At 42.8% G+C, this 144179-nt stretch overlaps 1 protein-coding gene across 1 annotated transcript; it reads left to right on the forward strand.

Moving 5' to 3' along the window:
• The first annotated feature begins 26087 nt into the window (after positions 1 to 26087).
• On the forward strand, positions 26088 to 101743 carry LOC124613425 (facilitated trehalose transporter Tret1-like). The gene is made up of 5 exons (XM_047142128.1): positions 26088 to 26139; positions 61386 to 61624; positions 64919 to 65327; positions 73340 to 73734; positions 101438 to 101743. The coding sequence occupies exons 1-5, from the start codon at positions 26088 to 26090 to the stop codon at positions 101741 to 101743; spliced, it is 1401 nt and encodes a 466-aa protein (XP_046998084.1).
• Positions 101744 to 144179: the final 42436 nt, after the last annotated feature.

Here is a 144179-nt window from a genome sequence, read left to right on the forward strand (position 1 = left end):
TTTCTTTATCAATATAGGCCTATTGCAGCTTATGTCACTAGTGAAATTCGGCTCATTTTGCGTTTATTTCACGATCATTCATGTTTCGTAATAATTTACTAATTATCGGAACGCAAAAATACTATAAACATTTAATAAACTGAGTAGAAAATAACTAACAACAACCATTAACGCTATGGCTGTGTTTCTCGACGCTTATGGCGCTATTGTCACTGCTTCGAGCAATTGTCGCAACAACTTTCAGAGCAGTATGTGTGATGACTGTACATGTTAATTCGAAACATATTCGCTGGATGCGAATAACTCGGCCTCAGCTGTGTTAGGTATAGATGTACTGTCTACTGGTGAAATATGAAAATTTCGTATGTCACCAAGAGATAGTACATTTATACTTAGCTGAAGCCAAGTTATTCGCACTCAGCGAATTTATTTCGAAGTAATTTCGGACGGCTATCTATCGTCAGTAATATCTGTTCATCCAGACATGCAAGTAAATATGTATGTTAATACTCTGACTTGCATTTAAGCAGCGTAAATGACCTGTAATCAAGTAGTGACCTTATCTCGTCACATTACACTGCGTGAACGGAAGTGTTAATTAACGATGTTTAACTCCACATGTGGGATTTTGACGTGATAAGAACGAAATTAAACTCACTGTCCAACTCCAGATCAATAAAGGTGTATTCATATAGTCTCTTTACACCTTCACTCAAATAAGCTAAACACAAGATGTGGAAAATCAAATAAATATCATTATTTGCCAGTAAACATGGTTTCCACAAGCATGTAGTACCAATGTTGTTGCATGCACTCAGTCACTCGAAATACACTACCGCGCCCAAACCACGGTACTCGCGTAATACTATAAACAAACCAGCCTCCAACACCTGTAAACAAGATGTCAAATTCAAACACAGCACGGCCTGCAACCAATCAGATCAGAGCACATTTATGATACGTTCGCGCACACATCGTATAATGACGGTTTGCAAATTTTCTCACACCAGAAAGTTATTAAATTATTATTAAAGAGAAATCAGAATGTGTGAAACTTGGAAAGTGCACTGACTAGATGGGAGCATGTATGACTAGTATTTTATAACCTTTCAGAAAAATTGTAGAGAAAATGAGAGCTTGATCCTACTTAGTAATCACTCAAAATTTTCCGCTTTGGTTGCACCTCACCTTATTGCAGGATTCCGAGATCGTGTGACGACGATGACGTACGGTGCTGGTACTTCACGGATCTGCGTTGAACAGCCTCTCTGTGGATTCGTTATGCATCTGTTCCAAGTAATGTTACGACTCCCGTAAAGACGTAGCTGTCATTATGAAGTTGATGCTGCGGGACTACAGTTCCAGAGTGAGCACCATTTGAAATACGCAGCACTGACATATTTACAGAGTACAAACAGTTTCAGGTCACTTAGTAATACGACACACTACATGGCTCATTCGCATTAAAGTAAAGTCCCTGAAATGTTGAAATCTGTCGTCGTCCACACAGTGACCCACTGACTTACGTCCACTACACACGACAAAACTGTCTTAGTTCATTCGCAAATAAAAGCACAGTGCAAAGTTCACAGTTCACTCTCTATTAATCATTGTCGTTCTGCTGTTCATGTGGAAGAGGTGTATATACTAGGTTAAATGTTTTATCGTGTCTTTTCGCACAGAAAAACAACACGTCAACCATATCGTCACTTCAACAATCAGCTTCTCGTCACTAGATTGTTCAGTTTCGATAGTCGAAAACAGACTCTCTTTTAGCAAAGATACATAATGACACATTTGAACATTTACGTTCATGTATATGTGTTATTTGAATGTATTATTACTAAATACAACATGTCAAGAAGTATTCCGTATTTTGAGAAAGAGTAGTAGGGGCAAAATAAGGAAAAAAAATTTCAGTAAACCTGAGCCCTAAAAATGCATGCCTTAAGAGCTTTGAGCACTTGTTCTTCGCTACTGTGAAACACGTCTCTTCACTGCAAGTCCTTTACTATTACGAACGACCTAAGGAATGCAGTAAACACATGAGAATGCAGTATTCTGTTACTGTGAAACAGCAGAGCCTCTAATGTAATTTGCTTGCTATTACACACGACTTGCGAGCGATCATTAAAGGAGGTACTCAATATGGTATCCATAGGCGTGCTTCTGTCCGACGTCTTAGGGGATCACACTCTCTCTGAAAAGCTCGAGGTTGGTCTCAGATGCGCTCGCAGGTGCTGATGACGCGTTCCTGTAGGCCGTAGAGTTTGTGTATTGTTAACGGGGCTCGCATACACCAAAGATTTCAAGTGTCCCCCCGGCCAAAAATCCAAGGGATTAAGATCGCCGGTCGGAGTGGCCGAGCGGTTCTAGGCGCTACAGTCTGGAACCACGCGACCACCACGGTCGCAGGTTCGAATCCTACCTCGGATGTGTGTGATGTCCTTAGGTTCGTTAGGTTTAAGTAGTTCTAAGTTCTAGGGGACTGATGACCTCAGAAGTTAAGTCCCATAGTGCTCAGAGCCATTTGAACCATTTTATTAAAATTAAGATAGGGGGAACGAGCTGGACAACGTACTAGACGTTCCCGACCAGTCCATCATCCATTACATTTTTGTGTGATGCGTTCTCCGATATTTCTGAGAAAATGCGCTGGTGCTCCATCATGCAAGACCCACATCTCCAATTGTTGTTGGAACGGTACCATCTCTAGCACGACAGCGAGTCGTTTTATAGGAACTGACGATCTCATGCACCAGTCTGTTTAGTAGTGTGTAAGGTCCTAAGCCTGTAGCCAATGATTCCTACAGATACACTGATTTGAAAAAGGGCGCTGAAGCCTAGCTTCTGCAACTGGGTGTGGATTTGCATCACCCCACATATTTTGGTTATGAAACTTCACAACCCCAGCGTGCCTGAAACCGGCGTCGTCTGTGAACAGTGTGTATGCAACAGCCAGTTGTAGAACTGTAAAATGGAAACCTGATCTTGTATGTGAAGGGCTTGGACAGGCTGCACAGGATATGCATATAGCACTGTTTGGCAGCGTGTACAAGGGAGTCATCATCTTCCAACCTTGTTCCACGAAGAGGCTCTTTCAGTTTTCCAAAGAGATGATAGTCACATGGAGCCAGGTCAGGACTGTAAGGCGGGTGTTTCAGTGTTGTCCATACGAGTTTTGTGATCGCTTCCATGGTTTTTGACTGACATGTGGCCGTGCATTATCGTGCAACAGCAAAACATCCTGCTTTTGCCGATGTGGTCGAACACGACTCAATCGAGCTTGAAGTTTCTTCAGTTTCGTCACATATGCATCAGAATCTGCGGCGGTTCCACTTGGCATGATGTCCACAAGCAAGAGTCCTTCGGAATCGAAAAAACACCGTAGCCATAACTTTTCTAGCAGATGGTGTGGTTTTGAATTTTTTTTCTTGGGTGAATTTGCATGATGCCACTCCATTGATTGCCTCTTCGTCGCTGGTGAAAAATGATGGCGCCATTTTTCATCACCTGTCACGATTCTTCCAAGAAATTCGTCACCACCATTCTCGTACTGTTCCAAAAGTTCGCTGCAGACCGTTTTTCTTGTTTCTTTGTGAGCCACTGTCAACATCCTGGGAACCCATCTGGCACAAACCTTTTTTAACGCCAACACTTTGAGCATTCTGCAAATACTTCCTTCCCCTATCCCACCGTAGCGTGACAATTCGTTCACTGAGATGTATCTGTCAGCAGTCACCAATTCGTTAACTCTCTGCACATTGTCTGGAGTGTGTGCAGTACGAGGCCTGCCGCTGCGAGGACAATCCTCAATATTGGCATGCCCGCTTTCATCACGTAACCTGCCTGCCGACCGACTAACTGTACTGCGATCGACAGCATCTTCATAAACCTTTTTCAACCTCTTGTGGATGTTTCCCACTGTCTCGTTTTCACAGCACAGGAATTCTATGACAGCTCGTTGCTTCTGACGAACGTCAAGTGTAGCAGCCATCTAGAAGACATGCTGTGACGGCGCCGCTCAAGGGAACTAAGTTTGAAATCAAGCGTGAAGGATGTATGTACACACTGTAAAACTTTCACACTCGCGGAATGAAAACTGTACTTTTACAAAAATAGTGTGCATTTCTTTTGGAGTGACCCTCGTACGAGAAAATTGCAAGAGAAGTTTTACGCGTCTATTATGTAACTGATGTGTCTGTGCGTAGATACTCTACTTTAGAATTCATCGTGGCCTAGTGGACAGATGTTGCACCTAATTACCCGTACGACTCCTCATCAGATACTTGCTCTGCTCCTCTTTCCGGACGCGGGATACTTCCCGCAAGCGAAGACGAACTCTGTGGAGTGGATTTGTGGACACGCAGCTTACTACTTGTTTGCTGACGGCGAGAAACGTATCTTTGACTTTTGACAGTTCCTTCATGACCGCCATTGTGTATTTGTCCGCAATCCAGAAAAACAAACAATTTTTCTCCAGTTTCCTTTGCTGTGTCTTCCATCCACCGCAGAGCTGGGACGTTTCCGTCATGAAGAGTTGACAGCCCGCTTCTTCCACACTTAGAACCGATGTATTCTCAGGTCATCGGATTGTTTTTCTGGGAAAAGCTGTACGTTGATAGTCTCAATGAGTCTGACATCTTGGACCGATGACCATAGCAGTCTGCTCCCTTTAATCCCCCCCTCTGACATCTTGCTGCGCTCTCCCCCTCGCGACGTCAGTTTCTTGCTCTTCTCTGCAGTATTAATGTTACAAAAAAAAGGGACAATAAATAAACGGTGTTCATTGTACCTCTGCTCCACGTTCCCTACGCTTTCCTCGTTTCGTGGAGGGTGGGAACGGGACACGGTGACCAGGCCTCGTTTTGCGACCCTTGCTCACTTCATCCCTCCGCCCTCCTCCATTTGGGCACCGGAACGTTCCTACTATAATTGAGGAAAAAGTGGTTAACGTTTGAGCTAGGTAAGACCAACGCATGTGAGGCGACGGTTCAACTCCTGCTCAAACGTATCTTTTAATCTACATTTTTTCATCGCTGGTCATAATATTTGATTTATATGACACTTGAGAGGTATTTATCATTAAAAAACGTGTATTTGCATGAATTGATAGTGAATTTCTTGTTATTTGACTACATAATTTTTTAATTAAATTTAATTATTAGAAAAAACCATATTTACACAACTGGCCATTAAAATTGCTACACCACGAAGATGACGAGCTACAGACGCGAAATTTAACCAACAAGAAAAAGATGCAGTGATACGCAAATGATTAGCTTTTCAGAGCATTCACACAAGGTTGGCGCCGCTGGCGACACCTACAACGTGCTGACATGAGGAAAGTTTCCAACTGATTTCTCATACACAAACAGCAGTTGACCGGCGTTGCCTGGTGAAACGTTGTTGTGATGCCTCATGTACCATAACGTTTCCGACTTTGATAAAGGTCGGATTGTAGCCTATCGCGATTGCGGTTTACCGTATCGCGACATTGCTGCTCGTTGGTCGAGATCCAATGACTGTTAGCAGAATATGGAATCGGTGGGTTCAGGAGGGTAATACTGAACAACGTGCTGAATCCCAACGGCCTCGTATCACTAGCAGTCGAGATGACAGGCATCTTATCCCCATTGGTGTAACGGATCGTGCAGCCACGTCTCGATCCATGAGTCATCAGATGGGGACGTTTCCAAGACAACAACCATCTGCACCAACAGTTCGACGACGTTTGCAGCAGCATGGACTATCAGCTCGGAGATCATGGCTGCGATTACCCCTGTCGCTGTATCACAGACAGGAGCGCCTGCGATGGTGTACTCAACGACGAACCTAAGTGCACAAATGACAAAAGTCATTTTTTCGGATGAATCCAGGTTCTGTTTACAGCATCATGTTGGTCACATCCGTGTTAGGCGACTTTGGAAGCGTGTATTCGTCATCGCCATACTGGTGTACCACCCGGCGTGATGGTATGGGGTGCCATGGGTTACACTTCTCGGTCACCTCTTGTTCGGATTGACGGCAGTTTTAACAGTGGACGTTACATTTCCGATGTGTTACGAGCCGTGGCTCTACCCTTCATTCGATCCCAGCGAAACCCTACATTTCAGCAGGATAATACACGACCGCATGTTGCAGGTCCTGTACGGGCCTTTCTGGATACAGAAAATGTTCGATTACTGCCCTGGCCAGCACATTCTCCAGATTTTTCATCAACTGAAAACGTCTGGTCAATGGTGGCCGAGCAACTGGCTCGTCACAATACGCTAGTCACTACACTTGATGAACTGTGGTATCGTGTTGAAGCTGCATGGGCAGCTGTACCTCTACACGCCATCCAAGCTGTATTTGACTCAATGCCCAGGCGTATCAAGGCCGTTATTATGGCCAGAGGTTGGTTGTTCTGGATACTGATTTCTCAGAATCTATGCACCCAAATTGCGTGTAAATGTAATCACATGTGAATTCTAGTATAATATATCTGTCCAATGAATACCCGTTTATCATCTGCATTTCTTCTTTGTGTAGCAATTTTAATGGCTAGTAGTGTATATCTATTGACAAGTAAACGAAGAAGAGGTTTCCTGAAAATGTATGTCTATCGTGGTATGGAATCTGGTAAGGTACCCGGGACTACTTCGCACCTCGACGCTTCGAGCTTCAGACACAGAGGCAGGCCCCATTGTCAGTCAACCTGCGTAGCGGTGAGACATTCCTGATGCAGCAAAAACGAATAATGTAGGTACAAACGTTTTGAATATCACAAAATTTACACTTGTTCTACAAAAATGAAGGGTTGAGCGGGGAGTCAAACCGTCGCTTCATACACGTTCGTCTTGGGCAGTTAGAACGCTAACCAGTTGAACAACATGAACTCCTAGCGTCTGGCCTCTACGCACAGGTACATCAGTTACATAACAAACGCGTAAACTTCTCTTGCGGTTTTCTCGGTATTGTAAATTTGTAGTAAGTTCATATGGGACCAAACTGCTGAGGTCATCGGTCCCTAGGCTTACATACGAGTACTACTTAATCTAAGTTAAACTAAGGACAGCACGCACACCCATGCCCGAGGGAGAACTCGAACCACCGACGGGGAAGGGGGGGGGGGCTCTGCGAACCATGGCAATGCGTTCCAGACAACGCGGTTAACTACTTGCACATTATGCTGTCTTAATGGCCTACTAAGTATGTACGGTACAAAGTTTGAAGTAACTCCGTGATCCCAATGTCGTGGCCTCCCCTTGTGAGATTCCTTAATGTCTAAATCTCTTCGTGTAAATTTGGTTGGTTGATTTTGGTGAGGGGACCAAACAGCAAGGTCATCGGCCCCAACAGAATTAGGGAAGTATGGGGAAGGAAGTCGACTATGCCCCTTAGAAGGATTAGTCCCGGCATTTGCCTTAAGCGATTTAGGGAAATCACGGAAAACCTAGATCAGGATGGCCAGACGCCGGTTTGAACCGTCCTCCTCCCGAATTCAGGTCCAGTGTGTTAACCATTACGCCACCTCGCGTGGTTTTGTGGAAGTTTCCAATACTGTCAACTTCAAAATATAGTTAACATGTACCTAGTTTTTGATACAACTTCTGCTTTATTTGATTTCTCTTACTGATTATTGGGGTGCAGTAGAGTATGAATGTAACAGATTTACGACCAGATACATTACTAACAAGATTTTCTCGGTTATAAAGCTCTTAAATTTTTAAGAATGGAGTATGTTTTCACATTTGGAAAAACCTTAATTTTCAAAATTAAATTTTTGCAAATTAAGTGAATGCCGTTGTTTAAAAATGGAACAAGAAAATAGAGGCAAAAGTCTGCGAAGTGTTCCAAGGTATAAAATTTTCCCCTATTTACGATTTAGGGGCAACGGCCTTGCCGCAGTGGATACATCGGTTCCCGTGAGATCACCGAGGTTAAGCGCTGTCGGGCTTGGCTAGCACTTGGATGGGTGAATGTCTGGGTCTGTCGAGCGTTGTTGAATACGAGGTGCGATAAGCCCTTGTGAGGCCGCTTGAGCAGCTGCTTCATTGAGAGGTGGCGGCTCCGGTCGTGAAATCTGACAACGGCTGGAGGAGCGGTGTGCTGACTACGGGCCCCTCCATATCCACATCCAGTGACGCCTGTCGGCTGAGTATGAAACGGTGGTCGGTCCGTACCGTCGGTCCTTCCGAGGCCTGTGCGGATGGAGTTTACTTTCGTTTAGTGGCGGGTTGTGTTGTTGTTGTGTTCTTCAGTCCTGAGACTGGTTTGATGCAGCTCTCCATGCTACTCTATTCTGTGCAAGCTTCTTCATCTCCCAGTACCCACTGCAACCTACATCCTTCTGAATCTGCTTAGTTTATTCATCTCTTGGTCTCCCTCTACGATTTTCACCCTCCACGCTGCCCTCCAATACTAAATTGGTCAAGTTATGCCACAAACTCCTCTTCTCCCCAATTCTATTCAATACCTCCTCATTAGTTATGTGATCTACCCATCTAATCTTCAGCATTCTTCTGTAGCACAACATTTCGAAAGATTCTATTCTCTTCTTGTGTAAACTATTTATCGTCCATGTTTCACTTCCATACATGGCTACACTCCACACAAATACTTTCAGAAACGACTTCATGACACTTAAATCTATACTCGATATTAACAAATTTCTCTTCTTCAGAAACTCTTTCCTTGCCATTGCCAGTCTACATTTTATATCCTCTCTACTTCGACCATCATCAGTTATTTTGTTCCCCAAATAGCAAAAGTCCTTTACTACTTTAAGTGTCTCATTTCCTAATCTAATTCCCTCAGTATCACCCGACTTAATTCGACTACATTCCATTATCCTTGTTTTGCTTTTGTTGATGTTCATCTCATACCCTCCTTTGAAGACACTGTCCATTCCGTTCAACTGCTCTTCTAAGTCCTTTGTTGTCTCCGACAGAATTACAATGTCATCGGCGAACCTCAAAGTTTTTATTTCTTCTCCATGGATTTTAATACCTACTCCGAACTTTTCTTTTGTTTCCTTAACTGCTTGCTCAATATACAGATTGAATAACTTCGGGGATAGGCTACAACCCTGTCTCACTCCCTTCCCAACCACTGCTTCCCTTCCATGTCCCTCGATTCTTATAACTGCCATCTGCTTTCTGTACAAATTCTAAATAGCCTTTCGCTCCCTGTATTTTATCCCTGCCACCTTCAGAATCTGAAAGAGAGTATTCCAGTCAACATTGTCAAAAGCTTTCTCTAAGTCTACAAATGCTAGAAACGTTAGGTTTGCCTTTACTTAATCTAGCTTCTAAGATAAGTCGTAGGGACTGTATTGCCTCACGTGTTCCTATATTTCTACGGAATCCAAACTGATCTTCTCCGAGGTCGTCTTCTACTAGTTTTTCCATTCGTTTGCAAAGAATTCGTGTTAGTATTTTGCAACTGTGACGTATTAAAGTGACAGTTCGGTAATTTTCGCATCTGTCAACGCCAGCTTTATTTGGGATTGGAATTATTATATTCTTCTTGAAGTCTGGGGGTGTAAGTGACAGGTATAAGTATTGATATTTTGACATGTGGTACCTGAATATGTCGACACATCAGTGTGTTGGTTGTTGTTTCTCCGCATCGAACAGTCTTCCCACAAACACGTCACGTAATTTACTGCCTGATGTCTTCTGCACAGTCGTATCTGCACCACTAAGTGAACTATGCCTATCATTATAAACTAACCTTTGCGTACATGTGTCCACAATTCAACTACTGACATGCTACTTAGTGGACAATAAGTATTAATGGCTTGCTCTTGCCACATTACTTGGAGGGACTAACCAATCCAAAAACATACTACTCCTAATAGCTATAATTATTGTTCTGCAAATGGAGTAAATACTGATGTAATGTTGTACGGTATACCATCTTCAGCCAACAATAGAAATATCTGCACTTACACGCATTGCACCCTGCATATTATTCTTCGTTAACAATCTGGCTCAGTGATGTGTAGAGTCGTACTATTCTCATCGAACTTAGAAATGCGGAGTTTTTCTTTCATCAAAAGAGCCGGCAAAAGACCAGTTTTAAACCGTTGCCTTGCGTGGATAATACTGCACAGCTTGTATACAAGGCAGAGAAAAACAGCTCGATAATGAATACAGAGCGGGATAGCAGACGTTAAATCGTACAAATTTTTCCAGATAAACATACGTCGAAAATGTTCCATTGTGGAGAAACGGCCATAAAGCGACAGCCAATCAAGGAGGAGCATGTGGAAGTGTGTGCATTTAATCTAAGTTGCCACAGCTAAAATATGTTGTTTTAAATGGTGCAGTTAATAATGAAATTAGCTAAAGATAATGGTTTCAAATGAACAGTCAAGCCTAGGCCAACATTAAATTCGTAACCATGGCTGGTTACATTAGACGTGAATTATCTGTGATGTTTACTTTGTAAAACTTGACCATTAAATGAGCTACGCTTAAAGTACCATACTGCCCTTAACTTGTTACGGTAAGAAGTTATGAATGATTTTCCACTGATCCGTATACCATCTTTCTATATTAAATTAATACGGTCAACATCGGCTGGTTCCAAGGCTGTAATGCAAGTGGATGGAGAACTCAGTAAATGGTTTAGCATTAGGAAAGCAGTTAGACAAGGGGACGCCCTCTCTACGCTGCTTTTTAATCTGACTCTTGAAGAAGCTATTCAAAAAGTTTCAAATATCTGGTTACCTAGGCACAAATTCAACCCAGATATGTGCATGTGCTAATGATGTCACAACTATTAGTAGAAGAAAGGCATCACTAGAGAGAGCAATAGGTGAGTTCAAAGAAGCCACACTACATAGAAGCCCTGCTGTTAATAAAAAGAAGATTAAATACATGAATTTCATTAAGAAAAAAATAAAATAAAAACTTGGATAAACTATCGGCAGTTGTTTTCAATATTTATCAAGAGCAGGTTCAAAAATGGTTCAAATGGCTCTGAGCACTATGCGACTTAACATCTGGGGTCAGCAGTCGCCTAGAACTTAGAAGTAATTAAACCTAACTATCCTAAGGACATCACACACATCCATGCCCGAGGCAGGATTCGAACCTGCGACCGTAGCGGTCGCCCGGCTCCAGACTGCAGCGCCTAGAACCGCACGGCCACTCCGGCAGGCTATCACGAGGAGGACTTTGATTAACTGGGATCTAAAATTAATAGGACAAATTCTATGCCAGCTGAAATAAAACAGCGCATCCGAAGTGGAAAAAGGTGCTTCCACACGTTTAAAAAATTGTTCGCCTCTAGATTATTTAATAGGCAACTGAAACTTCAGATTTATGGTCACGGTCAGGTCAGTTGTAACCTAATAGATGTGAAACATGGACACTAACGAGTGCTGAGAGCAGCAGCTCAGGGTATTTGAACGCAGTGTTCTGCGCAGAGTCAATGGGGAGTTCAGGATAATAGTGATTTCTGGAGATCTAGAAGGAACACTCATAAACGAAGCTTACAATGTAATAACAATAAAAAGTAGGAGAATAGCCTGGCTTGGACATCTCCTCAGGATGGATACTGGACGAACAAGTCAAACGGTATGTAATTCTGCAGGCTTTCGTGGCCGTTGTCGCTGTAGGTAAAATCTTCTGGGTTATTAGGCCGCGTCATATTTCTACTAAAATGATCGACGTTTCGACCCCTCTGCTGGGACCTTCCTCAGGGTCTTCTGGTGTCCAACAGTCAAACGGTTTTTGAATGCAGGCCACCTGGAAGAAGACAGAGAGGAAGGCCGAGAAAGCGGTGGGTAGACAATTTCGGAAAAGATATAAAATCTACCAGAGTTAGAGGATGGCGGAGAAGTGCACGATGAAGGCAGAATAAAGGAAACTTATCGAAGAGGCTAAGACCCATGCAGGATTGTAAGGCCATAGAAGAAGAATAAGTTATACCGCAGAATTAGTACTGCAATAAGCAATTCTACAAGTGGTACTGATAAGGTACAATTTCATTAGTAATGAAATCTGAAGGGTACAATTTCGATTTGTGACAATGTACAGCACGAATGAACTTTTATTCTAACAAGTCCAGAGCATAATAACGACAACTTAACACAGCAGGAGCTTAGTCGGATAAAACCCCACTGCTAGACACACCCAAAAGTATTCGTTGGCCGAACATGTCGCTTATTGGCTACAGGTTTATGCCCATAATTCCACGATGGTGCATTTTATCCGATGGTGAACATTTCCACGATAGAATGAACGAAAAGTTTTATAACAATATCAGTCCATTTTTTATTCTGTAATTTTTCAAATGCTGTTTTCTAGTGACTCTGACTTACATTGACTATCTGATAAAAAGAGTGACCCACCCAGGAGAGGATAAGCAAACAAAATGAGATTCGATGGGCTGAGAAGATATGGAATGTTATTTCAGTGAATACAACATCAAGTTAAGTTTGCAGAGAACCCAGTTGCATGAACTCACTTCTCAGTTTGACGATGCTCCCCCCTCGGACCTGAATGCATGCACTGATTCGGTTGGGAGAGGTGTCATAAACCGTTGTATTCTCTCCTGGAGCAAGCCGATCTACAAACGTTGTACCTTGTCCTTGATAGCCTGGATACTGGCGATTAGACAGAGTTGGTGTCTGAGCCGGTCCCACACATGTTCTAAGTGGGGACAGAGCGGGCGATCTAACTGCCCATGGGAGTACCGCAACATTAGAGAGACGTTTCATAGAGACATGTACTATGTGTGGTCGAGCATAGACCTGACAAAAATGGCACAACAATACCGTCACACGAGGGGTACCACCTGAGGACTCAGGCTGTCTGTGATATACGGTCGTGGCATCAGGATCCCCTCGACCACCACCAGTCATGACCTAATGTCATATCCGATGGCTCGCCATACGGTGACACCAGGAAGAACATACTCTCCTGCCTTTCCAAAAAACTGCAAGAATGGGACCTCTCACCAGGTTGTTGCTTACTCGCCAACGACAGTCATCCAAAGTAGCGCAGAACCGCGATTCATTTGTAAACGTAATGCTTGCCGGTCATGGTACCACTCCTAATGCAGCCTGTTGTGTAGTGTCGTTAATTGCAGCTTCTGCAAGGGTCAATAATCCTCTAATCCGGTCGCTGCTAGCAGCGGACCAAAGGTATGGGATGACACGGAAGGTTACAGGGATTCCATTACTTGTTGCTGGACGGCTGGTGTGCAAGGGAAGTGTTTACGGTGTGCTTGGTACACAACACGGCGCTCCTCCCTTGCCGTGGTCGATCAGAACCTTTACAAAGAATATGCCTGACCTCATGTTCCACGCAATTAGACACTGTGTTAGCGTCATATTACAATGCCTCATGAATCTAGATGTTGCACTGTTGTGTACATAGTTCCGCGTAGTCTGCGGGCGCACAACTTTCCCACTAGAGCGCACCCCGCTAAGCACAACAGTGCAGGTGCAGCGCTCGTCCATCTCCGCACTACGAGATGGCGCTGTCTTAGAGACGGACCAAATTCTGCTTCCGCCGATCCACGTATTAATATGTAACGCAGCCAATGAGATTGCTGCTAACGTAGAACCTTTTCTCCTCGCGGATCACACTCGCGCAGTGATACCTGAACGCGCGAGGTATTATAACGAGTGTACAGACCCCCGATTGGTCAGTCTGCATTTGTCTGCACCAGTCTACATTAGTCTGTACCAGTCTATAGTCAAGTTTCAGTCTGAATCTAATAAGATTACCATATTCCTGTACATAGCCATGAAGATAAATGAATAGACACTTTGTCAAGTATCAGAGATATGTGAGAATAAGATTAACGTACCAAGACCAAGGGAACTTCAGATTGCCAACTGTAAACAGCATCCAGAATCAAGTTACGTACTGTCTGTTTTTTATTATTTTAATAAATGTGTGTGAAAATTAATCAAGTTCTGTTTAAAGTTGGTCACCGTCAATCTGCTACTCTAAGCATGCAAGTGGCATTTCTATCGTCTGACCTAACGGCAGACCGAGCGAGGTGGCGCAGTGGTTAGACACTGGACTCGCATTCGGGAGGACGACGGTTCAATCCCGCGTCCGGCCATCCTGATTTAGGTTTTCCGTGATTTCCCTAAATCGCTCCAGGCAAATGCCGGGTTGGTTCCTCTGAAAGGGCACGGCCGACTTCCTTCCCCATCCTCCCCTAATTCGATGAGACCGATGACCACACTGTCTGGTCTCTTTCCCCAACCAACCAACCAACCAACCAACCAACCTAACGGGAGAAGATAAACACGCCACAATAAGACCACGAGACATATTGCTGACACTCGTCAACTTCGTTAGAGCTACGAGTCAAATAATCTGATGGTGTGTGTACCGAAGGTCTTACAGTATGCACACCACACGCACAATTCAACCAATGGCCCAAAAGGAGGCCCACTATGAGACCCCTATCAAACTCTGTTAGGTGTCAATAATGAAGTCTCACACATATACCTAGTATCACTGTGTTTTTCATGGTGCCCACCCAACGCCTCCAACGCTCTTATATAGCCTATCAGGCCTGCTAACAACACGAAACACGAACAACACTAAGGCACTCTGGTGGTTGTTCTACCTGTCATACAGAATTGAAGCTCTAATCATTTTCATACTCTTGAATTGTGTACGTTTACTTAATTGTGTTGGCATCCAGCTATGTCCTCTGGGTGTTTCAGTTTTTTCTGAGGGAATGTAGAACACGGAGCTGAAAATTTTATACCGCCCTGTCTTGATGGAGATAATAGTTTTAGAAATACAAAGTGCTGCAGCGTTCATAGTAGAATATCAGAAACACACCAACAGGCAGTAACTGTAATTTAATTATTACCTCTTATGTCAATTGATAGTTAAAGGTATGCCATTTACTAATGTGTAGGTCACTGTCCATTGCGTGTATTACTTTTTGAATATGATTCCTGTCAAATGAAGCCCCCTCTGCACAACACATTCATCTAGGCGGCGTTGGAAGCTTTCCATAACTCGGCGTAACGTATTCCCTGGAACATTTCCGACGTCAGTTCTGATACGATCCTGCAACTCAGGAATGGTGGCACTACGTGTTCGGAACACTTCTTGCTTCAGGTAGCCACAAAGGAAAGGTCAGGTGAGCGAGGCGGCCAGGAAATTTCACCAAAACGAGAAATTACTCTACCGGGAAATGTCTGTCGCAAGAAATCCATGCAAATTCTGGCTGTATGCGAGGTAGCTCCGTCTTGTTGAAACCATAATTGTTCCACATCCACATTGACCATACCTAATTGGGGAAGAACGAAGTCTTGCAGCGTCTTTAGGTAGCGTCGTCCGGCCCCGGTAGCTGAGTGGTCAGCGCGACAGACTGTCAATCCAAAGGACCCGGGTTCGATTCCCGGCTAGGTCGGAGATTTTCTCCGCTCAGGGACTGGGTGTTGTGTTGTCCTAATCATCATCATTTCATCCCCATCGACGCGCAAGTCGCCGAAGCAGCGTCAAATCGAAAGATTTGCACCAGGCGAACGGTCTACCCGACGGGAGGCCCTCGTCACACGACATTTCATTTTTAGGTAGCGTTCACCAGTGACAGTTGCAGCCACATCGCTGTAATCCTCAAATAAGTAAGGGCCAATAATCCCAAAGGAAGCAACTCCTCACCACACTGTTCAAATGGCTCTGAGCACTATGGGCCTTAACGTTTGAGGTCATCAGTCCACTAGAACTTTGAACTACTCAAACCTAACTAACCGAAGGACGTCACACACATCCATGCCCGAGGCAGGATTCTAACCTGCGACCGTAGTGTAGCGCCTAGAACCGCTCGGCCACTCCGGCCGACCCACACCACACTGTGACACGAGAACTGTACAAAGGCTTGATATGCAGTTCAGGCGGGTTTACATCACTCCAATAACGCATATTCTGTTCATTCACTGCACCACATAACTCGAAATGAGCTTCATCTGACAACAGGATGGTGTGCAGCATTTGTGGATTTTGGCGAAGGAGATCGCGCACTGTTAAGCAGGATGTTTCGAGTGAAACCCAACAGCGAGGCCTAATTTTCTGAACAATCTGCAGCTTATATGGGTGAAAATGGAGATCTTCGTGCAATATTCTCCCGTATGAGCGATCGGACATATGCACAGTTTGCGCATGACGAAGAGCAGATCTTTTTGGGCTACGCAATATTGTAGCACGAACATTTTCCACGGCTTCTGGTGTCCGCACAGTTCTTTCACTTCTTCACGGTTTGCCATCGCAAACAGAACCTCTTGTTCGAAATGCACGTACCCACCTCACAATGGTCCGTCCATCTGGAACTTTCCCATGACGTCCCACGTTGAAATGTTGCCGAAATAGCAATAACAGAGTCGTTATTCTTGAAATAACTTTCAACAGCAAAGGCACGATTATGTGCACTCCACCGCTCCATATCACTGTCACACTCGAAATTGCAGCTCATCAGTACACGAATGCGGCACGAGCTGCCGCGCATTCCTGCAGTACGTCATTGTACTACGCAAGTCAAATTAAGCTATGAACGCTGCCGCACCCAGTATTACGGCAATTTTGTATTGTCAGTTAACGCAGTCACGGTTATGTTTTTGTGCTAGTTACTGCTAACAGTTTTTTATTACTGTCAGTTGTTTGTACTACCTAATTCACCACTTGTTAAACAACTAATTAGATGGTATGCATCAGTTTAGTTTATCAGAATAATTAAAACAACAGGTATTGTGAATTGACACGTACGTCGGGTGAACGGTGCCATAAACTTAGCTACTTAACTGTCCAGTACATTTCAATTGATGTTCGAAGGGTTATCTGTGTTTCGTATTACATGCATATGGCTTATCGATTGCTACTAGCAATATAATTCTCGAAGTTGCAATAGAAAATATACGAAACGTAGCCACAGCACCAGTAAAAGTGAAATGAAATGTTAAAGATGTGCTTTTGCAAGTATGAACTAATATGTGAGCGGAATACCGTAGGTAAACTTCGAAGCTTAATTTCTGGTGATGTAGGGAACAAAACAAAAGTAGACTTAACGTGGTGTTGCATTAGAGAAAAGTGATAGTAAATTAACAAAATCTTATGTGAGATTTGAAAAAGTGCTCCTGTTCTGCAAAATTTCTTCAGCTATCGACAGGATCTTGATTTTTTAGTGTGAAAATGACTAATTACATTTCTCCAAGCTTTCAGAGTATTATTAACCTCTCACGTTTACCGTTATTGTACGCAAAATTCCAGGGAATGAATGATTAATATATTAGCCTTTCATACGCGTAATTGATTTAAACCCCGCAGACGTCATTACTATACATTTTTATTCTCTTCATTTTCTTTGGGTACCCGGTTTGTGGTTTGTGAGATTCTCCACATAAGAACGAGTAGAATTTATGTAGGAATACGAATCTATAATAAGTATTCAGAGGTTCCTCTATAACAACATTTGCTGTACTGAGGGATACCTAACCCCCTCGATTCCGCTGTCTTCTTTGAGCTCTGATTATCTTGTAAAACTTAAATATCTTGTCAGTGTACACACGCTGTCTCCCATTAATGGTATTTAAACACAAATACATCATCATATATTTGCTTGTATTACTAGTGCTTGACGTAAACATGAACGTTTTTGCATCGTATACGCTTTTTGTTTTGAAAGAGCTCAGATCAGTTGACATCATTACATTGGGTAGCCCTGAAAAACTTCCTGCAGGTGCGCTCATTACCAGGTTAAAGTTACGTTGTATACAAAAATTACCACTTGATTTTGTGTAGCGATCTGTTTCATGTAGTGGTCCGTTATACATAGTTTACCACATGGAATGGTCAGTATTCAGGTATGTGACAGGAATGATCATTCGAAACACGAAAGCCCAGTAAACAAGGGATCTCAAGTGAATAGCTTAAGAGCAATGAGCACTTGTGCATCTTCGCTACTGCGAAACACATCTCTTCTACTGGACAAGTGCCCGTAGGTCGTAAGGTATGCGTTTTAGAGCCCATGTATACTGAATATTTTTTCCGTGCTATGTTCTATACTAATACCTACGAAAATATGGAAAGCAAGGAGCTTTCAGTAGAAGAGATTTGTTTCGCAGTATCGAAGTTGTAATACTCACTGTTCTTAAAGTATGGATTTTTGAGCTCATGTTTCCTCGACTTCTTTTGCTTTGAAACATCATTCCTGTTATATCCTTAAACGCTGGCCATTCCTCCTGGGACATCAAACATATTTACAGGGAGTTATCTGTCATGCTAAGCGTACAGTAATGGCGCTGTTTTTATAAAATTTAAGATCATACAATTAACTCTGTAAATTTACAGAAAAACAAAAATGTCTAGCAAGAGTAGGCATTGCCTGAAGGGGGAGCGACTGTTAAAACTATATTTTTCTAAACAGCCACAAGTCGTACTCTGCATTTTTTATTTACCGGTTCCGCCCTTCAAGTGAAATATGTTGTACAGCCAGTTTCATCTTTGGTGACGTCAAATGTCATCATTTACTACTGTACTTTAAACGTGCCTTAAACCTGAGTTTGAGTAATATAGTACACCCAGTTTAATCTTTCGAGCTTTCAGCCAGTTTTAAATCCAATATTCAGTGCTCTCAGCCAACTTTATACGTAAGTCACCACACTGGAAGTAGAATATGCTCTTTACGTAACATAAATGTAAGTTTTCCGTATTATTTCAATTTGTCTCCTTTTCCGTGTATGTTCTGATGATGCTCTTGTTCATTTGATGAGCAAAACCGGCAAATAAAAAATACATAGTGCGACTTCTGATTGTTTTCGGAAACTTAGCAAAAATTTGTATGAAACATGGGCTCTAAAGGGCGTATCTTAAGAGCTATGAATAGTTGTTCATCTTCGTTACTGTGAAACACATCTCTTCTACTGAAGAAGTGATCGTAGCTTTTAAGGTACGATTATTAGAACTTATATTTACTAGACTTTTTGTTTCGAGTGATCGTTCCTGTCATGCCCTTGAATATTGGCTCTTGCTCCTGCGAAACCCTGTATAACGGGGTACTTCATAGACAGATGACCACTCGAAATGAAGGGATAACTTTTGTATAAAACAAAACCTCAATCTGTTAATGAGGGCACCTGAGTGAAATTTTTTCTGTGTTATCCAATATGATAAAGCATATGAACTGAAATGAACTCTTTGAAAACGAAAAACTCATACATGACACAAAAACGTTCAAGCAGTATACACATATACTCGTAACGTAAGTAAATCCATAACTATAAATTTTATTTAATTGCCGCTAATAATTTAAAGTATCTGACCTGATTAATATTGTAAACATATCTGTATTAATTCAAAATATGCCGCCATGAAATTTTAAATCTTCCACGCATGTGTTTCAAGTGTAAATGCTCCAGTTTATAGTTTTCCAGTATAAAAGTGATGTGCTCAATACTCTGTAGAAAATTTTTGCAAGTTTAAGGCCAAAGAATAATTAAATAAAAAAATTACCTTGTGTGATTGATGTGTACTATTTGTGAAGGTGCTGCCATTGTTTTTCTGAAGTGTCTTGTACTCTGAAGTTAATATGAATAGGACACACTTTAATGAGATTGACCTCTGTGATACAGCACTGGCACTTTTTCGTAACAATTGTGCCACTAAGCATTAGGCTTATGGTATATTTCAAGAAAATAGTTGAGGACTATGTTCCATTCTTAGATCACCTACAACACTCAAATGCTTTAGTATGTGGAAAATCCCTAAAAAAATTATTATAGGATGACAAAGTGAATGTTTTTCTTCACATTAATGCCCCAAGTTACTCAGCACATTTTTTGAAAAGGTTGGAGATGTGCTCCACCTTGTATCACCGGTGACATGACTTTCCTGTACTGTGTCGAACTTCTCTAAATTGATTAACACAACATATACTTTCAAAAATACTGCACAGATATGTGGTTCCTGTTTGTTCTATGTAAGATACGATAGTCATTCTTCTTCCTGTGTTCATGAGATAGTAATATCACCTCGGTAAAGACGTATACTGTTATACAACACGAGGAAGGAAAATTACTGCGCATGGCACTCGAACTGGTAATAAGTTTGAAACTTCCTGGCAGATTAAAACTGTGTGCCCGACCGAGACTCGAACTCGGGACCTTTGCCTTTCGCGGGCAAAGGCAAAGGTCCCGAGTTCGAGTCTCGGTCGGGCACACAGTTTTAATCTGCCAGTAAGTTTCATATCAGCGCATACTCCGCTGCAGACTGAAAATGTCATTCTGGTAATAAGTTTTCTTGGTCGAGCTAATAGATTTTCAGAGAATTACTCAACAGAGTACAGGTAACAAAAGGAAGTAAAATCAAAAACGGTATCTAATCCAAAAATGTATATGCTGTATGAGATGATGAGTTTATTTCTTTGCACCTTTAATGTTTTCCACAATGATGTGGGACACTTCAAACGCATTACAGTATTATAAAAGGAAGGAAGGAATAAATAGTGTTAACACGCCGTTAGAGAGTGCACATTTAGTATTTGCTGCATTGTCTGTCACAGTCAGCAAAACCTTGCCTGTCAGTTTAAACTGATCTGTAATTCTTATTAAGGATGCTGACATACTGGCAGCAGTATGCAAACCAGTGACTTGGGCACATCCAAGCAATTAGGACTGCAAGGTGGAATCTTCTGAAATGAAATGTCCTGTCATCCCTATAAAGCTCTCATTTGCTGCTGATGTCCAACATGCCTCGTGATGACTGGGTGTTGTGTGATGTACTTAGGTTAGTTAGGTTTAAGTAGTTCTAAGTTCTAGGGGACTGATGACCGTAGATGTTAAGTCCCATAGTGTTCAGAGCCATTTGAACCATTTTGATGTCCAACAGTCTGTCATCAGACAAACTGTGTTCACAGCTAACAGTTTGTTTTCGATTTACACCTTAGCTGCTGTGTAACTTCCTGAAAGAAGTACATTTGAAATATTCATCCCACTCAGGATTTTATATGCATGATTAAGAGCATGGACAAAACTACGAAGCTCCATAACTACAATCGAAAAAGTTTGGAAGTCTTTTGTGAATAGTTTAAGAAGCTTCCCATCCATCTTTTTTTCTGGTTTACTCCAATCCCTTTGGAGATGTATGTTGTTATGCCATTTTGTATAGCTTGCTGCTTCCAGGTGGTTGGAACAGCACACTTTTCCCAGAATGCAGGTGACAAGGCTCAGCTCCACTGCCAACTCTTCTAAAAGTGTGGTTTGACCTCCAGGAAAACAATTTCATATCATCATAAGCAAAGATTAACTTGGCACCATAAAAGTGCACCACATTATTTCTGGTAATAAAAATGCAATTTTTGTGTATAATATTCTACGTGTCACTTGCAGCCTGAATATTTATTTCCTAGCAACTGGTAGTTGACTCAGTTCTACAGTAGTAATGAACGTAGCTTCACGTTTCTTCTTGGAATATTTTTCAATGCCAACATTAAATACATAAGATATGCAGGAACGACCATTATTAATGCAATGTGTTGTCAGGTTAGTCAATAGTAACTGCGAGATTTCAGTAGCAGAAACTTCTAAATACACACATACTCTCAGGTTATAAATACGATCACTATCGGACCGCAAACTGGTGCTACTCCAATGACCACCTACAGTGATGACAGTTCCAAACTTCGTGACTATTTCATACTTCTTGAAACTCAGGACCATATATATTTTATGGTGTCACCGCCAGACACCACACTTGCTAGGTGGTAGCCTTTAAATCGGCCGCGGTCCGTTAGTATACGTCGGACCCGCGTGTCGCCACTGTCAGTGATTGCAGACCGAGCGCCACCACACGGCAGGTCTAGAGAGACTTCCTAGCACTCGCCCCAGTTGTACAGCCGACTTAGCCAGAGATGGATCACTGACAACTACGCTCTCATTTGCCGAGACGATAGTTAGCATAGCCTTCAGCTACGTCATTTGCTACGACCTAGCAAGGCGCCATAGCATTTGATATTGACATTATAACATGTACCGTCAAGAACGATGTACACCAATTGTGGATTAAAGTTAAGTATTATATCAACTATGTACTTTATTTGCTACTATTAATTCCCTTAACTGTTTCAGACCTCGCGCCAGTCTGCGTGAGTTTAAAAGCGTGCATTTCGGCCTCCTCTAGCAACACAGTGTTGGCTCTTCTGCCAACACTACACATTTCGTGTTAGAAATACACGGTGAAGTTTTATATGTAATAAGGTTTGAAGCTACGATTGTTAGTACACCTGTGACAGTTACTGCGATTTAAGTATTCCGCAACAAGTGCAGAAAGAGAGAAGATAAAGAATAATGCCAAAACAGACAAATGGTATCGACTGGTTAAGTATTCCAGAAAAATCAATGAAAATTTGCGTATGACAATGTTTAAAACGTCACACTGCCTAGCACGCACATTTAAAATAAAATTGAGATGTCGGTTACACATGCACTGCGACAACCGTAATTGGAAGAAATGTATTGTTCTCATTGTTTAATTTGGCTCCATAATTCCCTGGGAAGACTAACTCGCATGTACATGTGAATTCTAGAGATGTTTTTTTAAGCTCGTCGAAGGCGATTTATACGATAATCTCTCAACGTGAAAATCTCATTTCGCAAACTCGTTATCGATGGATGTGAAATAACAGTTTTCTCTTCATGCCAGTGGCCACTACAGTGCAAGGTTCGTTTTGTAGAAGTACGAAAATACATCTATTGATCCGATAGTTATGCTCTCTGTAACTACGAGCATAATCGCCTCCTGCGACCCCCACTGGACTAAGGGGCACGGTTACCAACTTACAGGTCACCTTTAGTGGTTGCCCATAAGTCCCAGTACTTTCACTGAAAAAAAACTGCCGGCCGCTGTGGCCGAGCGGTTCTAGGCGCTTCAGTACGGAACCGCGCTGCTGCTACGGTCGCAGGTTCGAATCCTGCCTCGAGCATGGATGTATGTGATGGCCTTCGGTTAGTTAGGTTTCAGTAGTTCTAAGTTAGGGGCTGATGACCTCCGATGTTAAGCCCCACAGTGCTTAGAGCCGTTTGAATCATTTGAAAAATAACTTGTACTGACCTACTGACGGTTATTTCCACAGACTCACAATGGCGCGCAGTAGACAGTTATTTTCATGAGCTGTACAATACCTTATAGATAATCTGTTGCTCTGTTCATTTATCCGCTGTCAGATCTCATATGACGTGAAAGTTGAGAAGTCAGTTTATTAAATGGGTGGTGCCACGCACTATTCGCAGTTATTAAAATAACTGCTAGTTACACATGAGCGGTTATTGTAATAACTGCTACTTCCCAGTAACTGATTATTTCAATCTGTTATGTTATTTTTTTGCCACCTCTACAGAAATAGTAGTTTTTTGAAAAACAAAAGTCAGCGTCACGTGGCCATTGATGCAACAGTTATTATTTGACAGATTTGCTTACAGACGTCCTTTAAGGCACTATTGCCACTGAGGCAATATGATACGCAATACGATAACCAATGCAACTTGCGATACGACTCAGAGGCAACCTGTATTGGCGGAGCATGTAGAAATGTAGCTACGCTACTTAACTGGTTCACGGAGGGACCCACTGGTACAACACCAATATGATTCTCTGTCGTATCGCCTGATGCAACATTAAGTGTTGGTTGCTCCAGGCAGATGTATTGTACGATACATGGTGAGGGAAACTTCAAGTCATCTGATGCGTAAATTTTTTTTCATGTAGATGAAGCAAAAATACATCTGTTTCTGTAGGTAGTTTCTCAGTAAGACTTTTACTTTACACACAAAAAATTAAAAACCACTGTTTTGGGATTTCTGCATGTTCTCTGCTATACAATCTTTCTCATTAGTTTCTGAGGGAATTATTCTTTAAAAAAAGGACTTTTTTGCGTATTAAAGGCTGATAGCACAGCATAATAATGAAATGGTTTTCATTACGCTGTTGCCCATAATTATTGAGGTACTTCTAAATTAAGTAAACACAGCACGTATTTTAAGTAGGCTGTTTAGGTTTTTATGTTGGTAACGCCACGTAGCGCTCTATATGAAAATCACTGACTGTGCTGTGTGCAGTCTGTGGCTGGTTGGCATTGTTGGAATATTTGCTATTGTAGTGTTGGGCAGTTGGATGTGAACACCGCGTAGCGTTGCGCAGTTGGAGGTGAGCCGCCAGCAGTGGTGGATGTGGGAGGAGAGATGGCAGAGTTTTGAGAGCGGACGATCTGGACGTTTGCCCATCAGAAAGAGTAAATTTGTAATACTGGATATCATGAACTGATATATATATATATATATATATATATATATATATATATATATATATGATCACTTTTGAACATTATTAAGGTAAATACATTGTTCTCTATCAAAATCTTTCATTTGCTAACTATGCCTATCAGTAGTTAGTCCCTTCAGTTGTTAGAATCCTTTATTTAGTGGCAGTATTGGCGCTCGCTGTATTGCAGTAGTTCGAGTAACGAAGATTTTTGTGAGGTAAGTGATTCATGAAAGGTATAGGTTATTGTTAGTCAGGGCCATTCTTTTGTAGCGATTATTGAAAGTCAGATTGCGTTGCGCTAAAAATATTGTGTGTCAGTTCAGTGTTGATTAGAATAAGTAAAGAGAGAAATGTCTGAGTACGTTCAGTTCTGCTCAGCTGTTTGAAAATCAAATAACGTAAGAGGTTTACCAGAACAGTAATTCATAAATTTTTCTAAGGGGAGGTTTCAGTATTTTGGAACCTGCGACCGTAGCGATCGCGCGGTTCCAGACTGAAGCGCCTAGAACCGCTCGGCCACAGCGAACTGCAGAAAATTGAGTCACTGGCCAGTTTATGTTTTGTGTATTTTAGGTCATACATCGCTGGGTACTAATTCTAGCTAACACATAGAAATTGTTTTTAACTCTGCAATGAGATCCATATCTCTTTCTAGTCACAATTAAATGTGTGATATAATGAGGGGTTGTCCCCATCGGGGCTAGCAGCAGTGCGCCACACGTGAGGCTGTTTCCGCCTTCTGTGCCTTGTTGTACCGCTCCTGTGGCAACATGACTGCCTCACCGACAAACGTCGCATAACTTTTATTGCAATGTATTGTCGTATCACATTTGTATCGCCTCAGTGAGATCTAATGTTAGTGGTCCCCCAATAAAAACTTAGATCCTGGGCGCGCTCTTGCCTGATAATTCTATCGCTTCCCTCAAACTTTTTTCACGATAAAAGTTAAACATCAAGACAATACCCGTCTGTCCTTCTTTAACTCGAACCTATACTGGCCACATACTTCAATCCATCTCAGCTTTCATGCATTACTTGCCTGACTCTGTAATTATCCTTTTAAGAATTTCGATATAATTTTTATACCCAACACTGTCGATCGTTTCCGCAGGTTGACAAATAGTACAGAGGTAAGTCGTCATTTCTTTATCATTCCTCGTGTTTCAAAATTCAAGGTCAGGCAATTGTAAGGCCTTTCTGTGACTGAGAAAAAACTGAAAGAAAGTTCACAGAACAGTTAACACGATTCACAGGAAAAGTGCTTCCTGAAGTAGGTGATATTGCATCCACGCACAGAAACGGTTGCTGTATCCGCTATGATGAAACATCGATATAGTGCATTGGCGCTTGGTTAGCGCCAGGAACAATAAAATAAATCACCTTTCTTTTTCCGTCCCTGTCATTAATGTTTCACTACAATCTGATATTTCGTGGTCTACGAACATACCTATCGACCTATTTCACGAAAAAGAAAAAAGGAAGTACACTGCACATTACAACCAACACTAAAATGTTTTCTCATACTTGTGCCAAACAAGCAGACACACGTTTACACAGTTGCGTTGGTCTTGTACGTCACAGCCCCCCTACACTCCCTTCAGTTAAAGAGAGCAGCTGAAATGAGTCTGTCTTGCTAAATGTGATGAGACTGTTGTCTTGTAGAATTACGAGCTTTACAACACTCTTCATGAATCCCTTAAGATCTTTGGGACTCATTTAGATTGTTGCAACGCTTATCCTACGGCGTGGATGCCTTTTATCCTGCAAATTATCTAATTCTCTTTTTGTTCAACAGGTAAGATGCGGATCCCGTTCGTCACCACAAACCTGCAGTATCTCGCTGCCTTCTGGGGTGAGTTTACCAATTTGAATCTTCTTGTGGCGGTATGGTTACTCCAAATGTTACGGCCATAAGTGCAAGAGACGGCTACAACAAAATTAAGTCGCCGTGAAAAAACAGTCTCGTTCATACTAATAGGATAAAACACCTGCGCAAGCCTCTATAAAAGATTCAGTTTGCCATGGCAATCGTGTAATATTTCTTATGTATGAAACAACAAGGTCCAACCACTTCTGCCATGGTAATTTGCCAAGGATAGACAGGTGCACTGATCTAGTCTCTGGCGTTCTAAAAGATTTTTTAGATGTGGTTCAGCTCCACGACTTTAGTTACTACACCCAACAGGTGGAATGATCCTCAAACCAAACAGTCATACGAGGGCTATGCGGTAAGTAACTTCCATTTTCATGTACAGTTTGGCCACGATAAGTTGACTCCTTTTAATGTGCGGCTCTAGCGGAGCAAAACAGCACTAGTTGGAGAATATTCATTTGGCTGCGAACGCTATTTCTGTATGTTCACCTCTGTTTTAACGTAAGCTCAAAATACAGATAATGGTGTCAGCGCTGCGGCATGGAGTTGGTGCTACCTTACCCTCAACGTTCCTCTGTCCTCGGCAGTCATAATGTCGGAGCGAGGTACTCCCCCAGAAGTTCCCGACTGCCATCGCTATAGGGAAAGGGGGAACAGTTGCTACCGAGCGAGGTGGCGCAGTGGTTAGACACTGGACTCGCATTCGGGAGGACGACGGTTCAATCCCGCGTCCGGCCATCCTGATTTAGGTTTTCCGTGATTTCCCTAAATCACTCCAGGCAAACGCCGGGATGGTTCCTCTGAAAGGGCACGGCCGACTTCTTTCCCTAATCCGATGAGACCGATGACCACGCTGTCTGGTCTCCTTCCCCAAACAACCAACCAACCAACAGTTGCTACGCTTACTGACCCAGTAGGATAGTGCGCATAGGGATGCTACAGTGAGAAACCTCACTGCTTCTCTTTCGTCTACCGTAGCCATCCAAAAGGAGCACTGCAATACAAAAAAAAGTTTGGAAGATATTATATAATACGGAAGGCTGTTGACACTCATCGCAGAATTTGTGCACCTGGATGTCCTACATAAGACCGGTACGCCTCACGTACCGGTTAATCATCTCTATTCCAACTGCTTGTGAAGTGGCGACACTGTTCGAACGTTGTCTAACTGCATTTTATCGGAAAATTGAGCGCAGATGCGTCAGTTGTTGTGAGAAAATAATATTCTTGAGAAGTTACAGAAATCAGGCAATTTTCATTAGAACAGTGAATTGATAGTGTGGACTGTTACATAAAGACAAGCTCCATCAAGGAATGTAAAGAAATGTTCCACGTGACGTGTCCTGGTAGGAAATTTGCCACGACCAGCACCATTGAAGATCTGTACAAGAAATGTTGGGCTGTAGGAGTCGCTCAAAATGTGCAGAGGAATACATGACCGACAGTGAGGACCCCTGAAACAATAAACAGAATTCACATGGACATTACCAGAAGCCCCCACAAGTCAGTAAGGAGGTTACCACAGCAGGTTAGTGTATCTGGTACCACATATACTAAAAGATATGAAAATAAAAGTCTGTCGTGTGAGTTTGGGGCAAGGGTTGAGATTTGGCGATCAGTAAAAAAAGAGTTCATTATTGCTAACTGTTTCTTGGACCCCTTGCTTTACTTCATGTCAGATGGGGTCTGGTTTCATTTGTCAGGTTACGTAAAGCCCAGAATTGCAGACACTGATCCTAGAACAAACCACATATCCTGGGTGAAGAACCTCTCTACGCAGAGAAGATTGGTGTTTGGTGTGCTTTGTCCGACATGCGCATTATTGGCCACGTGTTCTTCAGTTACACTTTAACAGTGCCAAACATCTATAAATCTGTGACCCTTTGTGTGCACAATTAACAAATGCAGATAATCTGTATGCAGTATTCCAGAAAGATGGAGCAACCACTCATACATCTAACCAAAGTATGACCCACATCATCAATGTGTTCCCTGAAGCCAGACCGGTCAGTATAACCCTCTAGCCCTAAGGTCCCCACACTTAATGTCATGTGGTTTTTGTTTACGGGACACACTAAAAAGCAAATTGTATGTCGACAATCCTCGCACAAAAGATTATCTTCAACGGAACTTTACTAGAGAAAGTAACAACACTACGCCTGCAGAATTACAGCGTGTTGCTGTTAACATCATCACACGAAATCAACGATGCCTGGATGCCAATGGTAACCACTTCCTGAATCTCTTATAAATAAATAGGTAAGTACATGTTTTTTAACGTTACTATAAGGGTCACTCCAAAAGAAATGCACACTATTTTTTTAAAAAACTGTCTTTTATTCTACATGTTTGAAAGTTTTACAGTGTGTAGATACAACCTTTAGGAACAATATTTTCATTTCTCCACATAATTGCCATCCCTCTCAACTGTCTTACGCCATCTTGGAACCAGCGCCTGTATACCCGCACAGTAAAATTCTGGACCTACCTGTTGGAGCCACTGCTTTGCAGCGTGCACAAGGGAGCCATCATCTTCAAACCTTGTTCCGCGAAGAGATTCTTTCAGTTTCCCAAACAGATGATAGTCACATCGAGCCAGGTCAGGACTATCCGAGTTTTGTGATCGCTTCCATGGTTTCTTGACTGACATGTAGCCGTGTACTGTCGCGCAACAGCAGAACATCCTACTTTTGCCGATGTGTTCGAACACGACTCAATCGAGCTTGAAGTTTCTTCAGTGTCGCCACATATGCATCAGAAGTCATGGTGGTTCCACTTAGCATGATGTCCACAATCAAGAGTCCTTCGGAATCGAAAAACACCGTAGCCATAACTTTTCCAGCAGACGGTGTGGTTTTGAATTTTTTTTTTCCTTGGGTGAATGTGCATGATGCCACCCATTGTTTGCCTCTTCGTCTCTGGTGAAAAATGATGGAGCCATGTTTCATCACCTGTGACAATTCTTTCAACAAATTCATTTCCACCATTCTCGTACTGCTCCAAAAGTTCGCTGCATACCGTTTTTCTTGTTTCTTTGTGAGCCACTGTCAACATCCTGGTAAGCCACCAGGCACAAACCATTTTTACGGCCAACACTTTCAGTATTCTGCAAACACTTCCTTCCCCTATCGCAACATAGCGTGACAATTCGTTCACTGTGATGCATCTGTCAGCAGTCACCAATTCGTTAACTCTCTGCACATTGATTGGAGTGCGTGCAGTACGAGGCCTCTCGCTGCGAGGACAATCCTCAGTACTGCCGTGTCCGCTTTCATCACGTAACCCGCTTGCCCACTGACTAACTGCACTGCGATCGACAGCAGCAGCTCCATACACCTTTTTCAACGTCTTGTGGATGTTTCCTACTGTCTCGTTTTCACAGCACAGGAATTCTATGACAGCACGTTGCTTCTGACGAACGTCAAGTGTAGCTGCCATATTGAAGACATGCTGTGACGGCGCCACTCACGGGAACAGATTGAATTAAGTCTGAAAACAAGCGAGAAGGATGTATCTACACACTGTAAAAATTTCACATATGAAGAATGAAAACTGTATTTTTACAAAAATAGTGTGCATTTCTTTTGGAGTGACCCTCGTATTATCCATTCGTTTAGTTATTGCATTGTTACCTGAATCTTGGGCATGAGGCGTCCGTTTTATAAGGGGCACCCTATTAGGATGTTCAAATTTTCTGAGAGCAGTCCAATAAAAATGGGTCCAGAAATGCATACTTTCGCCGATAAACAAGTATTTACAGGAGGTGTTCAACTAGGCGCCCATTCATGACGATGCGCTCGTCTGCCCTCCAGCTTAGGGAATGACCTATTCTTAGAAGTATACCCAGTTGTTGTCGTACCTGCTGGCGTGTATTGAAGACGTGACCCTGTAGCGTCCGCACATCGTTGATTGGCGTGGCGTAGACCAATTCCTTCAAGTGTCCTCATAACGGAAAGTTTAGCGGATTGAGGTTGGGGAACAAGCAGGCCAATGTGTGGGGCCCAGCCGACCAGTCCAGAGGTCCTGCAATGTCTGCATCAGATGCTCACGCACATTGTGACGAAAGTGTACTTGTGCACTATCAGCCACCATGCATGAACCACATTTGTATTTGTTGCTGCAACGACACAGCCTCCAGCAACGTAGGCAATAGATTAATAACAAAGTCTAGCTAATGCGCCCTAGTTATTCTGTTTGGTAGCACGTATGGCCCTTTTAATCTATTTCCCAGTATGCCTGCTCATACGTTGCCCTCTTTCGTGAATTGCTTGGGGATTTACGTCTGCCCATACATGTTAGTTATGGAAATTCACAACATCGTCTCTTGTGAACCCTGCTTCATCGGTAAATAAAAACTTGGATGTGAACAGTGGATCAGTGGCGCACTTCTGCAACAGTCATTGACAGAACCGCTAATCCTGTGGCCTTAGGGCCTGAACGCACTGTAAATGATATGGGCACAGCAGTTGCTCATGAAGTAACCCCCCCCCCCCCCCAAGTAAGACAGTGAGAAAGGCCTTCAGCATCTGCTATTCGTCGCACACTGGTCCTAGGGGTTTCGTCCATCAAATGTAGCACATACGCCTTCCACTGTCAGTCTCCTGAGGTGCAAGGCTACCTGTGTCTCCCAGAGGCTGGAAAAGTATGCCGAGCAGCTTATCAGAGTCCACTCTTATCTTGGATATTTTTCAGCGTAAGGCTACATCCATTTGCTAAACCGTAGCAGAACATCATATCCGCCAATTCACTTGTGCAGTAGTAGGCTTCCATTGTTAACAAGTGGTGACAGAGAAAAATTGTAAATGTGTTGCACCATTTGTACGTACAAACAACGCAATAACAGTAAACAAATAAGTGAAACTGCGTTTGGAAGAAGGTAAAACACATGTTAGCTACCCACAATTGGCCGTACTGTACAATAAGGCGCACAAAAACTACGAAAACTAACGTAGCCTACAACACGACTCGAACCACACAACAGACTGCAGACCACCTAACAGTAGGTAGAGCACTGCCTAACAGTAGGTAGAGTACTGTGAGTAAGGTATCATAATACCCTGCCGACACATTGGACAGAGCACCAATGCAACAACTGTGCTGATATCCGCAGTCAAGCGTAGTGCAGCCCTTCCTATAAACACTTGTTTATCTTGGAAAGTATGCGCTTCCGAATCCATGTTTATTGCACTTATGTTTCTTTTTTCAATTATTACTATGACCTCTCAAAGCATTAGACACTTTTTCTTGAACACTCTGTGTATAAGGACTAAATGTGATGAGTGAAGATATTGTGTGTCAGTTGTGTCCTTCAATTCAGAGTGGAAGAACAAATGTTCATGATGATGACAATAGTGGACATATGTCTGTAATTAATAACAAACTTGTACTGAAAATTGACAAAAAATTCTTAAACCCTATGTTTCATGGTATTTCAAATTTCCAAAACTTTCCACAGATTTGTGAAGTATTTTTCATGGACCTTGACTAAGCAATTAGGGAGCAACAACTGGTGTGCTCACTAGATTTCAGAACTCTTCCTGATAATCTTATGTAAACGATAGATTGCTACTCACCATATTGTGGAGATACTGAGACACAGACAGATACAACAAAAAGACGGCTAAACAAGTAAGCTTTTGGCTAAAAGGACTTCTTCTGAATTAAACAACATTCACGCACACACATTCACACAAAGACAACTCACACGCACATGATCAATTTCGTTGACTGCCAAGGCCAGACTGTGGGCAACGGCGCATGATGGGAGAAGCAGTCTGGGTGGTGGCAGTAAAGAGAAGGCTGGTGAGGGGAGATGGAGGAATAGCAGGGGAGAGGTGAGGATGGTAAGTGCTCCTTGTGGGAGCATACATGGAGGGGTGGTGAGAAGGTATGGCAGCTAGGTGAAGTTGGGCGATTAGACAGAGGTGGAGGGGGAGTGGAAAAGGAAAGAAGTAAAAAGACTGTGGGTCAGTTGGTGGAATAGAAGGCTGTATGATGCTGGAGTGGGAACAGGGAAGCGGATGGATTGGTAAATGACAGTGACTAACTAAGGTAGAGGCCAGAAGGATTGCAGGAACGTAGGCTATATCGCAGGGAGAGTTCCCATCTGCTGCAGTTCAGAAAAGCAAATTTTGGTTGGAAGGATCCAGATGGCACAGTCTCTGGAGTGAAACACGTTGTGTTGGGCAGTTTTCTCACCAACTGGATGGCCCAGCTGTTTCTTGGCCACAGTTTGTCACTGGCCATTCATGTGGACAGACAGCTTGTTAGTTGTTGTGCCCATATAGAACGTACCACAGTGGTTCCAGCTTACCTTCTAGGTCACATGACTGTTTTCACAGGTAGCCCTGCCTGTGATAGGACAGAAAATACATGTGAGCGGACTGGAGTAGGTGGTGGTGAGAAAATGTGTGGACCAGGTCTCGCATCTAGGTCTATTACAGGTATATGAGCAAAGAGGCAAGGTGCTGAGAGCAGGAGCTGACTAGAGATGGATGACAATATTGTGTAGGTTCAATGGGCAGTGGAATACCTCTGTGGGAGGAATGAAAAGGGAGTGGCTAGGACTTGCCTCTTTTCAGGGCATGTTGAGAGGTAGTCAAAACCCTTTCAGAGAACATGATTCAGTTGTTCCAGTCTTCGGTGGTACTGAGTCACAAGGGGGATGCTCCTTTGTCATCAGACAGTGGGACTTCCGGACGTGACTGGTAACTGAAGAGGTAAGGCATGGGAGACCTGTCTGTGTACAGGGTTGGGAGGGTAATTTTGGTCTGTGAAGGCCTCAGTGATAACATTTGTGTATTTCGAGAGTGGCTGCTCATCGCTACAGATGCAATGGCCACTGGTGGATGGGACTTCTTCGTATGGAATCAATAGCAGCTGTCGAGGTGGAGGTATTGCTGGTTGATGGTAGATGTAATATGGATGGAGGTACTGATGTAGCCATCTTTGAGGTGGAGATCAACATCGAGGAAGGTAACTTTTTGGTTTGAGGAGGACCAGGTGAAGTGAATGGGGGAGAAGTTGTTGAGGTTCTTGAGGAATGTGGATATGGTGTCGTCATCCTTAATCCAGATGATGAGGATGTCATCAATGAATCGGAATCAAATGAAAGATTCGTAATTCTGGATGTTTGGGAACGATTCCTCTAGACAACCCATGAATAGGTTGCCACAGGATGGTACCTTGCAGGGGCCCATTACTGTGCCCCCGATTTGCTTGTCGATGAAGACTTCAGAGGAGAAGTAATTGTGGTTGAGGATATAGTTGGTCATGGTGACCAGGAAGGAGGCTGTAGGTTGGAATCCATCAGGCATTTGGAAAGCTTGTGTTCAATATTGGTAACGCCATTGTCATTAAGGATGTTAGGAAAAGGGAGGTGGCATCAATAGTGCTGAGCAGGGGCACAGTGGGGTAAAGGAATAGGAACTGTGGGGAGCTGGTGGAGGAAATGGTCAGAGTCTTTTATATAGTACGGGAAGTTGTGGTTATAGGATGAAGGTGTTGGTCTACAAGACCACAGATTCTCTCCCTGGGGCACAGTAACAGTTCAGTAGAGTGTCCTGGGTAGTTGGATTTATACACTTTATGAAGCATGTAGGAGGTAGAAGTGTAGGGAGGGTGTAACGTTGAGGAGAGAGAGAGACTTTGGGGAGAGGTTCTGGGATGGGTCGAAGGTTTTAAGGAGAGACTGGAGAGCCTGCTGGATTTTTAGGAATGGAGTCATTGTGGCAGGATTTGTAGGTGGACGAATCTGACAGCCAGTGAAGCTTTTCTGCCAGGGAATACTTGTGGTTCAAAACCACACTGGTGGAACCTTAGGCAGCAGTAAGATTATATGATAGGGACCAGTTTTTAAGACATGAACTGCAGTTCTTTCTATGCATGCAAGGTTAGCATGCACGCTTTGGGATTTGGGGAATTATGTCGAGGCAAGGGGGGGGGGGTGATTTAGGGGCAGTGGGGGTGTATCACAGTTGAGTGGAGGACTGGCATGAGTCAGCAGGATTCAACATTAGTTTTGGGTTGAGTCTGATTAGCAGAGCTGGTGGCAAAGTGGACCAGGAGAAGGAGAGAAGGTTTTTAAAAAGTCCACCATAACTGAATCTGGGAATGGGGCAGAAGTTAAGGACTTTGAAAGGTAATGATACTTCTGTGGGACTAAGGCTTTTGGAGGAAAGATTCCTCACTGTGTATCAGGTCTGCTTAGGTTCTTGATTCTGTATGGTGATGGGAGTTTTCAAGGGGGTGGTAAATGTAGCAGGTCTACGAGACAGGGTTGTCAGCTTTGAGGGGATGTGGGGGAGGTTTTGAGGCTGTTGTACAGGTGGCGGATGGTGACAGTCAAAGGCGAAAGTACGATGTGCACAGGTTGGAGTACTTTTTGAGGTGGCGTTGTGCTGCTCTAGTTCGTGGAGGACAAGAGTTTCAATGTGTGAGACAGGATAGAGGAATCTGGGATTGCACAGCAAGAGAATTTTATGGATACAGTGTAGGTAATGCAAGGAGGTTTGAACCTGATTTACATGGTTTTGCAGGACTATGTTGATGAGGGTTAAGGACTGGCGGAATGTGAGCAGATGAAGGTCATTGTGGAAGAAGGGATTGATACTGGAGACGAGTAATTTGATGGTAAGGCCATCTGTGGGTGTTCCATGAGCCACGCAATAATGCAGGAACAGTACGAGTGATTGGGTTCTGGGTTGGCATAAGAAAACTTCTCTGTATTTGTGCAGATAGAAGGAGTAACGATCAATGGTGCAGGATAAAACCCCAAAAGTACGTAAATGACGCAGAAGTAAGTGCAAAGAAACTCGAAAAAATACGCCAAAATACGTGGGAAAAATAACAAAAAAAAAAGACAGAATGGATGAAGTACAAACAAGATGAAAACTGAATGATTAGGTCGATAGTTAATGGCGAAAATGAACTGAAATCGAGGTGAAAACACAATGACATCAAACATAAATATAAATAAAAACACTATAATGTCAGTTGTAGCTTAGTGATGGATATGTATGAAGGAGGGGATAGCAGATGTGATCAGATTAAGCGAGTCTGGATTGTGAAAACTAGAATAAGAGAGGAGAAAGAGTGGGGAGTGGGGAAGGGTTTGTCGGATGTACAAGTCCGTATGGCACACGAATATATGGAAAATAATATGCAGATATATATGAGAGTTACACAGGAAGAGTGATCAACTGGAAGGTCTAGGATTAATGATATCAGCGGTAGTAATGTGGGACATGAGATGCCACACCAACAACAATTACAATCACATAGCTGTGTGTTGTGCATGGGTGAGATGGTTGATATACTGTAGCTCATAAGTCACAATGAGTGATGTGTGTTGGAAAGCGACATGTAAGCCACAGGAAATGAGAGAAAGAAAAGGATGCACACAGAGTAAAGTAATGGGTTAGAAAACAGTAACAAAGTAAAACAACATTGGGTTATGGTATGGAAGAAAAACTACTAGGCAAAGTCAAAGAATGGAAAGCCCAGAATAGAATAACAACAGTATTATGAAAAGAATAGATTGCTACTGACCACATAGTGGAAACGTTGAGGCACAGATAGCCACAACAGAAACTCTGCTAGACAAGTAAGCTTTTGGCCAAACAGCCTTGTTCTGAATTAGACAACATATAAATACATAGGCATGCAAACTTAACTCACAAGCACATGACCACTGTTTCTGGCTGCTGAGGCTAGACTGAAAGCAACAGCACATTATGGGAGCGGCAATTCAGGTGGTGGGGGTAAGGAGCAGGCTGGGGCAGGGAGGGGGAGGGATAGCAGGGAAGGGATGTAGGATGGTAAAGTAGAACATACAAACACTGTGGAGTGTGGGTGAAGTAAAAGACTAGGTAATGCTGAAGTGGGAACACGGAAGGGGTAAGTAGGTAAAGGGCAGTGACTAACGAAGGATGAGGCCAGGAGGGTTACAGGAACGTAGGACATACTGCATGGAGAGTTCCCACTGCAGTTCAGAAAAGCTGATGTTGGTGAGAAGGGAGTTGTGTTTGTGTGAATGTGTGTGAGTGCATGTTGTCTAATCAGAAGAAGGAATTTTGAATGAAAGCTTCCTTGTTTAGAAGTCTTTTTGTTGTGTCTTCACTATATAGTGAGTAGCAATCTATCTTTTTGTAATACTGTCATTATACAATCCTGGATTTTGCAAAACTTTCTGAGAACAGTAGTAGAGTAGTAAGGTTTTTGGGACAGAGCGCATTGTTGCCAGATGTATCCAAGATGGCGGCAATGACGCCATCCAAGATGGTGACAATGACGCCATCCAAGATGGCAGCCTGTAGACTTGGCAACAGCGCATGACATCATCCAAGATCGCAGCTGTGACGTTAGATGATGACGCGAGTACCGTTATCCAAGATGGCCGCTTTCGGTGAGAAAGTGGCACGCCCCCCCATGGCAGGAAGTATGAATTTTGGCGAGAAATTGAATTATGTCCTTCTATGGGTCACCTGGCGCCCCCCCCCCCCCTTTCCGACTTTTAATGATGGCACGTTATCCTCTTGCAGAATGGGCGGGAATTTCGAATTTTGGAGGGAATTTTGCTCTAAGAGCTTACTCATGCAGCTGAGGGGAGTTAGTATCGTGTTGCCCACACTAGAGACTGCTCATAATGTCGTTGAATTCGAATATAATTTGTTTAAATTTGTTGAAATTTGTTTAAATTTATTATCTACCTACAGCAGTACGGCTTAGTGTGGTGTTACCAACACAAGAGGGTGAGATATCAGTGGTTGTTGAGCTGTCAGTGTGGAAGGAGCATGTGTTCATTTAGCGAGATGTTGATGCCAGACAGGGGGAGTTTTAACAGCTGTATTACATGCACTCATTCAGCCAAGAAGTGCATCCACAGCACACTGCATGAAAAATGGAAGCGAGCATTAATGATAGAACACGTGAAGAGGAATAGAATGATCCTGCAAGTAAATGCTTTGCATCGATACGCATTAAAGATCAAATGCTCAATGTATGGAAACATCTATCTCTGCTGTAACCGTCTGTCATTTCTAAAACGTACATATGAGATCCCACCCCACAAGAGACAACTGCCTCCGATCCAGCAGGCCACAGAACTGAGCTAGTTCGCGAGTTCACCTCTAGAGGGCGCCGCAATTGGTCATGTGATCATGCAATTCAGCCAGTAGGAGCACAGTATCATGATGACATCACGCGTTTTTCTCAGCTGCAAGTGTGCCCCAGACTCCTCATCCCCCAGCGGTCTGGAGGGGAGAAATACTGGAAAAAGGACTCAGCCTGTTCAGTGCTGCTGTAGAGTAGAAGGAGTGTACTTTATTTATTTTTGGAACAATTTATTTAGGGAAGGATTTCATCTTGTTTATTTATTACACTGATACAAAAATCTCACCCTGACGTGCTTGGAGTCACAATATACAGTTTACAGACCTGGAAACTACTCATAAATACTGTTGTGGATTGGCAAGACAGCCAACCCGCTATGAGAGGAAGCCGAAAGGCACGCGTTTTAGCTCACGCTGGCTGGCGTGAGGTCTGGAACAGGTCGAGGAAATGAGACTAACAAAAAACGTACGTAGCTGCTGGAATACTTAACTTTAATCCATAATTGGTGAACATCGCTCTTGACGGCACATGTTTTACAGCATCAATAGTAACTGGTAATGGCGCCTTGCTAGGTCGTAGCAAATGACGTAGCTGAAGGCTATGCTAACTATCGTCTCGGGAAATGAGAGCGTATTTTGTCAGTGAACCATCGCTAGCAAAGTCGGCTGTACAACTGGGGCGAGTGCTAGGAAGTCTCTCTAGACCTGCCGTGTGGCGGCGCTCGGTCTGCAATCATTGATAGTGGCGACACGCGGGTCCGACGTATACTAACGGACCGCGGCCGATTTAAAGGCTACCACCTAGCAAGTGTGGTGTCTGGCGGTGACACCACAAATAATCCATTACGCTGATGTGCAGAGCCGCAAACAACTCGTAAATTACTGAAATAATCCAGTACACAGGATACAGACACGCAAACACTGTGTAAACACGCTCACAAAGCTTAAACACCCGAAAATAATGCAGTGCACATAAAAAACGCAGCATAATAGCGACTGGAACCCTGACTCTACTGCATGGAAAGCCTAAGGGCCACCCCTAACACACGGAAATTGTCCAGAAGTGGGAAAGCAACGTTAGGCCAGTGTACTTCATTTATTTTGTTCAAGCAACTGACGCAAATATCATCCTAATTACGTAATTAATTGGTCCTAATTACACAACTATATGCATACCGCTGCACAAGGACGGCATAAAATCGCAATACAGTGCAAAAAGTGATGATACCCTACACCTGGTGTTATCTTGCTGGGAAAAAATTTCGCAGTTCCACTAGAAACTGATGAAAATATCGATCCTAATTACGTAATTTATCACAAATATTGGGCCTAATTACACAACAATATGCATAGCACTACACCAGGACAGCAAAAATGCTCAATACAGCGAAAAAACTGCTGATACCATACAACTGGTGTCATCCTGCTGGGGAAAACTTTTCGCAATACCTCGCGAAAGCAGCGATAGAAACACTCAAACTCTACCCTACATCTACAATCTGGCAGGAAAAACATAGGGGCGTACGGTACTATCTTTATTAATTTTGGTGGGAAATGTATATAACTCACGAGATGCTGGTGTTGAACAGAGAGGAGTTTAAAAAGTATATTTCCTGTAAGCATACAGCATCTATCGCTGTTTGACATTGGAGTTCGCTACAGACGCCTACAAAAAATCACCCTACAGCCCAGGTAATCAAAGCCAATACACACTATTACAGCTGATGGAAAAAATGCATCACAGTTCTAATTAAACTTCGAAATCGTTATGAAAAAACCAGCACTTGTAACAAATGAGTCATAATGCAGCACATGTACAAGGAAAAATCGTCGTCCTAAAAGACTGCAGAGGTGGCGGTAGTTGAAAGGGCGTTCTCCTCGATATACAATCACAAACCGCCGAAAGTCGAGGCCCTCTCTCCACCTACAGGGTGGATGGATCGAGGGAGGGAGCTACGCCACCAGCAGCCTACTGTCCGCCTTCAGACAATGGTACTTCACCAACACAAAATCAGGTATAGTCAACTAAACAAAAGGAGATAAAAGAACGGCTGTCCAGAATGCATTTTGGACATCTAAATCATAGTGACACAGCTGACACTAATGGTTAGGCGACGCATCTGCAGTGACGAGCTGTCACAGACTAGGCAGGTCCTCAATGCCTCCAATAGGCCTCTCGTTCTGGGATGGAAAGTACTTTTGTTTAACATCACATATGACACACCTGCTGGGACCAGAGCAGACCCACAGTCTCATAGAGAAGTCGCCCGCCGTTCTGCGCTGGACTATTTAACATCAACTCAAATCCTATAATAAAGCAACTATTGAAAAAGCAGGTAAAAAACATTCGCGACGATAATAAATGTTCTCTTTCCAGGAAACTAGACAAAGCCCGTTTTCATTTAGTTATATGAGCAAAATCGGTATAGTTTTTAACGTTCGACTGCACTCGCATCTCATTATTTTGTGGCGTCCAGAGAAGTGTACCGCCAATGATCACAAATGATCAGCAGAAACATACCCACCCTGCGTAAAATCAGGAAAAAGCTTCGAGTATTTTTATGCGAAAACTAATTTTTGGTTTTGTTTTTTCTGTAGTCGGATTACACTCACCAGGGAGATCAAATGGGAATCTGTGGAGGGGCACAATGTTCTTTTCGGGGAACACTATTGAGAAATTACATCTGAAGCTGACCACAGAGGGATTCTACAGCCCACAACATACATTTTGCGTAAGGATCATGCTATTAAAAACGCGATCCTCATGACTACGTTATAATCACCATGCATATAAAGCGGTGTTGAGTCTACAGGTACACACACGAGCCACAGATGATGTTAGGTTTGCTGGTAAATATGCAGTCAGCAATTTGGTATCAAGTCTATCCATTCAACCACTTAATTGCGTTGGATCCTGTAGAAACATTACAGCCATTGGTGAGTCATATTCATGGCACTCTCATATCTTGAAATGACTCACTTTTATCTCTTAGGGTGCATTCTTGTCGGTCCTATTAAATATATAGGTATTGGTTCATTGGAGCACACGGATCGTGATCAAAGTCGCTTCCACAGATGGGTGTAAAGTTTCATCACCTGTACTGTAAGATGACCATTCCCAACATACTATCAATCATATGAGAGGGTTCCTGTATTTCTCTTCATAAGCAGTTTAATACAATGTTTTTTTTCGGTTGCATGGCATCCAATCAGTGTACACTGCTGTTTCTACCATGACTTAGAGACCCATGTCAGCTGCTGCTAAACCAACATTACACACTTCAATCCTCTGGCTCTCACGGGAAGCTGAACATGGCATGGCGTAAACTGTACAGCTACCACACCACAGGCTGGTAGCAATAAAACACAGACGTGATGTTTCTCATTGACAAAAATGGGGAACACGTCGCAACATATGAAAACTGGAAGAGTGTGCAGTATTGTAGAGCGCTTCCAACAACTATCTGAAGGTGCTTGCCTGTACAGTTAATCTCATCTTTCGATCAAAACGGTAGCGGATGTATCGATGCTCCATTTCGAAAAGCATTGTTCCTTCATTTTTCCGTCATGTGCATGATTACTGTTCTGGAGTTGACCATTGCCGGAAGGTACTGTTCACAACACGCGCGAGGTAGCACAAAGAAAACGAGATACTGTTATCTTATTGGGGAAAAAAAAACAACACATGTACGGTATCGCAGCATATGTAAATATGACGATTTGGTAGGAATGAGGAACGCTTCCAAACAACTGTATTAAGGTGTTGACCTTTACATTTAATCCCATGATCCACAGCGACAAGTAGCAGATACCCATTGTTCAATCAAGGTCCCCCCATCTCCATGGAGTGATGTCACTCGATAACTATGCTGTGATCAACAGCGTACCCAGTGGACGTTCGGGACTGGAAAGATACAGTTGATATGGATCTATGTGCTGTAAAACACACCACAGTTGATAGTGAGATCAATTTTAGCAATTTTACTCAGAATTCGGCGAGAGCAATATCCACCACATTCTGCAGTCTGTTTAGAAACAGACCGAACTGAGTTAATGCTATAGGAGCGTGTTTTAACCACTCGGTGGAAATGGGAACATGTTCTCGTAGCTCCACCACTTCTGTTCGATGTGTAAAGTCAGCGTCAAATGGAGCCTGCTGCAGCAACTCGACAACAGTACGAACTTTTATGTTGGTGTTTCTTGCTGGGAAAAGTAAAAAAAACTCTACATCGAATCAGATCCGCGTCCCTCAGAATCCGTTCACGTCTATCATCCAAACATTCTATCATCGTTATTCTGCACCATCCAGAAGAGAAAAATTACAAACTATCTGCGTGCCGGCATCGAGCACATGTAACGATCCTATTAAATACACAGGTATTGATCCATTGCACAGACCAGGGTAAAGTTGCATCGCCTGTACTGTAGGAGGATGATCGTATCCCACAAAGTATACAATAAGTCGCAAGAGATGCTCCCTATGACCCGGTGTCGTTGTTTGAAACATTGCTTTTTCTGCTGTAACACGCTTTGTGCACTGCCATAAATTTTGTTTTTTACTGCCACGACTTCGAGTTCGGTGTCAGGTTCTAAACTGACATTAACACACACGCAGAAAACTAGACCTCGTATGGTATAAATCATGTTTCTACTGCTGCTGCCATAACACACCACAAACAGTGGATGATTTTAAATAAAAGACAGTTACAACATAAGGAAACTAGAAGAGTTTGGTGGCGTTGTGGAGAGTCTCAAACTGCTGTCCGAAGGTGATTGGCGACCTCTACATTTAAACTATGTGGCAAAGTGATGGAATAACTGATGGCTCTGCATTCCATTTCGACTGATTCTTCGTATTGCAATCATATACGTGATCGCTGTTTCGATGCTACTCATCGCCAGAAGGTGTTGACCCTCCACCAAAACTCTTTCTCCATCTCAAACAAGTGATGTCAGTCAATCATTATGTGGTAACCAACAGCATACCATTGGGTGGATGGGGTGAAAAAGACACCGTCGATATACTGTAATAATAAGCTTCACAATTGATAGTGCAAACAATTTTAGCAATTTTACAGTAATTTCGACACTGACCAACGACGTGACAGCATCTTTCCCAATTTCCGTATAATCGCTAAACCGTCCCTTCTCTACTTTACGAGTGTCATTGCGAATGTGGATAGATGACTGTGCAGTACATCTATTCATTGTTAATTCTCGAACATATACATCATCAAAGTATACCAGACAGCACTCTACATATTTCTAGCACCTTGAGCACAGTGCATAATTTACGATCTAGCTCTATGTGGATGGGAGTCAGACCATTCTCGCAGTCTTAGGATAAAATTAGAGACTGAAAGACCCCCTAGAATTGTCTTTGACCAGTCCACCCTGCAGTACTGCTACCTAGTTAATCTGCAGCTGACCAGAATTAGACTGCTACATTCGACGTCTCGTGAATGAATGGAGCTTGCTGAGTCCTCGCTCATCCAAGTGCGCAAGATTTCTCCAGACACGCCCACGTCGAGGAGGTTAGCACCCCTTATCGGTGTATAGTAGAAGATTTGAAAGTGCTGTGATGTAATAGCAGACGTTTAAGAAGAACAAGGAACAAGTGGAGCTCCAGACGGATGGAATTCGATGACTTTTACGTAAGTCAATCACGCTATCAATTTTAAAGTATTGTTCTAGTGTCTGGGATCAGTACCAGGAGGGTACTGGTAAGAGGGAACATAAACGCACACATGGTTCCTCAATTAAAGGAGGCTATCAGTCATGTGAAATGCAGCATTGTTATCATACCATTGCAAGAAATATTTTTCCTGCACATGATATACATCCTTCCTGTAGGTTTGTGTATGGTAAACTACGGTAACAAACTGTAAAATGAAAAAACCACTTCCTTCAAATATCGATTCTGTGTGATACTACATGCACAATGTAGCTTTCCAGAGATGTATAGCGTCCACTGTTCACATCCGATCACAGCTCAGAAATTCAGAAATTATACTACGCTTGCATCACTCCTGTATAAAATGATCATTAGTCACGGAGAATACCTCTTTAAAGGAAACAGATAAACGCATAGCAGCGGCATCCGACATGTGAAATTAGACGTCATGCCACCACTAACTCTGTAAACAGGACATCTGTCAAGGAGGTGTATACATGGGGATTGCAGTGTCTCACAAACACCTATCGGTAACTCAGAATCATCTTAGTTATGAAACTGAAGTATCGATTATACAGTATACCCGAGATTAGACAAGGGAATGGAGTACATTGCATAAATCTTCATTCATTTAGAGGACTGTGTCGAAACAGAATGGTAACGTTCCTTCACACATGAGATGGAAGTCCTTTGATGACGGAGAGGTTTGCTGCTAACGATCGCAAACAAACATTGCTCTAAGTCAAATTCAGAACACATTGTTGTATACGAGTCGAACGCAGGCTAAGTCACGCGACTGATGCATTCTGACAGAACAGCGGAAAAAATGGTCAAATGACCACCAAAATCTCCCTCTCTCTCTAGAATGCATCAGCAGTCTGCCATTAAATCGTACTTCGTTACAGCTCCATTTCAATCAATTACCCCGTCCACTCTGTTATCCTTTAATGCAAATGCATGCAAGTTTAGAGACGGATGGTTCTTTTTTTCCTGAAAAGCGTCTAATACAGTAGTGAACTCGCTTGTATCACTGTTACCTCAATAGACATACAGTGCAATGCCGCCTCGACGGAAAAAAAAGTAACTGTTTCCCTGACCCCCTTCGCTTCGATGTTGACGTTTTCTCGGATTCCTCTTGCTGTCACATGCTTGTTACCATGTACAAGAATTGTTTTGCGCCAACCAGAACAAACGCAACTACTTCCTCAATTTCCCCGCATTTCAGCGTATTTTCGCTCAATGTATACATATTTTCTACCATTTTTCGCAATTATATAGATTTTTTATGTCACGTCTACCCATGCGAACATGACATAACCTCTCGTTCCATGTTCCAAAACTGTTTCTAAATGTAGTACATCTGCCAACACCTAGCGCAAATCGACTATTTTTCTGATCGGGAGGCTTAGTATAGCACTGTTCTCGATTCCATCGAATCGCCTCCACCTGTATATTCCAAATTTGCAGTGCATTTGCTCTCTTTTCTGTATGTCTGTGCATGTGCAAGTGTCGTGGATGGCTCTTTCCAATTCCAACCGTCCACTGGGTATGCTGTTGATTATCGCACAATTATTGAGTGACACCACTCTGTCGAGATGGAGGGAACCTTGATGGAACTCTGGATATCTGTTACTTGTCGCTGTGGAACATAGGATTAAATGTAGAGGTCATCACCTTAATACAGTTGTTTGGAGGCATTCCTCATTCCTACCGAATCGTCATATTTACATATGCTGCGATACCAAACACGTGTTTTTAATTTTTTTTCACCAATAAGATAACTGTACCCCATTTTATTTGTGCTGCCTCACGTGTGTTGTGAACAGCACCTTCCAGCAATGGTCAACTCCAGAACAGTAAACATGTACATGACAGCAAAATGAAGGAACAATGCTTTTCGAAATGGAGCATCGACACATCCGCTACCCTTTTGATCGAAAGATGAGATTAACTGTACAGGCAAGCACCTTCAAATAGTTGTTGGAAGCGCTCTACAACACTGCACATTCTTCCAGTTTTCTTATGTTGCGACGTGTTCCCCACTTTTGTCAATGAGAAACATCACGTCTGTGTTTTACTGCTACCAGCCTGTGGTATGCCATGCCATGTTCAGCTTCCCGTGAGAGCCAGAGGATTGAAGTGTGTAATGTTGGTTTAGCAGCAGCTGACATGGGTCTCTAAGTCATGGTAGAAACAGCAGTGTACACTGATTGGATGCCATGCAACCGAAAAAAAAAAACAACATTGTATTAAACTGCTTATGAAGAGAAATACAGGAACCCTCTCATGTGATTGATAGTATGTTAGGTATGGTCATCCTACAGTACAGTTGATGAAACTTTACACACGTTTGTGGAAGCGACTTTGATCATGAACCACGTGCTCCAATGAACCAATACCTACACATTTAATAGGATCGCCACATATATGTTTGGGTGGCAGGCAAGAATGCACCCTGAGAGATAAAAAGTGACTCATTTCAAGATATGAGAGTGCCACGAATATGACTCACCAGTGGCTGTAATGTTTCTACAGGATGCAACGCAAGTAAGTGGTTGAATGGATGGACTTGATTCCAAATTGCTGACAGCATTTGTACCACAAAGCGTAGCACTATCAGTGGCTTGTGTGTATACCTGTAGACTCAAGACCGTTTTTTATGCATGGTGCCCGCATCTCGTGGTCGTGCGGTAGCGTTCTCGCTGCCCACGCCCGGGTTCCCTGGTTCGATTCCCGGCGGGGTCAGGGATTTTCTCTGCCTCGTGATGGCTGGGTGTTGTGTGCTGTCCTTAGGTTAGTTAGGTTTAAGTAGTTCTAAGTTCTAGGGGACTGATGACCATAGATGTTAAGTCCCATAGTGCTCAGAGCCATTTGAACCATTTTTTTTATGCATGGTGACCGTAACACAGTCTCGAGGATAGCGTTTTTAATAGCATAGTTCTTACGTGAAATGTATTTTGTAGGCTGTAGAATCCCTCAGCGGTCAGCTTCAGATGTCATTTTCTCACTAGTGCTCCCCGCAAAGAACATTGTGTTCCCTACACGGATTCCCATTTGACCTCCATGATGAGTGTAATCCAACTACATAAAAAACAAAAGCAAAAATTACTCGCCATGCAAAGTGACTCTCTTGATCAATTTCATTTCGAAATAACGAGGACATTCTATGGTGATCAGTAGTTTAGCAGAAAATTGTCGAAGTTTTTTCCTGTTTTAATGCATGGTGGGTATTTCTCTGTGGTCATTTGTGATCGATGGCGGTACACTTCGCTGGACGTCACAAAATAATGAGATGCGAGTGCAGTCAAACGTAAAAAACTATACCGATTTTGCTCATTAAAACTAAATGAAAAAGGGCTTTGTCTATTTTTGTGGAAAGAGGACATATATTATGTGAATGTATGCTTTCCCGGCGTATACAGCTGGCGAAGAGTTCTCGGGCTTCCAGCCGGGTGGCGGTGACTTCAAACTGCGACGTTTCGACGAGTGACATACTCATCATCTTCTGGCCAGAAGATGATGAGTATGTCACTCGTCGAAACGTCGCAGTTTGAAGACACCGCCACCCGGCTGGAAGCCCGAGAACTCTTCGCCAGGACATATATTGTCATCGCAGATGTTTTTTTCCTCTTTTTCGATTGTTGCTTTATTATATGATTCGAGTTGATGTTAAATAGTCCAGCACAGAATGGCTGGCAACTTCTCTATGAGACTGTGGGTCTGCCCCGGTCCCAGCTGGAGCGTCCTACGTGACGTTAAACAAAAGTGTTTTCCATCCTAGAACGAGAGGCCTATTGGAGGCATTGAGGACCTGTCTGGTCTGTGACGGCTCGTCGCTGTGCATCCCCTAAACATTAGATTCGGCTCTGTCACTATGCTTTAGACGACCAAGAGGCATTTGGGATAGTTGTTCTTTTATCTCGTATTGTTTAGGTAACTACCGCCTCCTCTGCAGCCTTTTAGGAGAATGATTTTCCCCTTGTACATGTGCTCCATTATGAACCGTTCGTTACAAATGCTGGTTTTTCACAACTATTTCGAAGTTTAATCAGCTGTGATGGTATTGGCTTTGATTACCTGGGATGTAGGTTGATTTTTATTAGGCGTCTGTAGTGAACTCCAATGTCAAACAGCGATAGATGCTGTATGCTAACATGTAATATACTTTTAAACTCCTCTGTGTTCAACACCAGCATCTTGTGAGTTGAACATATTTCCCACCAAAAGGAATAAAGATAGTACTTTAAACCCCAGCCTTTTTCTTGCCAGCTTGTAGGGTGTAGAGTTGAGTTTGAGTGTTACTGTTGATGGTTTCGAGAGGAAATGCAAAATTGTTTCCCAGTGGGATAACTCTAGTTGTACTCTAGTTGTGATTTTGTGCCGTCCTTGTGCAGCGCTATGCATATAGTTGTGTAATTAGGACCTTTTTTGATTAACTACGTAATTAGGATATTTGCGTCAGTTTCCCGAACAAAATAAATAAAGTACACTACCCTAACCTCGCACTCCCGCATCTTGGCAGTTTACATGTGTTAGGGAGTGCAAAAATGGTTCAGATGACTCTAAGCACTATGGGACTTAATATATGACGTCATTAATCCTCTTTAAACCTAAATAACCTAAGGACATCACATACATCCATGCCCGAGGCAGAATTCGAACTTGCGGCCACAGCAGCAGCGCGGTTCCGGACTGAATCGCCTAGAACCGCTCGGTCACGGCGGCCGGCTACGGAGTGCACATAGGCCTTCCATGCAGTAGAATCAGGGTTCGAGTTGCTATTATGCTGCGTTTTTTATGTGCACTGCATTATTTTCTGGTGTTTAAGCGTTGTGAGCGTGTTTGCATAGCGTTACACGTGCAGTATTTCGGTGATTTACGAGTAGTTTGCATGTCTGTGTCCTATGTACTGGATTATTTCGGTAATTTACAAGTTTTTGTGTCTCTGTCCATCAGCGTACTGCATTATTTACGGGTAGTTTCCAGGTCTGTAAACTGCATATTGTGACCCCAAGCACATCAGGGTGAGATTTTTGTATCAGCGCAATAAATAAACTAGGTGAAACCTTCCCTAAATAAATTGTCAAAAAAATTAGTAAAGTACACTTCTTCCTCTCTCCAGCACCACAGATCGACCTGAGTCTTTTTCCCACCATTTGCCCCCTCCAGACTGCACGGGGGATGAAGAGGCTGCGGCACACATCAGCTGAGAAGTATCACGTGACATCATCATGATGTTGTGTTCCTATTGACTGAACTGCACGATCACGTTGTAACCTTCTCGTATGTAAAATAACTTCCCGTACAAAATAGACTGAGCATTAAAACTGATGAGTTTTGGTCGTAAGCAGCGCTACGTCAGGCTCTGTGAAATCAACCTGAATAAAGGGAAAGATTCTTACCTCATAATGGTGTCGCCGGATAACACTGTCTATATATCTGCTCCTAAATGGCACAGCTTAGTGCAATGCTGGCCTATCTACTACTACTGACCAACATTTGTCTGAGATTTGCATTATTAGAAAAAAACTGACTTTGCTTGTTGACACAGCTGCAAGGCTGGTCCTCTGATTATTAAACAACACATGACTATGATCTGGGAAAATCTGTAAAATATTTAAATTTAAAGTAATGACTAGTAAAAGATTATGTTCTGAAAAATCTTATTATTGAAAAGATTTCAGCAAACCATTACATAAAAATTGAATATTATAAGCCTGACTTAATTATTGCTGACAAATCACAAAAAGACTGAAACAAAACCGTATTAACAACTCAGACAACAAATTTAAGCATGCACATGGCGATGAAGAATAACAAAGTTTACCTTACACTACATGGCAATAAACTACGCTGCACCAGCGGCGACTGCTATTGCTCTCACATGGCCAGCAACTGTACTGTAGCGGTGAGCTACTATGACTTCTCCGTAACAGCAAGCTATTGCGACTGCTCCATAACAACGAACTAATGCAACCGCTCTGTAGGAGCAAGTGAATATTACTGCTGCCGACACGGCTCTGACCTGCGATTCTACAGCAGCAGAGATGTTTTATACTACAGGCAGAGCGTGAGCTATACATCGAAATTACATTTGCTCCAGTAGGGTAGTGAACAGTAAACCTCTTACATAATGAACCCCTTCCAATGTGACCTTTCAGGGTGCCCTCTTGCAGTGAACTCATGAACTAGCTCAGTTCTTTGGCCTGCTGGATCGGAAGCACTTGCCTCTTGTGGGGTGGGAGACTATATGTGGTATCTCGAAATGACAGACAGTTCCAGCAGAGACAGGTGTTTCCATGCGTTGAGTAATTCATCTTTAATGCATCTCGGTGCAAAGCATTTATTTGCAGAATCTTATTATTCCTCTTCATATTTTCAAGCATTAAGACTCGTTTCCATTCTTTGTGCAGTGAGCTGTAGATGCACTCCTTGGCTGAATGAGTGCATGTAATACAGCTATTAAAACTCCCCCTGTCTAGCACCAACATCTCGCTAATTAAACACATGCTCCTTCCACACTGACAGTTCAACAAACACTTATATCCCAGCCTTTTGTGTTGGTAACACCACACTAAGCAGCTACTGCTGTAGGTAGATAACAAATTTAAACAAATTTTAAAAAATTATATTCGAATTGAATAACATCATGAATAGTCTCTAGTGGGGGCATGAGTAAGCTCTTAGAGCAAAATTCCTTCCAAAATTCGAAATTCCTGGTCATTTTCCAAGAGGATAACACACCATCATGCATTAAGTCGGAAAGAGGGGGCAGGGGCTGCCGGGTGACTTTTAGAAGGACATAATTCAATTTTCCGCCAAAATTCAAACTTCCTGCCAGGGGGTTGGGGTGTGGCACTTTCACGCCAAAAGCCGCCATCTTCGATAACGGTACTCGCTTCATCAGCTGACTCCACGGCCGGCATCTTGGATGACGTCATTCGCTGTTGCCAAGTCTACAGGCCTCCATTTTGGATGATGTCATTGCCGCCATCTTGGATACATCTGGCAACAATGCACTTTGTTCCAAAAACCCCACTACCCTACTACTGAGAACGACTGAACCTAATTGATGGCAGCTTCTCTGGACTTACCTTTTCGTTACAGTGTGAAACAATAATATATTGAAGAAACAGCCGCAGTTGCGCAAATTTTCTGGTCTTTACCAGGTTTTGGCTAAATTAATCTAAACTTCTTCAGAAGCATAAAATTACTATAACATGTCAGAGTAAGGCACAATCCTCATTAAAATTAAAAGCGTACCGTGGTACCAAGTTGAATTAAAGTTACTTAACTCAAGGCCAGCCCTGGCATCTCTTCACCATGCCATCGGTTGGCAGTGGCAGAATCGTAACGACAGGCCGGCCTTTGCTTTAATGTGTAGACGAAACCCCAGTCAGTTGTGTGGAGCCATCGCTCCTAGCGCAACAAACTAAAGAAAGCGCGTCAAAGGTTATGCTTACGCTTTCATAGGGCGCTAAAAGAATCTTGTTTGTGGATTTTATGGAGTGTGGAAGCACAATTAGTTACTATGAGACATTAAGAAAACTGAAATAGCCATTCATAATGCTATCTCTTGACTAATGGTGATGTGCCTTTGGGCAACAATGCTCAGCCATAATATGTTCTGCAATCACAAGAACTGTAGTGCCAGGTCAAACGTGAAATTTTGAGCATCCTCCCTACTGCACAGACAAGGCTCCAGTGATTTCCAATTATTCATGAACATGAAAAAGTGGCTTAGCTTCCAACACTTCGGTTCCAACGAAAATGTAAATGCTAGCACAGGTTCGTTACAGTCTCAGATGGCAAAATTTTATGCAGAGGGCATTGTTGGTAATGTACAAGATGTGGTAAATTACTCACAAATTGCAATAATAATAAAAATAAAGAACCTCACTTCTGCTGGTCAACCGAACAGTGCAGTGATAAAGTATGTCTCTACACTCGGCCTCAGTATCTCAAGGAAACCCAGGTGATGGAGCCCCTTAGGGAAATAGCGTACAGGGCTGGAAAGAATTCAAACGTGCACTCGGTTTGCCTGCCGGGGGCCTCATCCAAGATGTGGAGGCGGCCTTGCCTGCGGCTATCGAGCGTACGGGGTGCAGTCGTCTGCAAGTAGTTGCTCATGTCGGCACCAATGATGCCTGTCGCTTGGGTTCTGAGGCGATCCTCAGTTCGTACAGGCGGCTGGCGGATTTGGTGAAGACTGCTGGCCTCGCACGCGGGGTGCAAGCAGAGCTCTGTGTTTGCAGCATCGTTCCCAGAGTGGATCGGGGTCCTTTGGTTTGGAGCCGAGTGGAGGGTCTCAACCAGAGGCTTCATCGACTCTGTGACGGTCTTGGCTGCAGATTTCTAGACTTGCGCTATTGGGTGGGGCATTGTAGGACGCCCCTAGATAGGTCAGGTAAGTGATTTGTGAAACGTATAGGTTAATTTAGTCAGGGCCATTCTTTTGTAGGGATCATTGAAAGTCAGATTGCGTTGCGCTAAAAAAATATTGTGCGTCAGTTTAAGCACAGTCATGTATAATTTTTCTAAGGGGACGTTTCATGGTGCACGGTTCAGCCAGAAGAGGCCACAACTTCTCTAGTGTAAGCAACATGTTTCTCTGATGCTTGTTTATTGCCCACATTCCGCTATATAAGTAGCGATGTTTTCAATAACTGAACGAAGTATCACCTGTTTGGTCCTTTTTTGTTATTCCAAAGTACTGAGTGAATTGTCGTGGGGCCCTTCTGCCCTGCCCTGTTTTATTATTTATGTCATTTTCACTTTTCAGTTTGATGACATCATAACTCACAGTTTCTTAAAAAGGTTACATTCCCTGATTCTACTGACTTCAGCTTAGAGATCCCCTATGGTACTGTCGTCAGCCTTCCGAACTTCGGTTTTTGTCATGATTATTGTGAGGCTCCATCTTTCATAATTCTCTTGTAAATCCCAAAGCATGTCCTCAGCATGATCCTGATTTCCTGCTACGATGACCGGGTCATCAGCAATGAGAAATGTGTGTAGGATTTCATCCCTCACAAGGACGCCTATGCCTCCACATTTGTTCCTCCTGGCTTTAAATGCATCCTCCTCATAGATTTTAAATAGCGCCAGTGCTATAGCACACCCTTCACGCAGTCCTTTTGATTATTTCTTTTAAGATTCTCCCATATAATCGCGCTACTGATGGCATCATACTTACACCCCAGTAATTTCACTGTCCTGTCTAGTCACTTTCTTATAGACAGGAGTAATAATAGACTTTCTCCATTCCTTGGGTACCTGGTCCCCTTCCAAAAGCTTAACATACAGCTTGGCCAAGATATTATACACAACCCTAGGAGCTGCCTTTATTGATTCTATGTTTATTGCACCTGGACCCAGGACCCACGTGCTTCATTGCTTTACACATTTCTAGACTTGCGCTATTGGGTGGGGCATTGTAGGACGCCCCTAGATAGGTCATCGCTATCTCCAGCAGGCAAAGCATCCAGAGCATCCGGCAACAGGGCAATCCTGCGGCCAATCGTAGCACGTGGAGCCAAGTTTCCTTAGTTTAAAAATGGTGTGTCGTCGACCTGGACAACATTAGTAATTTGGTTCCTACTGGCATCAGCTATCCAGGGTTAAAATTCTGTGACACAATTTTTTCCACTCTGTATGTTCCACTTTCTTTGGCCATCGGCTGTCCTCCATTCTGTCGAGAGGTCCGTGCCATTTTAAGCGTTTCATCTCTGTGGTATCTACTACTGATTTATCGACGCCGTAGCCTCTATTATGGCCTGTATGGTTGTAAGTAGGCTGTTTGTTTTTATATTGGTAACGCCACGTTGCGCTCTGTATAAAAATCACTGGCTGTGCTGTGTGCAGTCTGTGGCTGATTTGCATTGTTGGAATTTGCTATTGTAGTGTTGGTCAGTTGGCTGTTAACAGCGCGTAGCGTTGCGCTGTTGGAGGTGAGCCGCCAGCACTGGTGGATGTGGGGAGAGGGATGGCGGAATTCTGAGAGCGGACGATCTGGACGTGTGTCCATCAGAAAGAGTAAATTTGTAATATTGGATATCATGGACTGATATATATGTTATCACTTTTGAACACTATTAAGGTAAATACATTGTTTGTTCTCTATGAAAATCTTTCATTTGCTAACTATGCCTATAAGTAGTTAGTGCCTTCAGTAGTTAGAATCTTTTATTTAGCCGACAGTATTGGCGCTCGCGGTATTGCAGTAGTTCGAGTAACGAAGATTTTTGTGAGGTAAGTGATTTGTGAAACGTATAGGTTAATTTAGTCAGGGCCATTCTTTTGTAGGGATCATTGAAAGTCAGATTGCGTTGCGCTAAAAAAATATTGTGCGTCAGTTTAAGCACAGTCATGTATAATTTTTCTAAGGGGACGTTTCATGGTGCACGGTTCAGCCAGAAGAGGCCACAACTTCTCTAGTGTAAGCAACATGTTTCTCTGATGCTTGTTTATTGCCCACATTCCGCTATATAAGTAGCGATGTTTTCAATAACTGAACGAAGTATCACCTGTTTGGTCCTTTTTTGTTATTCCAAAGTACTGAGTGAATTGTCGTGGGGCCCTTCTGCCCTGCCCTGTTTTATTATTTATGTCATTTTCACTTTTCAGTTTGATGACATCATAACTCACAGTTTCTTAAAAAGGTTACATTCCCTGATTCTACTGACTTCAGCTTAGAGATCCCCTATGGTACTGTCGTCAGCCTTCCGAACTTCGGTTTTTGTCATGATTATTGTGAGGCTCCACCTTTCATAATTCTCTTGTAAATCCCAAAGCATGTCCTCAGCATGATCCTGATTTCCTGCTACGATGACCGGGTCATCAGCAATGAGAAATGTGTGTAGGATTTCATCCCTCACAAGGACGCCTATGCCTCCACATTTGTTCCTCCTGGCTTTAAATGCATCCTCCTCATAGATTTTAAATAGCGCCAGTGCTATAGCACACCCTTCACGCAGTCCTTTTGATTATTTCTTTTAAGATTCTCCCATATAATCGCGCTACTGATGGCATCATACTTACACCCCAGTAATTTCACTGTCCTGTCTAGTCACTTTCTTATAGACAGGAGTAATAATAGACTTTCTCCATTCCTTGGGTACCTGGTCCCCTTCCAAAAGCTTAACATACAGCTTGGTTCAAATGGTTCAAATGGCTCTGAGCACTATGGGACTCAACTGCTGAGGTCATTAGTCCCCTAGAACTTAGAACTAGTTAAACCTAACTAACCTAAGGACATCACAAACATCCATGCCCGAGGCAGGATTCGAACCTGCGACCGTAGCGGTCTTGCGGTTCCAGACTGCAGCGCCTTTAACCGCACGGCCACTTCGGCCGGCCATACAGCTTGGCCAAGATATTATACACAACCCTAGGAGCTGCCTTTATTGATTCTATGTTTATTGCACCTGGACCCAGGACCCACGTGCTTCATTGCTTTACACATTTCTAGACTTGCGCTATTGGGTGGGGCATTGTAGGACGCCCCTAGATAGGTCAGGGGTGCACTACACAAAGGAAGCGGCTACTCGGGTAGCAAATACACTCCTGGAAATTGAAATAAGAACACCGTGAATTCATTGTCCCAGGAAGGGGAAACTTTATTGACACATTCCTGGGGTCAGATACATCACATGATCACACTGACAGAACCACAGGCACATAGACACAGGCAACAGAGCATGCACAATGTCGGCATTAGTACAGTGTATATCCACCTTTCGCAGCAATGCAGGCTGCTATTCTCCCATGGAGACGATCGTAGAGATGCTGGATGTAGTCCTGTGGAACAGCTTGCCATGCCATTTCCACCTGGCGCCTCAGTTGGACCAGCGTTCGTGCTGGACGTGCAGACCGCGTGAGACGACGCTTCATCCAGTCCCAAACATGCTCAATGGGGGACAGATCCGGAGATCTTGCTGGCCAGGGTAGTTGACTTACACCTTCTAGAGCACGTTGGGTGGCATGGGATACATGCGGACGTGCATTGTCCTGTTGGAACAGCAAGTTCCCTTGCCGGTCTAGGAATGGTAGAACGATGGGTTCGATGACGGTTTGGATGTACCGTGCACTATTCAGTGTCCCCTCGACGATCACCAGTGGTGTACGGCCAGTGTAGGAGATCGCTCCCCACACCATGATGCCGGGTGTTGGCCCTGTGTGCCTCGGTCGTATGCAGTCCTGATTGTGGCGCTCACCTGCACGGCGCCAAACACGCATACGACCATCATTGGCACCAAGGCAGAAGCGACTCTCATCGCTGAAGACGACACGTCTCCATTCGTCCCTCCATTCACGCCTGTCGCGACACCACTGGAGGCGGGCTGCACGATGTTGGGGCGTGAGCGGAAGACGGCCTAACGGTGTGCGGGACCGTAGCCCAGCTTCATGGAGACGGTTGCGAATGGTCCTCGCCGATACCCCAGGAGCAACAGTGTCCCTAATTTGCTGGGAAGTGGCGGTGCGGTCCCCTACGGCACTGCGTAGGATCCTACAGTCTTGGCGTGCATCCGTGCGTCGCTGCAGTCCGGTCCCAGGTCGACGGGCACGTGCACCATCCGCCGACCACTGGCGACAACATCGATGTACTGTGGAGACCTCACGCCCCACGTGTTGGGCAATTCGGCGGTACGTCCACCCGGCCTCCCGCATGCCCACTATACGCCCTCGCTCAAAGTCCGTCAACTGCACATACGGTTCACGTCCGCGCTGTCGCGGCATGCTACCAGTGTTAAAGACTGCGATGGAGCTCCGTATGCCACGGCAAACTGGCTGACACTGACGGCGGCGGTGCACAAATGCTGCGCAGCTAGCGCCATTCGACGGCCAACACCGCGGTTCCTGGTGTGTCCGCTGTGCCGTGCGTGTGATCATTGCTTGTACAGCCCTCTCGCAGTGTCCGGAGCAAGTATGGTGGGTCTGACACACCGGTGTCAATGTGTTCTTTTTTCCATTTCCAGGAGTGTACTTGTGGCGTGCACATGGTTTTTTTTTTTAGGCTAGGTGGTAGTGCGAGGTGTCCTGATGAACACTCACCAGTCGACGTGCAGGCAGGGAAATCAGGAAGCGCTCAGTGTAAAGACACTTCAGCTGTCAAGATATTAGCAGTGAATTTTCAGAGTGATCGGAAGAAAGTTCCTGAATTCACTGCCCTCCAGGAAGCGTGTGGCGCGCACATTATTCTCGGGACTGAGACCTGGCTGAACCCTGAGATAGGAAGATCTGAAATATTTAGTGAGGGTTGGAACGTGTATCGGAAAGACAGATTAGACACCGTAGGAGGTGATGTCTTCATTGCAGTTGACAAAAATATTGTGTCTACTGAGGTCGAAGTACAGTGTGATTCTGAAGTTATCTGGACACTTTTAACAGGGCTAGGAGAAATAAAGTTAATTGTTGGGTGTTATTACCGGCCACCAGGTTCCACCGTGTCAGTTCTAGAATCATTCAAAGGGAGTCTACACTCTGTATCGCAGAAGTACCTGGATCATGCTATATTAATCGGAGGCGATTTCAGCCTACCTAGTATAGACTGGGATGTACAGTATATGGATTCATTACAGGTGGTACAGACAAGCCGTCGTGTGAATTACTTTTGAACACATTATCCGAAAAATGTCTTGAGCAGCTAAATCGACAGCCAACGCGTAATGGAAATATTTTAGGTGTGGTAGCCACGAACAGACCAGACCTCATCGACGGTGTCAGTGTTGAGACGGGGATTAGTGATCATGATGTTGTCATTACGACTATGATTACGAAAGTTAAAAAGTCGGTCAAGATGGCTAGGAGAGTATTCTTACTAGAAAGAGCAGATAAGCAGTTGTTAGCATCCCACTTAGTAAATGGCTTGGCTCTGAGCACTATGGGACTTAACATCTCAGGCCATCAGTCCCCCTGAACTTAGAACTACTTAAACCTCACCTAAGGACATCACACACATCCATGTCCGAGGCAGGATTCGAACTTGCGACCGTAGCGGTCGTGCTGTTCCAGACTGAAGCGCCTAGAACCGCTCTGCCACAAGCGGCCGGCCTTAGTAAATGAATCGACTTCATCTACTTCCGGTACGATGGACGTGGAACAATTATGGGCAAATTTTAAACATATTGTAAATCACGCATTGGACAAGTATGTGCCGAAAAAGTGGGTTATGGACGGAAAAGACGCACCCTGGTTTAACAGCGCAATTCGGAGAATGGTCAGGAAGCAAAGACAGTAGCACTCGCGGTGCAAGAAAGATCTGGAGAATGAGGACAGGCAAAAGTTAGTAGAGATTCGTGCTGCTGTAAAAAGAGCGATGCGCGAAGCATTAAACCACTACCACCATCATACCTTAGCAAAAGATCTTGCTGAAAACCCAATGAAATTCTGGTCTTACGTAAAATCGGTAAGCGGGTCGAAGGCTTCCATCCAGTCACTCGCTGATCTGTCTGGCCTGGCAACGGAAGACAGCAAAACGAAAGCTGAAATTTTAAATTTAGCATTTGAGAAATCTTTCACGAAGGACAATCGTACAAACATACCGCCGTTTGAGTCTCGTACAGGTTCCCGTATGGAGGACAAAGTGATAGACATCCCTGGGGTTCTGAAGCAGCTGAATGGGTTGAAAATAAATAAATCGCCAGGTCCTGATGGGATTCCAATTCGGTTTTACAGAGAGTACTCTACTGCATTGGCTCCTTACTTAGCTTTCATTTATCGCGAAGCTCTTGCCCAACGTAAAGTCCCGAGCGACTGGGAAAAAGCGCAGGTGACGCCTGTATATAAGAAGGGTAGAAGGACGGATACTCAAAATTACAGACCAATATCCTTAACATCGGTTTGTTGCACGATTCTCGAACATATTCTCAGTTCGAATGTAATGAATATCCTTGAGACAGAGAAGTTGCTGTCCATGCATCAGCACGGCTTTAGAAAGCATCGCTCCTGCGAAACGCAACTCGCCCTTTTTTCACATGATATCTTGCGAACCATGGATGAGGGGTATCAGACGGATGCCATATTCCTTGACTTCCGAAAAGCGTTTGACTCGGTGCCCCACTGCAGACTCCTAACTGAGGTACGAGCATATAGGATTGGTTCCCAAATATGTGAGTGGCTCGAAGGCTTCTTAAGTAGTAGAACCCAGTACGCTGTCCTCGATGGTGAGTGTTCATCGGAGGTGAGGATATCATCTGGAGTGCCCCAGGTAAGTGTGGTAGGTCCGCTGTTGTTTTCTATCTACATAAATGATCTTTTGGATAGGGTGGATAGCAATGTGCGGCTTTTTGCTGATGATACTGTGGTGTACGGGAAGGTGTAGTCGTTGAATGACTGTAGGAGAATACAAGACGAATTGGACAGGATTTGTGATTGGTGGAAAGAATAGCAGCTAACTCTAAATATAGATAAATGTAAATTAATGCAGATGAATAGGAAAAAGAATCCCGTAATGTTTGAATACTCCATTAGTAGTGTAGCGCTTCATACAGTCACGTCGATTAAATATTTGGGCGTAACATTGCAGAGCGATATGAAGTGGGACAAGCATGTAATGGCAGTTGTGGGGAAGGCGGATAGTCGTCTTCTTTTCATTGGTAGAATTTTGGGAAGATGTGGTTCACCTGTAAAGGAGACCGGTTATAAAACACTAATACGACCTATTCTTGAGTACTGCTCGAGAATTGGGGATCCCTATCAGATCGGATTGAGGGAGGACATAGAAGCAATTCATAGGCGAGCTGCTAGACTTGTTACTGGTAGGTTTGATCATCATGCGAGTGTTACGGAAATGCTTCAGGAACTCGGGTGGGAGTCTCTGGACGAAAGGAGGCGTTCTTTTCGTGAATCGCTACTGAGGAAATTTAGAGAACCAGCATTTGAGGCTGACTGCAGTACAATTTTACTGCCGCCAACTTACATTTCGCGGAAAGACCACAAAGGAAAGATAAGAGAGATTAGGGCTCGTTCAGAGGCATATAGGCAGTCATTTTTCACTCGTTCTGTTTGGGAGTGGGACAGAGGAGAAGATGCTAGTTGTGGTACGAGGTACCCTCTGCCACGCACCGTATGGTGGATTTCGGAGTATGTATGTAGATGTAGATGTAGAACCGATGGTGGAATAAGATAGTTGAGGAATTGGTGAAGGTGAGAAATGAGCCCTATAATAAATGGCTGAGAACTAGGCTTGATGATGACCGTCAAACATGTGGAGCTAAATGGGAAAAAGCACAAAGGGCCATTACTAAAGTAAGAAATGAGGCGTGGGAGAAAGTTGGAGAGGATGTAGAAGAAAACTTTGGTGGTACTAGAGCAAATAGAACGTGGAAGTATAACGTGAAGACGATGAGAGTTGGAAACAAAAATACTGCTGGGATGACTATGATAACCATGAAGTAGTGAGTAAAGTATTAGAAAGCCCTGCTCACGGAGAAGAGAAAGAAACCTATACAAGAGACGTTAGATTTGAAGGAAGAAGATGAAGGTCCATGTCCACGACCAATAATGAAAGCAATGCGAAAGCAATAGGCCTGTCTTCATCACCAAACCTGAGCGAAAGCACTGCACCGATTCTATAAGAGGAAGCGTCAACTTGCAACAGAACTGGTTTGTCAGGATCAAAGTGAACGATGCATCGATCACTAAGCAATGCATCTTTAAGCTTTTGAAACGCTTCTTGTCACTCATCTGTCCAAACAGAGGGAACTTTCTTGCGACGCAAGGGATGCAATGGAGCAGCGATTTGTGCAGCATTCGATATGAATCGAATATAATAGTTCATTTTCCCCAAGACTGACTGCAATTCTGTGACATTGCGAGGAACTGGCAGGTCACGAATGGTTAACAAATGTGACTAAAGAGGATGTACACCTTGGCTGTTTATGACATGACCAAGATACTGCAACTCAGGTTTAAAAAAAATCACACTTGTTCAGTGTACACTTTATTCATGCATCAGACAACACACGAAAGAAAGAAAGCAAATTTGCAATGTGTTCTTCAGGTGTACGGCCTGCTACGGCAATATCGTTCAAATAGTTTGAACAGTTTGGTACTTGAGCAGTCCGGTGTTCCAAATAACGTTGGAAAATCGCGGGTGCGGAAGGACTGTCAAAATGCAAACGCAAGTATTTAAACAAGTCAAAATTAGTGTTCACAACACACAAGATTTGAGATTCTTCGTTTGTGGTATTTGAAGATATGCGTCACGCAAATCAATTTTTGAATAGTAGCAACCAGCGCCTAATCTACCCATGAGGTCCTCTAGGCATGGCAGTGGGTAAGTATGAATCACAGTTTTGGTTAAAGTCAACACAGAGGCGAACGCGACCTGAAGGTTTGGGGAGCAAAACCGGTGGAATTGCCGACTGGCTAGCTTGTATGGTAGCAATAGCTCCGCTGTCTTGCAATTCTTAATGTTCAGCAGCCACATAGTCCTGTAATGCAATCGGAACAGTTCTGGCCAGCCAAAATTTTGGCTGAGCATTGTCTTTCATAGTAATATGTGCAACAAAATTGTTAGCCTTGCCTAAACGTACAGAAAAGAGTTCAGGGGATTCTTTAAGCAAGTTAGCTACACTATCTGTGACACTGAATGCAATCACTGACAACACATTGTCCTGCATTTGAAAGCCAAACAAATCAAACGAATCAACGCCAAACATGTTCTCACAATCGCAAAGGGTGACACACAAAATAATCAGTCTTCTTCAGAAAAGACAAACACAAGTCTGTGCTACGTAGAGATTGTTAATGATAGAGGCTACCACGCGTCGGCTAACAAAGCGGCTACCGTTGAAGCAGCTATCGAAGTGGGCTGCCAACAGTCGGGCGCAGCGCTTGTGTCCTCTTCATCCTGGAGGGAGGTCGGTCAGCGTGCGATTGGCTCACCTCTTCTCACAGCCTTCTCTTCTCTGTCGTTCCCGACTGGCGCGCCAGCGCCGACTTTACGCCGTGACATAGTAGGCCTTCACAAGTGCTATACACTGAGGCCCACTGTCCATGGCATTTTCACATGCAAATGACCAACAGCAACAAGGTGCGTGCACAGACACAAACTAATCCCCATCGCGCCCCGTGGCCCACCGTGCAGTTTGGACGTCCTAACGCAAACCGTTCAGAAGTTATGACAATTTTATTTGAAATTGTTCAATAATAGTCACCCTGCAGCTAAGAAGGTGGTGCTTTCATAACGCACTGGACTCGTATTTGGAAAGACAATGGTTCAAACCCTCATCCAACAATCCAGAGTCAAGTTTCCCGTAATTCCCCTAAATCGCTTAAGGTGAACGCCAGGATGTTCCTTGAAAGGGTATGCCCAATTCCCATCTCCATCATTTCTCAAAGTGAGCTTGTGCTCCATCTCTAATAACACCATCTTGGAGGAGACGTTGAACTCTTAATCTTGCTTGGAGTTGTGTTAAAATGGCGTGTTCCCACAGCGGCGCTGACATACCTGATGAGTGGCATGATCTCTGGCTGGGTGTCGCCCATCCTGCCGCGCCTCCAGGAGCCGGGGTCATGGCTGCCACTGACAGCAGACGAGGCTTCCTGGATCGTCTCCAGCCTGACCATCTCGTGTGTGCTGCCCATCATAGGCGTGCCGATTATCGTCGACATCGTCGGCCGCAAGGTGCTGTTCATCGCATCTGGATTGCCAGTGTTTGCTTCCTGGCTCATGGTTTGTACTGCATTTAATACCTCCTTTTCTTGAGAGGGACAGAGGTAGGAGTGCATGTTTTAACAAGAATATTCCTTGTGGAGTTTAATTGCACATAAAATTGTAGTGTAGAGGAATCAACTAAAAAAACAGCTTACTTATATTTCAGTTCATTTTGAATAATTCCATGTTATGAAGCGAAGAAACTTCTGCTGATATTTTACTGGAAGTTAAATTTTGCGTAATAAATGTAACAGGATTGTAAGCTAAAGTTTTTCCACGTGTAGTAATGCATGTACAGAACGTTCTTCTTAGCTTGAAAAAGTCTGATATGTATTTTGTTGCCTAATCAATATTATTGTCGTGCTAGAGCTCGGAACCAGATATCTTCACTTTATCTCTGATGCTTCATCAGGCAAATGCTTTTTGAAAACCAACTCAGATTGTAATCTTGTACATGAAAATTACATAAGGAAATCATCTGCATCGAAATATTGAAAGAATAAGAACAGTATCACACATGTTAAATTGGCAAAGAAAAATAGTAACTGAGACCTGTAGTCCATTTGACATACTTAATTACTTAATCACTCAGAAGAAATAAGTCCAATAATTAAAAAATATGAATAAGCTTCATAAAAAATGCTGTGATGCGCTTATGCTGCCTTGGCATTGCTTATATGGTTTTAATAACAGAATGCTTAAGCTCTGGAAGTGCTGGTTCACAAGAATTTCTCTCTCTCTTACACAGTGTTGCTATGATCACTACACAGTTAACAAATGCGTAATGCCGAGGTGGTCGATTTACAATTTTTGGACAAAATTGGCAATATGAATGATTGGAAGCAGCAAACTGAATATAGTGAATCAGATTTCTGCGCAACATTTCCCAGTCCATAGCACTCCACTGCTCTGCATGGTGGGCGAGGTGGCTTCTGTTGGACCTCGGAGATGAACGAATAACTCACCAACAATTTCCTCTGAGAGTTTACGGCTGAAGCGACCGCCAAGGTAACCTCACCACCATGTAGCATTCTTTCATCAAAGAATTTGGTACGCCAACTATCTATTTGCCAAAAGTTCAGATAGGGAGAAATTTTTCAAGTACCAATTTGCTCACGATGGAAAAATGTAAGAGGTGATGAAAAGAGAAGAGGTAAGTAGACTCCCTTCAACATGAAATTGCACACTGAATATTTAAGTCAGCTCATGAGACGTGGCCAATAGTTCATTTTAAAGTACAGGGCCCACCATACACAGCACTTCGATCACAGACCTGTTCTAATATTACATTGCTGATGTGCTACAAGAGTCCACATAGTCATTCTATAAAAGTGCACAGTGATACCACATCAGACTACCTGACCTCCATTTAGGCCTAGACTCATATAAGGGAATTTTAGTCTGATCTGCAGTATCTGCTAGATAAACTCCAATCAAAAAGTAATGTAGGCTGTTAAGGAGTGGCTATGCGTGTGTGGTGTGTTATTCAGCGCTGCATAACGTTTACCTCAGTTCTTTCATTCTGAAACACAAAAATTATTTGCCATTCTTTTGATGGGCTTGGGTGAACAGCAAAATTCATGCACTTTCAGTAGTTGTCCCACATAGCAGAAAAGTGGGTTTTAAAAAAGAATCCAGTTAGTGTGGGAATATGGCAAAGATCTGTCTTTTCCTATACTGTAAAAATAAACGGTGCTACATTAATATAAGTCCAATTTAAGGAGGAGCAGAAATCTTTATTTGCTTATGAGTTGCAAATGGGAAAATAAAATATTAAAGTCAGTCTTCCGCACTTATCTCCCTGCTCAACTAATTCAAGTCATCAAAATACTTTAACCCAAAAGAATTTTGAAATATCCTTTTTTCATGACTTAAAATCTATGAAATTGTAGTACAGAAGAAGAGTCGTAAAAAATATAGAATTGCTTTAGAAATAGTCACTGGAAATTAGAAGAAAGTCTCATACACAGTTGAAATAGAATGATGTCGTTCTCCTAGAACTATTACAGCCTTTTTGCATCACTACTGTTGGAACCTGACGTTAGTGTGGAGTGTGGACATCTGAATTGTTGAATAATACGTGAATTTCCAGAAGGAAGAAAAGTGGCAAGAGATATCCACAGCGTAGTATTAGCGGTCATCAAGAACTGGAAATGCCAATAAGTCAGTAGCACTTAGGTTAAAGTCTTCCAGGATCAGACAAGTGTAGTATCTGTTGTAGTTTCATTAGTTAACATACAATTTGGCCTCCATTACCTGGAACTTTGGCGGCTGTTAAGAAGCCACCGACTAACCGATAAAATTAGTTACTAATCCAAAGAATAGAAATAATGCACCTGAGAACTTGTGAGTTCCCCACTATCTGTCTCTGTATGAAATTTAGCCCCAATCTATAAAAACGTTTATATATTGCCAAAACTAAGTACCCACAAACTGTTAGCCTGCTTAAAACTGTTGCTGAACTTTGACTAAACACAACCTGATTTGAAAATGATATTTTAGAGAGATTGAGTGGGTAAGATACATATGTGCACCTCACCAGCCCAAAAACAAATGTATATTCAATGTGCTCTTTGTCGAAAACCAGTCCGATTAGGCCAGACATCTGTACCAAGTTTATTGCTTCAAAATATCATTCCTGCCTTATTCCTGAATTTTGACGATTGCTTCAGGGATATCCTGCATAAAAAAATGCTCGACGGAAACTCTGTTTCTGTAATATGAAGATGGCTAGTCCGGTTGGCCGTGCCGCCTAACGCACGGCTTTCTGGGCGGGAAGGAGCATCTGGTCCCCGGCATGAATCCGCCCGGCGGATTTGTGTCGAGGTCCGGTGAACCGGCCAGTCCATGGATGGTTTTTAGGCGGTTTTCCATCTGCCTTGGCGAATGCGGGCTGGTTCCCCCTATTCCGCCTCAGTTACATTATGTCGGCGATTGCTGCGCAAACAAGTTCTCCACATACGCGTACACCACCATTACTCTACCACGCAAACATAGGGGTTACACTCGCCTGGTGTGAGACGTTCCCTGGGGGGTTCACCAGGGACGGAACCGCTCAATAACCCTGGGTTTGGTGTGGGGGGGCAGAGGGGTGAAGTGGACTGCGGTAGTCGTCATGGGGTTGTGGACCACTGCGGCTGCGGCGGGGACGGAGCCTCTCCATCGTTTCTATGTCCCCAGTTAACATACAATACAATACATACAATATGAAGATACAAGGTCCAATAAAGTCTGGGACAATCGTCCTTCCAATTTGGCGAAAGGAGCAAGCAGCATGGCAAGAGGTAACAGAAATGTGCTGTCGGCCGACAGGTGCTGTTCGCTGACTCGGCGGCCATGCTGATAGCATCACGCCTGGTGGCTGGTCTAGGCTTCGGCGCCGGCACCTGCCTGTTACCGATGTACGTGGGGGAGGTGGCCGAGGCCAAGGTGCGGGGTATGCTGGGCACCGTCTTCCAGTTCGCCATGAGTGCGGGTGGGCTCGCCTCCTACTGCATGGGGCCCTACATGTCCTACTCGGCCGTGGCCATCGTGTCCGCCGCCGTGCCCGTGGTCTTCATGGTGGGCTTCCTCTGGATGCCCGAGTCACCCTACTTCTTGGCTCTGCGTGGCAGGGATAAGGATGCAGAAAGGACCTTGAGGCGGTTGCGAGGTGCCGTGTCTGAGGAAGCCATCCAGGAGGAGCTCGGCATTATTCACAAGTACGTCAAGGAGCAGCGAGGTGAGTAGCCCTACATTACTTTGCATCTCACGTCAGATAGCTGTACTTATAAGGGACATCTTGTTTCATAGTACAGAATAATGTGACGCCACTGGGTAAATACACGACGAGGACTATTCAGAAAATAATTTTCCCCCACCAGCAGAATGTGTTGTTTTGTGTTCCAGCGACTGTTTTGATACAGTTCTCCACACTTGTCCATCCTGTGCTAGCCTCCTCTTCTCTGCTTAATTATTGCAACCTACACGCACTTAAACCTGTTTATTGTAGTCCAGACTTAATATCACTCCGTAAATTTTATTCTCCGCCCATCTCTCTCTCTCTCTCTCTCTCTCTCTCTCTCTCTCTCTCCTACACACACACACATACACACACACACACTCACTCATTCACTCACTCACTCACTTATCTCCGTTTCCAAATAGAAGATTCCTTGATACCTTTGGATGCATTCTATCAACTGACCCCTTCTTTTACACTACTGGCCATTAAAATTGATACACCAAGAAGAAATGCAGATGATAAACGGGTATTCATTGGACAAATATATTACAGTAGAACTGACATGTGGTTACATTTTCACGCAATTTGGGTGCATAGATCCTGAGAAATAAGTACCCAGAACAACCATCTCTGGCCGTAATAACGGCCTTGAAAAGCCTGGGCTTTGAGTCAAACAGAGCTTGGATGGCGTGTACAGGTACAGCTACCCATGCAGCTTCAACACGATACCACAGTTCATCAAGAGTAGTGACTGGCGTATTGTAACAAGTCAGTTGCTCGGGCACCATTGACCAGACGTTTTCAATTGGTGAGAGATCTGGAGAATGTGCTGGCCAGGGCAGCAGTCGAACATTTTCTGTATCCAGAAAGGCCCGTATAGGACCTGCAACATGCGGTCGTGCATTATCCTGTTGAAATGTAGCGTTTCGTAGAGATCGAATGAAGGATAGAGCCACGGATCGTAACACATCTGAAATGTAATATCCACTGTTCAAAGTGACGTCAATGCGAACAAGAGGTGACCGAGACGTGTAACCAATGGCGCCCCATACCATCATGCCGGGTGATACGCCAGTATGGCGATGACGAATACACGCTTCCAATGTGCGTTCACCGCGATGTTGCCAAACAGGGATGCGACCATCATGACGCTGTAAACAGAATCCGGATTCATCCGAAAAAACGACGTTTTGCCATTCGTGCACCCAGGTTCGTCGTTGAGTACACCATCGCAGGCGCTCCTGACTGTGATGCAGCGTCGAGGGTAACCGCGGCCATGGTCTCCGAGCTGATAGTCCATGCTGCTGCAAACGTCGTCGAACTGTTCGTGCAGATGGTTGTTGTCTTGCAAACGTCCCCCCATCTGTTGACTCAGGGATTGAGACGTGACTGCACTTTCCGTTACAGCCATGCAGATAAGATGTCTGTCATCTCGACTGCTAGTGATACGAGGCCGTTGGGATTCAGTACGGCGTTCCGTACTACCCTCCTGAACCCACCGATTCCATATTCTGCTAACAGTCATTCGATCTCAACCGACATGAGCAGCAATGTCCCGATACGATAAACCGCAATCGCGATAGGCTACAATTCGACCTTTATCAAAGTCGGAAACGTGATGGTACGCATTTCTCCTCCTGACACGAGGCATCACAACAACGTTTCACCAGGCAACGCCTGTCAACTGCTGTTTGCTATGAGAAATCGGTTGGAAAATTTCCTCATGTCAGCACGTTGTAGGTGTCGCCACCGGCGCCAACCTTGTGTGAATGCTCTGAAAAGCTGATAATTTGTATATCACAGCATTTTCTTCCTGTCGGTTATATTTCGAGTCTGTAGCACGTCATCTCCGTGGTGTAGCAATTTTAATCGCCAGTAGTTATTTGGAATTACGTTCAATGTACGTTTAAATTTATCTTTAAAAACCAGAATAGAATTAATATTATCAACGTCTACGTTGGTCCTATTACTTTGTGTAGACAAAAATTGTCTCCCTCTAGCCCTTCGTCTTTCAGTTCGACTGGTTAGCGCTCTTCTTCGAGGCATACTTAAAACAGATATAGTTTCCGTATAATAAGGGACGTCGTAGCTATTCACAATGAAGACGTTGACTTCAAATTTTGTGGCGATGGCGGCAAGCGAACACAAAGTTGGTTCTGTTTACTCTTAGACGAAAGAAAGTGAAAAAACGAAGCTCATAAACAGCGTCTGTTGCTCCAGACGGCTTCTTTTTCCACTATTGACAGCATCAACGACGTCGTAGCTGTGGCAGTTTAGCTGCCCGGTATGCGTGTGCTGCTGCAAATGAACCATCTGCAAAATTTAATCATGAATGTCCCTAGAATGCGATTACGCGAACCGTTGTTACTTTCTTGTCTCATTTCTACCACAACACCTGGTAGGTACTTGTGGTACAACTTGCTACCAATGTTAGCAATGTGAGAGACAGAGGAACAGAGGAAAACTTATACGTGTCTGTATACTTCCTTTCACCTCTTTTAATGACTATGTACACACGGGATTTTTTTGTGCACGTCTATGGTAAACAATCTTTGAATTATATAAGTTTCATATTTCTCCTTGTATAACTAATTTTAAACATCGGTAATTCAGTTTTCGAAGTTCACGTATTAAAAATATTATCGTTCAATCAAACAGTTGCATTGTTATTATGAATGTCCTCATCCCCATTAATTTCTCTACTCAAAAATTGTCTCTGTCTATTTCTGCGTCTTCCGCTCGGCCCGTTATCGTTCTTCTTCTTGGCAAAGTCTAAAACACACATAGTTTCCGTATAATAAGAGAAGTCGGAAGCCATAATTATTCAAAATAAAGAAATAAAAAATTAGAAACTTACTTGAAATTTTATGCTAACGGCAGCAAATGACCACAAAGTTACTCTTACAGAAAATTAAGCAAAGTGACAATTCCAATATACAGACTTTGTTACTATGATATTTTTATTTCCAATCCTGACAACTTCATCGACCTAGCAGTTATTGCACTGTCGCTAGCCGGTATGCGTGTATTACTGAAAATAAACCACCTTAACATGAACGAAACGCTGTTACTTTCATGTCTCATTTCTGCCATAGCATCTGATCGGTACGCCCGAGAGATTTTAGTAGCACTCCAATCTTCGATGCTTACTTACTGGCGATTTTAGTGCGTGATAGGGAAGGTGTCATCAGAGTTACTAATATGACACTATCCCCTTCATTTCTGCACTCTTAATGACTACGTACATATACACTTTTTTTCTTTGTGCACATCTATGGCAAAGTATCTTTGAAATTATGTAAGTTTCGTTGGCCTCCTTGTATAATCAATATTAAAAACTGTCACTTTAACTTTTGTGCTCACGTATTAATATTATGATTTCGGTATCTATACTAATGTATTTCGATTCGCTGCTTCTGGATTGTTTACAACAATTGCCTAGCAACTGGTTCAAATTTTGGAAACAGCAATGATGGGTCTCCAAAAAATGCTTATATGTGAACAAAAAATAGATTTCATAGCAATACACAAAACTGACGTCAGTGAGATGATATGTACAAGGCTTTGTGAATCTGTCCCACGATATTTTTTCAAGAGCTTGAATAATCCATTCCTTTTCCTAGACACGAGAGATCTTCAGCTGTTGCAGCTCATTTTTAATCTCTTCGCTTTCATAAATACGATCCCTCTAAAATTAAAAAGCAATGACAATTCTTTTTGCAGCTCAAGTAGGTCGTTTCTGCTGTTCATGCAACATATGACACGAACTAAGGGTTGTAGATACCTCTCTTATTTCGTAATTGTTACCTAGGTCTTTGATGCGGTGGGCTGTCAGTGGTATAATTTTCATGCTTTTCATCTAAATGGGTATAATAACACATACAGTTGATGCGTCATACACTACCTGGCAAAAAAAGTGAAGTACCCAGAACACATGGTTGGCTGTCAATGAAACTTTGTACATATATGCAGCTTCAGTGGGTATGTAAATGATAAGAATGCAGTTCTCTGTGAAAGGCAGAATGGCAACCAGCTTTCAATAGTGTTGTTCATTTTTAGTGTTGTTACCAGACCTGATAGGGTATATAAAGGACGTGAACAGCATTACATGTTGAATGATCACTGTGAAGGGCACGGAAATGCCTTGTACTCGTGCGAGACAGTGTTATCACCCTGTAACAGAGTTTGAAAGACGTCTCGTTGTGGCTCTCCATTTCACAGGCTGGTTGAATCGTGCAGTATCCATCTGTGTGTTGCATTCGGATGTGGGAGTCGCCCGACATTGGATTGCACGTGAAAGTGGGGGCAGATACGCTCCTCGTCTATGTTACTGTGCCCCAAGTAAATGTAACCCTGTCGTATCTGCACCTGTCATTTGAGAACAGATAAAATACTGCATACAACATCAGGTATGAATTCAGGCCATGGTTGGTAGTGATTGAGGGAACTGAAAGCACAACGGTAAGTCACAGAAATCCTACACCCTTATATGTTACTTCCCATGTGGCCATTTTTCAAAAGGACAGTACTTGTCTTTGTGAACTGTCTGCATGATGCTGAGGTACTCCCATGACCAGCAAGATCACCAAATGTGTTCCAAATAGATATATGTGGGACCATCTCTAGCATCAACTCAGTCCCATTGCCAGAATCCAGGATATCAAGGACAAGTTACACCAGTTGTGGGCCAGTTTGCATCATGAGAGGTTACAATGGCTTCATAACATCCTCCTATCCAGCCAGTGCATGCATTCAGGCCACAGAGCGTGCAACGTCGTACTGGAAAGTGGACTCATTCTATCAAGTTTTTTTTGTAAATCTGACTCAGTTTTATAATCACTAAAATAACTTCACATAGAGTTACAGCCTGTGAAGTTTCGTTCTGTTTTCCCCTATCCTTCAGGATGCTTCACTACTTTTGTCAGGCAGTGTAATTAAATAAGTGAGATATTTACATGGTTTCTAAAGATTATTGAAGTGTGTTGCTCCAGATGGTATTTAAACACACGTTGACCACGTTTTCATTTTTTAATTTGTAAATAAAAACAAAATGGCGCAGAAAGGTAGAGATCTTAAAAAGGAGACCTGAATATTTACTGGAGACTGATGGACTTCCTGTGGGTAGGGATAATCAGAAGATGGAAAATTACACATTCTGTAGGTCATAGAGTGTCAGTATAAAGCTAACTAATCCAGTGGGTTGCAACAGCGAGGTCATCAGTCCCATCTGATTACGAAAGGATGGGGAAGTAAGTCAGCCACGCCCTTTCAAAGGAACCATCCCAGCTTTTGCCTGCAGCGATTTAGGGAGATCATGGGAAACCTAAATCAGGATGGCTGGAAGCACATTTGAACCATCGTCCTCCCGAATGTGAGTCCAGTGCACTTACCACTGTGTCATCTCACTAGGTGATGGAGAAAGAGGACGGCACCCTGATATTCAGTAGAGTATGGAGGGAATGGAGCTGTAAGCATGAATACGTATTGGTGTGGATCCTTTTGTCTAAGAGAGTGAGGCAGTTGCATTTAGAAAGAGAGTATGCAGATTGTTTGTAGATGATGGACTGGTAATGTGGGTCAGTATAGGAGTGGCAAGAAACCGGGACTGAAAATTAGAGGGGTTGTGGTTAGTATATCGAGATGTTAGATGTGAGTGAGGGGGAGAGGTATTTGACGAGAAATTACAGGGTTCATGTGTGGAAAGATAAACAAAAGTTAATTGTAACACAAAGTAAAGTGGTTCAAGGATATAGAAGTAGTAATGGGACTTTGCTGGAGCAAATATCCAGGCAATGTTGGCATAGGAGAGCGTTGGTCAGATCTAGGTTTATTAGATATGGAGGATAGTGGAAGGGATGCAATCAACGTGCTTGGTCAGTTACAAATGGCCGAGCAGTTCTAGACGCTTCAGCCCAGAACCGCGCTGCTTCTACGGTCGCAGTTCGAATCTTGCCTCGGGCGTGGATGTGTGTGAAGTCCTTAGGTTAGTTAGGTTTAAGTAGTTATAAGTTCTAGGGACTGATGACCTCAGCTGTTAAGTCCCATAGTGCTCAGAGCCATTTGAACCATCAGTTACAAATTGTAGGCTGTAGTGGTCATTGTATTGTGTGTTTAAGAGATGAATTTTCATGTTAGTTTACAGTGGAGTGTTAGTTTGAGGTTTTAGTGTGTTAGTTAGAAAAACATGGCAGTCTTAAGTGGCTATGTAGGAATCATGAACACCAAAGCTGGTGGTGGTGTGTCCTAGAATTATTACCTGGGTTCTTGAGGAGCCATTGGTTTCATCAGGTTGTAACCTGGTTAAGAGGAAGTTGGAGTAATTGTTGGGATTTTTGGAATGTTGGTTTGAGGATTAGGAAAGTGGTGCAATCAGACATAACCTTTTATTCTTATCGTTATTTCATTGCCTCACTCATCAGGATGAGGTTGAAGTGGTAGCAAAAGTATTAATAAATCATGGAGAGCTTCCAAAAAATTTTTGGAAGGTAAAAGATATGTGTGACATTGGTTCCGCTCCAGTTTGGTTGTCTGATGCAGCAACTGGTTATGAATATTTTTAAATGAAACCAGTCACATTTGTAGAATTTTTTTATTAGTAATAATTACATCATCTGACGATGACTTTCTATGGCGAAACGTCTAATTGTTATCAATAAAAACAGTTCTGCATGCAACCAAGACTGTTTTCATTCTATATATATATATATATATATATATATATATATATATATATATATATATATATATTCTTTAAAATTATTAAGATAGTCTCTACATAAATATAAAGCACTTCACTTTACTGGACTAGATTGGCGGAAGGGGGATGAGGATGAGGAGGATTTCAGGAGGGAATGTGTTTTAGAAGGGATGTTGGGTAGAAGAGTTTGGGAAGAAATCCCTGGTCAAAGTGCTGTAAAGGGAGTGTGGAAAATGTTGGAGAAGACGATGATGAGCCCTGAACTGGAGAGAAATAGGTGTATTCTGTTAAAGGAGGAAGGATGGGTAGAGTTCTGTGCACATTTTACTGTAAGGTAGGGAAAATTATCAGATGTGGGACCAGATGTGGAGAGACTGAAGATGTAAGGTTGGGGACATGTATTGGTACAATAGATTTCTAGGATTAATGGACAAGAATGAAATGATAGGGTTGTTAGTATAAAGTTTGCAGTAAATACGGCAAATGTGAAGGTGTTCAGTGTGGGAGAGGAGAGAGCAGAATAAGCTCATATGGAATCATAGCAGAGGATAGTAGATGAGTTAGGAGGCGAGGCAGGGTGCACAGCATTCGAGGAGTTGGACAGACTGTATAGGTTATGCAGAGCAGAAATCCTTGTGAAACTGACAATAGAGGGTTCAGTTGGATTATGGTTTTGTGTGTATGGCACATGGTGGTGGTATGCAGTCCCCATGTTTAGCCGTTTAGTTGTTTTAGCAGTTTCAGTCCATTCTAGGACTTATGGAAGAGAGGGGAAATTCAGAAGCTCATATGAGATCACAATGGGGAATGTTACACAGACAAGGAAGGCAGGGTTTAGTGCATGGTATCTGAAGATTTGAAGGAATTGGTAGAGTCTATGTAAAGTGGAAATCCTTGTGACATTGGCTTAAAAGAAAGTTGGTTTGATTAAGGCTTTGTACGTGTAGAGTAAGGTGGAGGTAAGTATTCACTATGTTCAGCCATTCAGCAGTTTTAGTGGCTTCAACTTTTGAGGATTCACGTTTAGGGGTTAGTATGTGTAGTTTGTATGATAGGTCACAGTGGAGGTCAGTTTGAGGGATTTTAATCAGATAGGATGATTTTAAAAGATGAGGTCAAAGTTATGAGGATGGAAGCTGTTGATAGTTCATTCTAAAATTATCGCCCCCTTCTTGGAAGGACTGGTTCTGAGGAGCCACTAGTTGTTCCAGGAGGTACATTGGTTGAAAGAGCTGAAATGTCAGAGATTATATTTAGGAATTGTTGATAATTATGTGACACAGTAGTGCAGCTGCATACTTTGTTGGGGCAGAGGCCAGGCGATCACGGCTGGAGCTGCTGGGTCAGCTGGTACGGCGACGTGGAAACCGGCGGGCACTGGTGTTGTGCGTTGTGCTGATCGTGACACAGGTGTTCACGGGGCTGGCTGTGCTCTTGGGCTACACCACTGACATCTTCCGGCAGTCAGGCGTGGCGCTGGATGCAGATGTGTGCGCCATCATCGTGGCAGCAGTGCAGACAGTGACCAGTGTTGCCACATCGCTGCTGGCAGACCGTGCTGGCCGGCGGCCATTGCTGCTGCTCTCGTTCGCCGGCTGTGGTGTCACCATGGCTGCGCTTGGTACCCTCTTCTACCTCAAGGACGTGGTGCACACAGACCTCACAGCTGTGCAGTGGCTGCCACTTGCCGCCATGGTCGTTTTTCTCGTGAGTATCTTCACAGCTCATTTACTCAGCAGCTGCCCACCACCCTTCAGCGCTAAAACAAAAAATCGCTGCAAGAGCCAAAACTATTCTGTTATTCTCTAAGAAACTAATATCAGCTTGGGTATGGTGTGTGCTCTTGCTGTGCAACTTACTGTTACTACAATAAATTGAGAGTGGTGCAGATGACAGTGCCCACGTTCATGCTTTGGTCCTACACTTTCGGAGGGTTTGATGTAGTTCCATGCTGTCACTAAACACCAGCTTATAGATACACAGACCATCTAAGAAAGTTATTAGATAGCCCTTCGTTAAATAACTTCTTGCAATGAGTTTTCTGTGATGAATACGTATCCAAGCCTAGTTTTTTAACTATCATAGTTTTATCACAATATGACTTCCTTACAAACTAGAAAATCTGTGAAAGATATGTAACAGGAATGAAAAGTAATTTAATTTTTTGATAAGAACAGAAATTTGATTGATGTCAACGGTGCAGGTGTCGTCGATCTGTAGGCTGGTATGAACACAAAGTGCTCCATTAGCCATGGTCTTATTAGAGGCAGTGTGCCAGTGCCTTTCTCTGACGTCTGAGTTGACTCACCCAGCTGGTTAAAGAGGAACCTACAGTTCAACTTCCATAGGTGAGTGCTCAGTGCTGCAAACTGTCTTGTGAGGGACGTGGTTTCAATTCCTGGTACTGCTAGGTGTCTTTCCTTGCTGAGAGGACTGGAACAGCACTCAACTTTATGATTCCGATTGAGGAACTACCTGACCGAGTAGTAGCAGCAACAGTTTATGAAATCTGACAACATTTGGGTGAGCCGTGTGCTGACGCAATGCCCCTCCATATTGCACCCAATGACGTCTTTGGGAAAGGAAAGATAGTCAAATTAGGATGTAAAAAAGGTATTCGTCTGCAGTACTGAAAATGACACTCTCAACATTGAACTTTATGGTTAGTACTTAGTAGTCCTTCCTTTCCTGTATACAGGGTAGTCCATTGATAGAGACCGGGCCAAATATCTCACGAAATAAGCATCAAACGAAAAAACTACAAACAACGAAACTCGTCTAGCTTGAAGGGGGAAACCAGATGGCGCTATGGTTGGCCCGCTAGATGGCCTGCCATAGGTCAAACGGATATCAACTGCGTTTTTTAAGATAGGAACCTCCATTTTTATTACATATTCGTGTAGTACGTAAAGAAATATGAATGTTTTGGTTGGACCACTTTTTTCACTTTCGGATAGATGGCACTGTAATAGTCACAAACGTGTAAGTACGTGGTATCACGTAACATTCCGCCAGTGCGGACGGTATTGGCTTCGTGATACATTATCCATGTTAAAATCGACCGTTTACCAATTGCGGAAAAGGTCGATATCGTGTTGATGTATGGCTATTGTGATCAAAATGCCCAACGGGCGTGTGCTATGTATGTTGTTCGGTATCCTGGACGACATCATCCAAGTGTCCGGACCGTTCGCCGGATAGTTACGTTATTTAAGGAAATGTCAATCGTCAATCACGACCTGCGACAGATGATGATGGCCAAGTAGGTGTTTTAGCTGCTGTCGCGGCTAATCCGCACATCAGTAGCAGACAAATTGCGCGAGAATTGAAATCTCAAAAACGTCGGTGTTGAGAATGCTCCATCAACATCGATTGCACCCGTACCATATTTCTATGCACCATGAATTGCATGGCGACGACTTTGAACGTCGTGTACAGTTCTGCCACTAGGCACAAGAGAATTTATGGGACGATGACAGATTTTTTGCACGCGTGTTATTTAGAGACGAAGCGCCATTCACCAACAGCGGTAAGGTAAACCGGCATAATATGCACTACTGGGCAACGGAAAATCCACAATGATTGCGACAAGTGGAACATCAGCGACCTTGGCGGGTTAATGTATGGTGCGGCATTATGGGAGGAAGGATAACTGGCCCCCATTTTTTCGATGGCAATCTAAATGGTGCAATGTATGCTGATTTCTTAAGAAATGTTCTACCGATGTTACTACAAGATGTTCCACTGCATGACAGAATGGCGATGTACTTCCAACATGATGGATGTCCGGCACATAGCTCGCGTGCGGTTGAAGCGGTATTGAATAGCATATTTCATGACAGGTGGATTGGTCTTCGAAGCATCATATCATGGCCCGCACGTTCACCGGATCTGACGTCCCCGGATTTCTTCCTGTGGGAAAAGTTGAAGAATATTTGCTATCGTGATCCACCGACAACGCCTGACAAAATGCGTCAGCTCATTGTCACTGCATGTGCGAACATTACGGAAGGCGAAGTACTCGCTGTTGAGAGGAATGTCGTTACACGTATTGCCAAATGCATTGAGGTTGACGGACATCATTTTGAGCATTTATTGCATTAATGTGGCATTTACAGGTAATCACATTGTAACAGCATGCGTTCTCATAAATGATAAATTCACAAAGGTACATGTATCACATTGGAACAACCGAAATAAAATGTTCATACGTACCTACGTTCTGTAATTTAATTTAAAAGACCTGTCTGTTACCAACTTTTCGTCTAAAATTTTGAGCCATATGTTTGTGATTACTACAGCGCCATCTACCACAAACGGAAAAAAGTTGTTCAACTAAAACATTCATATTTCTTTATGTACTACACGAATATGTATTAAAAAGTTGGGGTTCCTATTTAAGAAAAACGCAGTTGATATCCGTTTGACCTAAGGCAGCGCCATCTAGCGGGCCAACCATAGCGCCATCTGGTTTCCCTCTTCAAGCTAGACAAGTTTCGTTCTTTTTTAGTTTTTTCGTTTGACTCTTGTTTCGTGACATATTTGGCCCAGTCACGATCAATGGACCACCTTGTATAACCTCTTGCAGTCCCCTTGGCATGGACTTCACCAGAGAATTTTTTTTTTTTTTTGCAATGTAATTTTCAGCCATTCCTCTAGTAAAGTTCTTTAGTTCATTTCTATTGCACATCTGAAGACTCCTCATATTCCTCTAGAGTACATTCCACAAAATTTCTGTTGGATCAACGTCTGGGCATTGCAGTGGTGTTAGCATCAAGAGGGAAGTGTTAATGCAACAGCTAAAGCCTTGCATCTAGGCTGTATGCTTTGGATTTTTGTCTTGTGTGAAAATATAATTCTCAGAAGGACCCATATTGTTCACACTTCTGGGCAGAAGTGTTTTTCGGATCTTTATGTAAACCTTGTGGTCCGTAATTCCACCATTTGTACTCATGCAGCTCCAGGCAAATACTGAACATCCTCTAAGTCTAATTGAGGCTGTTGTATTTCTCTCTTCACGATTTCTTTGTCTTCACTCTGTTTCTTCCTCATTTCACTGAAACAGCTAAAATCGACTCTCGTCATTAAGTACACCCTTCTTTCAGAAATCACACCCATCGAATTTATATTCTCTTGCAAATGCAACTTCCTTCCTTTTGTTGATTTTATGGTTTTCTACAGGCTGTTTTCCTTCCATACTCAGCTACATAAAACACATTTCTTACAATCTGTGCTGAAACAGACTTTCCAGCGTGCGTCTGAACTGCAGTAACAAGTTTTGGAGCGCTTAGTTATGCATTTTTTCTGATTTCTCTAAGTAGCTATCGTTTTACCATCTCAGATAGAATTACAGGACGACCGCTTCGTTATTGGTTTTCGTACATTTTTTTTATTAAACCTGTATATAATAGTCTCCACTGTTCTCGTAGGTGCGCCAATGGTTTCTCCGATTCTTGAAAAGATTTTACTTTTCGAAACAGCTTGACACAGATAATCCTCTCTCCAGTTGTAGTTTCGCGACGTTTTCGAGCAATACTACTTAAATATCACTCAATGGCTTTGAAAACAGTCAAAGAACTATCCTCTCCAGTGTATGAAACGCAACTGTTTTAGGAAAGGGAGAGAGAGATGTTTCAGTGTGGATACATACTTGGAGTCTTGTTTATTAGACGAATGTTTATTTGACATGAATTGGGGCATGACTTTAAATATCGTTGGTATGTTCACAAATGAAGCAACATATGAACCCAAGTAGCGTTTTATTTCTTAATGTAGATATTAACCGATGTAGGGAAAGAGCTGTTGTTAGTTTCTGAGCTCTGTTTTTGTGATTGTGGTTAATATATGCGCTACGGTCGGACAAATACTTTTTGGAGTCACTGTAATCTGTTAGCAGCACACTGTGGCAGTCCCAAAGTACACCCTGAAGCATCACCTTGCCTAATGATGTTTGTGTTTCCTCCTTTTTTGGCGGTAGAGAATCCACATTCTTCCGATACTTGGTGTGTTCCTTTGCCTCAGGGTCATGGTGATTCACACCCACCATTCGTCCGTGGTGGCTAGATGGCTGAAGAAGTCATCTGGACTGGCCTGACGCAGGTGAAAAATTTCTGCGAAGTGCCTCGATTCCGCGGGCTTTTTGAATGGTGTAGGCCAACGGTGGGCAACCGCTGGCCTGCTAACCGGATGTTGCCCGCGATTGGCTTCTTTCTGCTCCGCGGAAGAAATTCGTGAGGGAGAGAGTGAGACACTCGGAGTTGTACTCCCACTGGGACGCAGTTTTGGATGTTTCCGCAGTCAGTTTTCAATAGCATTTCTGGAAAATATTTAAAAATGCCTGCTAATAGTGTATATTAATACATTAAATTCCAAACACTTGGATGAAATGTCGCCAAAAAATTTCGATCTTACTATTTGTTCCCTGTCGATGGAAATCTGTTTTTCTATCGTTTCTCGTATTACTATCAGCAAATAATTCTTTGTCGTTGTGTAATTATTAGAACATTACAATTGTTGAATCAATTGTAACCAGTTGCTTTTGTAGGGATTCATTTTTTCTTGGTAACATTTTATTAAGATGCCTGGCATCCTATCTTCAAATTCTTATGTTTGTCATAAACATTGTTTCTTGCGACAAGAGTTTTCAGGAGAGCTATTGTAAAACATCGTAAGTAAAGAAACAATGTTCCCGAAGCATAAACAAATGTTAACATCTGAAGGTGGGAGTATTGGGGCAAGGGGGACACCACCCCAAAGTACCGTTATCTAAGATGCTGGCGATTACGTCATCCAAGATGGCGGCGGTGACGACATCCACGATGGTGGTGTTGACGTCATCAAAAATGGTGGCTGTGGGGTCATCCAAGATGGTGACTTTTGGGAGCGAAGTTCGAATTTTGGCGGAAAGACAGGTCAATTGGGCAACCTCCATTAACCAAACCCCCTCCCCTCCCCTTCCCACAGAAAAATGGCGGGAAGTTCAAATTCCAACAGGATAATGCATCACACCACGGTTATCTCAAGTAACCTAAGAATATCACGGGAAGATAGGTCACTTGGGCTACCTCCACTAACCTAAGATATCCAACCACCACGTCTTCTTAGGGATTGGTAGGAAAAGGACTCAGAGTGCACTGGGCTACTGGAGAGAGGAAGAAGTGTACTTTATTTATTTTGGAACAATTTATTTAGGGATGGAGTATATTTACACAAGTGATGGAGAACACACACTCTGATAGGCCACACAGCATACAGACCTGCAAACTACACCTAAACAACTCATGTATAATGCTCCACACATGTCCTTGCTAATTGTAAACTGCCAAAATAACGCATTGCACAACCTACAGACATATAAACCACTCGTAAATAACGCAATACATTTATGTCCAGAGAGCCAGACACATCGTTAATTGTCAAAATAATAATCCATCTAAAAGACTCTGTAAACATGCTTGCTAATCATCAGCTGTCTAAATCATGCACCAGTCTTTATTTAGACGATTGGAGGCAGCACCACCATACAGTGTGTTCGCCATGTGCTCCACAATCCAAATGAACTAGCATACAGTACCACTACCAGAGGGTAGTGTCATCTGTTCCATGACGTAATCCAAAATGGCAGCTGTGATGTCAGCCAATGACGCAAGTACCATAATCGAAGATGGTGGCAAACAGTGTGTTCACCTCAAGGTCTGGACCTAGTACACAGTGCCACCACCAGAGAGCGCAGTCGTCCGTATTGTGACATAATCCAAGATGGTGGGGAGAAATGGGGGCTGAAAATAATGGCTGTGCTAGACATAAGTTTGTATTTTGCATGCAATGTCTCCACCACAAGATCTAGACTCCAACTGACCTAGTAAACAATGCTACCACCAGAGGGTGCTGCCATCCATCCTGTGACATAATCCCAGATGGTGGTCTGGGGTGGAAGAAAATGGCATGAAAATTACTCAGCCTGCACTGGGCTGCTGGAGAGAGTAAGGAAGGAGTGTAATTTATTTGTTTTGGAACAGTTTAGTTTGGGATAGAGTATATATATCACACTGACACAAAATACATGCTTGGGGTCACAATACACAGCCCACAGACCTGTAAACTACTCCTAAATAGCGCTCTGCAGACACACAAATTCCTCCTAAATTACCGAAATAATTTCAGTACAGACATGCAAACTGCTCCTAAATAATGCAATCCACAGATGTGCAAACACGAAATCCTACACTACCCAAATAACGCATAGTACAGCCTACAGGCCCACTTGCAAAATAATGCAACAAACACGCAAGCACCCTCCACCACCATCTGTCCACTGGGCCACACAGGAGTTTAGTGGCAGTCCCTGCAAAGTAACGTGGCCGTCAGCTGTCAAACCACGCACAGATGCCCGAGTGCATGAGGTGGCGACATCGCTTTCCCACTTGACACCTGAGAAATTCCTCACGAAATACATGTTCACCTAGACACCATTGCTGACGTGATCAGACGGGAGCGAAGACTTATTTACAGAGCACAGTCACTCCAGGGGCATGCACCGTCATAGGCGCGAGCCGCCACCAGATGCAGGTGATCCTTCCCTCTATTTTCTGGTATCAGTCAGTGTTTACTGACATCACAGAAATCCAAGGCGCGCTCATGCTCCTCTCATACATGTGACACCTCTGGGCACCATGTGTCTTTACCGTTGATGACAGAGTAGCACAAGCTGCTTTCTCCCTAGCCATTCTAACTAACCATTCGTGACATGTGGCTGACACATTGCCCCGAGTAGCTACAAGCGGATCTAGCAACATTCTCAATGTTATAATGAAACCACACAGCTTTCTAAAATAAGAACAGAGTCGAACTCCAGTAAATTGCATGGTATCCCAGAAATACTTAACATGATCTTTTGTAGCAGTTTTCATGATGTCTCAACTTGAATGCATGGAAATTCTTGCCCTATCTGAATCTGTTTGCGAAAATAGCATATCATAACCCTCATCCATCACATGTTACCTTTCATGCTCTCAGTATACGCAAATGTTCTCACATCTATGTAGAGACACCTGTATCCCAGAACAAAGAATGTTATGTGAATGAATCGAGCATTAAGATTGGCTCTTATCGAATTTACCCTCTAAATTACTGATGCTGCCCATGTGGAAGCACCATCTACCTTTTTTTTTCCTTTCTGCAGATGAAACTTTTTGCGGTAAAATTATTTTGCTCAGTTCACTAAATTGCATTGACAGTTAAACCCACAAAGTTGTCTACAGACCATCAAATACAAATGACACTCACAAGAATATTGGGAGCAAGGAACGTACGGAAAGAGCATATAACTACAAATAAATATTACGATTACTACTACAGTCTGACACCAATGGATGTACAGATAATGTCTCCTTATGGTAGCCGTGCTTCTGGAACGAATGTCAGTATCCATAGCGCACATTATTTTCCATGTAAAATATCTCTCTCGTACCCTCTCGGTTACTGATGTGCTGAATCTCTATGTCCTTCACGATTAGACACACAGTCATCTTCTCTAGTCATACCACAACATAAACCACAGTACCTTTACAATGCAATATATACATATTTTACAGAACATAAGCCATAGTAACTTAACAATGCGATATATACACATTTTACATAAGCAGTACAGTTATCTTTTATATCTGTACATCACCCGAAAAATTTATGGTATGCCCACACACACACCAGCTATATGTCACAATTCTCCTCAGTCTCCAACCCAAAAATATATCACCGTGTACTGTGTCTGTGTAGTAAACATTCAATTCATATCCTCTGCCATACAAAATTATCCCTTTTACATCAGAAAGACGTCAGTGGATCGAAGTTACTCTCAGAACTGTTGTGTAAAGACTGACTCGTTTCCCCCCTTGGTACAAATGCGTTACTGTTTCTGGTACGGACCTGCCTGCTTGTTCGTGTTTCCTCACATATATCCAGAGTCTGGGATTACAAGAATATATCTAATTTCGCATAGCATCAGCGTCCGACATGTGAAAATTGCAAGTCATTCCGTCACTAACTCCATAAACAGCACATTTGTCGGGCAAATGTGTACATGGAGATTGCAGCTCCTCACAAGCACCTATCGCTGACTTAGCTATGATGCTGAAGTCTCTATTTTACACCCAAGATGCGACAGGGGGGGGGGGGGGGGTGGACTACATCGCATTAATCAAAGTTCGTTTAGAGAAATGAGTCAAGCTTCATCACACATGAGATATAAGTCCTCTGATGACCGAGAGGTTTACCGTTAACGATCGCAAGCAGACAGTGCTTTATGCTGCATACAGAACACGGGGCTGTATACGAGTAGAATGCAGGCTTTGTCACCCGACTGATGCATCCAGACAGAACAGTGCAAAAATTGACATACAGTAACTTCTCCTTCTCTAGAATGCATCAGTTACCATTAAATTGTACATCATTACAGCTCCATCTCAATCGATCACCCTGTCCACTCTCTGTTATCCTTTAAAGCAGATGCAAGTAAATTTAGAGGTGAATGGTTCTCTGTCTTCCTGAAAAGCATCAAATACAGTAGTCAACGCGTGTGTATCACTGGTACTCCAATAGACATACAGTATAATGCTGCCTCAACGGAAAGAAATTGACTGCCTCCCTGATTCCCTTCGTTTCGATGTCAATGTTCCCTTGGATTCATCTTCTTGCCACATACTTGTTCCCATGTACAAATTGTTCGGCGCGAACCAGAAGATACGCAAGTACTTCCTCTAATTCTACACATTTCGGTGTATATTTGGACAATTTATACCTATTCCCTCGTCATTTTTTGCAATTCTATCGATTTTAAGTTGGATCTGTCCATGCGATCATGACATAACCTCTGGTTCTGTGTTCTAAAATTGCTTGTAAAAATAGCACAGCTGCCAATACCTAGCCAAAATGCACTGATCAGGAGCTGTAATATAGCCCTGTACTTGATTGTATCCAGTCACCTACAGATTCGGAGAGCGTTTGCTCTATTTTCTGTATGTCTGTGTATATGCATGCCTCGCAGATGGCTCCCAGGATCTGCAGTAGACGCGAGTTATTTTTCGAATGTGGGTCCGCCGCGCGTTATATCCTAAGCGATATTGCGATGTGGATCCACAATATGAGTGAATGGGATAGGGTTTGAAGGTGGATCCAACACGCAAAATGTACGAGGATGTGTTGGGATGCAGATCCACAATATGTGTTGCACAGGATAGGGTTTGAGGGTGAATCTGCGATGCACAACCTACGAAGTGGTGGTGGGATGCAGATCCACAATACAACACATCCGAAAGAGCGTTTGAGTATGGATCTGCAGTGGACTGCATATCCACACTTATGTTCAAAGGCAGTTCCACCATACGTCACATCTGTGATAGGGTTTGCAAGTGGTCCAACCACACATTACGTCTGGACATGTATTCTGTGTTAGATGTTTGGTCCACCAGCTGAGGTGACTGGGTCCTGGTAGCCATCCGCGAGGCATTCATACACACAGGCATACAGAAAACAGAGCAAACGCTCTCCGAATGTGGAGGTGACTGGATATAGTCGAGTACAGTGCTATATTATGGCTCCAGATCAGTGCATTTTGGCTAGGTGTTGGCAACTGTGCTACATTTACAAGCAATTTTAGAACACAGAACGAGAGGTTATGCCATGATCGCATGGATAGATCTGACATAAAATCGATAGAATTGCGAAAAATGACGAGGGAATAGGACAAGAAAAACTTATGATACTTGGCCAACTGTGGTTCATTTTCTCTCAGTATTATTTCCTATCTCCAGTGATCAGTTATTGACGAAGTATTATATGTAGTAGTAGGGGGTGCATGATAGGTTCACCTTGAGCATCAGGCTTATAAAGTATCTGTTTGTGTTCTGACATATGCAAAGGAAATGATTATGTCCAGTGATAAGGAAGGGATGGATTTGACATGGGGTACTGTGATAGCATGGGACGAGTATGTCAGGTCATAAGAATGGTACTGATATTTCTGTTTCCAGAGCCACAGCCATCAACAGAGAGTATTTCCAATGCCGAATGTCGTTCAACTGAGACCGCGATCGTAACATTTAGGTGTAAGTACAGGGGTAAAATATATATGTGACCGCCTTCTTAGGATAAACATTCTACCTGTGCATGCTTGGCCTGCAGCGCCGTTGACGTGTGCGGCGTTGATTCACATTTACCGTTAACAGTAGGAGCTCTCAGAATGGAGGTGCCTGTTAGAGTGTAAGAATGTAGATGAATTAACCGTGTTGTACTGTAGACGACAAAACAGCGAACTAATACTTAGTATGTGTTGCCTCGCTTTCTTGTCTGCGTGTAAATTTGAGAATGAATGTGGAAGTGCATCTGCACTGTACCTTTATTCCCTCCCGTGTAAATTGTTTGGTTGACTGCTTCAGCCCATTTCGCGCATTTATTTAGTTGAGAGAAGATAGATTGTGGGGTGTGCATCTAGCATGTGGAAGAGACGTTTGCCAGTTCTCTAGACATGAGAAACACCTTAGTTGACCTTGTGAATTGTAGAGATGATTTCGAATCTGTTACATCACCAACATCGGCATTCGGCAGTGTAAATATCAGTTTCCTCTAATTGTTTCGAGTTTCCGAGTAAATGTCTTCACAGAAGTGACAAGTTTCTAGTTAGTCAGTGGTTTATAGGACGCCCAACCTACCTAAGGTTTCGTGTTTGCGTAGAAATAATTCCCAATCTGTATCTTTGGAATTATGTTGCGTGAGCAATCGGTAGGATACTGCTATGTGCGAACAGTGTGAAACTAGATATGTTCTTGTAATCCTAGAGTTTAGAGATAGATGTAGAAACATGAGGATGCAGGCAGGTCCGGACCAGAAACAGTAACGCATTTGTACCAAGGGGGGGGGGGGATATGAATTGTATGTTTACTACACAGACAGTACACGGTGATATATTTTTGGGTTGGAGATCGGTTTCACACTGTAATATTCAAGCTCCTGTCCTCAGTTGGAGAGCAGTGCAATTGAGTAAGAGACTTTCCGTATTTGACGATATGTATGGCACTTTGCAAGGTTTAGTTGTCAGTGCAATATGGCGATCAGTGTAAAGTAGTTTTTAGCCGCTTAAAGGCATGTCTGTAGAAAGAAAGAAAAGGCGGACGGTGCTTCCCTAGGACTGAGGAGAATTGTGACATGTAGCTGGTGTATGTGTGGGCATACCATAAATTTTTCAGGTGATGTACAGATATAAAAGATAACTGTACTGCTTGTGTAAAATGTGTATATATTGCATTGTTACATTACTATGGCTCATGTTGTGTAAAATGTGTATATATTGCACTGTAAAGGTTGTGGTATGACTAGAGAAGATGACTGTGTGTCCAATCGTGAAGGACATAGAGATTCAGCACATCAGTAACCGAGAGGGTACGAGAGAGATATTTTACATGGAAAATAATGTGCGCTATAGGTACTGACATTCGTTCCAGAAGCATGGCTACCATGAGGAGACATTACCTGTACATCCATTGGTGTCAGACTGTAGTAGTAATCGTAATATTTATTTGTAGTTATATGCTCTTTTCGTATGTTCCTTGCTCCCAATATTCATGTGAGTGTAATATGTATTTGATGGTCTATAGGCAAATTTGTGGGTTTAACTGTCAATGCATTTAGTGAAATGTGCAAAATAATTTGACCACAAAAAGTCTCATCTGCAGAAGGGAAGAAAAAGGTAGATGGTGCTTCCACATGGGCAGCATCAGTAATTCAGCGGGTAAGTTCGATAAGAGCCAATCTTAATGCTCGATTCATTCACATGCCATTCTTTGTTCTGGGATACAGGTGTCTCTACATAGATGTGAGAACATTTGTGTATGTTGAGAGCATGAAAGGTAACATGTGATGGATGAGGGTTATTATACGCTATTTTCGTAAACAGATTCTGATAGGGCGAGAATTTCCATGCATTCAAGTTGAGACATCACGAAAACTGCTACAAAATATGATGTTAAGTATTTCTGGGATACTATGCAATTTACTGGAGTTCTACTCTGTTGTTATTTTAGATAGCCATGTGGCTTCATTATAACATTGAGAATGTTGCTAGATGTGCTTGTAGTTACACGTGGCGATGCATCAGCCACATGTCACGAATGGTCCATTAGAATGGCTAGGGAGAAAGCAGCTTGTGCTACTCTGTCATCAATGGTAAAGACACATGCTGCCCAGAGGTGTCACATGTATGAGAGGAACGTGAGCGCGCCTTGGATTTCTGTGACGTCAGTAAACACTGACTGATACCGGAAAATAGATGGAAGGATCTCCTGCATCTGGCGGCAGCTTGCGCCTGTGACGGTGCATGCCTCTGGAGTGACTGTGCTCTGTAAATAAGTTTTCGTACCCGTCTAATCACGTCAGCAATAGTGTCTAGTGGAACACGTATTCCGAGAGGAATTTCTCAGGTGTCAAGTATGAAAGGGATGTCGCTACTTCATGCATGCATGTGCATGGGTGACAGCTGACGGCCACGTCACCTCACAGGGACTGCCACTAACCGCCTGTGAATTCCAGTGGACAGGGTGTGGCGGAGGGTGCTTGTATGTCGGTTGCATTATTTAGTGAGTGGGCTTGTAGGCTGTGCTATGCATTATTTGGACAGTTTAGGATTTCGTGTCTGCACATCTGTGTACTGCATTAATTAGGAGCAGTTTGCATGTTTGTCTTGAAATTATTTCGGTAATTTAGTAGGAATTTGCGTGTCTGCAGAGCGTTATTTAAGAGTAGTTTACAGGTCTGTGGGCTGTATATTGTGACCCCAAGCATGTATTTTGTGTCAGTGTGATATATATACTCTGTCCCTAAATAAAATGTTCCAAAATAAATACACTCCTTTCTTACTGTCTCCAGCAGCCCAGCACATGCTGAGTAATTTTCGCGCCATTTTTCCCCTCCACAGACCACCGTCTTGGATTATGTCATAGGATGGATGGCAGCACCTTCTGGTGGCAGTATTGTGTGCTAGGCAGTTGGAGTCTAGATCTCATGCTGGAGACATTGCATGCCAAATAAAAACTTATGTCTAGCACAGCCATTATGTCCACCCGCCATTTCTCCCCACCATCTTGGATTATGTCACAAAACAGACGGCAGCACTCTCTGGTGAAGGTACTGTGTACTAGGTCCAGACCTTGTGGTGAACACACTGTTTGCCACTATCTTGGGTAACGGTATTGTGTCATCAATTGACATCATGGCTGCCATCTTGGATTACATCATGGAACAGTACCCTCTGGTAGTGGTACTGTGTACTAGCTCAGTTGGATTGCAGACCTCGTGGTGAACACACTGGATGGTGGTGCTGTCTCCAATTGTTTACATAAAAACTGGTGCATGATTTAGACAGTTGATGATTAGCAAGCATGTTTACAGAGTCTTTTAGATGGATTATTATTTTTGACAACTTAAGAGTTGTTTGGCACACTAGACGTAAATGTATTGCATTATTAACAAGTGGTTTGCATTTCTGTAAGCTGTGCAATGCGTTATTTTTGCAGTTTACAATTAGCAAGCACATGTGTGGAGCATTATACATGAGTTAATTAGGACTGGTTTTCAGGTCTGCACGCTGTGTGGCATGTCAGAGCGTGTGTTCTCTATCACTGTGACAAATATACTCCATCTCTAAATAAATTGTTTCAAAATAAATACACTCCTTCCTCTCTCCAGCAGCCCAGTGCAGCTGAGTCCTTTTCCTACCAATCCATAGGAAGAGATGGTGGTCGGTTGACTTAGGTTAGTGGAGGTAGTCCAAGTGTCCTTTCTCTCACGCCATTTTCTTAGCTTAGTAGAGATACTCGAATTGACCTTTCTTTGCTACCAAAATTCACACTTAGTGCAAGTTCCTAGGAAGAGGTGGCGGTCGGATGACTTAGGTTAGTGGAGGTGGCCCAAGTGACCTATCTTCCCGCGATTTTCTTAGGTTAGTTGAAATAACCGTGGTGTGATGCATTATCCTGTTGGAATTTGAACTACCCGCCATTTTTCTGTGGGAAGGGGAGGGGAGAGGGTTGGGTTAGTGGAGGTTGCCCAATTGACCTGTCTTTGCTCCAAAATTCAAACTTCCCATCCAAAACCGCCATCTTGGATGATATCACCGTCGCCATTTTGGATAACGTCATCGCTGCCATCTTGTATAAATCATTGCCGCTATTTTGGAGAATGGTACTTTGGGGTGGTGTCCCCCTTGCCCCAGTACTGATGGGGTGAATATTAAATGAATATACTCTCAAAAACGCATGTTTTTCCGCATAATTTGTTGGTGAGTAGTGTCGGGAAAGGGGTGCCTTTCACATCATTGCATTACCCCATAAACATTAAATGCTACAGAAAATACAGTTTTGATTTTACTCGCTAGGAGCGCAGACGTTGCGTCACGTGATGAGGTTTCCTGCCACATTTAAGTATGTATGTGAATGAGGACTGCAGGTCACCAAACGTTCCCTATGATAGTGTAGGCAGTTGCGGAACCCAACAATCAGGTACCACGATCATCTTCAAAATACGGTGGTCTGTAGTTCTATTTAAATCAAAATAGCGATTTTCAGTTTACCACTATCGCCTCAATTGTGATGCGCAGGTCTTGGAGCACTAGGGCCTCAGTCTCCCTTGCGATTACTGCCTCTTCACAGACAGGTGGTCTGCTATTTCCTTCTTCAACAGTCTTGTTTGAGCATAATGGAAGCATCTTCGCCACCTAACCACTGCGTCATATGGTCGTGTATCGTAGCCATATACTTCCAACATCCTAACATGGAGTCTTGCAGTGCTAATCCACTCAAAAAACACTCCATTTAAACAATGGGCTGCGCCGTTTTTAATTTGCTCACCCTTATGGAACTGCAAAGGAGGTACCTTATGATGAGGACACGCATTATGTAATCAAAAGTATCCGGACGTCTGGCTGAAAATGATTTACAAGTTCGTGGCGCCCTCCATCGGTAATGCTGAAATTCAATATGGTGTTGGCCCACCTTTAGCCTTGATGACAGCTTCCACTTTCGCAGGCATACATTCAATCGGGTGCTGGAAGGTTTCTTGGGGAATGGCAGCCCATTCTTCACAGAGTACTGCACTGAGGAGAGGTATCGATGTCGGTCAGTGATTCCTGGTACGAAGTCAGCGTTCCAAAACATACCAAGGGTTTTCTATAGCACTCAGGTCAGAACTCTGTGCAGGCCAGTCTATTACAGGGATGTTATTGTCTTGTAACCACTCCACCACAGGCCGTGCTTTATGAACAGGTGCTCGATCGTGTTGGAAGATGCAATCGGCATCCCCGAATTGCTCTACAACAGTGGGAAGCAAGAAGGTGCTTAAAACATCGATGTAGCGTGTGCTGTGATAGTGCCACGAAAAACAAGAAGGGCTACGAGCACCCTCCATGAAAACACGATCAGGTCATAACACCATCGCCTCCAAATTTTACTGTTGGCACTACATACTCTGGCAGATGACGTTCACCGGGCATTCGCCATACCCACATCCTGCCATCAGAAAGCCACATTGTGTACCGTGATTCGTCACTCCACACAACGTTTTACCACTGTTCAATCGTCCAATGTTTACGCTCCTTACACCAAGCGAGGCATCGTTTTGAATTTATCGACATGATGTGTGGCTTATGAGCAGCCAAGAAATCCAAGTTTTCTCACCTCCCGCCAAACTGTCATAGTACTTGCAGTGGATCCCGATGCAGTTTGGAATTCCTGTGTGATGGTCTGGATAGATGTCGGCCTATTACACATTACGACCCTCTTCAACTGTCTGTCAGTCAACATACAAGATCAGCCTGTACGCTTTTGTGCTGTACGTGTCCCTTCACGTTTCCACTTCACTATCACATCGGAAACAATAGATGGATGTTTAGGAGCGTGGAAGTCTCGCGTACAGACGTATGACACAAGTGACACCAAATCACCTGACCACGTTCGAAGTCCGTGAGTTCCATGGAGCACCCCATTCTGCTCTCACACGATGTCTAATGACTACTGAGGTCGCCATGTGGAGTACCTGGCGGTAGGTGGCAGCACAATGTGTGGTGTCACCGCCAGACACCACACTTGCTAGGTGGTAGTTTTAAATCGGCCGCGGTCCATTAGTACATGTCGGACCCGCGTGTCGCCACTGTGTGATCGCAGACCGAGCGCCACCACAAGGCAGGTCTCGAGATACGGACTAGCACTCTCCCCAGTTGTACGGACGACGTAGCTAGCGACTACACGGACGAAGCATTGCTCATTTGCAGAGCAGATAGTTAGAATAGCCTTCAGCTAAGTCAATGGCTACGACCTAGCAAGACGCCATTAGTAACATTGCATGTATCTATGGAGTCTCACTTATATCGTCAATAGCGATGTACCAAGGATGGGATAAAGTTAAGTATTCAAGAAGCTAAGTACTTTTCTTTATAACATTCATTACGTATCCTGTTACAGACCTATAACTTGCCTGCTAAACGCGTGCCTTTCGGCTACTGCCGTGGCGTGGCGTGGCTGTCTTGCTACGCCACAACACAATGCACCTAATATGAAAAATTTGTGGTTTTGGGGATTTCCAGATACTTTTGATCACATAGTGTATCTCAGTACAGAGGCGTACTTTTGATAACATATTGTTAAGTGTAGCCTCATGACTATTTCCCACACGCTGTGTGCGGTTAACCACATTCTAAGACAGAAAAAAAAAGATGCGCCACGAAGAAATTATCGGAATGCGACGTAAATCGGTGGATGTGATGTATGGGTACAAACAAACAAATGACCTGAATTTCAGAAAAATTGGATGATATATTCAACAGAAAGAATTTCGCAAATTCAGCAAGTCAGTAACGTGTTGACCCTTGCCAGCCGGTGTGGCCGAGTGGTTCTAGGCGCTTCAGTCTGGAACCGCGCAACCGCTACGGTCGCAGGTTCAAATCCTGCCTCGGGCATGGATGTGTGTGCTGTCCTTAGGTTAGTTAGGTTTAAGTAGTTCTAAGTTCTAGGGGACTGATGACCTCAGCAGTTTAGTCCCATAGTGCTCAGAGCCATTTGCACCATTATCCTCACACCTCATCGGTACAAGGCGCGCGCGCTGAAGTGGGCCTAACTGGTCATCTTATGTCACATACGAATTCACCAACGCCAATTAAAATTAAAGATATCTGAAAATATTAATGACTCTATAAGTATATTTTTGTTTGTTATTGAAGAGGGAAAGCTCACTCTTACGAAGCCCTTAAAGTTCGCTGACCTATTTAAATTAGGCTGTTGGATGCTAGGTGCACATTATTACAAAATGCGGCCAGGAACCGACCAGGCAGCTCGCAGCCGCGGGCCGCATTTTTTTTAACCAGTGGGCCAGTCTATTGTTTGGAGACTGAATTTTTTACTCTGGAGCGGACGATGTGCTGCGTCCAAAGTACCTGGAAGACTAAAATTATGCCGTAGACCGGCATTTTTTCGTGATACCCTCTTTTCTGGGAGAGCTAGACTTGTAAGGTATGCAGGAAAGATTGTGCGAGGTGTGGTTCAAATGGCTCTGAGCACTATGGGACTCAACTTGTAAGGTCATCAGTCCCATAGAACTTAGAACTTCTTAAACCTAACTAACCTAAGGACATCACACACATCCATGCCCGAGGCAGGATATTCGAACCTGCGACCGTAGCGGTCGCGCGGTTCCAGACTGTAGCGCCTAGAACCGCTCGGCCACACCGGCCGGCTGTGAGGTGTGGAAAGCATGAGGGAGGTATAGGCAGAATTAAAGCTGCGTGTCGAGTTGTGAGACATACCTGGGCAGCGTAATCGGTAAGAGCATAGCCCGCGATGGACAAGATTTAGGTTTCTAGTCTCGCTCAGGCGCTAAATTTTAATCTACTAAGAACTTTGCATGTCGTAGAGAAGCCATAAAAGGGAGCAGAAGTCGTTCACGTCATGGCTCGAGCACTGCCTGCAGATGAGAAGGATTCTAGGTAATTTGAATTACTACAGAAAGTTGATGTTGCCTCAGGCTGGATAGAATGTTTTGCAAGGAATAGGGTCGAGAAAATCTTCGAGGCTATGACTGTCTTGAAATTTGTCAACAAAATTTGGCATTTAGGAAAATCGAAGTTAATATTAAACTATATGAAGGTTTGATGACATACAGTGGACCGAGCGAGGTGGCGCAGTGGTTAGACACTGGACTCGCATTCGGGAGGACGGCGGTTCAATCCCGCGTCCGGCCATCCTGATTTAGGTTTTCCGTGATTTCCCTAAATCATTCCAGGCAAATGCCGGGATGGTTCCTCTGAAAGGGCACGGCCAACTTCCTTCCCCATCCTTCCCTAATCCGATGAGACCGATGACCACGCTGTCTGGTCTCCTTCCCCAAAACCACCCAACCAACCAACATACAGTGGTTAAATACGCTACACCATCTTAACCATTCTACGAGCTGATAGTGGGTAACCTATCAGGGGCTTTCAATAAGTAACGCAACAAATTTTTTTTCTTCAGACCATTTCGGTTGAAAACTCCGAAATTTGTTGTGGGATATCATGGAACATTCCCGCTTCAGCCCTTACAGTTTCATGAAGTTCCGATAGTGATGACGCTATACATAGCCCTAACAATATCTGTAACGCGGATGCGTTCCATGCAGAGAGACGCCATTGAGTTTCGTTAGGTAGAAAACCAGAGCGACGCAGATATTCATAGTCGCTTGCAGGAGGTCTACGGAGGTCTGACGGTGAACAAAAGCATGATGAGTCGTCGGGCGAGGCGTCTGTCATCATCGAGGCAAAGTGGCACAAACCTGTCCCATCTCCCAGGTGCCGGCCGGTCGCACACAGCTGTGACTCCTGCAATGATGGAATATGCGAACACTCTCATTCGAGCTGATCGACGGATCACAACCAAACACTTCGTTGCACACCTGGACATCTCGGTTGGTAGTGATGACATTCTTGTCCGCCAGTTGTAATACTCAAAGGGGCGAGGAACTCAGCAGGCACACTCCAACTGGTGGACAAGAATGTCAGCAGTACCCACCGAGATGTCCAGGTGTGCAATGAATGTTTGGTTGTGATCTTCGATCAGCTCGAATGAGAGTGTCCGTATATTCCATCGTTGCAGGAGTCACAGCTGTGTGCGACCGGCCGTCACCTGAGAGCTCGGACAGGTTTGCGCCACTTTCTGCGATGATGACAGACGCCTCGCCCAACGACTCATCATGCTTTTGTTCACCGTCAGATATCCGTAGACCTTCTGCAAGCGACTATGAATATCCGCCTCGCTCTAGTTTTCTAGCTAAAAAACTCAATGGCACCTCTCTGCATGGAACGCATATGCGTTGCAGATATTTTTAAGGCTATGTATAGCGTCGTCATCTATCGGAACTTCATAAAACTGTAAGGTCTGAAGCGGGAATATCCCATGATGTCCCACCACAAATTTCGGAGTTTTCAACCGAAACGGTCTAAGGCAAAAAAAAAAAAAAATTGTTGCGTTACTTATTGAAAGCCCCTGGTAGGTTACCCACTATCAGCTCGTAGAATGGTTAAGATGGCAGAGTGGATTGAATCGCTATATGTCGTCAACCCTTCATATAGTTTAAGATTAACTGCGATTATCCTAAAGGCCAAATTTTCTCGACAAATGTCAAGACCATCCTTAGCCTTCACCGAGAGCAGCGGCATTTGAGTAGAGTTCTCAGCGTTAACAGACAAGCAACACTTGCATGAATAACAGCAAAAATCAATGTGCGACAAATGACGAACGTATCAGTTAGGACAGTGCGACGAAATTTGGCGTTAATCGGCTATGGCAGTAGATGACCGGCGTGAGTGCCTTTGCTAACAGCACGACATCGCCGGCAGCGTCTCTCTTGGGTTCGTGACCATATCGCTTGGGCCTTAGACGACTCAGGTGAGTCCAGATTTCAGGTGGTAAGAGTTGATGTTAGGGGTCGAGTGTGGCGGAGACCCACTAAGCCATGGGCCCAAGCCGTCAACAAGGCACTGTGCAAGCTGGTGGTGGCCCCATAATGGTGTGGGCTGTGTTTACATGGAGTGGAATGGGTCATCTGGTCCAACTGAACCGATAATTGACTGGAAATGGTTATATTCTGCTGTCTGGAGGACATTTTCCGTCACCCATGGACTTCATGAGCACAAACAACAATGCGACTTGTCTCCAGGCCAAAATTGTTTTCCGTTTGCTTGAAGACTACTGGACTATTCGAGCGAATGGTTTGGCCACCCACATCGTCCGCCATGAATCCCACCGAACGTTTATAGGACATAACCGAGAGGTTAGTTCGTGCACAAAATCATGCACCGTCAACACTTTCTCAATTGTGGAGGGATATAAAGGCAGGATGGTTCAGTATTTCTGCCGGAACTTCAAACGACTAGTTGAGGCATTGCCACGTGGAGCTGCTGCACTACAGTGGGAAAAGGACATGTGATCCGATATCAGGAGGTATACAAGGACTTTTTTCACCTCAGTGAACCCCTCTCAATGCTAAACGATTAGTTATAAAATTTAAATATTTTTAAACAGTTCAGTTTATCTGAAGTTAATGTATTCAATTTAATTACGATTACTAGCCTTAGAAGCGAAAAGGCTTTAAAATGGTTCAAATGGCTCTAAGCACTATGGGACTTAACATGTGAGGTCATCAGTCTCCTACACTTAGAACTACATACATCACACACACCAAAGCCCGAGGCAGGATTCGAACCTGCGACCGTAGTAGCCGCGTGGTTCCGGACTGAAGCGCCTAGAACCGCTCCGCCACAGCGGGAAAAGGCTATAGGCCTCCACATTGCAGCATACTGGTAAAATTGTACAAGAGCCGGCGCTGATGAAGGATGATTGAAGGACGGTGAAACCACGAGTACGTGACAAGGTGTTGAATGTCCACACCCCATATAGAACGTGGAGGTTGGTGGGTTGTCCTCTCTGTAGAGTTGGACAGTTATGCATCTGTGGAAAATCTAGCGACAGTGCACAGTGCTGGCGCAGGCGTTTATTTTATGGAGCATACTGTTCAGCGCGCATTGTTGGACTCGTGCTCAGCTGTGTTTTAACGCATTGACCCAACGAGATCATCATTTACGATTGCAGTGGGCACGGAGTCTTTGAGATTGGACCGTGCATCAATATAAACGCGTCGGCTGGCCGGATGAGTCTCGTTTCTTGTTACACCTGGTCGATGGTAGTGGTCAGAGACGCTATTTCCCAGGAGAACAGTTGCTCGAGACATACACTGTCCCACGGACGGAGGTCAGTGGGGGCTATGGGTGGAATTCTTCTGGGCTTCTATGGGACCTATGGTAGTAATCGAATGCACGATGAGAATGATGGATTACGCGAACATTACTGCGGTCCATCTGCATCCCTTCATGCCTGCTGTCTTCCCTAACGGTGATGGCATCTTCCAGTAGGATAATGGTCTGTGTCACAAGGCCAGTATTCTGCTACTGTGATATGAGGAGCAAGATAGTGAACTCACGTTGCTGTCTTCCTCTTTTTCCACTTCGAGAATTGTCAGTATGTCACTTCTTTGCTGGTTGGGTTGCGTTAGGTTGTAGTGGGGGAGAAGACCAGACAGCGAGCTCATCGGTCATATCGGGTTAGGGAAGGACGTGAAAGGAAGTCGGCCGTGCCTTTTCAAAGGAACCATCCCGGCATTTGCCTGGAGCGATTTAGGGAAATCATGAAAAACCTAAATCAGGATGGCCGGACGAGGGACTGAACCGTCGTCCTTCCGAATGCGAGTCCAGTGTGCTAGCCACTGCGCAACCTCGCTCGGTTCTCTTTGATGTTTATTTTTGTCGCTACCCAACAGTATTTTCTGAATCGTTCTGTTTATTTCGTTTCCGTAGTTTTCACTGTTAATCTATCATTATTTGCCTATGTTCTATAATATATGTAGAATGTGAATGAAAACGTTGCTCATAACTTCTCATGTAACTCAAGCTTGTTTTCAGTGAGGTATTTGAAATGACTTACACAATGTTATTACTTCGACCTAGCAAATTTTTCCGTCGAATAAAAAATGGCTCTGAGCACTATGCGACTTGACTTCTGAGGTCATCAGTCGCCTAGAACTTAGAACTAATTAAACCTAACTAACCTAAGGACATCACACACATCCATGCCCGAGGCAGGATTCGAACCTGCGACCGTAGCGGTCACGCGGTTCCAGACTGAAGCGCCTTTAACCGCACGGCCACACCGGCCGGCTCCGTCGAATAGTTCCCACTTTTATGGGCAGCATTGAGTCCACATATGTGCTAGTGTAGCGCTTTAAGTGGAGGAAGGACGGTAGCTGTCGTATTGTATGAAAAATGAGTATCAGTGGAATAATAGTTTCCCCAAAGAGGGCAATAACTGGTTCAGGTTCGTGCTACTCATACATCATACACTATCCTTACACTTCATGAACTGCCGATAGTAATACATGGTGATATAAACAAAAAACTGAAGTAATGGTCACAAACCTACCTCGAAAGTGTTATTACATTGTTCAGTAGTACTTATAAATTTTTCCTATCCTCTGACGTCAGTCGAAATTGAAACCTCGTCCAAATACGGGTCTACCTTTAACATTTTGATTAATTCCCTTGGCGACGGCTACAACAATGCTGCTAATGCACCGATTTATTTCAGAGCCCCCACACTGACTGTTCAAAAGCCTAACATCAGACGGACATCCGATTCCGAAATACTATGGACTAGGGAAGAAAGTCCTATCCCGGACGATCCCCCAATTGCAACTGAACTCTGGCACGTCTACTACCTATTTTTCACGTGGCTCATGTGCAAAGGGGGTTGGTAGTAAACGGTTGCATTTGCGCCCCTATTATTGAGTCAGATATTGCCTAGCTTTTGAACAGCAGTGAATTGAACTACACACGTTCTGATTGAAACTTATTTATTCAAAAGAAACACTTTAACTTTGTGGCCATTCATTTTTAAGTTCACAAATAATAATCGGTGCAATTCGTACACTGTTTGTCTCACACCCACACACTTTCACTTTGTTCCTTCGCATACACTGGCGTCCATGCTAGCACTCGCGGCACTTTTGCCGCTCCCAACTTGCCGCCATAGCGGGCAACGCACAAAGACCCCGTTTTCCCGCTCATATCCACAGTCCTGAGTCGGGTCACATGACACCACACTAGTCAAAATAATCCATAAACATGGCCACAATTCGTTTACAGAATTTTATAATATTTAAATACTTAAATCTAAATACATTATATAATTTTTCACATTTATCACCACACTTTTATAATTCGTTGCAATTAATAGAAAACCAAAACACTACGTAACGGAAATACAACGCCCATCAAAACACAAAACAAGTATTTTCCAGTCTATTTTGCCCAGCATATTATCTCTGTTGCTGTGCTTTAAATTTAAATTATGAACTACTTGAAAGAGGTCCACATTATCCCCTGTTACCTCACATGCAGAAGCATCTCGTTTTGCCTGAGCCGTAACTTGTTCAGGAACCAGAATTAGAAGCCCTTCTATCATGCACTCAGTACCCAACTTCACGGGAAAATTTTCTCAGTTAATTAGGATTTGATGATCTAGAGATAATGGAAGGCATTTCCAAATGTTTTTCTAGATCCAAGAGAAAAAGTCTGCATCTATGAGTCACATTTTCTGCTTGAGGATTGTTTTCTGTGTAAATATTGTATACCGCTAAACAAGCAATGTCCAGATTGTTGTAAAAAATACTAGAGGCCATCTCTGTGCCCTCATTTTTACACTGTAATGAGAACATAACTTGTCCATGTTATCAACGCCCCCTTTTGTGCTGTTATAATAATGTATAACATTTGGCTTTGGAAGAGGGCCAAAAGTGGATGCCTCATGCATAATTTTCTTCTTCTTTGGAACATATGAACACAGAGAAAAGCTGTCGTCACTGAATCCAAATACAGACGACAGTTCTTGTAGTGAAGAGGAAGGTTGCAGTTCTGGCTGTATATAGGGCTTGTTTCTGTATGTGTTGGGGCTTATGGGCGCTCAACGTCGAGGTCATCAGCGCTGGACTTGTTTCTTTTCACAGTACCAACTATGGACAAAACACAAGTCATCAACAACCTTGCTGATGGTGGAGTTGTGAAAAAGTCGTTAGTGACTATATTACTACCTCTGAAATGTTAACATAAGTCTTTTGTTACCCTCTCTCCTTGATTAGTTTCTCTTCTTGAAGCAGTTTTACCTGTATAAATTTGGCCAATTATTGGATAAGAATTTCGTGAATCACAAATCCACCAAACTTTAAAGTCATATTTGGCTTGCTTGAGGGCATGCGTTGAGTAAATCTTGTCTTTCCTTGTTCATCAACAGTTTGGCAATCAGAAGGCACACAGTTTCTGCGAAGATTTGAATCTAGCGTTTTAAATACCTCACGTACTGCAGCAGCTTTGTCACTTTCCAAGTGATCAGCCCTAGTGTTCACGTTGTCAAATACTATAAACCTGCTTATATGGCAAAGCCTGTTGAGAGATAAGCTTGAACGGTACATTGGGAATGCATTTTTATCCACATTTCCTTTGTGTGTTCAGAATTAGTGAATCTCGCTCAAGTTACAGCTGGATATGCACCAAAATCGTCAGTTGTCAGGAGCTTCCACACTTTTGCTACTCCTTTTGAATTGGAAAAAAAAAAGAAATTATCGTACGGCATTTATTGGCTGGGATATTCCATTCGGGGTTCGGCCGCCGTATTGCAAGTCTTATAAATTGACGCCATTTCGGCGACTTGCGTGTCGATGGTGATGAAAATGATTATGGACACAAACCACCCAGTCCCCTGCCGACAATCGAACCTGGGCCCCTTGCGTGGTAGGCAGTAACGCTACCGCTGCGCTACGGAAGCGGACTCTGAATTGGTGTTATAATTTGTGAATACCTGATTTGCCTTCCTGTTGGTTTCACGTACTGGTATGTGATACATTTCTACTGGAAACATACTCTTGAAGATGCCTTTTATAGAAAGAAATTTTGTTGTACGTGTTGGACCAGCCCTTTCCCGCAAAATATTATGCTTCAGCAACTTTCTTGTCCCAAAAGGTTCCTTATGCCATTTAGTTCCATCTTTACCACGTAGAATACCTGCAAAAGACATAATCGCTTCACCGTCTTCGTCAGCTCTGTGATTTTCATCGCTGCTATATCACTTGCCTCTCTTTCAACTTCAGTATCGTTACAAACATCAATAGCATCTTCCGTATCTAAAGCAGCAGCATCTTCCTTACTCGGAATCCATTCGTCTGTAGAATTTTCACGCCTGAAACCTGTAGCGTTACCCTCTTCTGTATATATACATAACTTTCTAATATACTATCCTTTTGATTCATGGCTTAATCTGTTGTATTCAGATTTAGTGAGTTACAGTTTATCATCCATGAGAACCCGGAGCTGAGGCTCACAATAGCGAAGCTTACACAATAATGATCAGTTCATTACGTTGTGCAGCAGAAGTACAGAAGCAGCAGTAGCCGGCAACAATTAGAACGCCTTGTTGCAACGATTTCGTATGCACCCATGGCTCAGTGTTGTCAACCGTGACTGTACAACAATAAATTCGTTAGGTTGCCCCGGTAACTTGGTTATAGAACAAAGTATAATTTTTGGAGTGTGGATACAAGGCATAAACATTATCACTGGCGCGCAGTTCGCCATCGGCGTAGCGCAATTTAATGTATTTCAGTGTTCAAAGGGGATGGCGCACGAAAACCTGGCCCCGAATACTAAACCGTTCATTGCCGCCCGCCTGTTGTCATCAATTCAGTAAATATAGATTTTCTGCATTGTTGTTGTTGTTGTTGTTGTGGTCTTCAGTCTTTAGACTGGTTTGATGCAGCTCTCCATGCTACTCTATCCTGTGCAAGCTTCTTCATCTCCCAGTACCTACTGCAGCATACATCCTTCTGAATCTGTTTAGTGTATTCAACTCTTGGTCTCCCTCTACGATTTTTACCCTCCACGCTGCCCTCCAATACTAAATTGGTGATCCCTTGATGCCTCAGAACATGTCCTACCAACCGGTCCCTTCTTCTTGTCAAGTTGTGCCACAAACTCCTCTTCTCCCCAATCCTACTCAGTACCTCCTCATTAGTTATGTGTTCTACCCATCTAATCTTCAGCATTCTTCTGTAGCACCACATTTCGAAAGCTTCTATTCTCTTTTTGTCCAAACTATTTATCGTCCATGTTTCACTTTCATACAAGGCCACACTCCATACAAAAACTTTCAGAAACGACTTCCTGACACTTAAATCTATGCTCAATGTTAACAAATTTTTCTTCTTCAGAAACGCTTTCCTTGCCATTGCCAGTCTACATTTTATATCCTCTCTACTTCGACCATCATCAGTTATTTTGCTCCCCAAATAGCAAAACTCCTTTACTACTTTAAGTGTCCCATTTCCTAATCTAATTCCCTCAGCATCACCTGATTTAATTTGAATACATTCCATTATCCTCGTTTTGCTTTTGTTGATGTTCATCTTATATCCTCCTTTCAAGACACTGTCCATTCCGTTCAACTGCTCTTCCAAGTCCTTTGCTGTCTCCGACAGAATTACAATGTCATCGGCGAACCTTAATGTTTTTATTTTTTCTCCATGGATTTTAATACATATTCCAAATTTTTCTTTTGTTTCCTTTACTGCTTGCTCAATATACAGATTGAACAACATCGGGGAGAGGTTACAACCCTGTCTCACTCCCTTCCCAACCACTGCTTCCCTTTCATGTCCCTCGACCCTTATAACTGCATTTCTGCATTAGCCTACTTATTATTTCTTCATTATCTAATTATTAAATCTATTTGTTGTTGTATCTGCTAGTGGCGGACAACGATTCGTGTGTAACTGGTGAGCAGTATGTGTTCGGGGCCTGTTTTTTGTGCTACCCTTTAAAAAAGAGGATAGTACAGACAGGGATAGTACAATGTATAAAATACTTTTTTGCGAATAACTAGTCGTATACCGTTGTCTTAATCATAAATAGAATGCAGTTTAATGTCGCTGAATGAAGAGGATTGTATTCATGTTCGTTTTAATAAAACAGAAAGATGTGCATTGCCTATACTATTGAAATTTGCTTACTGTTTAGGTATGAAAATAATCTGCCATAAAAAATTGAGTAGATGCCTCGCGTACAGCAATTTATTGTGTTTTCGGTTAAATTTAGTTCTTTTGAATGATATGTTTCCAAACTCAATGAATCAGTTATGTTAAAAAGTGACAAATTCAGAATATTGCCCTCCACCCCTTCCCACTCTTGCATAGTTTTCTGCAGTCCCACTGTGGCTCTGGCTGATGGGTCGCTTTGCCTTCGCAGGTATTCAACATCCTGGGGATCGGGCCGCTGCCGTGGGCCGTCGTGGGCGAGGTGTTCGCGTCGGACGTGAAGGGCGTGGCTACCTCGGTCGTGGCGGTGGTGCAGTCCATCCTCTTCACAGCGCTCAGCAAGCTCTTCCAGGTGATCAGCGACGCCACGGGCATCTACGCCGTCTTCTTCCTCTTCATGGCCAGCGCAGTAGTCGGCCTCGTCTTCACATTCTTCTTTCTGCCTGAGACCAGAGGCCGCACCTTCATTGAAATCACACGGCACTTCGAGGGCGAAGAAGACGAAGAAACAAAGTAGCCATTTTTCTGACTCTGGCTGAAATAAAGAACTCAAATTCGTCCGAGTGGGACTAAAATTCATTTGGAAATTTAAATTACCCACAATTCATTGAATTAACATTTCAGCCAAAGACAGAGAAAAATCTGTTAATGTCTCTGCATCGATGCAAAGAGTACGTTTGTTGCTTGTGTAATCAGCCATGTGACTGGTTTGATGGGGGGCAGACGCAGTATTCTCTCTATCGCTAATCTCTTTGTCTCAGAGTAGCATCTCTGCCAGACGTCTTGAATTATACAGGGTGTTACAAAAAGGTACGGCCAAACTTTCAGGAAACATTCCTCACAAACAAAGAAAGAAAATATGTTATGTGGACATGTGTCCCGAAACGCTTACTTTCCATGTTAGAGCTCATTTTATTACTTCTCTTCAAATCACATTAATCATGGAATGGAAACACACAGCAACAGAACGTACCAGCGTGACTTCACTTTGTTACAGGAAATGTTCAAAATGTCCTCCGTTAGCGAGGATACATTCATCCACTCTCTGTCGCATGGAATCCCTGATACGCTGATGCAGCCCTGGAGAATGGCGTATTGTATCACAGCCGTCCACAATACGAACGCGAAGAATCTCTACTATTGGTACCGGGGTTGCGTAGACAAGAGCTTTCAAATGCCACCATAAATGAAATAAAGAGGGTTGAGATCAGGAGAGCGTGGAGGCCATGGAATTGGTCCGCCTCTACCAATCCATCGGTCACCGAATCTGTTGTTGACAAGCGTACGAACACTTCGACTGAAATGCGCAGGAGCTTCATCGTGCATGAACCACATGTTGTGTCGTACTTGTAAAGGCACATGTTCTAGCAGCACAGGTAGAGTATCCCGTATGAAATCATGGCGGTGAATCGAGGAAGTACAGCACATACTGACGAAACTAAAATGAGCTCTAACATGGAAATTAAGCGTTTCCGGACACATGTCCACATAACATTTTTTCTTTATTTGTGTGTGAGGAATGTTTCCTGAAAGTTTGGCCGGACCTTTTTGTAACACCCTGTAATTCATATGTATTCTAATCTCTATCACTAGTACCGTGAATGCGTTAACATGTGTACTATCATCCTGTCTTTTCTTTATTTAAGTCATAAATGATCGTACGGCATTTATTGACCGGGGTATCCCATTCGGGGTTCGGCCGCTGCATCATTTTCCACATATGATTTTTATCGTCGATTCTGTGGATAATCTGAGTATCTCCTCCTTTCATATCATAGCTGTCCACCTAATTTTCAACATTGCCCTGTAACACTACATATCAAACATGTTGGTTCTTTTATTTTTCTGTATGTCCACCGCCAAAGATTCACTGCGCTCAAGACGTGCTTTCTTATAAATATCTATCAATAAGTCTATGTTTGATACTAGCAGCCCTATTTCGATAAATGATGTTCCCTTTTCTGCTTGTAGTCTGCTTCTTATATCTACGTCCTCATTCACTTCATCTACTACATTTTACCTAATTTTGGTGTTACGTTTATCACTAATTTCATTCCTGCTACTCCTCACTACTTTCGTCTTTCTTTGGTTTACTCGCAGTCCATATTATGTGTTTATTGTAGTGTTCAGTCCATTCAGTAGGTACTGTAATTCTTCTTGACTTTCACTGAGTACAGCAATGTCATTAGCTAATCTTATTAATGATATCGTTTCACCCAGAAACCGAATCCCACTTCTGAATCTGTCTTACATTCTGTCATTGCTTCTCGCACCAATTTTAATTCAGTTCTCTTGGTCTTCCTTTCTTACGAGCAGTGTTACAAGCTGCAAAGTTTTACAAAGCCTCTTCCACACTCTTACCTGAAAGTAACAAAAGCATTAAAATTTTTTAATAATTTACTATTTTTTGTTATGAAATGTTTTTATGTAATTAATATCAATATACAGATCTACATTATATGTTATGGTATTACTACTATTTTAAAATAAGTTTAAAACCTATTTATATACATATTTAAAAAAATTTCTTAATTTGAAGCTTGTATATGTTAAAGGTTTGTGTATACTTGTGATGTCAGTTGTTCAATTCTCGTATGATAGTTGTTACCTGAGACGTTATGTTGTGTTAAAAGATTGGTTATGTATTCAGTGTAGAAATGCAAGTTACTCGATACTCGATACAAAAGATACAAGAACGGATAACATGACTAAGGAATCGCTTACAGCAGTGTGCTTTTGCACAAGAGATTTTTGGCTTTGAATAGTGTCCTTACACTGTGACAAGTTTCATCAAAATTGACCAACTCAGAGGCAGTGGATCAGTTCTAGCTCTCCAACACGAGATGTTTGAACGAAACGTAACAGAAAAGGTTTGACGCAAATTCTGATAATTTGAGTACTTTTTAATTAGTGGAGGTCACCTTCATAGTAGGAATCATAGTAGGAATCGTTTGAGTTTACACACGTCTATATTAGAGATACGCAAACTCGTTGATTTTTGGGAATTTGACCGTTAGTGAACGGCACTTTCAGGTACCTGTACATTTTTATCGCTCTCTGCCCCTTTTTTATCTAATTGTGGAATGTTGTATGGTTTTAAAACAATCAAAATGGAAAAGCAGAAACGCTATACCCAGTAACAACAGCGAATCCAAGATCTGAGCTGGGTGGGAGGGGAAGGATGAAAATCGTTACTTTTGCTGTGAACGATGAAATAGTTTCGAGATTTCACGACAAATGTTTCTCGGTACCCTTGCCTACATGTTGGCCTTCTGGTACTGAATTGATACTGTACATACGTCTGTGTGGCAGGGTAGGACCTGGTTACATTTGTGAATTTCATTATTATTTGGGAGAGTGACCCACGCACACCCCTTCTCTGTTCCCGGCCATCAGAAGATACTCTCATGGAGAATTTTCTTATAAAGAAAATACTTCTAATCTAATGAAACACATGCTCTACTCCAACTACAAAGTAAATATAATTAAGTAAAAGTGTTGTAATTTTAAAAATGGAAGTATGCTGATAAATATCTTTATGTTAAGCAGAAGTGGGATCGAAAGTTTTCAAAATTCTAACTGAAAAAGGTTGATGACTTGAGCGAACCAAACTGAGATCAGAACGGCCCCTAGGTAGCTTGACGGTATTTTAATTCTTTCAAATGTTTATCAGCTGTGCCTCAGAATCACATAACTACCACCAGGTTTTCAGAAGACAGCTGTATGAAACTACAATATGTACAGAAAATAGATACATGTCAGTGGATAGAGTATTGCCCCCCCTCCCCAAGAAAAACTTACGTGACAGGTGCTCGATACAGGCACCGTTTGTGTCATAGAAAAAGTCTGTTGGTGAGTGCAGTACATTGAAGTTCCTGACATAAATTGCTTGAGAAGGCACGCCACCTACCTACTTTGGAGATCTACCCACTGGTTTGCCTATCTGCAGGAACAAACTACATTGTCCAGTCAAAATAATGTGAAAAACCTGGATAACCACCTTTTTCAGCGCGGGCAGCTGTGAGACACGCGCAAGAAGAGAGTCAGCGAGGTTCTAGAAGGTACTGACTCCAATGCCGTAGCCTGGTGTGCTAGGTTTCTCGGTTGAGGATTCTTGGCGCTAACAGCCCAATACAGGTGGTTTCGCAGATTCTCGATTGGGAGAAATCCGGGGAGTTCGATGGCCCGGGGAATATGGTATACAGCCTCGGTGCCTTTCGAACAATGCACGTATACTGCGAGCTGTGTGACACGTTGTGTTGTCTTGGTGGTAGATACCATCGTGCAGAGGAAAACACAAACAGCATGTAGGGGTGGGACGGTTCCCAAGGGAGGATGCATACTTTTGTTGGTACATTGTGTCTTCCATAATGACAGAATCACCCAGCGAATGCCAACAGTACCACAACGCTCCCCCTGCAGCCTGGACCCTTCCTATGTTTGTTGGAGGGTGTTTTCTTTCAGACGTTTCGCGCTATACACACAAGCTTGGGCGTCCAGTTCAGGTACAGGCGTACATGTTGCAACTTTAGTCATCTGTGAGCAGCAGTGTTCAAAAATGGAAATATTTTGATAAATATATTTATGTTAAGCAGAAGTGGGATCGAACATTTTCAAAATTCTAACTGAAAAAGGTTGATGACTTGACCGAACCAAACTGAGTGGATGTGAGACACGCAAGAAGACAGTCAATGAGGTTCAAGAAGATACTGACTCCAATGCTGTGGCCTCCTGTGCTAGGTTTCTCGGTTGAGGATTCTTGGCGCAAACAGCCCAGTCGAGGTGGTCTCGCAGATTCTCGGGGAGTTCGATTGCCAGGGGCATATGGTAAACTGACTCTGGTGCTCTTCGAACCACGCACATACACTGCGAGCTGTGTGGTACGTTGTGTGGTCTTGCTGGTAGATACCATCGTGCAGAGGAAAACACAAACAGCATGTAGGGGTGGGACGGTTCCCAAGGGAAGATGCATACTTTTGTTGGTACGTTGTGTCTTCCATAATGACAGAATCACCCAGTGAATGACAACAATATATTCCCCAGACCACAACACTCCCCTCGCAGCCTGGACCCTTCCTATGATTGTTGTAGGGTGTTTGCTTTCAGACGTTTCACGCCATACACACAAGCGGCCTTCTGTTATCAGTGGGCGTCCAGTTCAGGTACTGGCGTACATGTTGCAGCTTTAGTCATCTGTGAGCAGCAGTTAACCTGGGTACACGAACCAGGTGCCTGCTGCGGAGGCCCCTATGCAGCACGTTCGCTGAACAGTCGTTGAGAACAGGCTATTAGTAGGCCTTTGGCTCATCTGGGCGGTCAATTGCTCAATAGTTGTGCTTCTATTCACCCATACACGTCTCTACAGCCATTGTTTACCCCTGTCAGCTGTGGCCTTGGTGCGCCACAGTTGCTTCGGAGCCAGGTTGGATAGCACTGTTTTGCCACGCAAGGTATTCCTTAATCACGGCGTAAAGCGAACAGTTGGGAACTTAGTTGTTTCGAAAATGCTTCCACCCATGGCCCAAAGACCAATAATCATGACTTCTTGGACATCAGATAAATTTCCCCTTTCTTCAATGCGACAACGACTGCACGGTTTTCTGCATCCCCCAACATGCTTCATATACTCTCCACTGGTAGTCTGTGAGTGATTATTGCACTTTGACGTCTAACATAGACGGTGGTCACAGTATTCTGGCTGGACCATTCAGTGCGACAATACAGAGCGGATGATATGCCGACATGTTGTGACATACCTCCTACCTAGTACAACTATTCCATGCACGATATTGCCAATCGAAACTTGGAGAGATGCTCTGTCCACTGTTTCGTGTACGTCTTCTAGTTTTCGCGCAGTCGTCTTCTGAAACCCTGGACATACACGTGAATAACCCTATATTTACCAACACTGGCACTCATAAAGATTATTTGTGAATGAAAAAGTAAAAATAATGAGCACTTTGTTTTCAAAACATAGATTAGGCTACTGCAAACCGAGTTCCAGCTGACTGGGATTTCTTGTTTTAATTTTAGTACTCAATTATAAGAAAGCTATAAATTACCCATCGGTGACACAGGGCGGCAAACGCATAGAATTCAAAGTTTCGACTTCGACAATGGTTTGTAATTGTAAGAGGAAGGGAAATGCCATGTATGACAGGGACAACAACTCGGTTGTGAACGACGAACAATGGAACCGAAGCGAAGAGGGAGAGACTGAGGGGCGGGAACGAGGAACGGCGAATTGGAACGAGGAATGGGTGACTGCCGAACGAGGAGCGAGACCGACTGTACGAACGGAGGTGGAAACGACACCTACCTGAAGGGAACAGTGAACAACCATTGCTTGGAAGTCATTCCTCAGTCTTTCCTCTCAGTTTAGTGTACCGTTGCTTTGGACCTGTTCCTTCTAAAACGATGGGCAATTAGTCCATGTTCCTACCTTCCAGTGCTCGAAACATTTACGTACGTCGTTATACGTGTGGGTGAGCGGGAGATGCACTCTGTTTTATTTCCGTTGGAGCGGAATGTTAAGTCTACAGTGAATTGCTCGTCCATAGATACTGAATCAATCGACTTTGATGAAACTTGTCACGTCAAAAGCATGCAGTTCAAAGTAGAATAACAGTGGCGCACGAATACGGCGCGACATACAATCCTGGGTCGTTTTGTTTCTCGTATGGCAGGTGGCTAAAAGCCACAAGATAAAATAAAAAATTCACTTCGCACCTTGAGACACCTCTGACTACGCCACAGACTAAGCTCTGAAGTTCCTCACCTCACAGTCAGCAATGCACATTTGTTTGTAATGCTCGAGATGCGAGGCCACTTACTGGTTCTCTGCGGTATCGTATCGCTGTTTATTATTACAGAATGATAACATAATGACATATTGTTTGGAAGGCTAACATTACTATGTTTTCGTCGGCTAGCTGCCAGATTGTTGTGTAATCTTGCTGCGCATCTCTTCATACGTGGCAATGACTCCCTCCTTTTATACAGTCAACTCATATAAAAGAAAGAGAAGTGTCATGATGACAACGAACTACATTGTGGAAATATTGCGCTAAGATGATACAACAGTATGCCAGCAGGTGTGTGTGTGTGTGTGTGTGTGTGTGTGTGTGTGTGTGTGTGTGTGTGTAGTATTTGCTTACAGCACCATTGCACTATGTAAGCCGCCTCTGATAGTACCAGCGCTTCAGATGCTTAGTACAGACTTTTGCTTCATACGCTTGTGAGACAGTAGGCGATACGCTAGTCTTGATTTAGGCTATAACGTTTTTATCTGTGACTGTAAAGTGTTGTAAGTGTATAAATTAAGAATTTTGAATAAATTTCTTTCACGTAATTCAGTGTATCTTTCAGTCCCCCAAGACTCCAGGAAGGAGATGGTCAAAAAATTCTGGCCTAATATATTTTTTTGGTAGTTATGGATGGCCCTTAAAAGAAACAAAGCCCATACAGTAGTACTTAGTACACAGACGAAACCACAGCATGAATTCTGTACCAACCCAGTGACAGTCTATCATTACATTTTTTTCAATCATTTGAAAATCGAAAAAAAAACATTTTTTTTGTAATGTCTTAGACAGACCTCAATATGGCAGAAGCAAATACTACTCTAATTTAGTTAAAAATTCAACTAAACTACGTGTGCTTGGGAGATTATCTATGATGCAAATGTTCACATTAGTATACAAACGTAATACAATATTTTTGCAACGTTTATAAGATGGCCATTTAACATCTGAGGATATTTGAGTGTACTAAAATTTGAGAAAATTACTACACAAAGAAGAATACCACAGATAAAAAAACTACATAACGGTACCCTAATGCTTGCAGGACAAACGAAGTCGGAATCCCAAAACATCCTGCCGAGCGAGGTGGCGCAGTGGTTAGACACTGGACTCGCATTCGGGAGGACGACGGTTCAATCCTGCGTCCGGCCATCCTGATTTAGGTTTTCCGTGATTTCCCTAAATCGCTCCAGGCAAATGCCGGGATGGTTCCTTTCAAAGGGCACGGCCGACTTCCTTCCCCGTCCCTCCCTAATCTGATGAGACCGATGACCTCGCTGTCTGGTCTCCTTCCCCAAAAACAACCAACCAACAACCAACCAAAACATTCCAAATGTGTTCTATAGGATAAGGTCAGGGCTCTGTGCAGGCCAGTCCATTACAGGAGTATCATTGTTGTGTAACAACTCCGCCACAGGCCGTGCGTTATGAACAAGTGCTCGATCGTGTTTAAACATGCAATCGAATTGCTCTTCAACAGTGGGAAGCAAGAGGGTGCTTAAAACATCAATGTAGGCTTGTGCTGTGATAGTGCCACGCGAAACAACGAGGGGTGCAAGCCCCCTTCACGAAAAACACGACCACACGATAACACCACCGCCTCCGAATTGTACTGTTGCCGAACTGTACAAATTCAACATTGTTAATTGGTAGCTCACTGGGTAAGTGTCAGATTACTTACCTGGTTCGGCTTTCAATCTTCAGTCAGTTCTATGATTTTTTTCTGCCTTTTGTCGCTTGTTTCGCCTTTGGCAAAGATTTTTTTAATATGAAAAATCTCGAGCTGCACTACTGCTAGGAGCGCACGTTGAACAGCAGCCATAACTATCTGGGTCAGTTCAAAGGCATTAGGAAGGAAATAGGTATATCTTTTTTCTGGTGTCTGCACAAAACGATTTATCAAACACAAAGCAGATCCCACCATTGCAGACACTTTTTCAGGAAGCACATTGCAAATGCCAAATAATGTCAACAACGACCTATGGCCTATTTATTGCCAGTTGGAATTGCACAAATCTTTTCCAGCATTCAGCATGTGCTGTACAATTTGTTGCTTGTTACAAAGATCTTCATTGCCATACAACTGTTGCTTGTTACAAAGCTTGTTACATGCTAGATGCTAGCAAAGTTTCGTTATTACAGTGTACATGCATACATATTCTGTACCAGTGAGTGATCTGGCACAATTGCGTATCAGAATGGTAGCAGTCAGATGGATATTAACAACAAATCCCGCCCATGCCAACTCAGCAACCACAAAATTTAATTTTGGATCCAAACTGGCACATAAACGATACTCATAGCGATGCATTAAAGCATGTTCCATTTTCTTCTCACAGAGCTAGAACCCAGCATTACCCTCTGATAAAACTATGTAACATCTTGAACACCATAAGAAGATGAGCCTGGAATGGTTCGAAAACCGTTTCATGGAATAAGGAACTATTTTTAAAAAAAGTGACTCGTTGTAGTTTTCTGTATTCATATTAAACGGGAATAATTGTTGATTCTTTTCATAAATACCTTAATTTTTTTAAATTCATATGAGTAATATTAACTATCATCTCTATAGGAAAATTAGTCAACGAGATTCCTTGTTTGCTTGAAAAATCCTAAATGTTCCGCATATGGCTGAAAAACAGACATTTTTATAAACTGCAATTTTGCCAGTATGCGATAGGCGTAACAAAAATTACTTCTGGTGCAATCTGAGTAGCTTCTGTCTAAGGTAAACAGATGGCTGAAGATGGCCATCTTCATAGACATACTGCAGTACCGGCAGTGGTACTGCTTGACCTGAAGTTCCTATTTACAGTAGACAGCAATTCTGCTGACAGAATAGTGGGTGAAGGGGAGTATGGGGAAAGACAGAAATATTTAGTCTGCATCTACCTCCCCCACTCAGTCCCATCTGCATTGTTTTCCCCCTCCCCCATCTTCCCCATCCACCTCCTCTCCACCCATTTCGCCGTTTCCAAAATAATATGGTGGAGATAGCAAACTTGCTCTAGTATTTCATTGAACAACTGCTATTATGCTAAAGCAGCGACATTTTTATTTATGTAAACAATCTGGCGTTATCATATAAACAAATCGACTATTTTACTGGCCATGCAGCGCTTGAGACGTCAGTCATGTGTGCATGGTCAGGTGATTTTTTGGTGCCGTCCTCCCTCCCTGCTGCATTACGTTCAGTTGCAACCCATGCCATAGCCGCAAGGGCTTCCCTCTAGGCTGTACTTACATCCCCACAAACACCCCATAGGACAGTGAGGCTCCACCCACCCACAAAAACTCTGCGCTCACGGCAGCGACAACTGTCCCCACATGTATGACGGTGGCAACCGCCCCACATACCCCCTGCTCCCGCCCCCCCCCCTCCCCCGCAATGCCCGCCCATGGCTGACCAGGACCACAGCCCCCCCCCCCTTCCCCAAAGACCTTCTGCTCGGAGACAGACGCTAGCTGGCGTTCCCTGATACAATTCCAAGGCCGCCGACATGACGCAGATGGTCGTCTAGCTGGAGCATTCATCTCCCAGGGTTGTATAGACACTTCCTTCTGAGAGAAAGACGGTAGTCAGCTTTTCTTATCAAACACTCAGGGCTTCCCAGATGTGCTGCCACCTGCTGATCAGCCAGTTACTACTTGCTCTCCCAGGGCTGTCCAGGACCAGCTACTCCAGTGACCTGCCGAGGTTGTAGAGGCTGTGGCAGATATATCATTCAGATGGTATGTGTGAGACTCTCAATCCTATCTGGGCAGCGTAAAACGATTTACGTGATTGATTTTTTTTAAAAAAAGTGAGACACACTGCAGTACAGCAAGTGTGTTTATTAAACGTAATCATGAAACGTTTTCAGTCACGTATGGGTGGTCGAGGAGTAAAAACGAAGTGTTCATCGACATCATCATTTCTATCACTGTAGCTACAAAAAAATCATCGCCAATATTCACATGCCAATGTGAATATTGGCGATGATAACACATTGTCTCTAGATGTACATCTACGTGATTACTCAGCTATTAATAATAAAGTGCCTGGCAGAGGGTTCAGTGAACCACCTTCAAGCTGTCTCTCTACCTTTCCTCTCCCGAAGGGCGCGCGGGAAAAACGAACACTTAATTTTTTCTGTTCGAGCTCTGATTTCTCTTATTTTATCGTGATCATCATTTCTTCCTATATAGGTGGGTGCTAACAGAATGTCTTCGCAATTGGAGGAGAAAACTGGTGATTGATATTTCATGAGAAGATCCCGTCGCAACGAAAATCGCTTTTGTTTTAATGATTGCCACGCCAATTGACGTATCATGTCTGTGTCGCTATCTCGCCTATTTTGCGATAATACAAAACGAGCTGCCCTTCTTTGAACTTATTCGAAGTCATCCGTCAGTTCCAACTGATACAGATCCCACACCGCACAGCAGAACTCCAGAATAGGGCGAACAAGCGTGGTGTAAGCAATCTCTTTAGTAGACCTGTTGCAGCTTTTAAGTGTTCTGCCAATGAATCGCAGTCATTGGTTTGCTCTACCCACAAAGCTATGTATGTGATCGTTCCAATTTAGGTTATTTGTAATTGTAATCCCTTAGTATTAGGTTGAATTTACAGCCTTCAGGTTTGTATGACTTATCGTGTATTCGACACTTAGCGGATATCTTTTAGTACTCATGTGAATAACTTCACACATTTCTTTATTCAGGGTCAATTTCTACTTTTCGCACCATACTGATATCTTATCTAAATCATTTTGCAATTCGTTCTGGTTATCTGACGACTTTACAAGACGGTAAATGACAGCATCACCTGCAAACTATCTAAGAGGGCTACTCAGATTGTCTTCTATGTCGTTAATATACATCAGGAACAATAGAGGGCCTATAACACTTCGTTGGGGAACACTGGATATTAATTCTGTTTTACTCGATGACTTTCCGGCTATTGCTACGAACTGTGACCTTTCTGACAGGAAATCACGAATTCAGTCGCACAACAGATGCACACATGTGCCTGTGCATGTGAAACTGTTCAAATGTGTGTGGATTTCTAAGGGACCAAACTGCTGAGATCACCGCTCCCTAGACTTACACACTACTTAAACTATCTTATGCTAGGAAGGACACTCACACCCATCCCCGAGGGAGGACTCGAACCTCCGACGGGAGGGGGCCTCGCAGTCCGCGACACGGAGCCTCAAACCGCCAGGTCACTCCGCGCGGCTGTGCGTGTGAGTGTGCGTGTATTTCACTTAATATTGTTAAACATACAAGACTTTCTGTGAAAACCAAGATCGTGCACCGCCAGGAAAAGTAAAGTGTAATTCTTTGCTTATGTTTGACAACGTTGCCATGGAAACCTAGGAACACACATTAAATTTTTGTTTTGTTTGCCACAAAGAGTAGACATTTTTATTTGAGCCAAAAATACTTAGGATTGCAAAATAGTTGGTAAGGGATAATACAAATCTTATTATTGCTTTCAAATAACATAATATGAAATTAAAACACATATGAAACACGTGTAGGAACTGGCATGACATCCAGTGATTTATAATTACGTGTAGAAATTGCTGGAAACACTCACAGCATCGAGTTTTTGTTATTCGTAAAAGATGACAGATGGATGATGGACGGTACAAAAGAAATTTGTAAGAGTTTTTCTTAAAGAGGTAATGCAGGTGCATAGCACAACATGGACAAATATTGACATATGGCACATACTTACAAGCAAATGTCTGAGTATGCAACTACTAAAATATGCATGAGTAGAAGTATGTAATATGGATGATGGATCACTAGCAAGAGGTAATTACACAGTCATAAATTACACTATGGACAAATTTGGGTGAACACCTTGCATTCAGTCTGACAGAGTACACAGAGAGAACATGCAACCATATGCCGATGTGAAAATTGAAATGATCAATAGATTCTCAGAAGCTACACTACAAAAATTGAACCGATCAACTAAAGTGTTAAGGATATAAATGCTTGAACATAAAACCGTACTGAGATGGTTGACACAAAAGTCATGGAATTTGGAGGTTAGTCAATATGGTAGCTGCAAAATATTCAGAATTTGAAACTGCCCTAGGAAATTTGGAAAAGCCCACCATCACAGCTAGCCTGAAAGTATATAACCTTTGTACTATGTCAGAGTCTGTTTGGTATGCAACAACATGTCGGCAAATTGTAAACTTATTGAGGCATGTAAAGTGATTCCACACAAATTATTATTGCTATGACTGCGGTAGTTGGAGAGTGATAAGTCTTTTAGGGAAATGGTTAAGCTGTTACTGAAACATTTGAACGGCTTCTGCAAAGAATCAATAACACAAATGATGGTGAAGAAGAAGAAAGAAGAAGAAAACATACTAGTGATAATTTCATTAATCGTCACAGTTGTACTGAGATAGATGGAGTACATGGAGTGTGAGCCATGAAGAACCTCATGTGCTAGGTACATAATTTACAAGTGCAACGAAACATGCAATATACACTATGTGATCAAAAGTATCCCGATACCTGGCTAAAATGACTTGGCCCACCCTTAGCCTTGATGACAGCTTCCACTCTCGCAGGCATACGTTCAGTCAGGTGCTGGAAGGTTTCTTGGGGAATGGCAGCCCATTGTTTACGGAGTGCTGCACTGGGGAGAGGTACGACGTCGGTTGTTGAGGCCTGGCAGGAAGTCGGAATTCGAAAACGTCCCAAAGGTGTTCTATAGGAGTTAGATCAAGACTCTGTGCAGACCAGTCCATTACAGGGATGTTATTGTTGTGTAACCACTACGCCACAGGCCGTCCATTATGAACAAGTTCTCGATCGTGTTTAAAGATGCAACCGCACAACCCGAATTGCCCTTCAACGGTAGGAAGCAAGAAGGTGCTTAAAACAATGTAGGCTTGTGCTGTGATAGTGCCACGCTAGAAAACTAAGGGTGCAAGCCTCCTCAATGAAAAACAGGACCACACCATAACACCACCGCCTCCAAAAATTGTACTGTTGGCACTACTCACGCTAGCAGGTGAAGTTCACCGGGCATTCGCCATACCCACACCCTGCCATCGGATCTCCACATTGTATACCGTGTTTCGTCACGCCTCACATCGTTTTTCCACTGTTCAATCGCACAATGTTTACGCTCCTTACACCAAGCGAGGCGTCGTTTGGAATTTAACAGCGTGATGTGCGGCTTATGGGTAGCCGCTCGACCATGTAATCCAAGTTTTCTCACCTCCCGCCTAATTGTCATAATACTTGCAGTGCATCCTGATGCAGTTTGGAATTCCTGTGTGATGGTCTGAATAGATGTCTGCCTATTACACATTACGATCTTGTTCAACTGTCGGCGGTCTCTGTCAGTCAACAGACGAGGTCGGTCTGTACGTTTTTGTGCTGTACGTGTCCCTTCACGTTTCCACTTCACTATCTCATCGGAAACGGACAACCTAGGGATGTTTAGGAGTGTGGAAATCTCGCGTACAGACGTGTGACACAAGTGACACCCATTCACCCGACCACGTTCGAAGTCTGCGGTCGCGCGGGATTAGCCGAGCGGTCTGGGGCGCTGCGCTCACGGACTCTACGGCTGGTCCCGGCGGAGGTTCGAGTCCTCTCTCGGGCATGGGTGTGTGTGTTTGTCCTTAGGATAATTTAGGTTAAATAGCGTGTAAGTTTAGGGATTGATAACATTAGCAGTTAAGTTCCATAAGATTTCACACACATTTGAACATTTTTTTCGAAGTCTGTGAGTTCTGCAGAGCGGCCCATTCTGCTCTCTCACGATGTCTAATGACTACTGAGATCGCTGATATGAAGCACCTGGCAATAGGTGGCAGCACAATGCACCTAATATCAAAAACGTATGTTTTTGGGGGAATTCGGATACTTCTGTAGCTCAGTGATAGAGAATTTTAAAATACACCTGGTTTACTGAACCTGCATTAATGTTCTTAAAATTTTCAAACTGTGTCACTTATTTACTTGAAGAAAAAAAAAAAAAAAGAAACAAACAAATCCCCAGCAGGACGAATAAGAAGCTCATGTAGTAAGAGGTACATAAACATTATTAAATCACTACTAGTTGATCAGCATGACAGCCCTGGAGTCATTGTTGACGTTCAGTACTAGAAGATGAACAGTCAGTCTCCGCCATATACAGGGTGTCCCTAATTAACGTTCCACTTTCAAAATACTGTAGAAAGAGAACTACTGCTCAGAATGGAATGAAATTTGAAAAAAATATTATTGATTTAGGGGGAAACATCATCGGACAAAAAAGTGACAAAACTCGACCAATAGACGGCGCTGTGAGCATCAGAATACGTACACCAACAGACGCATGGCACTCTCCTCTTCAGTTTGCGTCCAAGACGCCCAACATGTCTTCTCCATGAAGGATCACGTGCTGCTCGTAAAGCTCTTTTACAACAACGGTGACTGTGTGACAGCAGCCCTGCAGAAGTTCTGAACACTGAAGGACATGAAAATAGGCATTCGTCCGATATCTGGTAAGAATCTGGTGAAAAGAGTACAAAATTCGAAAAGACGGGTTCTTTTGAAGTGCAGAGGGAGGAAAGCAGTTGATCTGTCAAACATGTTGTAAGAAGTATGCACTGCCTGCGATATGTAAGCTTTAAGAGAATCTGAGACCAAAGAGCAGTGTTGTACGCAGTAGGAACTGTGTGGTTGTTGGAGTAAGCTGTTGCTAGCAAACAGTCTGGTGTATCGTGTTGGCTGGGCCGGTCGTGGTGCAGCGATGGCGGAGCCTGAGCGTTATACACTCCTGGAAATGGAAAAAAGAACACATTGACACCGGTGTGTCAGACCCACCATACTTGCTCCGGACACTGCGAGAGGGCTGTACAAGCAATGATCACACGCACGGCACAGCGGACACACCAGGAACCGCGGTGTTGGCCGTCGAATGGCGCTAGCTGCGCAGCATTTGTGCACCGCCACCGTCAGTGTCAGCCAGTTTGCCGTGGCATACGGAGCTCCATCGCAGTCTTTAACACTGGTAGCATGCCGCGACAGCGTGGACGTGAACCGTATGTGCAGTTGACGGACTTTGAGCGAGGGCGTGTAGTGGGCATGCGGGAGGCCGGGTGGACGTACCGCCGAATTGCTCAACACGTGGGGCGTGAGGTCTCCACAGTACATCGATGTTGTCGCCAGTGGTCGGCGGAAGGTGCACGTGCCCGTCGACCTGGGACCGGACCGCAGCGACGCACGGATGCACGCCAAGACCGTAGGATCCTACGCAGTGCCGTAGGGGACCGCACCGCCACTTCCCAGCAAATTAGGGACACTGTTGCTCCTGGGGTATCGGCGAGGACCATTCGCAACCGTCTCCATGAAGCTGGGCTACGGTCCCGCACACCGTTAGGCCGTCTTCCGCTCACGCCCCAACATCGTGCAGCCCGCCTCCAGTGGTGTCGCGACAGGCGTGAATGGAGGGACGAATGGAGACGTGTCGTCTTCAGCGATGAGAGTCGCTTCTGCCTTGGTGCCAATGATGGTCGTATGCGTGTTTGGCGCCGTGCAGGTGAGCGCCACAATCAGGACTGCATACGACCGAGGCACACAGGGCCAACACCCGGCATCATGGTGTGGGGAGCGATCTCCTACACTGGCCGTACACCACTGGTGATCGTCGAGGGGACACTGAATAGTGCACGGTACATCCAAACCGTCATCGAACCCATCGTTCTAGCATTCCTAGACCGGCAAGGGAACTTGCTGTTCCAACAGGACAATGCACGTCCGCATGTATCCCGTGCCACCCAACGTGCTCTAGAAGGTGTAAGTCAACTACCCTGGCCAGCAAGATCTCCGGATCTGTCCCCCATTGAGCATGTTTGGGACTGGATGAAGCGTCGTCTCACGCGGTCTGCACGTCCAGCACGAACGCTGGTCCAACTGAGGCGCCAGGCGGAAATGGCATGGCAAGCCGTTCCACAGGACTACATCCAGCATCTCTACGATCGTCTCCATGGGAGAATAGCAGCCTGCATTGCTGCGAAAGGTGGATATACACTGTACTAGTGCCGACATTGTGCATGCTCTGTTGCCTGTGTCTATGTGCCTGTGGTTCTGTCAGTGTGATCATGTGATGTATCTGACCCCAGGAATGTGTCAATAAAGTTTCCCCTTCCTGGGACAATGAATTCACGGTGTTCTTATTTCAATTTCCGGGAGTGTAGTATAAGGTAAAAGCAGCCTCGCGCTTATCTAGTAATGTTATGTGAACTCCCATGTAAATCTTTAAAAAATGTCCTAATAATAATCTTTGTCATATAAAGTAATTTCTAACAAGCATTCATTTCAATTTAAAGAATTTACTAATTTCTGCAATCCATGATCATTCCGATTGTTGCAAAAGAAAATCAGTTGCTTCCTTTCATAAATGACAAATCTATAGGCCAGCATTGCACAGAGCTGTGCCGGAAAAAGCTATTGTAAGAGCAGATAGTTGGCGACTTTATTAAGGTAAGAATTTTTGCTTTTTTATTCAGAATGATCTTACAGGGCCATGACGCAGCACTGCTGTTGTCCAAAATTTATAAGGTTACTGAATTTATTTTTTATTACGAGGTTTAGGAATTTTTCTGTTTCGAGCTTACATTAAATGAGAAAAGAATTTTGTGGGTACATTAAATGGGAAACAAATTTTGTGTGGAGGTTAAATGTGAATGAATTTCTGTAGAGAAGTTACACTAAATTAAAATCAGAATCATTATCTATAATTATTATTTACACTATTTTTTGTGGGGAGGTTATACTTGGCGACAACCGGCCAGGATCGTATTTCATTGTGAATCTCTGAGAAGTAGTCATATATCTGCTCTTATTTACTTATATGTAGTTTGCATCTGGCGCAACGCAGTTACTAATTTGTCACTCTTTCTTTCACAGATCATCGGCAATTTATTGCTCTTTGTTGTACTTTTGTTTGTTCCATTTTTGCTTTGTCTTTGTTTCATTTTTGTACTTAATTTTGATTTGTGAAAAATGCCGCGAAAAACTGTTAACAGTACATCTCTATGTGCAATGAGTGAAATAGCCGACTCGAATAATTTGACCGACAATACTTGCGACACTCTGTGTAATCGTGATAATCCTCTAATTACAGATAATCAGTGCCTGCCGATCACTAGTAATGATTTTGATCCTAATGATGAACAAACAAATTCAATGATGTCCACAGTAAATGTAACAATTGATGACGCGGCACGTTCCATTACAATGAACGCTGCGCAGTTTGACACACCCGGTTTGCAAAATTTGAATTGTGAACAAATAATTGTTTTTAACGAAGGTGAACAATGTACTCAAAGTACGTCAGATTTGTTTGATTCCGATGTAGTGGCCAACAGTGCACATCCGATTGGCAAACCTTTTTGTGAACAATTACGCGAGGAAATTAAGGCTTGTGCTAGGAGCAGTAGTGAAGAAATTAGATCTGTGGCTCAAGAATCAAGTAATACACATGCAGCCACAGCTAAATTACTTAGAGATGAAATTAGTGCAGTCGCTAAACAGTGCTCTGAAAATGCAACACAGTTACGCGATGAGTTTAAATTAATGTCAGCAGAAGTTTCACGCACTCTGGATACGGAAGTCGATAAGAAATTTGAACAGCACATCAGCCAAATTGACGAACGTTTTAAAGTGACAGAAATGAAAACTGTTTCAGTCACTAACGCGTCACAGCATACGCCACTTTCCGAACATTTGTCACACTCACACAGCCAGTGTAACTTAGGTAATTTACAGAGACTACGTGACGTAGAATCCGAACAGACACAGATAAATAGATTCTCACGCAATCCTGAACCTGTTCACACATTCAGAGACGATAACGTTGATTATATGCAATTTTTATCCGTAAAAAAATTTAAGGTACTTAATTATGACAGAACACAGAGACATCCTTTGGACCGGATACGACAATTTGTTTTTGAATATTCACCGCCACTGCCTGTAACGCAGAAACTAAAATTTATTTGCAGCGCGTAAGAGACCTCAGGGGATTCATTATGCTTCGATGAATATGTGCCGTAGCGTGCACAGGGCCCCGAGCCGTAGTAGTGATATTTCGGCTTTAGTTTTCTGCACTGCTGCCTTCTCTTCTACTATCCTTTATATCTATCAAAACAGCTCTTCAACTATCGATGTATCTAGGATTAAGAATGTGTAAAGAAAACCCGACATGACAAGTTTTACCGAAAGTGACATTTTCATTAGACACTCCCGAAATGACAAGAACTACTAGCGTAATTTTAATAACAGATAAAATTGTAATCATTAGTATGTACAACGTTATCAGCAATCGTCAAAATTTTCAGCAATCGCAGACACATTTTGGTAACAATAGAGGTTTTTCCCAACAACAACAAAACCAGCCGGTTAGCATACCTAACCAACAATGTGGTCTGCAGGGTCAACCAAGCTTTAATGTTTCGCCACCTACACGTATAGCGTCGTTTCCACCAAATAGAAACGCACAGCAACAAGGAAATCACTACGTACAGAAAACACATCATTTCAACTCCTATCGCAACGCACCGTATAGCAATGATTATCATGTCAGACGTAAAAGTAATGAGCACAGTTTTCAGCGTAACAGTCGGTCTTACCAGCAGCAAAATCATCCGCAACAACAGATTATCACGAATGAACCAGACAGTCGGTATCATCCCGAACCTAATGCATCAGGACGAAATAACAGAACATTACAAATAGTTGAAATGCCACAGCATCCTCCCGCAAATAATAACACGTCAGAAAGAATTTGACTAGATACAGTACAGGTTGCATCTTCCAGCAACGCAAGCAATACTTTTGACATAGAGAATTTTGTTCACGAAAATGTTATTACTTTTGACGACATCCGAGACACTCTTTGCATGAAAAGCCAGTTATTCAACAAACCATTTCCCAGCCTGTCATTGAAGTAAAGATTGGATCATCCAAATTTTCAGCAGTAATCGATTCTGGATCACCTATGTCAGTTATAAATGAGGAAACTTTCAACGAATGTAACAAAGAGAATTCCTATCCTACGTTACCATTAGGCAAAACTAAAGTAAAAGGAGCAGTATCTGGTAAAGGAGTAGATGTAATATTACAGACACATTTATCATCTTGTATTGCAGGTCATACATTTCACTCAAATTTTTGGAATGTTCCCTTATTGACAACAGACGTTATTTTAGGTACGAATTTTCTGGCACAACACGACGCAATTATTGACTTTCAAAACTCCAATTTAACGTTAAAGGATGAAAATGTACAACTGGCTTTAGAATTTCAGCACTCTTAATCTGCAGAAGAACAAACAATTAATCGTGCAGGGGTCATTTCCGCATCACGTAACATATACTGTCATTCCACATTGTTCACAGATACGTACGTACACAACTATAATACTCCAGTCGAAGCCGACTATGACGTTTTACAAATGATCTCTGATAAAGATAAACAGAGCAGTGCAAATACAGACGACGAACGCACGCAACTACGCAAAATTCTTTTACAGCAAGCTCCAGTTTTTGACAACGTCACTGGTACTATGTCCGGTTTTATGTATGAATTTCAAGTTAAACAGCACGACACATTTAAAGCCAAACATTATCCCATTCCGTATATTCACAGAGAACAAGTTAAGAAAGAATTGCAAGCTATGCTTAACCAAGGTATTATTGAACCGGCAGTTAGTCCGTACATAAACCCGCTCCATATTGTTAAAAAAAGGATGGTTCACTTCGCCTCGTACTTGATTCGCGCCACATCAATGACATTATTATTAATGAAACAGATCGCCCACAGACACTAGAAGAACTTCTACAGAAATTTCATGGTACTGCTATTTATTCTACGTCAGATTTGAAATCGGGATTTTGGCAAATTCAACTCCATCCGAACTGTAGAAAGTACACAGCTTTTCTCTGTTTTGGTGACTGTTACCAGTTTTGCAAATTACCGTTCGGTTTAACAATTTCTTCAGCAGCATTTATTCGGGGTTTGAATACTATACTTCCGACAGAATTAAAAAACAGAATCACGACGTATGTAGACGACATTCTTATTGCAGAAGCTAACTGGTCTGAACACAATCTGATTCTTGAACAACTGTTGCAAACCTTTCATGCACAAGGACTCACAATTAATCTCAGTAAATCGCACTTTGGCAAAACTTCTATAAAATTTCTTGGACATGTAATTTCAGCAGAAGGCATTGCGCCTGACCCGGAAAAACTTCAAGCTTTACGTGACATTACTATTTCTACGACGAAGAAACAACTACGCAGTTTTTTGGGTTTAATTAACTTTTTTCGTAAATTTATTCATTACTCTGCTTTAGACACCCCTAGATTATGTCAATTGATGGGTAAAAACATTATTTGATCCTGGGATAGCCAAGCACATTCTGAATTTGTGAATCTGAAAGAAGCTTTGTTGAATGCACCACTTTTATCACATCCAGATCTTACTACAAATTTTTCCATTGCCACCGACAGTTCTAACACCGCTTTAGGCGTACACATTTTTCAGGAAATTGAAGAAGATGGCACTACAGTAATTAAAAACATCGCCTTTGCGAGTCGCATTCTGTCACCTGCTGAACGTAATTATTTTGTTACAGAACTTGAAACATTATGTGTTGTATGGGCATTTATGAGTTTTGGCATTTTCTTTATGGAAGACACACTACCGTTTACACAGATCATAGAGCTATACAGTTTTTACTTTCCGCAAAATTTACGCACGACAGGTTAATCAGATGGAAACTTTATTTACAGGAATTTAATTTTACAATTGTTCATATTCCCGGTACGCAAAATACTGTAGCAGACGCAATATCCCGTTCTCTCGGCAACAATCAGCAAGACATCGCAATCAACTTCTGCCAAGCAAATTTCAGCGTCATGTATATTCAACAAGTTGCATTTGAAAATTTCATTTTGTCGTCATTACGAGACATAGCACAAGAGCAGAGTAAAGACAACGTGTGAAAAGAAATTAAATACTTTTGGCAAGATAGGAATAATTTTACCATTAGAAACCATTACACTGTACGCAATAATATTCTGTTTCGCCGCTCTCACCCTGACAGCAACAACTGGTTACTATGCATTCCTGACGAGCTTGTTAACAAATTAATTTGGTATACTCATTTAAGTTACGCACATTACGGAGCCAGAAAATGTTTTCTTATACTCAAACAGAACTGTTATTTTGCCAATATGGAGAAACGTATTCGACGAGTTTTAGCGTTATGTAAAATCTGCCAAAAAGCTAAGTCAGACACGACTTCACATACTCCTCCATTACATCCCATTGTACCTGTTAAATTGAGACACATGGCCGCTGTAGACATTTTTGGTCAGATTCCCAGAACTAATAGAGGTTTTTGCTACATCTTTGTCGCAGTTGAACTCACTTCGAAATTTGTTACCTTCACTCCGTTACGCAAAGCTACTGCTAAATCTGTTTCGAAAGCATTTATAAAACATTTTCTATTTCATGTAGGACATGTATTGAAAGTAATTTCCGACAATGGATCACAGTTTCGATCTGCTATATGGACACGTATGTTACGAACAAGAAACATTTCTCCGATTTATATATCCAAGTATCACGCTTCTTCGAACCCTTGTGAACGACTAATGAAAGAAATTGGTAAACTATGTAGAATATACTGCCATAAAAGACATATTGATTGGGACACACACATACTCTCATTCCAGGATGTAATTAATTCCATACCAAATGAATCTACTTTGCTATCTCCGACTGTTATACTGAAAAATGTTGAACCACCTAACAAAATTAAAGAATTAGTATCCTTTCCTACATCTCGTCGACTGCGACACCATGAAATAATTGACATTGTGCTGAACAACATCAAACGTACCGCGGAGCGCCGGAGAAGACAGCAAAAACAGGTTTGTACACGCCGTGACTTTCACATTGGACAGAAGATATTAGTACGTACACACTATTTATCCAACAGAGGAAAGAAGAGATGTAGTAAATTTGAGCTTCTATATGCAGGTCCATATCGAATTCGCAGCATTCCTCACCCCAATGTAGTACACGTCGAAACTTCGAGAACCAGAAAAAGCCAAGGCAATCACCATTTCTCCAATATTAAACCCTTTATTGAATGCACATACTTTATGATTTATCACACTGTAATGCCATTTCCTGATTTTTATATGACCAATGATGTAATTATATTTATGTGACTACTTACTGATGATTATCGTGCCCGGCAAGGTAAGGTTAGCAGGTCGCTTTTCTTGTCGTTATATATCAGACCGTGCACATTTTTCCATTTTTCGTGTATGTATGATTGTTTTCCTGTTTTGTTTGTATGCACTACGAAATCTTTAAGATATAACAAACACCAGTTGACTTTGACATTTTGCATTATGATAACTCAACAGCTTGACTATTTCACATCTTTTTTCTACTACATTATGATACTCTGTGTACATTTTTGCACCTGAACACTGTCTATCTTTTTGACATAATACGTTGTCTGTCAGGCTATGCTGTATGCTTAATTATATCACTAGAAACCAGTTTTTATTTAATGGATATATGATTTAAATGCAAGATATTAATCTTTATTCATCAATTTCAGAAAGCAATAACGTGTAAAAGAAATAAATTAAAGAAACCACAGTGGATTACTATGAAATGGGAATTTCACCTTCGGAATGAACGAAAGAAGATGCAATACCTCGTCACGAAGAGTAAATGGATCAGAATTAACAAGCATTAACAAGAATATACTATACACATCGTATGATAGCAGTCTTAACTAATTTTTTGTTTCAGAATACGAGGCGATTGATGCAGGCTGTGAGACAGAACTACACATCTTAGTTTTAGTGATGAAATATGCTAGAAATAAGAAACTATACTATGAATAGTTATATGAAGAATATGGTAATATGAATAATGAAGTTTTTCTTTGCAGGTGATGATAGTGATGAATTTTATGCGCCCACTTAACGCACCACTTTTAAATTTTTCTTTGCAGATGAGAATAATGATGAAGTTTATATATTAGTTAAGAGATGCTATGTAGTTATTTAAGTATTTGTTGCAGTTCGTTTTGACAGTATGTCTTATGTCACATGGTATAATGACTGAATGTTTTGGAAAGGACAGATATAGTATAAACATATTGAGTACACGTTTCATTACCTGTTAATTCGAAGTTCACTACTTTTCAGCATAATATGCAATTCTTCTTTCAGCTGAATAATCCATTTTGTATTTTTTACAGGAGAAGCTATTCATGAAATTAATGTGCTATAAGCAGTTAGTCATTAAACCTGTTCTAGTACTTGCATTTTTTTTTACCCATTTGTGTGTGTTATTCATGAATGTGATCACATATACTCTACTTGTTTCATAAGCTTGCTACAGCTGACTCATGACGAATGACGTTACTAATGCTTATTTGCAGCAATAAGTCAAAAGCAAATATTTTCATGCCCCAGCAATTAATTATCGATCCAAACGCAATGCATTGCTAGCACAAAAAAATGTATTACCAGTCCCAAATAATACTACCAGTTTAAGAGAGTTCTGGGTAATACTGAATGATGTATTCTAACCACAGACCTTGAGTAATAGTTATAGTGTGTTACATTTTAAATATGTCCTATGTCACTTGAATGATGAGTTCTGAGTAACACTGAATGATGTTTTGTAATAATGCATAAATACTATGCCAATAATTTCTGTAAATCATTTTTTTGTTATACTCTATAAATGCTATGCCAATAATTAACTCTCATTTTGAATGATGACTTCTGAATAATACTGAACAATGTTTTATAAAAATATAAGAATACTTTGTAACTGGCCAATGAGTGCCAATAATTATTTTAAATATGTCGTTTGTCACTTGAATGATGAAAAATGTTTTGTAATATTCAATACTTGCTATATGTTTAGTAACTGGGCAATGTATGCCACTGTTTCTTATATTTTAAATTTGTATTATGTCACTTACATGCTATTATATATGATGCTACACTCATTAGCTCCTGTTTTGAATGATGACTTCTGATGGTTTGTAACTGGCGAATGAGTGCCAATGATTACTATAACTAGATGAATTATGTAAATGGTATGTCATTAATTAACTCTTGTTTTGAATGATCACTTTTGAATAATGCATAAAAATATTTTGTAACTGGCCAATGAGTGCCAACGTTCACTGTAATCAGATGACTTATGAATATTATTCTGTAATACTTCATACATAGTACAGAAATGTTCAGTAACTAGGCAATGAGTGCCACCAATTACTCAAATCGTTTGATAGACTACTGTAATTCTCAATGATGACTAGCATAAGACTTAATGTCCTTCACCTTCTGACCTAATTACCAGAAATTACTGCAATATCCGTTTGTCCTGTCCATCCTTATGATCAAGGAGCACCATATTTGGTTTTTGCACTAATTCTACGTTGGTGAAAGAGTGTGGTGTTGACACATCATGCTGTCCACCACCTTGAACAATGGAGATGTTATTATGGTCCCACTGTTTGGTGTACCTAATGTACTACCAAAATGATAACATTGAATATTAATACGACATTTCAGTGTCTTGGGTACACTGATTAATACTTCAGGAAGAGAACTTCAGATTGTCTCACTTGGAGTTGTGCTTCTGTAGAAAGATATGGACGAAAGTGCAACCTACTGTGCTACAACCATGATGCAATCCTTCCCATTCCTTTCCTAGTTCTTGTAAAATGGTAAAGACTTATACAGTGCGTTTAAATTCTTGTAAAATGATAAAGACATATACAGTGCGTGTGCACTTCATTTCATTTGTTAGCAAGATCTGTTGTCCTAAATATGCTAAAGACTTCTACAGTGCGTGTGCACTTTATTTCACTCCATGATATGTTATGTAAAAATGCTAAAGACTTCTACAGCGCATGTGCACTTTATTTCACTCCATGATATGTTATGTAAAAATGCTACAGACTTCTACAGTGCGTGTGCGCTTTATTTTACTCCTTGATATGTTTATTAGTTGTAAAAAAGGTAGAGGTATATACAGTGCGTGTGCACTTTATGTCATTTGTTAATATGTTTTGTACTCATTGCGTATACATTTTGTCATTTCTTGATATGTTCTGTACTCAGTGCATGACTACTCTATTTCATGTTCTGCACTTATATATATATATATATATATATATATATATATATATATATATATATATGTATGTATGTTTGTATATACTCTGTGACTGCCAACTTAGTTAATTAAGTAGATTTTAGAAAAATTTGTTGCTCATGGCAAGTCCAATTGACTCACTATCGCTGCCAAATTTTTGCCCCCCCCCCCCCCCCCCAGTGGAGGGTTATGTAAGAGGTATGCACTGCCTGCGATATGTAACCTATAAGAGAATCTGAGACCAAAGAGCAGTGTTGTATGCAGTAGGAACTGTGTGGTTGTTGGAGTAAGTTGTTGCTAGCGAGCAGTCTGGTGTATCGTGTTGGCTGGGCCGGTCGTGGTGCAGCGATGGCGGAGCCTGAGCGTTATAGTATAAGGTAAAAGCAGCCTCGCGCATATCTAGCAATGTTATGTGAACTCCCATGTAAACCTTTAAAAAATGTCCTAATAATAATCTTTGTCATATAAAGTAATTTCTGACAAGCATTCATTTCAATTTAAAGAATTTACTAATTTCTCCAATCCATGATCATTCCGATTGTTGCAAAAGAAAATCAGTTGCTTCCTTTCATAAATGACAAATCTATAGGCCAGCATTGCACAGAGCTGTGCCGGAAAAAGCTATTGTAAGAGCAGATAGTTGGCGACTTTATTAAGGTAAGAATTTTTGCTTTTTTATTCAGAATGATCTTACAGGGCCATGACTCAGCACTGCTATCGTCCAAAATTTACCAGGTTACTGAATTTATTTTTTATTACGAGGTTTAGGAATTTTTCTGTTTCGAGCTTACATTAAATGAGAAAAGAATTTTGTGGGTACATTAAATGGGAAACAAATTTTGTGTGGAGGTTAAATGCGAATGAATTTCTGTAGAGAGGTTACACTAAATTATAATCAGAATCATTATCTATAATTATTATTTATACTATTTTTTGTGGGAAAGTGTAAATCTCCATCTCCAAGGACATGTCAAAAAGCAGAACTGCGGAATATGGGCAATGTAATCAACACACACACATACTCACATCAACTGGAACCGCTTCACACTGCAAAGGTGACTTTGGGTTGTGCATTGACAGCATCGTTTAACATAATGCTGTATTTTTACAAGGAGATGAGTCCCAAGGCTCCTATTACCTGTACCATCATTACTCATAAACGCTGTGAGAGTCTTTTGAGCACCAAAGTCATTCCAACCTTTCAAGTGGAGGTGTGGGTAGGGTAATTTTTATGCAAGATGGCGCTCCTCCACAACATTGCACAGCCAGTGAAGAGGGTGCTGCAGAGGCATTTCGGAAGTTTTAGAATTATCGATCGTCATTTCCCTACAGGCCAATAGCGTTGCCACAGTAGTAACTCCGATTCCCGTCAGATCACTGAAGTTAAACACTGTCGGACTTGCTTAACACTTGGATGGGTGACCATCTGGGCCCGCCTAGTGCTTTTGGCAAGTGTGGTGCGCTCGACCGTTTTAAGGCTAATTTAGGAGTTATTTGACTGATAAATAGCGGCTGACAACAGCTGGAAGAGTAGTGAGCTGACCACATGCCCCTCCACATCTGCGTGCTGTGACGCCTATCGAATGAGGATGACACGGCGGTCACACGGCCTTCCAAGGCTTGTTTGGAAAGAGTTTTTAGTAATTTCCCTACAACCTGGCCCTCCAGATCACTTGACCTTACTCCGTGTGACTCCCGGCTGTAGTATTATATGAAAGAAGATGTGTTCATTGCTTCAGTTACGAAAACTACTCATTGAACGCACACATTGCGCAATGCATTCTGAATGTGACCCCCGAGACACTCCGATCTATTGTAAAACATACTGTTTCTCGATTTCAGCTTGTGGCAGGAAACCATGGACACCATATTGAACGTGTCTTGCGCCAGTCTCACGATAATAATTGGAAACCGTTGTCATTTAGTTTTTTTATAAGGTTTTTGGCCCCAGGACACTAAAAAACCGATTTTCCCATCCTATTTTTATGCCCTTGCGCTGCTAGATTGGCTTACCTACCTAACAGTGTCAAAATTGTTGACTGCCGAACCTGTGTAGTCATGCACACTGAACAGAATGGATGGTGTAAAGTGCAACTCAAACCATAGCTGTTGTATTACATTTGTAGCCAAGCCCAATTACGTTACAATTTTAAATTTTTTTATTCCATGATGTTTTCCCTTGCGTCAATAATATTCTGTTCAAATTTGACGTCATTCTGAGAAGTGGTTATTTTTCTACACAGTTTTGAAACTGGACATTTAACTATGGACACCCCATGTATACATAATGACAATCGCAACGAATTAGTACAATGATTAATACTGCTCATAGCATTGGCCACAACAGGAAATACGGTTCGTATTAACATAGTCATATCAGTTATATCAGAACTCAGGGAAAGGTGCATTATCGAACAATTATAGAGACACTACAAATCAGTTTGCGACACATTCACACAAAGGAGTTTTATAATGTGAGGCTTAGGTGACTTATGGCAGACAAACTTGTAGATACGTATCAATATTATTGGAAGAATGTGGGAACGGTGGCGGCTGCGACCAGAAGCAACCTCTCCTGCAACAACAGTGGCGACAATGACCGAAGGCAGCAGTGGTTGCGACAATGGCAGTGGGAGCAACAGCAGGGCCAGGAAATGGAAAGCTGCCATCGGTCGTAGCAACGAGGCGGCAGTAACTGGAGGCAGCGTTGACTGTGCCTTAAACTAAGTCGATTATAAATTTTATCCTCCTTTACCTTCTTCTTTCCTGTCCTCTCTTTCATTTTCTTTCCCTCTCATGGTTTCTATCATGATCGCCACTCCTGAAGTGCGGAATTTATGTACACTACTGTCCATTAAAGTTGTTACACCATGAAGATAACGTGCTACAGACGCGAAGATTAACCGTCGGGAAGAAGATGCTGTGATATGCAAATGATTAGCTTTTCAGAGCATTCACACAGGGTTGGCGCCGGTGGCGACATCTACAACGTGCTGACATGACGAAAGTTTCCAATCGATTTCTCATACACAAACAGCAGTTGACCGGCGATGCCTAGTGAAACGTTGTTGTGATGCCTCGTGTAAGGAGGAGAAATGCATACCATCACGTTTCCGACTTTGATAAAGGTCGGATTGTAGCCTATCGCGATTGTGGTTCATCATATCGCGACATTGCTGCTCGCGTTGGTCGAGATCAAATGACTGTTAGCAGAATATGGAATGGGTGGGTTCAGGAGGGTAATACGGAACGCCGTGCTGGATCCCAACGGCCTCGTATTACTAGCAGTCGAGATGACAGGCATCTTATCCTCATGACTGTAACGGATCGTACAGCCACGTCTCGATCCGTGAGTCAACAGATGGGGACGTTTGCAACACAACAACCATCTGCAAGAACAGTTTGACGACGTTTGCAGCAGCATGGACCATCAGCTCGGAGACCATTTCTGCAGTTACCCTTGACGCTGCATCACAGACAGGAGCGCCTGCGATGGTGTACTCAACGACCAACCTGGGTGCACGAATGGCAAAACGTCATTTTTTCGGGTGAATCTAGGTTCTGTTTACAGCATCGTGATGGTCGCATCCGTGTTTGGCGACATCGTGGTGAACACACATTGTAAGCGTGTATTCGTCATCGCCATACTGGCGTTATCACGCGGCGTGATGGTATGGGGTACCATTGGTTACACGTCTCGGTCACCTCTTATTCGCACTGACGGCACTTTGAACAGTGGACGTTACATTTCAGATGTGTTACGACTCTTGGCTCTACCCTTCATTCGATCTCTGCGAAACCCTACATTTCAGCAGGATAATGCACGACCGCATGTTGCAGCTCCTGTACGGGCCTTTCGGGATACAGAAAATGTTCGACTGCTGCTCTGGCCAGCACACTCTCCAGATCTCTCGCCAATTGAAAATGTCTGGTAAATGGTGGCCGAGCTATTGGCTTGTCACAATACGCCAGTCACTACTCTTGATGACCTATGGTATAGTGTTGAAGCTGCATGGGCAGCTGTACCTGTACACGCCATCCAAGCTCTGTTTGACTCAATGCCCAGGCGTATCAAGGCCGTTATTACGGCTAGAGGTGGTTGATCTGGATACTGGTTTTTCAGGATCTATGCACCCAAATTGCGTGAAAATGTAAGCACATGTCAGTTCTAGTATAATATATTTGTCCAATGAATACTCATTTATCATCTGCATTTCTTCTTGGTGTAGCAGTTTTAATGGCCAGTAGGGTAATTCTTTTATTTGCATGTTGACCACGTTTTGTAACCCATATAAAACAGTCATCTCTGTCTTTCAAGAAAGGCCAATAATTTCATTATTTTGTTCCTCTCTCCGCTTCTATGCAAGCTTTCTTCTCTAGTTTAGAAATTAATTTCAAGATATTGTTGCATGTCTGTTTTTCATCATGAGAGAAAATAAGTAGTAGGGGAAAAAAGAAGGATGTTGACTGCGATTGACTAACTAACTGCCCGCATCTCGTGGTCGTGCGGTAGCGTTCTCGCTTCCCACGCCCGGGTTCCCGGGTTCGATTCCCGGCGGGGTCAGGGATTTTCTCTGCCTCGTGATGGCTGGGTGTTGTGTGCTGTCCTTAGGTTAGTTAGGTTTAAGTAGTTCTAAGTTCTAGGGGACTGATGACCATAGATGTTAAGTCCCATAATGCTCAGAGCCATTTGACTCATTTGACTAACTAACTAAACTAACTAAAATATGTCTCAGATCTGCGAGAAATGTATAGACCTATATGCAAAACTTATACAAATTCTCGGTCGTATAATCATTTTCTCTCTTGAAAATATTCTTTACAGACTTCTAATTTCCAGATTGTAAAATAATAATTCAAATAATTCATTGAAAATCATTCTGAGATGCACTCTAATAAAAAAAGATGTACCAGGAAAGAGTCATGCAAACTAGTCGTAAATTGATATATACAGGTAACGACGGGAAATGCAAAATTGTAAATTTTTGCCGCCACTGGATTAATGTGTGACTAAAACCAAACTCTGCCCGAAAAGGCCATGGAGGCCAACGGGACCGACCGGTCGCCATGTCGTCCTCAGCGCACAGGCGTCACCGCATGCTAATATGGAGGGGCATGTAGTCAGCATACCGCTCTCCCGGCCGTATGCCAGTTTAGGAGACCGGAAGCGCTACTTGTCGATCAAGTAGCGCATCAGTTGCTTCACAAGGGCTGAGTGCATCACGCTTGCCAACAGCGCTCGGCAGACTGGATGGTCACCCATCCAAGTGCTAGCCCAGCCAGACAGCGGTTAACTTCGGTGATCTGACGGGAACCGGTGATACCACTGCGGCAAGGCCGTTGGCATTAATGTATGATGATTCCGCGAATTTCACCGCGCAGCTGACAAGGATAGTAAACAGGGGAAGTCTTGACACCAGAGTATAGTCCTTACGAATTTCATTCTGTATACTCAGTTGGACAGTAACTATTCCTCGCAGAGAGGCGTGTGAACAATATGCACAGATGTCAGCATTTGAGAGAGGATGTGTAGTTGGGCTCCAAGAAGCCGGTTGCAGTAAATGGCGAATCGCTCGACAGCTGAGTAGGAGCGATGTTGGCAGGGATGGGTGAACGATGGCTGAACACAGCATCAAGAAGGAAGCGGTCGACCCAGAGGGACGACAGAATAAGAAGACTGAGCAGTCGTCGGAGGGGCACTCAGAACCCTGGATCCATCTTTTATCATCGATCCGATTTGAAAATGGTGCTTCAGTGACCAAAAGGACCATTAATAGGGGACTCACAGGAAGAGGCCTGAGTTCACGACGCCCCAAGCGCCTATTGCTAGTGACCTTTGTAAAGCAACAAGTTCGTCTGCAGTGGTGCGCATTTTCGGTCTGGAATCTGAATGACTGGAATTGTCCACAGCAATGAGTCCTGCTACGAAATGGGCGCCGATGACCAGCAGACGCCCCAGACAGCGGTGGTACACCAACCTGGCTGTCGCCCGCAAAATGGCCTGACAACCAGAAGTCATCGTCGAGGATGCATAACAGAAACCCTTTGGTTGTCATGATCATAAGACGCCCCAGACAGCGGTGGTAAGCCGGCCGCGGTGGCCGTGCGGTTCTAGGCGCTCCAGTCCGGAGCCGCGCTGCTGCTACGGTCGCAGGTTCGAATCCTGCCTCGGGCATGGGTGTGTGTGATGTCCTTAGGTTAGTTAGGTTTAAGTAGTTCTAAATTCTAGGGGACTGATGACCACAGCAGTTGAGTCCCATAGTGCTCAGAGCCATTTGATTAGATTAGATTAGATTAGATTAGATTAATACTAGTTCCATGGATCATGAATACGATATTTCGTAATGATGTGGAACGAGTCGAATTTTCCAAAACATGACATAATTAGGTTAATTTAACAACATACTTAAATTAATATAACAACTTTATTTTTTGTGTTTTTTTGTTTTTCTTTATTTTTTATTTTATTTTTTTTTAAATATTTTTTTTTCTTAATTTATATCTAAAAATTCCTCTATGGAGTAGAAGGAGTTGTCATTCAGAAATTCTTTTAATTTCTTCTTAAATACTTGTTGGTTATCTGTCAGACTTTTGATACTATTTGGTAAGTGACCAAAGACTTTAGTGCCAGTATAATTCACCCCTTTCTGTGCCAAAGTTAGATTTAATCTTGAATAGTGAAGATCGTCCTTTCTCCTAGTATTGTAGTTATGCACACTGCTATCACTTTTGAATTGGGTTTGGTTGTTAATAACAAATTTCATAAGAGAGTATATATACTGAGAAGCTACTGTGAATATCCCTAGATCCTTAAATAATTGTCTGCAGGATGATCTTGGGTGGACTCCAGCTATTATTCTGATTACACGCTTTTGTGCAATAAATACTTTATTCCTCAGTGATGAATTACCCCAAAATATGATGCCATATGAAAGCAATGAGTGGAAATAGGCGTAGTAAGCTAATTTACTAAGATGTTTATCACCAAAATTTGCAATGACCCTTATTGCATAAGTAGCTGAACTCAAACGTTTCAGCAGATCATCAATGTGTTTCTTCCAATTTAATCTCTCATCAATGGACACACCTAAAAATTTGGAATATTCTACCTTAGCTATATGCTTCTGATTAAGGTCTATATTTATTAATGGCATCGTACCATTCACTGTACGGAACTGTATGTACTGTGTCTTATCAAAATTCAGTGAGAGTCCGTTTACAAGGAACCACTTAGTAATTTTCTGAAAGACAGTATTGACAATTTCATCAGTTAATTCTTGTTTCTCAGGTGTGATTACTATACTTGTATCATCAGCGAAGAGAACTAACTTTGCCTCTTCATGAATATAGAATGGCAAGTCATTAATATATAATAAGAACAACAAAGGACCCAAGACTGACCCTTGTGGAACCCCATTCTTGATAGTTCCCCAGTTTGAGGAGTGTGCTGATCTTTGCATGTTACGAGAACTACTTATTTCAACTTTCTGCACTCTTCCAGTTAGGTACGAATTAAACCATTTGTGCACTGTCCCACTCATGCCACAATACTTGAGCTTCTCTAGCAGAATTTCATGATTTACACAATCAAAAGCCTTTGAGAGATCACAAAAAATCCCAATGGGAGGTGTTCGGTTATTCAGATCATTCAAAATTTGACTGGTGAAAGCATATATGGCATTTTCTGTTGAAAAACCTTTCTGGAAACCAAACTGACATTTTGTTAGTACTTCATTTTTACAGATATGTGAAGCTACTCTTGAATACATTACTTTCTCAAAAATTTTGGATAAAGCTGTTAGAAGGGAGATTGGACGGTAATTGTTGACATCAGATCTATCCCCCTTTTTATGCAAGGGTATAACAATAGCATATTTCAGTCTATCAGGGAAAATGCCCTGTTCCAGAGAGCTATTACACAGGTGGCTGAGAATCTTACTTATCTGTTGAGAACAAGCTTTTAGTATTTTGCTGGAAATGCCATCAATTCCATGTGAGTTTTTGCTTTTAAGCAAGTTTATTATTTTCCTAATTTCAGAGGGAGAAGTGGGTGAGATTTCAATTGTATCAAATTGCATAGGTATGGCCTCGTCCATTAACAGCCTAGCATCTTCTAATGAACACCTGGATCCTACTATATCCACAACATTTAGAAAATGATTATTAAAAATATTTTCAACTTCTGACTTTTTGTTCGTAAAGTTTTCATTCAATTTGATGGTAATACTGTCTTCCTCTGCTCTTGGTTGACCTGTTTCTCTTTTAATAATATTCCAAATTGTTTTAATTTTATTATCAGAGTTGCTGATTTCAGACATGATACACATACTCCTGGATTTTTTAATAACTTTTCTTAATATAACACAGTAGTTTTTATAATTTTTGATAGTTTCTGGGTCACTACTCTTTCTTGCTGTCAGATACATTTCCCTTTTCCGGTTACAAGATATTTTTATACCCTTAGTAAGCCATGGTTTGTTACAAGGTTTCTTACGAGTATATTTAACTATTTTCTTGGGGAAGCAATTTTCAAATGCATTTACAAAAAGGTCATGAAATAAATTATATTTTAAATTGGCATCAGGTTCACGGTACACCTCATCCCAGTCTAACTGCTGTAGGCTTTCCCTGAAATTTGCAATTGTTAAATTGTTGACTGAACGTACTACTTTGGAGGACTGTTTAGTATTGCTGAATGGAGCTATGTCATATATTGTAACTAGCTGTGCACCATGATCAGAAAGACCATTCTCAACAGGCTGAGCATTTATCTGGTTAAACTTATCTTGGTCTATAAAGAAGTTATCTATCAGTGAGCTGCTATCCTTTACCACCCGAGTAGGAAAATCAATAACGGGTGTCAAATTGAAAGAACCGAGTAATACTTCAAGGTCATTTTTCCTATTATCCTCCTTCAGAGAATCTACATTGAAGTCCCCACAAATAATAATTTGCTTCCCCCTGTCTGACAGATAGCACAACAAGGAGTCCAAATTTTTCAGAAATAGATGAAAATTTCCTGATGGGGACCTATATACAGTTACAATTATAAATGTGCCTTTATTTAATTTAAGCTCACAGGCACATGCTTCTATATGTTTCTCTACACAAAACTTTTTTGTTTCTATACTTTTTGCACAATGATAACTTTTGACATATATGGCAACTCCTCCTTTCTCCATATTTTCTCTCATTACATGTGCAGAGAGCTTATAACCACTTACATTTACCTTATCCATATCAGTAACAATGTGATGCTCAGACAGGCATAGTATATCTATTTCATTCTCAGCTTCTAAATCTTCCAAACAAACCAGAAGCTCATCTACTTTATTCTTTAAACTCCCAATATTTTGATGAAATATACTTACATTATTTTTAATTATACTTTTATGAGAACCTTTCCTTATTCTAACATTTGCAGTACTCTCCTGTCTGAGTTTCTCATTGTGCTTAGGCCTAGTTCCTATACCAGTGGTCACATGGTGTTCAGAGAGGCAGATTATGTCAATTGGGTTGGGTGACTTTAGTTCATCAAAGCAATTACCTAGGACTGAGATACAACTTGGTGGAGATAAAATTTCTGGTGATTGGTGAAAATTTGTAATTGATAGCTGTGATTGGTGATCCAATGTGCTAGAATTGTGCTGTTGAATTTCTTTCCTAAACTGAAGATTTGTTTCAATCCTGACCTCTCGTAGAACTTGACATCTTTCTGTCTTACCTATCCTAAAAAAGGTGCTGCTCCAACACCTGTAACCACTGGTATTTTACCATTCATGGCAGTGCCTCCCCCCCTTAAATTTCCTGCTATTACCCCAGCCAGTTTCCCCTTCCCTTTCCTGTTGAGATGTAGGCCATGCCTGGTATAGTCCCACCTACTGAGATAATCAACAGGAACCACACCAATATGAGCCCCCGCACCCGACACAAGCAGCCGTTCCAACTCCAAATTAACTCTCCCAACAGAAGAGTTCAAATGAGGCCGGTCATGGCGTCTCAGGACAGATACAAATTCAACATTGGTGTGTCTCGATGCTGACGCAATCTTTACCAGGTCACACTCTATACTGTACCCAGGATCTCTGTCGATGCTGTTCCCTGGCCCTCCCACAATAACCACGGTGTCTTCCCTGGTAAATCCTTTACAGAGTGAACCTAAATCCTCTGTCACCTGATCCAGACTAGCACTTGGTTTGAAAAAATTTGTGACCTGGTATTCTGGTCCTAATTCCTCCTGCAGAAGTTGGCCTACACCTCTGGCATGAGAACTGCCTAACAACAAAACTTTCTTCCTTTTCGATGACTTTCCTACATTCTTTTTCAATTTCCTATTGAAAGTTTGTTGTGTCCTGTCTACACCTACCTCTGCTTGAGGCTCATCAGTTTCTAACTGAAGCAACAGGTCAAACTTATTTTTGACATTCACCACAAAACTGTCAGACTTAGTTCTAGGCCTGTTCCTTCTGATACCTGTTGCCACTTCCCACCTCTCTTTGCCCTTCTCCCTTCTTAACCTGTCCAGATCTTCCCTAGCCTGATCTAGCTCAGCCTGAAGGGCAGCAATTTTCCCCTCCTGTTCCACTATCTTCCTATCTCTGCTGCAAATCCTACGTAACCACTGATGAGCCTGATCCACTTTCCCAACACCCACACCACTCCAGTCCCCCCAGTGAAAAAAACTACTGCATCCATCACACCAAACCCCGGAACTAACAATTCTACGGCAAGTCAGGCACTTCTCACTCATGGCAAAAATAATACTTTAGCTAGAATAAATCAATTAAATTACCGAAAATCAAAAAAGACGTTACAAGAATTAAGCCTATTCACAAATGTATATAAGCAAGTTTCTGATTTAAAATTCCGTTGTTTTTCTGAGATCTGTATTAAAACAATGAAGGTATACGCTATTTATTATATATTTCACTCGATGGAATGAAAAAAGGACAATTAAACGAGATACTTTAACTTTGATTCTCCAAAAACGTTACGAGAATTAGGCCTATAAACAAATGTATATAGGCAAGTTTCTGATAAAAAGTTACGCTGTTTTTCTGAAATCTGTATTAAAACAATGAAGTTATACGCTATTTACGGTACTTTACTTATTTGTTACCGAGAAACTAGTTAAATTACCTTGAAACAAGAAACAAACACGTTTACAAAATTTAAGCCTAAGCACGACTTCGCGAAGTTACGATCTTTTCGTGTTTTCTGAAAAAATACGCAAATAAAAGTCAAACCTTTAACGGCAAGACTAAACGATACACTAATGCACGTATTTAATTTGTTGTCAGCGTTAAACTAAATTATATTCCTGTCTAAATCACTTAACTTTCTGGAAATGGTTTCTGGCGTCACTTACTCGGCGGCCATCTTGGAACATCTTGAACCATTTTGAACAGCGGTGGTACACCAACCTGGCTGTCGCCCACAAAATGGCCTGACAACCAGAAATGATCGTCGAGAGTGTACAACAGAACCCCTTTGGTTGTCATCCGCGGCACTCTTACAGCACAGCGGTACGTCGACGATATCCTACGCGCTGTTTTGTTGCCCTTCATGGCAAGCAAGTCTGTGTTTATATTTCAGCAAGATAATGCCCGCCCACATACGGAGAGAGTTTCTGCTGCTTGCATTTGCGCTTCCCAAATCCTACCTTAGCCAGCGAGGTTGCCGGATCTCTACCCATTTAAGAATGTTTGTAGCACTATGGGCAGCGCCCTCCAACCAGCTCCCAATTCTGGCTATCTAACGCGTCATTTGGACAGGTTCTGACACGATATCTCTCTGGAGGGCACCCGACAGTTCTATCAACCAACGCTAAGCGGAATAACTGCATGTATAAGGGCCACATGTGGACCAATGCGTTATTGACTTGCTCACTTTGTGAAGATTTTTCTCTTGTGTAAATCATCCTACTTTTCTGACACTGTAATGCTTTGTTTGTCTGTAAATGGACATCATTCTAATAATTCCTTCGTGGTGCGTCCTTTTTTGTATTAGAATCCAATTTTTCAACCACATGGAAATCAATATTCCCAAATTGCATTCATTAGAATGTATTATTCAACCGCATGGAAATAAATATTCCCAAATTGCATTCGGCATTAACTTTTATTAACATCGACATAAATCCGATCATCAAACAACAGGATGACAAAAAAATGGTTCAAATGGCTCTGAGCATTATGGAACTTAACATCTGTCGTTATCAGTCCCCTAGAACTTAGAACTACTTAAACCTAACTAACATAAGGATATCACACACATCCATGCCCGAGGCAGGATTCGAACCTGCGACCGTAGCGGTCGCGCGGTTCCAGACTGTAGCGCCTAGAACCGCTCGGTCACAACGGCCGGCCAACAGGATCACAGCAAGCAATAAACTCTATAGCTTTGTCATTAGAAATAATAAATAATGCTAGAGGTTTAAAATATCGAACAGTTGTAAGGTTCTTTTATTTAGAACACGGCCGGTTTCGGGCTTTTATAACATCATCCGATAACTTCGTGCTGTGACCCCGAACGCCGCGTTGGACGAGTAGAGAACACTGTGTATCACCAGCGAGCGCAGAGCACGGAGCCATGTATTCTCTCGGTGATCATGAAAAAGAATTAGAACACAATTTTACGTAGTTACGAAAGAAACAAAGCTTTACTTTAAAACATACTAAATCTTAACATAATTGCGCCAAAGTCGCGTAGGAGGGAGGCGACCATGTCGATAATTAACGGTGGTACTGAATAAAGGATGGATTGGTCGTTAATGAACGAGGCATGCTTCAAAAATAGAATGAATTTATTGTTCGTAATATGACGCGTTTCAGACTTTGCCATCTTCAGATATCTAGGAGAAACCTGCTATACGTGATACGTACACACGATGCGCACGCAACAAGCATAAGCAGACTTATTCGTATGACTGTTATTTGCACATCTTCAACCTTTGTATCTATGTGCAGCATGTTGCGCCTAAATACCTGAATATCTGAAGTACGAAACGTATCATATTACGAGCGATAAAGTCATTCTATTTTTGAAGCATGGGTTTTTGACTATCGTTTAAAAAAGTTGTTGAAATGGCTCTAAGCTCTATGGGACTTAACACCTAAGGTCATCAGTCCTTTAGACTTGGAACTACCTAAACCTATCTAACCTAAGGACATCACACACATCCATGCCCGAGGCAGTATTCGAACCTACGACCGTAGCAGCAGCGCGGTTCTGGACTAAAGCGCCTACAACAGCTCGGCCACAGCGGCCGGCGACTAGCGTTCAATCCAGGTCTTAAGCAGTACTACTGTTAGCAATAAATTTTGTTAAAATGCATTGCAAATATATATATGAACGTCTGTTTCAGTTTGTGACACTACTAGAGGCATCGCATAAGGATAACTTAACTAATATACATACTAAGTATGATCGTAACTTTCTGGATACGTTCTTACCCTTCTGAAAAACAAAACTTTCTGCTAAACTATTGCAACTGGTCATGTTTCAACGCCTTGGTCATGTAGTGAAGGGCCTCATTATTCGATAACTGCATGAACAAGAGCTCCCTTTCGTGTTTGTTCTAATTGCGGCATCTTTCGGTTTTCGTGACGAAGAGTTCGCTTCTGCGAAACTGAATCAGTGATTTTCTTATGTCTACATAAAGAACTTGCAAGAACGGTGCCTTCCACGTATCTCGTAGTTTCCGTATATGCTGTTCCCTTTGCTATGTTCACTTTATGGATGGCTGATAACTTAAGATGTTTTGTGGGAACAGATGATAACAAAGGATGTTTTGCGGGGACAGAAATCTTGGGAGCATGCACTTGGTGCTTTTTTAATTATTAAAATTAATTTGTCTTTTGCATTTCTAGTCACCTCTTCGAACGCTGAATGGTGTTTCACCAGAAGGGTAAAGGTGCGCACGTCTCGTGGTTGGTGGGAGACTTGGTCAGTGATGGGACATGAGCGTTACACACCGTTGGCCTTTCAAATTGGAACACCGTAAAGGCACCTTCCAACAAAGCTCAGTTTGGTTTGAGGTGTAGCACATGGTTGGCAATGCATGGACTCGCATTTCAGAGAAATATAAAACATACATAGGAGTAACGCCACATACATTCGTTATATAAGGCAAGATTAGGGGAGATGGGTGGAATCCGAGACATGCAAACAACGCCAGTCAATTGATATCGTAGTATAACAATCGCTCTGAAGTGCACTGCCATCTACGGAACAGCACTAGGAATTAATGCAGCTTTGTCAGTCATTGTCTGTGGTGCCACTTACAAGCAATACAGTTTTTAAAGATTTCATCAGTTTTCTTATAACTCCAGTTGTGGCATCGAAAGTCTGAGTATTCTTATTAGTTTCGTAGAACACTTGTGATTCATAACTTGGTTACACAAAGGAAATCAATGTGACAGTCTGTTGTGTAATTTGAACTGCGATGTTTCATCCACTTTGCAAAAATTATAATGACTTGTAGCTGAGGATTGTGGCAGTCAACATGACCGGCATTGTCTCCACGACCGGGATTCCTCCAAGTAAAAGTAGTTTTGATTTTATGCCATTTGGATGGCAAGAAATCTCAAAAGAATTTCCAGTAAGGCCACATTGACACAAGAGCAGCTGTAAGACTATTAATGCTTGCAAAGATGGCAGTTCTATAAGACTAGTGGCGAAAGAATAAGGAATTCCTTTCAGCACCCCTCCAGGAGAGAATAAAGAAAGGAATGGAGGAGGCCCCTAGGATGGGTCACAAATCGCTAGTCACCGTTCAGCAGGAGAAAGAAACTGCAGAACATCTCAAGAAGTTTTTCAAGGCGCAATGACTGCTCCATTAAATTTCGGGTGTACAGCCGCATAAATTCAGCTTCTCCTTCTAATATTTCGGCTGTATATCGTTCAGCCATCTTCAGGGTGAGCCGGATGACTGGCGTTCCAGAGCTCGCGTGTCGAGCGTCAGTTTTTTCGGCTCACTCTGAAGATGGCTGAATGGCATTCAGCCGAAACACATCTACATCTACATCTACGTGATTACTCTGCTATTCACAATAAAGTGACTGGCAGAGGGTTCAATGAACCACCTTCGGACTGTCTCACTTTTCCCTTCACATTCAATTATTCCACGAGTTCCTGTTGAGTCTAAGTATCATATTCATCCAATAAGGCTTGCAATTCGTCGTCTTCGAACTGTTTCGGTGGTTTGCTGCGCTCGTCATTTCTCACGTCAAAATCACCACTTTTGAGTTTTTTGAACCACTCGAAACACTGTTTTTTCCAAAGAACTTGTTCGCCGAAAGCTTCGACAAGCATTCGATAAGGTTCTGCAGCAGTTTTCTTCAAATGATAACAAAAAACCAATCCTGTCCGCAAATCGTAGTTCACGATTATGTGGCCCTTCCCGCCGGAGTTTCGAATCCTCCTTCGGGCATGATTGTATGTTGTTCTTAGCATAAGTTAAAGTCGTGTGTAAGTCTAGTGATCGACGACCTCAGCCGTTTGGTCCCCTAGAAATTCACACACACGCAAATTCGTCGTCACAATACTCGACATGTTTACGGATTTGAAACAGATAGCGATGTATGGAACATGGGTTACTGCGTGTTGACAATCGTCGTCTGCCGTTACAGGAAGCAGATGGCGCTGCAGACGCGGTCTCACAGGCCATACACTGACGGCTAGCACCATCTATAGGGAACTTCTTTTTTCATACTTCTACACCTGGTACATATAGATGAGAATCTTAATTGGAAAATTCATATTTTGGATCTCCTAAGGCAAGCAGAGGGGTGCGTTAGCGAGGGCGTCGTACGAATTATTGGAAGGGCAGAAGGAACGGAAATAGCGGGCCTGACGGGCGCTGAGGGAACCGTGGGGTGGGATGCGGGCAGCCCATGGCCGATGGGTTGGCGACTGCAGCCGTGGCCACAGAGCACCATAGTAAATAAAGGGGCCTTTCCCGTGGCGAAGGACCTGAGGGCGTGCATGCGAAACTCCCACCGCTTGGGTACCTACCGCGCCTAGCGCAGCACTAGTCACTCTTGGTCTAGCGTAATTTAATGTATTTCAGTGTTCAACGGGGATGGCATTGCGTGCTTGGCGTGCTGCACGTTTCGAGCCGCATTTTACTTCGATGACTGCGTTTGTGGAGGCGACCATCGACTTGATGTAGCAAAAATGTGTTTGACTCGAAGAGCCAATACGTTTCCATTGATCGACGGTCGAATCTCGATGGTCCGGTGCCCACTGCCATTGTAACTGAATATGCCGCTGGGTCAACATGTGAACACGTAGCGGTAGTGTGTTGCGGAGCTTCATGTTCAACAATGACCGACGGACGGTGTGCTCCGAAACACTTGTTGGTGCTCTTTCGGCAGAGATGCCACAGATCACCGTCTATCCTCTGAACCCCAAATGCTGTGAAGAGTGATGGACGTCCACCCATTTAGCGTCTAGTGGTAGTTTAACTGTCCTATCTCTTTCCGTAAATGCTCACAGATAGTACCACTTGAACATTAGACCAGCTTCGCCGTTTCCGAGATACTCGTTCACAGACTCTGCGAAATAACAATCTGCCCTTTGTCAGAGTCGCTTATCTCGTTGGATTTCCCCATTTGCAGCCCACATCTTCGCTAAAGTGATCGCTGTCCGTGTCTGCTCCGCTTCCATTCTTTCGTTACAGCGTCACGTGCCCGTAACGCCACCAGGCGGCACCAACGTCGCGGCGGACATTGATTGTAACGTTTAGGCTTATCGGTGTATTGTTCGCTCAGATGCTGAGGATACTACAACCACGTGAGGAAATGAGGTTATTTGCAGCAAGACAGATATCCACACAGACAGTGCAATGTCGTCTGGACGCTTAGACTGTCACAATGTTTCCCGACTTTTTCTGTCCTCCAGGAAAGTTCTTGCGCT

Source organism: Schistocerca americana, chromosome 4, assembly GCF_021461395.2.
Source record: "Schistocerca americana isolate TAMUIC-IGC-003095 chromosome 4, iqSchAmer2.1, whole genome shotgun sequence".
Classification (NCBI taxonomy): Eukaryota; Metazoa; Arthropoda; class Insecta; order Orthoptera; family Acrididae; genus Schistocerca; species Schistocerca americana.

Coding starts and splice junctions, on each gene's coding strand:
- LOC124613425 (XM_047142128.1), top strand. CDS start 26,088: ATGCGGATCCCGTTCGTCACCACAAACCTGCAGTATCTCGCTGCCTTC. Junction 65,328..73,339: donor GTACGTCAAGGAGCAGCGAG/GTGAGTAGCCCT, acceptor TTGTTGGGGCAG/AGGCCAGGCGATCACGGCTG. Junction 73,735..101,437: donor CCGCCATGGTCGTTTTTCTC/GTGAGTATCTTC, acceptor TTGCCTTCGCAG/GTATTCAACATCCTGGGGAT.